Source organism: Drosophila persimilis, unplaced genomic scaffold (assembly GCF_003286085.1).
Source record: "Drosophila persimilis strain 14011-0111.01,24,50 unplaced genomic scaffold, DperRS2 tig00000124-arrow-pilon, whole genome shotgun sequence".
NCBI lineage: Eukaryota > Metazoa > Arthropoda > Insecta > Diptera > Drosophilidae > Drosophila > Drosophila persimilis.
In genome coordinates, this window is record NW_020825294.1 from 6197554 (window position 1) to 6309152 (window position 111599).

Here is a 111599-nt window from a genome sequence, read left to right on the forward strand (position 1 = left end):
GGGGGGAAGGCTGTACAGCCGGCTGTAAGGTTTTTGTAATATGTTTCAAATTAATTTTATACGTACGAGTATGTCCCAGGGCAACGCTTTAACAGAAACGGGAAAGCACTTGGCTCGTAAATTGGTAATGTTCGTAGGCCCGGTTTTATGGGTGGGGGCCCAGTCTGTTTACCATAATTACCTGTTTATAATTAATTAAAATGCAATAAGCGTACGCTTGATAAAAGTGCCACGCACATGCTTACGCTGCAGCCTCCCCCCCGCCACCCACCCACTGGCGAGCGTGTCAGCAGTTTTTTAGCCAGCACTGTGCTCGCTAAATGAAATTAAATTGATAAACTAAATTACAATCGCATAGATAAAGCGTAATAAAGCGCCACCGGAATGAATCCATAAATTATGCAATGGCCCAGAAGCCCTTTTTCCCTGCCGCCAAATTCGAAAACCTGAAAATGCATTGCATTAATGGAATAACAATAGGGACTACCGGGAGCTCTGTTGGTTTTGTACCCTGTATTATATTTTTCGAACCTTGAAACAGGGTGCTACCCTTGGTACATGATTTTTTCGGGGCTGTTTTTAAGAGTGGTTTCAAGATCGGGTAAGGGCGCTACTCCTTATCGTATTTAGGGATCTGGAAGGTCTGCTTTTCAATGCCTGTAGGTCGTAGGAGTATCGTAATACTCCAGATGGTGCCATAAACAGATGATATGTGCCCTCTCTGGCGTTGTTTTTATACCCTTTATTATATTTTCCGATCCCATAAACTTTAAACATAGTCTTTTTTCTTTGGTATACGACTCTTTGGGCGCTACTCCTTATCGTATTTAGGGATCTGGAAGGTCTGCTTTTCAATGCCCGTAGATCGTAGGAATGATATGTGCCCTGTCTATAGTTTTTGTCATTGAAAGGCTTCCAGTAGAACCGCTTCCAACAAAGAAACAAACTTCTACTGACAATCGAAGTTGACTTTCGTGAGCTGTCACTCTCCCCCTTGGAGCCACGCTCATTGACCGTGAATACCTAACGGAAATGCAGTGCTCCCTCCCGCCCTCAATCGATGATTCATTGTCCGTATCTCTCCGTGTCTGTTCGTGTGCGGAAAGTTCCTTCGTGTGGAGTTTAATTGCGGCGACATTTTGATTTATGACGACAAAAGCGAAAGCTGAATGACGCATCCACCGATTGGGGAGGGTACGGGGGGGGGCACAAGGTGTTTGCCTTGGGGCAATACATTTCAGTAATGGATTTCACAAAATTGATTACTAATTGGCATTGGCAATTGAATTTCAATTTATTCCAGCGATGTTTCCGAGGTGTTATGGTGGATGCCACAAGCGAAAGTTGAAGGACGTCTCGAAGGGAAAGTTCTGCTGGTGGCTTTGTTACTGGAGGCGTTCAATCGTGCTTTTGGTAAAGTTGTTATCGCTTCACTTGAACTTGAAAGGAAGCCTGGAAGCCTGTTGTAGAGCTACAGTAAATCTATTCAGAGACAAAACAAAGCGTAGATATTGTGGATTGTAGATTGAATGCTTCAAGAGTTCCCAATTAATGTGAAGGAACGAAGCTGAAAGCTGCCGAATCTTTCTCTCTTTTCATCGAAGAGCAGCAGTCCGAACAGAGGTACAGCGCTGTTAATAGCCCAAGTTAACAGTCTGTTAAAGCTTCCGGCTACCACTCGCCGTTAACAGGCTGTTACCGAACGGTGTAACGGCCCGCTGTTATGACTTTCTGAGAGCGATCGATGCAACGGCCCGCTGTTATGAGTGCTGAGAGCGCTCGGGGCAGCAGTCTCCAGCCTACTCTTGGCACGACTCTTCCCCCGAAATTCCAAGCAATATACCATATAGAATCTATATATAATTAACTGCCAAGGCCTATAAGTAGAACTCTGGTTTGAGAAGTAGATTCAGTAAAAAAGGGTGGAGTTTGAGCTATCAAAACCCGTCCAATACTCCTCTTCACTCAATCGAAACCACCCAGAAGGTCAGCCTCTACCAAACCCCTTCAGTTCAGGGCTTTATTAACTGCCCAGATACTGCCCCAAATCCCTATCTAATCGAAAATCTCGGCGTGGTTTGGGCGGCGCATTAGGATAATGATTATGGCCTTCCGTGCGCTCGGAGGCCGAGCCGCTTGGCGTTGGCTTTCAGTTCGCCAAAATGGTCGATTGGGCCGGTCTCGTCCTGAAATGCTCGTACTACTATGGCCATGTGATAGGCCTGACCAATTTCGAGTTCGACTGGGCAACGGGTCGGGTGTACACCAGCCAAAGGAGCACCGTGTATGCGATGTGCATGGGCGTAATGTATCCAGTGCTACTGGTTTACCGCTGTGTAGGCCGGGCCAAGATTAATTTGATGTTCGAGAAGGCCAACATGTTGCACGAGTACGTGATGGTGCTCGTGAGAGGCCTGAGGATCGTGGCCGGGCTGTCAACGCTGATCGGTCGATGGCAGAAGCGACGTCGCGTGATGGGGCTAACCCGCTCCGTTTTTCGCCTATTCCGGGAACGGCCTGAGGTGCTGCTGATGTGCCGACGCGGAATTCTGGTCAAGGTCTTCATTGGAGTCGTCACCGACAGCCTCCACGTGTTGTTCAGCGTGGACACCATGGGCAGTCACATGGACACCGGCCTGCTGATCGGCCAGTTTCTGATGTACTCCCTGACGAGCATTGTCAACTTGGCCGTGGCCCAGCACAGCCTCACCATGCTCTTCCTGCGGGCCCGCTACCAGCTGCTCAACCGGGAGCTCCGCCAGGTGATCGACGAGTCGTCTGGCCTCAGCCACAGACCGCCGCGCCGGGGGGTCTTCATCTGCCGGTGCTGCTGCCTGGCCGACAGGCTGGACGCCATAGCCAGCCAGCAGGGGAAGCTCCAGGCGATGGTCGTGCAAATCGGCCAGGTATTCGCCATTCAGGGCCTGCTGGTCTACTCGGGCTACTACCTCTCCACGGTGGCCGTGGGCTACCTCACGTACAGCATCTTCAAGAATGGCCCCGAGGCTCTGGGCATTACCCCTATGGGACTTGTTCTGATTGCCGTTTGGTGCTGTTTCTACTACACGGATGCCTTGCTCAATCTTTTCGTGATGCTGAACATCCTGGAGGAGCACAAGGCGACGGCCAGGCTGTTGGAGGAGCGAACGCTGTTCGCCGAGGGTCTGGATGTTCGCCTGGAACAAGCAGTGGGTATCTTTCTATTGATTCCAGTTCCCGTGATTCTATTGTGATTGGCCATTGATTCTCCTCTAGTTCGAGAGCCTGCAGCTGCAGTTGATACGGAACCCCCTGGAGCTGAATATCATGCAGATCTTTCCCGTCACCCGCGGCTCCACGACTGCCATGTTCGGATCCGTGCTGACCCACTGTATATTTCTAATTCAATACGATATGGAGCACTTTTAATGGCCTTGGGTCGTTCAATAAAGTGCTCCCAACAATTACAGACATTAATCCTTCTGCTACCCCCTTCCCAACCCCCAACCCCCAACGCTGGCCAGGCTTCGGTTAGTCCTTCAGAGAATGCCTGGAGAGGGGCACAACTGGCGCACACCGCTCCTCCGATGGACTGTCCTGGGCATCGGCTGGAGTCTGTACCTCTTCTGTCGCGGCTGTGTGATTGGCCAGATGAAGTACGATCCCCGGCAGCGACGGCTGATCATTCGGGCGCGCGGCATCCTGACCAAACGCCTGGCACTGGTCATCAAGCTCTTCGTGCTCCTTTCAGACTACTTTGGCCTCATCTATATATTGCTGGCGGTCTTTCCCCTTCTGGGGGACACCGAGGACAGCCGGCGGAAGGGCAGGCAGATCTTCCAGAGCCTGGTGACGCTGGTGGGCATGGCCCTGGCCTACTGGAACATCGGTCGCCTGCTGTACTGGCTGAGCAGCCTCGGCCACAATCGATCCATTGTCCGGGTGGTCAACGAGGTCATCCGGCTGCACGGCCTCATCGATCGCCGCTTCGGGCCGCTGCTCCTGGCCGACCTGCACATCCTGATCGTGCTCGTGGCGGAGCTCCACATGACCGTGCTGCACCTGTTCAACTGCCTCCGCTTCCAGATGATCCTGTTCCTGTACAACATCGTGCTGCTGGAGGTGTTCTTCGGCGCCTACATGGCCTACCAGCTGCTGCTGCTCTCCTGGCTGTCCAGCTTCAGTCGCTTCCTGCAGGGCTACCATCGCGGCGAGCGCTCGAGGCTGCGGCGCCTGTTCGGCCTCTACGCGCGGGTCAGCAACGGCCACCAGGCGATTATGGAGCTCTGGCTGCCGGTGGCCACTATGCTCTTCTCCAGCATCGTGGTCATGGTCGTCGACTGCGCCAGCATCATCCACTGCATTCTGTTCAAGCACAGCCTGGACATGAGGCAAAAGTGGCACGAGGTCCTCAACCACTTGGGCGGCTGTCTGGCTCCTCTGCTGCGGATGCTCCTCATCGGCCTGTGCAACGATCGTCTCGCGCGGCTGGAGCATCTTCTAAGTCTCCAGCTGCTGGGCATCGATCTGGGCCTAGAAGATCACCAAAAAAACGACCCTGAACAGGAGAGGAGCTCTGCCAGGCAGTGGAGGCATTTGGTAAGGCTAAAGCCTTGAACTTTGACCCACTCTTTGCATCTGTTTTGGTTTTTTCGTTGGCAGCAAATCTGCTTCGAGCTGCAGACACGCGCCCAGCCCATCAGAAACCACATCATGAGCGTGCACCAGACCTGCGGCGGCCCCTTCGTCCTGGAGTTCTTCTTCTGCACTTTGGTCAACTCCTTCAGCTGTGTCCAGTATGTCCTTAGCATGGGCACGCAGTCCGAGAAGTTTCAGGGCTTTTTTTATTCCCGTTAATGATTTTTGAAGATTTTTTTTCCTGCTGGAAGCCCAAGGATTTCGTTTAAACGATGCCAGAGTCCAGTATATCTGCCTGTTAAAAGCTTTAAATTCGTCTTTAGGTATTAAAAAAATATATTCCAAAAATAAAACCCAGTAAAAATCATATAAAAAATAATCAAAATTCAATTGCCAAGTCAATAAATTTTCTAAAATAATTTTTCGTACTGGAAACCAAAGGATTTCGTTCAAAAAATGCTAGAATTACAAAAAAATATATTTAAAAAATAAAACCCAATAAAAATCTAATAAAAACCCACCAAAATTCAATTTCCAAGTCAATACATTTTCTAAAATAATTTTTCTTCCCGGAAATCCAAGGATTTCGTTTAAAAAATGCCAGAATCCAGCGAATCTGCCTGTAAAATACTTAAAATTCGTCTTTAGGGATTTAAAAAAAAAAATATTCTAAAAATAAAACACAATGAAAATCATATAAAAATCCAACAATATTGTATTTCCAAGTCAGTAAATTTTCTAAAATAATTTTTTCTACTGACCACTAAAAAATCTACTGAAAATCTAAAAATTAGTCATAACGGATTTTAAAAAAAATATTCCAAAAATACAACCCCAATAAAAAGCATATAAAAACACACCAAAATTCAATTTCCAAGTCAATAAATTTTCTAAAATTAAAATTGCTAAATTAAAAATCAAAAAATCAAATAAAATTTGTATTGCGCCAAAAATATGTCTTTTTTATGGCCTCAAATTGGTTTTTAATTTAAAATTGATTTATTTTTCGATTGGACGCTGGACAAAACCAAGAAAATGACAGTTGAAATATATTTAATTTTCGGGGAATTATTAAATGCCGGAGAAAGTTTTCCATTTCGCAGGACCCTTTTGTCGAATTTTTGTTTGTTTTTTGGATGCAGGGCACATAAATTTCAATTAACATAAATTTAATGCCGGCCAACAAAAGTTGGCCAACAAAAGTCCAGGACACACACACACACATACACACACACACACACACATACATCTGCAGACTGGCGGATTGGCAGCATTTTCAATTATTGTCTAGTGCAGAAAAGTTTTGCCCTCCTCCCCCCCTCGCCACTCCGAGTGCACTTGACTCCGAAAAGGGGGGGGGGGGGGGGGGGGGGCCTGGACTGGAGACGACTTTAAGCCGCATATAGCAAATCGTCGGAGGCAAAGCAAATTGCTGAAAGGCGCTTATGCAAAGCGATCAAAATGCGGGCCGAAACTGCAAAAAGAACGAATGAAATGGAAGGGGAATGGGGGGAACGGGGGGGCACATTGGATTGGCAGTGAAATCCCAACCCCAAGGCCATAAAACCAATTTGAAATTGTTATTTTAAGCGAAAGTAAATCGCCAAGAAAGGGTTGACTCTGGACATGGCAAGGGGGTGGCAAGGGGGTGGCAAGGGGGGGTGGGAGGGCAAAGGGGTAGGGGGTCGTAAAAAATCAAATATCGGTTGTGCTTGGTATCCACCATTTGTGGCAAGATAAGGTGGAGGGTCGCATTGTTTAGATATATGAAAATTGCCACAACACATTCCACATGCCACATGCCACACTCCCACCCAGCCTTTGCTAGACCATAAAATTTCCAGGTAACAAAATGTATTTTCTGATGAAATCAGCAAAAACCAAAAACCGTTCCCGGTGGGTCGAAAGGGGGGGTAGCCCTAGTCCGAGTTGGAAATCTTTAAGAGCTCATAAAATTGGCCAACATAAGGGGAAAGGGAAGGAGATTTCGTTGGAGGATTTAACCCAAATATAAGTGGGAAAACCTCTGCAAAGGGTGGAGGGATACTGGCCGTAGGAGACTGAAGCAAATGTGGTTTGAGAGCGGCTTGATAGTGCCAGGAAGTCTGTGGGCCTCTCCACCTCATTTCCACTGCAATTTTCGTATAATGAGGGGATGTGTTGACACTGTCACGAAATGTGCTGACATTCCCCCCCCCCCCCCCCCCCCCCCCCCCCTCTCTCTCCACGAAAAAACGCGTAACTGCAATGACATGAAATCATTTCCATTTTCCATTTGGCATTTCCACGCCCAAAATGCCGCCATTTTTTGGGCCCGTAATTCCGAAAATGTTGTCCAGAATCTATATAATTTACGGCTCCGTTCGAATGTGCCAGAAATTGCAGACAGAACCCCAAAAATAAGCCAAAAAGAGAGACTTCTCTGGGTGGCAGCAATTTTTTATTTATTTTTATGAGTAATTCTGTTACTTGCCACGCATTTTTATTGCACTACGAGAATTATGATTGCGGCCATTGGACTTGCTTCTATGTTTATTTATGCCGGGTCCACGGGGTCCACGAGTGTCCTGCCATCTCCAGGGGACTCTGGGAAAGGAACGGGTGGGGACTGCAGGGAAAAGGGGGCCTCGATAAGGGATAAACCCTGAAGGATAAACATCAGAGGAAAGCGGCAAACCCAGAGGTATTTTCCATATGAATTTTCATTGATTTTGGTGTAGATTTTGGGCTCCCTGCCGCCGCCCGATCCGCACCTGGACATGCGTAAAAAAAAAGCCAAAGAGAAGCAACCAAAATAAACAAAAGGCAATGCAATTACGTGACAGTGGCAAGGACAATGGCATCCATGGCCATAGAAGAATAGAAGGAGCGGTGCGGCAGTGGCAGTGGCAGTGTGAGAGCTCCGTCTGTTGAAGTGGCACGTAATCTAGCAATGGGGCGTGGCCAATGGACAGTGGCAGACACTTTTATTGCAAATCATTTCAAATACTGCAAATGATAACAACAAAACAAAACGGCCAAGAGCAAGCAGACATGACATGCCCCATGACCCCGCATGCCCCCCCATACCCATCCTCCATCTCATCGCACTTTCTGTTGTCTGTTGCATGGAAATCGATTCAAGGTGCAATCATGATGTCTATCCGTCTGTCTGTTTGTGATAATTCAAGCGAATCAGGTAATGGATAAACAATGTGGACAGCCAGGGAAGAGATTGGGGCAAAGAATATTCACTTAGGAAGATGGGGCAGGGACACAGCTCAAGGTTGGGGCACTTCGAGTCCATATTTGGGAATGGGGGAGTTCGCTGTGGTTGGAATTTTGGGGATCTTAGGGAAGGTTTTTCGAAGGTCTACCTTTCAAGAGGATTTTGACTAAGAGAAAGGACAGGGCCAGGACATTTCACTCCATAAAAGCACTAGAAGATAGATAGAATATAGCAGAAATTATGGAAATATCTTAAGAACCAATAGAGGCCGCTGCTCCGAACCAATTTGTGACTCATTTGAAGGCACCAAAGGCCTACTTTCCGAGCAGCAGACTCCTTGAGCTCCACGCTGATGAATCTTGAACTCGTGCACTACAATCCATGAATAATTCCATTAATTTAATGCTCAAATAAACCTTCGAAATGTACCCTTTTTGCTGCTCTACAGAACCCCGTCCATAATGGCACACTCATTCCGATTGAACGAGCTCAATTAAACTTTTGGGCATATCGGCATATCACCCCGCCCCGTCTCGCCCCTTCACCACTTGAGCAACTTTCCGCCCCTGGCACGAGGGCTGGGGGCTGGGGGGGGCATCAAAAAGTTTACCTGTGCCGCAAATTGATGCCTTCTTATCTGTGCGAAATCAAACATGAAACTTTTAAGCCTCACACAATTGAGCTTAATATGCTGAAAGTATCTACCAGATACAGATACGAGGCCAGGTGACTGTCAGCACCCATACGCGGGGCTTAAGAGAGATCCCTGTGGCTGGACTCTTGTTTTCATTAGATGACAAATCTGATTTATGTGACATTTGATAGCTGGCCCTCCCCCCGCGCAGGTGGCAGCTCATTTGTGGCAATTTGTTGGCCGGCAAATAAATCTGTGGAGTCATCTCTGGTCATCCCTCGGTGTATCCCTGGCACTTATAATTTGTTTGGCTTTGTCCTCGGTATTTATCAAATGTCCTTATTTCGTTGGCAGCTTATTAGTGGAGTCCAGCAGAGGGTCCTCCTGCCTAGGTGCCTCCTCGTTCCATCCCCTACCTTGGGTGCCGACTTAGGGATAAGTCTGCAGATATTTTGTGTTTATTTTTGCTATTGTTGTTCTTTTTTCTGTGTGTTTTTGGGGATTGCTGTGAGATGTTCGTACTTTGCCAGGGGATAAGAAGGCACGGAATGAAGGGAAATTGCTGGGACTAAGGAGATTCCTTGTGATCCCAAAGATTTCCCTGATTGGGTTCAGGAAATATACACCCAAAGAAAAAGAGGAGCTCCAAGAAGTTATATTTTTAGCAGTATTTTGTAGAGAGTGCTCATCCTATTTATTTAAATATATTTCAAAAATAAGTATAAGGCCAAGCCCCTGGCTCACTCGCCTCAACAAAACTTTTCATTTAATTATTAGAGGTATTTAAATTAAATATTTTTTATATTTAGACGGAAAATATTTTCCGCAAAATTAATATATTAGGTATATTTATTTATTTTTTTTGGGTATTCAGATAAAATCATATCAAATTATTTTGAATTTCACTATTTTTGTATTTAAAAACAGATTATTTAATTTTTTATAAGTGTTTTTCTCTTACTATGTCATTTTTCTCCCAGTGTATGCACTGATATTGGTCTTAATCAACGAAGTTCTTCTCTGAAATGTTCCACTAGTGATTTGAGGAGAAAACCCCTCATTAATGGTTTCCCTAGAAACCTTTTTCTTGGGCTTTTAGAAGGAAGATACGCCCAAAAGAGCCTCGGAGCCACCCTGGCCGTCGGATAGTCTTGGCGCTAGATCGCGCTTTGGGTGGCAGGGGCCCAAGGGAATATTTTCGGAATTTAATTTACTAGAGAACATTGCCGCACACCGCACGACGACTTCGAAGCTACGACAAAACCGCAAACGAAACGCGGGAAAATAAGTTCCAATAAGAGCATACATTTTAGGCATATTAATTTAGGGTGAACCACGGTGAAAAATAAACAAAAGAGAGTCAGATCAGCACTATTGCAAATGCCTCACCCTGCTGTGAACTTCGCTTCGAACGAGAGAACTCTCTCATTTTTGATGCTCTTCTTCACTGCCTCCCGCTACTGTGAGGAATGGGAGTGGGAGAGGGACAAAACTTGACGAATTTGCAAGCACGCACACTCACACACACATTGCTGGAACTTTAGTGGAAAAAAATGGAAAAAAGACAAATTAAATATATATTATATATATATTAAACCTTTTAGGTTTACACACATGAAAAAAAAAAACAAATTATGCAAAAAAAAATATGTTTATCTACATATATATCAAATATATAGAGATATTTCACCATTTGCCGCACTTTTCCTTCGTCGAGCTGCATTTTTGCCGCCATTTTCACAATTTCTGTGCCCCCGCCACATTTTCTTGTATTAAAACAACTTTTTATGCACATTTATGTCTGATCACAGCACCACTACACTGCACACACATGCACCTTATTTTTCCGGTTGGAATTTTCACCATTTTCCGCATTTTCACGGGTAGAAACGCGGAGCTGACTTCCGAACGCGCGCTTTGACCGGTTGAAAAAATGAAAGTGAGAGCGGTGCAAATGCGTTCATTCTATGCTCTCCTTCTCATCTTCCCATTTGCTCTCTCTCCCACGCTACTTTTGCCTATGCCTACCTCAACTTCTTGTATTTGGCCTCTGCTACTGCAAAGAGAGATCAACTAATTTATTTGAATTGAGTAATTTCCCCATGCGCTGCACTGTAACTCACTCACCAGTCTCTCCATCTCACTCTCACTCCCACACTCTTTGCAGTAACAGAGGAAGAAGAGTTCCTATTTTGCTTTCTCGTCAAAAATGGTGCCAAAGCGCTCTCCGTGATGCTGAGACCCGAAAAAGAGTTAGCAGACCACCTAATTTCATCATGGCCGCTCATAAATCCTCTCAGCAAATGTTCGCTCTTAACTTTTCGCCCCCGCTTTAGGTCGTTGCTCTGACAACACGTGAAGCAAGAAGAGAGGATTAAATGGAATAGGAATAATCTTGAACGCTTAAAATATCATGCACGCACTCCCTACCACCCCATACCACCCCCACAGAGCATAGACAATGAAAATTATACGGTAGAGACAACAACAACCACAAACGCACTCACATTGCAAAAGCAAAGACGCTCTTTTCTTTTCTCTCAGCTTCCAGTCATTGCACTGTTCAAAAATGAGAAGAGAGGAAACGCAATGGAAATATTGCCGGCTTGAGATTCTCTCAGCGATATTACAAGGCATTGTTAGTTATTAGCCTGCCCCACACCCGCGCTGCCAGTCTTTAAATTAATTTACCTTTTCAATGCACTGCCCATCTCCCCCCACCACCCGTCTAGAGCATAAGCTAAAGCAACTCCACACGCAAACACACTTTGCAAAAGCAAAAAGAGAGCGCTAATGCTCTCACCTATTACGGTTCGTTCACCTACAAACGACCGAATGCTCTGTCAAATTTGAGTGGGAGAGTGAGCAAATAGGCAGAAGAGCAGCAGATCAAAGAACAAACGCATTTGCACCGCTCTCACTTTCATTTTTTCAACCGGCCCAAGCGCGCGTTCGGAAGTCAGCTCCGCGTTTTTATCCGTGAAAATGCGGAAAATGGTGAAAAGTCTATCTGGAAAATTGTGGTGCATGTGTGTGAAGTGATGTGCAGTGTAGTGGTGCAGTAAAAAATGTGTTTTAGTGCAAGAAAATGCGTGGAATAAAGGCCGGGGCGCAATAAGAGGCAAAATGGCGACAAAAGTGTAGCTTGACAAAGGAAAAGTGCAAAAATTCGTGATATATTGATATATATTTGATATATATGCAGTTAAACATATTTTTTTTTGCATAATTTCTTTTTTTTCATGTGTGAAAACTTAAAAGGTGTTATTTTTCCGTTGTCACCCGTTTCGTTTTCGCAAAAGTAGCTGAAGAGAGAGTGCGTGGGAGAGCAAGTAGGAACAGAAGAAGGAGAGCATAGAATGAACTCATTTGCAACGCTCTCACTTCCATTTTTTCACGGTCAAAGCGCGCGTTCGGAAGTCAGTTCCGCGTTTCTATCCGTGAAAATGCGGAAAATGGTGAAAAATCCATCGGGAAAAATAAGGTGCAGTGTAGTGGTGCAGTGATCAGACATAAATGTGGAAAAGGTGTCTTAATCCAAAAAAAGTGTGGAATAAAGGCCGCGGGCGCAACAAGAGGCAGAATGGCGGCAAAAGTGAAGCTCAACGAATTAAAATTGCGGCAATTTTTTGATACGCGATATATTTGTCGGGAAACAAATTTGCTTAAATTGTTTTTTTTTTCATGTGTAAAAATTAAAAATGTGTTACAGTTCCGTTTTATCCCTGTTTTTTCGTTTCGTTTTTCGTTTTCGCAAAAGTAGCTGAAGAGAGAGTGCGTGGGAGAGCAAATAGGAACAGAAGCAGGAGATCAAAGAATGAACGCATTTGCGGCGCTCTCTCATGCATTTTTTCCGTCGGTCAAAGCGCGCGTTCGGAAGTCAGCTCCGCGTTTCTACCTGTAAAAATGCAGAAAATGGTGAAAAATCCAATGGACAAAATGTGGTGCATGTGTGTGAAGTGAAAAAAGTGTTTAAGTGGAAAAAAAACTGTTTGGTCAAGGGCAGAGGCGCAGAAAGAGGCAATAAGAGGCAAATTGGCGGCATAAATGCAGCTCGAGGAACGAAAAATATCTATTTGATATATGTATATGTAAGTAAACATATTTCTGTTGCATAATTTCTTTTTTCAGGTGTAAACACCTAAAAGGTGTTATACATATTTCATTTGTCTTGCTTTTTGTCATTTGATCACGTGAGTTCCTGCAATGTGTGTGTGTGTGTGTGTACGCTTCAAAATTCGTCAAGTTTTGTCCCTCTCCCACTCCCATTCCTCAGAGTAGCGGCAGGCAGTGAAGAAGAGAATCGAAAAGGAATGAGTGCTCTCGTTCCAAGTGAAGTTTTGAGCTCTCAGCGCAGACGCACTCTCACCAAATGCAGTGGGAAGAGAGGATCAAAGTACGAAATCTTTTCCTATGCCAATGATGTCATCAATGCACTGCCCATCTCCCCCCACCCCTCTCAGAGCATAAGATAAAACTTTTAAAGCACAAGCAAAAGCCTAACAAACAAAACGCAAAAGCACAGGCGCTGTTAAGTTTTTGCCGCCGCTTCAGTTTATTGCAGTGGGAAGAGTGTGGAAGGGGCGGCGGCTCAGGGGAAATTGCATTTAAAAGTGTATCAATATGCAGTCATTCCATCCTTTTCGGACCGCTGCGAGATCAACATTCGTAGGCGGCAGTAATTCCTGCAGATCAGAGCCAATTCGTGGCGCAGAAACATTGATTGCCGATACAGGGCCAGGGCGGGAACTGAATATTATTGTAGCCAGAATGGAGAAATCAATTTGCAGTGGATATGGAACGCCTGCCATCCACAAAATCATTCTCTCTCTCTCCCTCTCTTGTGCAGTGAGCGCCATACCGAGTGAGTTTCGGGTGTAAATGTGGGGTAGCGGCAGTAACTCCCCCCCTCTCTTTTTTTTTTTTTTTTTACTGCTAAACGTTTTGGCCTCGTCGAAGGTTGTTGTCACGTTCGTTGGGAACATTTTCACGTATTTGAAATATTTTCTTAAAATTACCCAATTTTCTTTGTGCTGCATCCAGCCAGAGAATAAAAAAAATAAAATAAACACAGAAATACAGAGAGAATGTATCGGACAGGTTAACTTCCTGGCTTTCTCATATAATTGAAGCTGGTTTAATGCGGGGAGGCAACAGCAATTTCCTACGGTGGAGATTTATGTGGGAGATTTTCGAGACAGCAGCTGAAAATTGCTGGAAAAGACAAGCTTAAAGAAGAGTTTCAAAAATACGACTAAAGAATATAAGGGAATAAACAGGCAGAATAATTTCCAGCTAATATTAATATATATTTTAGAAAATTACCCCTAAATAAAAACACCATTTAATAGTTTGATTTTGAAACAAGTATGTTTTATTAATGAATTTCCACGATTCTCCCTCACAATTCGTTCGTTCTGGGGGCGGGGCGTGGCGGGGCGGGGCTTGGAGGCTTAGAGATATTTACAGAGCTATAGAGACGTCGCGGACGTCCACCGACCACCGACTGATCCACCGACTGATCCACTCGCTGGCAGCTAAATTCAGTTGAAATTACTTTATGGCATTTGATTCGAGTTGAGTTTTTTTTTTGTTTTGTTTTGTTTTTGTAAATAATTCGTATTCGTATCTGTTTTATGCAGCGTGTCCTTAGGTTTTGAATTGTTTACTGATTCACATAGATTTTATCGTATAGATTCGAATGCATTATTTTGGGTTTTCGTTAATTCATTTTCATTATTTTCTTTTCTTTTCGTTTTTTTTTTTTTATACATCTAAAAGTTGTTGTTATTTAAATACACAAATAATTTACACTTACAATTAGCACACATTTATATTTTTGTTTTTCTTCATTTCATTTTAATCTTTATGCCATTTATAGTTTGTTTTAAATGGTATTCTTTTTTTTTGCTGTAGTTTTTAGTAATTTTTTTTATTTGAATTGCAGTTAATGGCTTCGATATTAAATAAGACTTAAAAAACAGTTACAGTTGACAACAATGCAGATTTATATATGTGTATTCGTATGTGTGTGTGTGTGTGTGAGTGTACATATATTTGTAAATCTATGGCTAGGGGGCACTGCAATTGCCATTTAAATCCATATTTAAATTTAATGTGAAATTTATTGTTAATTTCTCGTTTTGTCGTTTATTCTTTTTATTAAAATTGGCTGCCATTGACATCTTAATTCTAATTTAGTTAGCTCATAATCATATTTACACACACAATTGTTGCAAGGGGGGGTAGCAGGGTGGCAGGGGGGAAGGGAAACATTTCTATTTACACACGGAAAATCATTTGATTTGGGTTTTTTGCTTTTCGCTTGATTTGATTTTCGAATCACAATCATTTTGTTGCTATTGTTTCGATTGGTTAGTTTTGCTCTGCTCTTTGACCTGTGACCTCTTGCCTAAAATTTGGCTAACTAAATTGTTTACACTTTCTCTGGTTTGGATGGTATTGGAGCTCGGAATGTTACTAGTTTTATACAGTGGACACACACTCACACACTTAAATACATACGGTAGACACTCACACTCACACACTCACATGGCGTTTATAGGGAGGAGGAAAATGTGGAAGCTTTCCATTCGGTTTAATACCCATTAAGACTTTGGCAATTTATATAAATGTACGATATGTTTTTGTTTAGTTTTAAGACCTTTTTCCAACAGTCACCAAGTTTTAATTTCTAAATTTGATTAGTTTTCTTTCCCTCTCTTTTCTTTTCCTTTAATTAATATTTTTTTAAAATTAAGTGATTTTTTTTGGTTTGATTTTTTCTTACATTAAAAATTTGTTTCTTTTTTTTTATTTAATTACAGGTTTCTGTTATTCCCAACCAAAAGAAGAAATATATATGGGTATGTGTATATATTTCTAGTGGCTGTACAGTGCGTTACAAAACTATAGATCAGCCTATGGTTTTGTTACGCACTGTACACCAAACATTGTTTTCGCTAACATATTCTTACATATATTTTGCTATATATATTTTGTATTAAACTCGTAATTTGCCGTGACCAACTTTGGTTGGAGGATTGGATTCATTTGCTCATTATAATTCTCCTTTTATTTTCCTTTCTATGATATTTGTATATGTATTTGTTGTGGATTTCGTTTATCTACTGTTTCGTTTTTTTTTTCTTTCGGCTTTTCTGTGTGTGAGTGAGCTTAAAAGTTAAATAACATACAATACAGTTACATAAATATACATATATATTTGTATATATATATATATATATATTAAACATTTACTATTTACAATGGGTTTTTTGTTTTTGTTTTTTCGATTTTGGGGTCTTAACAGTTTCCGCCACACGACATACAATTAATTGTTAAGTAATTTTAATTTTAAATTTATGTGCTAGATATTTTCTGTTTCACTTTTTACAAATTAAATTCATGAAAGCTTTTTTTTTTCTTGTTTGTTAACGGCATAAATAAATAAGCTGCTTTTCGGGTTTCTTTGTTTTCTCTGTTTTCTTTTTTTGATTTTTTGTTGTGTTTTGTGTTTTTCTATGCAAAGCGAAGACGGAAAAATCGGTGAAAACGTTGAACGGGGGGGAGGGGGCACCCCTTAATGCAGCTACCGTGCAGTCACCGTTACTCCTCGATGCTGCCGCCGCGTCGCAGAGCTTTGGCACGCGCTCTTCCCCTCGAAATCCGCCAGCAACTCACACGCCAAAAGCTCCGAAAGCTCCACGCCACTCACTCGCTCATTCAAGTTTTTCTCATGCTTTCGCTGTTTCTTTCGCTCTTTCTCATCTTCTTGATGATCTTTATTTATCGACTGAGGGACAGAGATGCCACCGCCAGCCAGGGCTGCCACCGCGGCCAGGGCCACTAGCAGCAGGGCACTGGGCGCACGGGCCAACAGAAGCGAATCCGATTTGCTGGCTGCATTTGTTTGAATGAAAAGCGATAAGATTTTGGTAACAAATAATTCCCGGTATGACATACCTTGGACGGGATCGGCGCGTGAGTTGCTGGCGTAGACGGTCTCGCGCGACTCGAGGACGGGCGCCTTCTGCGGGCGATCGCCCTCGACCGACTCCTCGTTACTCCGCCAATACAAGGTCGACAGCGAGGCCACGCACTGCAAATGGGACTCGGGTTAGACTGGACTCTCTCTCGCTAGAGTGGGGGGCTTCAGGACTCACCTTCAACTTCATGTCGCCGTTGCGGAAATGCTTCTGCTCCACCCGAAACTGGAGGCCCAGCACGGAGGTCTCCAGACCCTCGCGTCCGGACACGATGGAGTCGTATTTGCGCAGCTTCTGCGGCTCGACGGCCTCGCCGTTGACGAACCACGACAGATCCACGGCGGGCTTCGAGCGTCCGGCCGTGCAGTTGATGCGCACCCAGTCGCCAGTCTGGTAGCGGGGCCGGCCACCACTTATCTTCGGTGGTCCCTGGTCCGGCAGAGCTGCAACGGAAACAACAACAACAACATCAGTTTGGTGGGGCAGAGAGGTGGTGGGAGGGGCTGGTAACGAAGTTGAGCGAAAGCTAAATTTCATTTACAGCCGCAGACCTTTGGCAGGGGCGGGGGCGGGGGCGGGGGCGGGGGCCTGGGTTTTAGAATTTCGTAATAAACCTAAGCCGGGTCCGACCACCGCCACGACAGCAGATGAGCACGGAGCAGCGGAGGAACAACAAAGTCAGCGAAGCGCAGCCGGAAATTCAATAAAAGTTCCAGCCGCTGATGCACTGACGGACGTCTGATAAAATTGCCAACAAAAAATAAAGCAAAATACCAGAAAAAAAGAGCGCAGGAAATGTGTCCAGAGGAATTTTCAATACTCTAACTAAAGGGTAGCGAAAAGGGCTGTCAGAGCTCGAAGCTGAGTAAATTTTAAATATTCCGCTCATCCGAAAGTGATGATTTGGGCTAAGGATTGGTTCCAACCTCTTCTAAATGGGTTTTCCCGGCCAGCCTCATCACCCAGTTGGTGTACCCATCAGCAAGGATCTGTTGCGGGTTCCTGCGGGATCCATCCGCGCCAAACTGCACTCTGCCAACGGAAACGGAAATGGTTTTGCTTTGCTGTATTTGTTTTTGTTTGCCAAAGGGCTCCGAAAAGGAGAAAAAAAAAAAACCATCTGGGAGCTGGGCGGCATATGCGTTGGTTTCGTTGTTGAGGCTTTTAAAAACTTTGATTGAAAGCCAAACAGAAGCAGAGGCCGGGACCGGGACCGCAGCACCAACAAAAGGAAGGGAAAACAAAAGCACAGCAAAGGCAAAGACATGGGAAGGGCGAGGGATAACAATAAAGGGAGACAGCCATAGAGACAGAGACAGAGACAGAGGGAGAGACACGCCCACGCAAAAGTTTTATAATTGAACAAACGAAATGTCAACGCCAGTTCAAAGTGCTCCACACTCCACAATCCACACTCCACAATCCACACTCCACAATCCACCATCCACAATCCACGTGTATTAGTAGGCTTGGGGGGGCTGCCAGTGCCACCCTCACACTTTAAAGCTGCTTCCGAGATACTATTTGTTGTTGTTTTGTGGATTGCGCGGCGTCGTCTTTGGCAATATTTTTGGCATTGCCCTGCAGGAGATCTGCTGGAGACAGGGCCATGGCCAGGGACAGGGCTTCCAAAATCGAGTTAAACCGTTAAGCTTTGGCAAGTTTTGCCTTGGGGGTGGCGTCGGGGTCCACTAAGCTCGTTCGGCATTAGAAGCTGGGAATCAAATGAAGCCTGTCAAATGCAGTTCAAATGCTTTTTGACTAAGCAAACACAATTTCGATTGAATAAAGCTGATTGGGTCCAGGTCGGCGAAAGTAAATTAACGCTTGGCCAAGGGTAAACCAAAATGAAGGCAAGAAGGCTTCTAGATTTAGTAGGAATAAACTAGATTTGTCGTGATAGTTTAAGCCGGATCGAAGGCCTAATATAGTGGAAAAATATGGCATAATGTAACTGAAGGATATTAATCCTACGCTTAAAGGAATGAGCCCTGAGAGGCGAATAATGTTTTCAATTGGATTTAAATACTTATGCCATTTTCTGGGCACCGAGAGTGGCAGTGTTTTCAATTAATTTAATTTAATGTTTGAAATTAATTATTTGCATATTTAAAATGAAATATTTTAAAATTGAATTTAAGTATTTTTATATTTAAAACTAAATATTTAAATCCAAATATTTTCATATTTAAAACTAAATATATTTTCATAATTAAAATTAAATTTTTGCATATTCAAAATGAAATATTTTCATGTTTTAAATAAAATATTTCCATATTTCCAAAATTAAATTTTAATATTTGGATATTTGAAATAACATATTTTCATACTCAAATTAAAATATCAAATTTAAATTAAATTTGTTCACCTTTATAATGAAATATTTTGATATATAAAATGAAATATTTTCGTATTAAATTTTAAATATTTTCATATTTAAAATTAAACATTTTCTTATTGCAAATGAAATATTTTCATGTTTAAAGTGAAATATTTGTATATTTAAAATTAAATATTTGAAGAAAAATATTTTCATATTTAAAATTAAATATTCGCATATTTATACTGAAATATTTTCATATTTGAATTAAATATTTATATATTTAAAATGAAATATTTTCATACTCCAAAATAAAATATTTCCATGTTTAAAATGGAAACATTTTCATATTTAAAACAAAATATTGGCATATTTAAATTGAAATATTTTTATGTTTATTTAATTAATTTAATTTAATTGAATGTTAAAATTTATTATTAATTCAATTTTATAAATATTTTGTATTAAATTTGTAGGATATTTGTTTAATTTCAATTTGAAAATATTTAAATTTAGATATTTGCATATTTTTAAATTACATATTTTTATATTTTAAATTAAATATTTGTATATATAAAATGAAATATTTTCATCTTCAAATTAAATAAATCTCCTACAAATTAAGATAATAAATTTATTTTTATGTATTTTTGTTTAGATATTTAACCGGATCTAATTGATGCATTTAAAGGATTTTTTTAATAAATTTATTTTTAAATCAAAGTAAATTCTATTCCTCTCTCTGTGTACATTTATATAAACTCAATTTGCATTCCTGCTGATGAGGAACAGATTATTCCTGCTGCTCAGAGATCTGTCTATATAGCTGTGAAAAATGCTTGGGCATGGCTTATGGCATTCATTGAATACCGTGGTCACAACTAACTCTCAATTAACTCCATCTAGTATTCTTCAGTAGGTATTATATCGAGGCCCCTAAAGACTGGGGGATCCCTCAGGCGAAGACCATATAAATAGTAAGATGAGCATTTCGTTGGTACAGGATTTTCGCAGGAAAACCACGAAAACTTTAACGGAATTGTAGAGAGAAAGTGAGAGAGAGAGGGGGTGGGGGAGAGCGCTGTCCTGTTGTTATCCACTTTTCATGTGGCAACACCTTCCACATCAAAGTCCTCGTCGCCGCGTGGCCTGACATTCAATCAAGAGGAGCTTAAACACTTCATTCCAACCGCTCTCCCGCCCTCTCGCCCACCCTTGGCTCCGTCCTGTGGCTTTAAAGCGGGGCAACACCATTCCGGTGACAAGTTTTAAGAGTAAAAGTCAAAGTCAGACGCAGGGCCCCCCCGCGCCGCCGGGCGGCGGCAGCCAGCAGTCAACGCCAAATGGCCGCAATTTCTAATTAGAGTTATAAGTTTTCGCCTTTCAGCAGGTCCTATATAAAGGGGGGGCTGGGGGGTGGAGGGATATATACTTACACACAACAACCATATCGCCGTGTTCGGTGACCGTTTGGAAGGATGGCGCCTCACCGGAGACCTCGCAACGGAAGCGTCCCGCCGACTGTAGATTGACGTCGCGCAGCGTAACAATCGCGTCGCTCGAGTTGTGCAACTGCAATTAAAAATGGCAGAGAGACAGAGACAAAGAGAGGGAGAGAGAAAGAGAGAGAAGAGAATGAATAAAATTGCTGAATGATGGCGGCGAGCGAGATGGAAGATGGTTAAAATTAATGTTACGAAAAGTTGTTGCAGGGCCCAGCCCCCTCCCCCACCCCCCATTGGTTGTCATTGGCAGTTTCAAGGGGTTGTGGCAGGGGAGGGGCAGGGGAGGGGCGGGGGGCAGGGGGCGACATGCAGCCACTTTGGACGTTAATGTAACGTAATTGCTTTTGAAAACTGCCGCAGTTTCCGCATGTTTTTCCAGCCGTTTCTTTTACTTTGTGGCGCCTTTGCCTCGCCTGGTGGTACCCTGCAACAGGCAGGGGGGAGGGGGGGAGGCCCATTTTTGCCCCGAATAAGATTTACTTTTTATAGAAATTCTTCTACGGGGTATCTTTAAGTCGTTGTTTGGTCCCCCAGCCCAGGTTGGAGCCCTCACCACACCCCCCTCCCCCCCAGAGAGGGTCCGTGTTGAATGTCTGACCAAAAAAGGGTTAGGCAAATATTTCACTTGAACTTTAAGCCATTAAATCCCGGCTCTATGTCGGTGTGGGATCAGTTTCTTGCTCGTCCGTCCCTTTTCCCCCCCGCTACCCTTTCCCTTTGGCCTGCTATCTGGCGGAGCAGAAAACTGCACTTTGTTATCTTTTATTGCGCATTCCTTTGGCCCCCCCGCCCCTGCCGCCGTGCCTTGGTGTTGTTTTAACCTAATTTATAGTTTACCACACGGACAGCAGCGAGCCAGGGCCCAGGTAGACCCCACGTCTAAGCAGCAGCAACAAAGCAAACAGCAACAAACTATTCCCCAACTGCAATAAAACAAAACCGCAGAAGAAGCAGAAGCAGGTCCTCCTCGGCCCCCCTTCTCCGCCTCTGTCTCCGTCCCCCTTCCGAAGTCACTCAAATCGATTATGCTAAAACAATATCCAGTAAAATGGAGCTGCCCCTCCCCCCCTCCCCCCACACACACACGTACATCCGCATCAATTGGTTATCGCCAACTGGCATCTTCTGCGGGGCTCTGCCCCTGCCTCAGCCCCAACATCAAAAAGTTTACCGCTAAGCAGCGAAAAGAACAAAAGAGGGACAGTGGCTTGAAGGCGGGGATTAAGTGGGCAAAATGTGCTCCAAGGGTAACGGGGGGAAGCTGTGGAATATCTTCCGACCTTATGGATAAAAAACTAGAATAGAATCTTAGGGGATGCCGAGTTTTAGTTTGAAATTTTTAGGAATTTGCTTTAAAAAATTATGAAAAATATTTCCAAAATCAAACGAGTGGAAATATCGAGCTCCTAGAGCCTCTTTGGGCCTCCAATAGTCTCTTCTAGCCTCTTCTAGCCTCCAATAGCCTCCAATAGCCTCCTGTACCCTCTTAAGCCCTCTCATAGCCTCCAATAGCCTCTAGAACCCTCTTATACCCTCGTATACCCTTCCATCCCCTTCCATTCCCTGCCTGATCCCAAAGAATCGCTTCAGCTATGATTCTGCGTGCCCCGTTTGCCGCTTTGCCCCACTGTGCCGCTACGGAAATCGTTTTGCGGTAATGCGGTATGGTGTTGCTTTTTGCTATAACGCGCTTTATGGACACACTCGGCCACGCCCACAACCGCCACAGAAACGCAAAAGCGCAACTTGAAATATTTATTGCACTTAAAGGAGGGAGGGAGAACGCTAGAGAGAGAGAGAGAGAGGCACTCACGGACGGATGGACGGACGCATTCATGGGAAAACAGATTTCACTTTTTCGGTAGCCGATTAGTGGGCCAGAGAGAGAGAGAGAGAGAGATAGAGAGTGGCATGGGGAATGGCATGTCGAATGTTGCCCATCAACCAGGGTCCGATTGTCTGCTCACGTGCTTATCTGGCACTGCCCCGCCATCCCCTGCCATTCCGGAATCGGAATGGGAATCGGAGATGGAGGTGGAGGTGGAGGTGGAGGTGGAGCGTCTAGTGCATTGTTACGTGCCAAAGTTTTAGTGGCAAAAATAATGGAGCGACGCCATTCTAAGTGCTCTACAGCCATTCTTTACAGGCACTCCTCTTCGCTTCGCTCCGCTTCGGTTCCGACGGACTATTAAACAGTTCGATCTATGCACACGGCATGCCCATTGGATGTATCTACTTGGAGAACTCTTGAAGAAGCTCCAAGGACAAAGAATATCCCAAGAGCCATAAACTAGGAAACTTTTGCAAGCCAAAAACGGGCTAAAATCTGTAATAATTCCTTAGTTTTCGATTTTAACTTTTAAGGTTTTGAAGTAATTTAAAGGAAAATGTATCTTAAGGAACAACTTCTTTGGAACTTCTGTATTTTCTACGATATATACGAGATATATGCTTCTATTGGTATCAAAACTGATCAAAATCTGTTCAGCGGATCCCTAGATCTGCGTTGGGCAGGCTTTTGGTCTCCACACGACATGTAATTTGTTTGTTTTTTCATTCAAGAGCTTTCTCTCTTTGAAGCACTCGCGTCGAGGCTCAATTTGGTGCATCATGCACACGACATGTATGTTGTTTTAGACAAAATCGAGCTCTTGGCCGCCCGAATGTAATGGGGAAAATTCTATTAAATTATATCCGTTTGTATAGCCCTTTCCAATCATCTTAAGCAGGTCTTGTGGCCAGTCTTTGGCCCCAACTAATTTTTAGAGGGCCACCCGATGGAGTCTAGTTGTTCTTTTGTGCCACCGTCTGGCCTCAAAGGTAGCGCAGTGCATTGTCTGTGCACCCCATTCACAGTAGCGATAAACGCGCACAAAAGGAGAGGAGCACAAAGGAGGAGGACATGCCCCCAGTGCCCCCACTACCCCACCGCAAAAAGTATGCAGCGTTGTTTTGTAATGTTTAGGCAGGGACAGGGACTGTGGACTATGGACTGTGGACTGTACTTACATCGACTTTAACACCTGGCAGGAGGAAGGTCTGTGCCGGCGGCATATCCCTGGGCACATAGCGATAGAACTCGTTGCCGTCCTTATACCATTTCACCGAGTACAGGGCCTCGCCGTCCAGATCGTAGAGGCATTCCAGCTGCGCCGCGGAGCCCTTAATCACGTAATTCGGTATCCGGACCTCGACCAGTCGCAGGCCCGTAATGAAATCTGCAATGCGTAAAGAAATATTTTTTTTTTAACAGATGATTTAAATCATTAATTGGGGGGAAGGGGGGGACGCTCCACCATGATTGATTTATGCGGCTGGAGATTTTAATTAATTACAAAAGTTTTTATTTTTTATTTTTATTTTTACTATGGAGAACCGCCCCCCCTCGCACCGTGTGTCAACCCCTGAGTGATGGGCTTGGGTCAGGCCTTTAATGTATATTTTATATAATTTATAAAAACATCAAACTCGTTTTTTTCCCCTTTTAATTTGCAAAAGTGCTGCACTGCGAGAAGGCTTTAGTTTTCCCCGTTTTTGGGGTAGATTGTGGGGGGAATATTTCGGGCAGTGTATCGGCGATATATATGGCATTTATTTGATATACGATTAATAAGTCATTGAGCGATGACAGCGATGGAGTGCCTGACGGCGAGTCCTCAACTTTTGCCATCTCCCTCTACCTCTATCTCTATCTCCCTCTATCTGTATCTATGTCGTTCTCCCTCTTTGAGGGTGTCCCCTTTTGAAGCCTCGTCTCGACTCTTGTAACATTTTATGGCAAAACTTGTTTATTGTCAATATTGACAATGATACAAGCCCTCAAAGGGAGACAGGGGGGGGGGGGGTGCTCCACCCCCCACCCTTACTCCTTGTGCGTCGTGTCCTACATTATTACAGGGCCTGCGGCTGTCACTCTAGAATGACTGCTCACATGGCCGCCCCCGCCACCGCCCCGCCCCCTAACCAATCGTTGCACATTACAAGTGTAATAAAATGTGAAAGGATATTATTGTACACACACACAGAGAGCAAGGAAGAGCGTATGTGTGTGTGTGTGGGAATATTTCAATCTCTCTAATATCCTGCTCTCCCTCTCTCTCTCTCTCTGCTGCATGACTTGCAATTGTTGAAGCCACTGGAGCCTCTGGAGTGCCATGTCATGTCCGAGGCGTAGACAGGACATTTTTCGGGCTGAAGCGATGATTTAAGGTATTTTTGATGTCTGAAAAGACATTCCGCATGCTGTTCGATTCAATTATGAAATGGCAATCGGCCAGAGATGGAAAATAACCAATGAAGCAGAAGGCAGGAAGAAAACATTCGTTTATGATTCATTTTGGAGTGAATCATGTGCTCTAGCCCCTTCAAGAGGGTCCACAAACACGGCCTGCACTGAGAAAGAGTAAAAGAGTGCTTTAAGAGGGAACTTGCAGCAAGTACCTGGCCACAACTTGCCACAAAGTTGCACCAGGCCACGGACAGAGCGACAGACATTAATGAGACTGCATGGATGAAGTTTTCTTTTCTTTTTTTTGGGGGGAAAAACGGAAAAACTTTCATTTTATTTGGTCTTGAAGTGAATTTAGGTTGCACACTCATTAATTCTGCTCAAGAGTCGAACAATTGCGAGGAGTAACGGCTCAAATGGTGGTGGAGAAGAGCGAAAGAAAGGCCGCTCGAGGAAGGAATGTAACGGCCCAAAAAGTGGTGGAGAAGAGCGAAAGAAGGGCCGATCCAGGGAGGAATGTAACGGCCGAGACAGTGCTGGAAAAGAGCGAAAGGAAGGCCGATCTAGGGAGGAGAGTAACGGCCCAAAAGGTGCGGGAGAAGAGCGAAAGGAAGGCCATACCCTCACCGATCCAGAGAGTAGAGTAACGGCCCAAAATGTGCTGGAGAAGAGCGAAAGAAGGGCCAATCCAGGGAGGGATGTAACGGCCAAAAAGGTGCTGGAGAAGAGCGAAAGTAAGGCCGCTCGAGGGAGGAGAGTAACGGCCAAAAAGGTGCTGGAGAAGAGCGAAAGAAAGGCCGCTCGAGGGAGGCATGTAACGGCCCAAAAAGTAGTGGAGAAGAGCGAAAGAAAGGCCGATCCAGAGAGGAATGTAACGGCCCAAAAGGTGCTGGAGAAGAGCGAAAGAAGGTCTTCGTTTCTATGGATCAACTAATTTCTCCTACCTTAAGATACAACCCATGTCTACAGCATATGTTGGAGGTTGTAGCCCGGTTTACCTTCTTCAAGGGCATGCCAAAGGCAGAAGAGCAAAAAGCAGCGCCAGAGCCAGCGCCAGCATCACCGCCAGGCTCCAGTGCCAGGAGAAACTTTCTCTTTGGGTAATTTAAGTAACTTTGTCATTTGGGGGGTGCCTCGACACACTCGTACAAAGGGGGAGCACAGGGGGGAGCACAGGGGGGGACCCCGTTGCAGGGTGTCAACGGGGCAGACAATGGCCGTGTGGCGGTGTGGAGTTGAAGTTCGTTCGGGTTTGAGTGGAATTAATATGCTCGGGGTGCGACCTCTGCCAAGTGAAAAATCAATTTCCCTTTTTCCACTGCCTTCTGGCTTGAACTTTTTTCCTCAAGGAATGGGGGGAGGGGGGGATGGGGGGAGGGATGGATGGGGGCGCACAAAAGTTTCCTTTCATACTTCATTTGGGGTTAAGTGATTAAATTTGCAAGGGAACTAAAGACCGGAGCCCCGCAGTGGAATCCCAAAAAGAATCAACTTTTTCCCATATGACACGCCCCCTCCCCCCCCCCCCCCACCCACAAGCATAATTGCTGGCAAATGGAAACTTTTTCTTGTGTGGCAAATGATTTGGAGACAGTGCGTGTCATTTGTGTATGATTTTGAGCGAGAGAGGACCCTTTTCAGGGGGGATTATCATCTCTCTAGGATCACAGAGCCATAGAGCCACAGGGAGCCTCCTACAGGGAGGACTATCACCTCTAAGGCATGGACCTACTCTTCGGCGTAAGACAATTTTCAGGGTGTCTTCCAGGCTCTCTTTAGAAAGAGAGCGCCTTGTCTCAGGTCTCCTTTTAAGCAGCGTTTCAGGACTTATTTAAGGAATATAAAACTTTGAAATGGCCTTTGTTTTTCCCCCAAAAACCCGCTGCCAAAACACCTTCCAAAATTCCATTCTTTTCCTTTGATCCTCCGCTTGCTGGCACAATTTCGGTGCCCCCCCCCCCCCCCACCCCTCTCCCTCTCCGCTCTCCCCTCTCCCCTCGGCCTGTCAACAGGCGACAAATCATGTTCGATTCCGTTGGGCCTTTGGGCGTTTTTCGAAAATCCTTGGACCGTCTCATCTGTTGCTGTAGTGGCGCCCCCAGGCGGCGTTTGTTTAAGCTGTCATCGGAATGGGGGGTGGTGTGATATGAGGGGTGGGGAGGGGGCAGGGGGCAGGGGGCAGGGGCTTCACTGTATCGTTCCACTATTGACGGTCCATCTTTAATCTTTGGCAAAAAGTTAGCCTCGTTAGAGAATTTTTTTTCCTTTTCTTCTTCTCCAGGTCCTGCCCCCTCTCTTTCCTCCCCTCTCTCTCTGCATTCCTCTACTATTTCTTCCTGTTTTTTTTTTTTGGTCTTTTCTTTTGGGGTCCTCGGGGCCGGTTCTGGCTTAATATCCGTTGCCAGCGCCATTGTTGTGGAGGTTCTTGGTTTATTAGTAGTTCGTGCCAGGACACAGGGCCAGCCACGAGTCCTGGCAGTCCTGCCAGTCCTGCCATGAATGGACCAACCGGAAGAAGAAGCTGTTTGCCTATGTAAATGTCTGCACATGAGCCAGGACACTCCTCCTCCACGTCCTGCTAGCCAGGACAAACAATGCCTGTGTGGCAGTGCGTGTGTGCCCCCCCCCTCCCTAGGCCCCCTGCTGTGGCCACTGCCCGAGGTAGCAATATTTGCTTTCTTTGCTCTCATCATTTGCATATAATGGCTCTGTAAAAGTTCATAAGGACCAACGCCGAGATGCGATGCCTGCAATTCGATTGTGGAATTTAATAAAACCCACCGCCTCGTTGCATCCAAAGGGCTCCAAGGGGCTTTCGAAGGGGCTCCCAGGGACCCGAAGGGGCAACACATTTTTCCATCCTAATATGGACAAGTATTTATTAGCTGGAGATCAGCCTTTTGGCCAAGGCTATGCAGCGAAGGGATGCCTCTAGATGGAGAGGAGGTTCCAGAGGAGGATCTTCCCCCCCCCCCCCAAAATGCAGGCCTTTCAAACTGGAATCGAAAGCTGGCAAATACTGAAGGGAGGATGCCAGAGAATCTTAGCTGCTCTTTCCCCAGCTCAGAGATACCCTTCCTCTCTCTGCCTTCCTTTCTGCCATCTATCTCTCGCTTGGCCTGGCCTTTAATGTGCCTGGGGGCCAAGGGACGGCCCGACGGCCGCCTGCCGCTGGGCGTGGCAAGCGCAACAATTACTTCAGACCTCCCCGGGGTCGCATCAAAACTGGAAAAAAGCAGCGGAAAATTGTATGGAAAATGAAAAGAAAACAAGGCGAAATGATGATTAGAGGAGGGAGGGGGGGAGGCCTACCCTGGACCGTTGGGCCTCGGTTCAAATGGAGGTTAAACTGGACCCCCCCACCCTCTTCCCTTTTCCGGCATAAATATTAAATTGCTGAGACAATAAGATAAGACCATTGCCGGGCCTTGATTAGGGCCAGGGAAAAAATACAAGAAAAAGGGGCGTGCATATCTATAATTGAGGGGGACGAAGGGCAGCGAGGGGATGATAAATGGGAGCGGGGCGGAGGGAGAGGATTAGCCCCAATTAGATTCTGGTGGGGCTTAGTTTTTGTTTCAAATGGAAGTTGGGGAGTTTTTTGGGGGATTATTTGACCTGTTTTACGGTTTTGAGCTAAAGGATCTGCTTAGGATCGTTGAAATATATTTCCTAAGAGGCTATTGACACCTAGGGATATGTATCCTTCAATGGATGTCCTATTAATCCTTTGGGAGGTTGGCATTGGATATTGGAAGCTCTTCAAAAACCCCCAAGAAGTGTTGTTTTTTATGAAATTCCTTCCATGGGACTTCCCCTTAACACCTTGGTGCCTCTCCATCTTTCAATTATTTGGCATTTTTTTAGAAGCTCTTCAAAAAACCCCAAGAAATGTTTCCTATTTGGTATTCCTTCTTGGGATCTTCCTTTGTCTCTTGTAACCTTTCGAACCTGCGGCCTTTCGCTTCCTCTTTGTATCACTCATTATCCACAAAGTTCTGTAATCCGTATACTCCTTATCGGTCTTATGTCTTATGGCCCCATCCCATAACCGTTTTCTCCCCCCCAACACCTCCTTATCTGCGTGTATGGCCTTTTGGCCATCATCAACGCTGTTCTCCTCCATGAATTTCAATAAACCTTTCCCTATGCCGGCCATCTATCGTGTGTATCTTCGCCTTTGTCCATATTTATTGATAGACCATGATTTACGCTCATTATTTGCTTTACTGCGCACACAGATACACGCAGAAGAGGGAGCTCTTTGGCAATTGTGTTGGTGTTGAGCAATCTTCGCCGCACATCAACAACAACCCGCCAACATCCCAGCAAGAAGCAAAAGGAGGAGCAGCAACAGCCGCTTGGAGGAGGAGGAGGAGGGGCACAAACAAGTACTGCCAGGCCTGTCCAGGGTATGCTGGAGTGCAGGGTAAGGCGAGGGACTCATTGGGATACGGCGATGCCTCGCCTTTTGTGGGACATGCCCTGGGCCTGTCGCCATTTGAGTAACGCCATTATATTCATTAGCATCACACGCTCTCACACACTCCCACTAGCACCCCCCCTCCCCTGCCACCCTGCCACCCCTGCCACCCCCTGCCCCTTGGACAGGCTCTCTTCTAGTATATCTGTCGTCCTTCCACGCAGGCAGGCTCAAGAACAAAATTGTTGCCATTGTTATGCATTGCACATTCTACACGGCATCGCTCTCTCTCCCTCTCTCTCTTTGCATGTGTGTGCGTGTGTGTGTGTGTGTCTGCTTGCCTCTTCCTTGGTCTGTGTTTATTTTGGTGCTCCTTTCTCTCCCAACAGCTCGACGGCTTCTACTTTTCCTTCTTTTGCTAGAGTTTTGTTTGCCCTTTGTATCTGGATACCCTGTACTTGTGATGGGAAAAAGGTGGTTTCTATTTGGGTCTAAATATGTACAGGGTGCTGCGGAGAACAGGCTTTAAAAAGCCTTTAAGAACTGGCTTTAGAGCCATTAAAAAGCCTTTATTTTCATGGTTAAAAGCCTTTAGGTAAACCCCGAAAAACTAGGCTGTGGGAAAATTCTCCTCCTGGGTCCATTTTTCGCTCTTTAATTACCAAAAAAAAATTAATATAAATTATTATTATTATTGTTCTAAATTATTATTATTATTATTATTCTAAATTATTATTATTATTATTCTAAATTATTATTATTATTATTCTAAATTATTATTATTTAAAATTATTGTTATTATAAATTATTATTATTATAAATTATTATTTTTATTATAAATTTTTTTTATTAAAATCAATTATTATTGTTATTATTTTGTTATTTTTTATAAATTATTATTAATCTTATTTTGTTTTTTTTTTTATAAATTAGAATTAATATTATAAATGATTATTATGATTATAAATTAGTATTCTTATTATAAATTATTATTATTTTTTTTTTATAAATTATTATTAATATTATTTTTTTTTTTATAAATTATTATTAATATTATTTTGTTTTTTTTTTATAAATTATTATTATTATTATAAATGATTATTATGATTATAAATTATTATTCTTATTATGAACTATTATTGATTTTATAGATTATTATTATTGCCATAATTGTACCCATTTCGGGGCTAAAATTCCGCAAGTCTCATCGCTTTCAAGGCCTCCCAGTGGCCCCTGGATGCCCCTCATTTTTTACCTATTAAACTCCACTCCTAGAGGGTATCACCCTAGTCGTCTAACAGCACCTTTGGGACTTCGTTCTGGTATTATATGTATTTTATTTTTTTCGCTAGCTCGTGTAGTATTTTCGCTGACTGGCGTCGGTAATTTGCTCCTTATTGAGATGTTTGTTTATTTACCGAGCAATTTGTATTCATTGTGGGGCTCTCCCCCCTCCCCCCCGCACATGTATCCCGTTAAGTTTACGATGTGCTCCCGTCTTTGGGGGGACTGGGAGTAAAGTTATAGTTTCCGCAACTCATTTCGTTGCTGTGGTTTGCTTTCGAATTGATTTTTATGCCGCCATCAGTTGGTCATCTCTTTCGGCTTTCTCTCCCCTCCTCCTCCTCCTCCCTTTAATTGTTTTCTCTGGAGAGCTTGGGGCCTGGGACCCTGGCCATTAGCCGGCTGAGTTAATTTATTTGCAATTAGTAAAATTTTCCTGTGTGCTTAGCGTCAAAGGCTGCTTAGATATGGGATTTTCAGGGCCGAAGATTTGGGGTTTTTCAGCTTGAATTTTTGTATACAGTGTACCCTATCTTTATGTTTATGAAACGCACTGTCTAATTTAAAGTTATTTGCGAATGTGCCCCTGGAGGGGGTGGCGGGGGGAGGCCTTTAGGCGGCCAAAAAGTTTCCGCTTCAAATTGTCGAAAAATTTTGTGACTAGAGCCATGTAATAATCCCAGGCACCTCCCCCCCCCCCCCCCACAAAACTTTTGCTGCACTTGAACTTTAGTCAGAGAGAGAGAGAGGGAGGGGGCGGTGGAGAGAGGGAGAGAGTGTGAGTGCATGCACACGTCGCCTGTGGCATGCACTGGCTCTGGCGCTGTAACATTTTGCTAATGGAGCTTAAAATTTATGTAAGCTATTGTCGAGCTTCCTACACCCCTTCCCCCTTTCCCCCTCTCGCCTGTCATGCATTCATGACTGTTGTGGAAAAAAAAAAAGAAGAAACGTATTGCATATTTTTGTGCATGGAAGCTGAAAATTAAAAGCGCTTACGTTGGCACACCATGAGGAGAGGGGGGGGGGGAGACAGGGAGAGCGAGTGAAGAAAGGAAAAGGCGTAACGACAAACGGTAGTCCCCCCCTCCCCTCCCTCGAAGCAAATGAAGCTGTCGCTCACGTGCCTCCCTCCCTCTCTTTCGCTCTCTTGATCTACTGCTCTCTGGGGCTGCCGTTATAATTTTCGTCAAGTCAAGCAAAAGAGAGCAGTGCAAGCGGTGCAAGCGGTCCAAGCGGGGCAAGCGGTGCAAGCGGTGCAAAGCAGTGCGGGCAGTGCAAGCAGCGGAGAGAAGAGAGCGCCTAGAGCCAGAGGGCATTACGGCGATGATTGGGAAGATGTTTTCTAGATACGAATGGACCTGAGCCAAATCTATACCCAATCTTCGATGGAAAGGGTATCTCTGGGACCCCCCCCCCCCCCCCCCCCCCATATCTCCTTGTTTCCTTGGTTTTCCTGCTGTCTTATGGCTTTTGGCAGCTGTTGACTGCTGTTGAGGCACACGATAATGTCGCTGATTTGCCACATGAATACAAATACAACAAAGGAAAAAAGAGAGAGGGAGGGGGAAGGGGGAGGGGTGGAGGGGATATCCATCCGTAGAGCAGGAATAATTTAGTGCTTTGTAGAATAAATGTTTCAGTTAAATTCGTTCGCAGAGGGAATCAGCAGCCCAGAACCAAGCAAATTGTTGAATTTTTCATTTTCTTTCTCTCTCTACACACACATGGCAACTCTGGTTATCTCTCCATCGCTGGGTCTGGGTCTGCCTTTGGGACTGGGAACAGGGAACTGGCTTCTTGGGTTGTAATTACTCTCCGGATCTCGCTTAAGCCATTTGTTTGACTTGAAATTTATCTGGATATTTGACTCTCTCTTTGTCTCTCTCTTTCTCTTCCTATTTCCTCTCTCTGTGGCCCAAAACTTGTATCTTCTTTCCGTTTGGAATACAATTAAGGGCAAAAAGCAAAAGGCAATTATTAATCAATGGAACGACCTAATCTGGCAGCTGGCAATCGATGGAGCAAAACAAAGAGAAAGTTATTTTGTAGGAAAATAAAAATATATATAAAGGAATGAGGGCGGTAGATTTGGCCACAAAAAAATACACCAAAAGTGAAGGCCAGCGAGTCACTGAATGGCTCTTGAATTAAGACTTTTGTGAGAGTGAAATAAAGTTATTTTTTGGAAGATTTTGTAGACAGGACTTGCCTTGTTTGAGGCGCGCCCTTCAACAGGGATTGAGAGTCGATCTCCATGCGGTTTTCGAGGCCGTAGATTCATGGATAGTTTATGGAAACTAGGATTACTCATAGGGGCTACAATGGGACTGATAAGGGGCTATCCCACCGCACACCTTTAAGAGAGGATATTCCAGGATTAACAGGGAATATTTTAGAAGCCTTTTGAAGTATTTTTTAGGGCAATGCATTCACCCATTCGCGTCATTCTTTCCAGGGAGGGACGTAGATACTTTCCCGAGAAACCTTCCTCACGTGTGGGCCCCTCTCATGATTCCTCTCCCCCCCTCCCTTGGCCTGGCCTGGCATCCCCCCTTTTTGGCTTGAAATCCCCACAATAAATGGCTTAAAAATTCCCCTACGAATGGATAATTCTCTTGTAATTCATTTAAATACTTGTTTGCCTGCTTCTGTTGCCAGTTTTCGGTTTATTTTGATTCGATCGAAATCGAAACAATTGCAAAGCAATCAGAATTGTTGATTCAAGTTGATGCGATTAAGATTCCTGTAATCGGAGAGTGGAGCCGCCTTTTGCGGTGGCTCTCGACGGGCCTTAAAAAGGCCTTGAGATAGTCATCAGTACACACACAGAGAGAGAGGGGGGGAGGAGGAAGTGCGTCTTGTCGCTGGCTGCTTATTGAGGCTTAGATCCGATTTGCCAAAAGACAAGCCGCCCATGAAATTGTTTGTTTATTGAAAAATGATTGTGTGGGGCGAGCGGGAGGGGGAGGGGGGGAGGGGGGGTGACAGCCAACAACAGTAGCGAGAACTCAAGACAAGAGCCGCAGGAAAAACGGGCTCCAGTGGTCGACTTTTTTGATGCCCTTTCAATGGGGGGAAAGATTTGGGAGGCAGCTTTGAGGGGAAATGTGGCAGGATGATGAGCGACTACAGATTGGAATCTTTAGGTCTTTGCGGAAGCTTCGAAAAATTCCCAAAAAATCCTCTTACCCTCTGGAAAGGGTGTGGCCACAGCCTCTACGAAGACGGGTGGCTGGCAAGCGATGCGATTAAGCGATAACCCGAAATGCGAGCCTTAAGCCGCCAAATGGTCTGTGAATGTTGGAAAGCTGCCTCGGCCATGGACGAGGCTCCAGCCATGGGCCCCAGCCCCAGCCCCAGCCCTGGCCCCAGCCCTGGCCCTGGCCCCCCCTCCCTGCCACTGGGATGTCCTCTGTCCTTCTGCCTGCCCCCCTCCATCCTCCTCTCTGCCGTGGCCTGCCGTCCTCCACTCTGTGGGCTTTTGGGGACCCATTATCATTTTTGAAATCAATCTGTTTACAAGAAATAAACGAATATTTGAATGTTTTTTTCCCTTTCCTCTTTTCTCTCTCTCTCTCTTTGCTTTGTGGCTGTTTAAAAAATCGCTTGTTGATTTTTGCATTTCAGCCGCAGCCTCCTCTCCCCCTGCCCCTTCCTTCCCCTTGCCCCTCCCCTTCGTAAAAGCCGCAAAGATAGGGCTTGGAAAACAAATTTTTGAAGAAAAAAAGGCCTCTCTTTCAAGGGTATGCGAGCCACTAGCTTGTTCTACTTCAAAGATAAATAGATACAGTATCTGAAGCTTAAAGATATAGTATTTATCGTGGAATACGCCAGGGTAGCAGCTTTTTGCGTGTATCCCTTGCTTCCCTACTCCCCTACTCCCCCCTTTTGTTTGGGGCGTGGCAGGCGGGCAGGGAGGACAGAGGACTCGGGACTCTGTTGCCGCCTGTTTGTGTGCATTGATTGAGTGCATTGAGTTGTTGAAGTTTGTTGCCAACAACAGTGCCTCCCCCCAGCCCCCCCACTACCCTTACCCCCTTCCCAATAGCCGCCAACATAAACAACAGTTGGCCACAAAAAAGTTTTCTGCCTTTTTGCGGTTTTGTGATATGGCCAAAAAAAGCAAAGGGAATCGAGGGGGGGGGGGGACAACAGATGGCAGGGGGGGCCCTTGATGTTTAATATGTGATGCGGTGGGGGCAATAGATAGAGGGGGTGGGGAGGGGGGGAAAGAGAGTGCCTGTTGAGCAGCTGTGGAAACTGCATTTAAGGGTTGTTTGAGGAGTTTTCCTATAGGGAAAGAAAAAGGGCCTTGGACCTCGAATATTCTGGAAGAAGGGTCTGTCCCTTGAAGGCTCCTTTTCCTTGCCTTAAAGGCTCCTTCTTCTACTCCTTGAAGGCTCCTCCTCCTTCCCTTAAAGACTCCTCCTCCTTCCCCTTCTTCCTTCTATTTTTTGCCTCTACAAATGTTCAATCCACCCTCGCTTTCGTTGGAAAATGTTGCCTCCTGTGAAAGTGTTCAATTTTGTAATTTTTTTTCAAGTTAATTGAAGTTTTTTCGGCCACCAACCGCTGGCCCTGGCCAACACACACGAATCGTAAAGCACAAAGGTCACGCCCAACCTCCCTGGGGGAGGCCCCTCCCCTCAACACCCCACCCCCCCTCAAAATCGACCACAATTTGCATCAAAAGTTGAAAGTTGACGCACCTCTTGATGACCCACAAAGGGGGGCGGGGTGGGTGGCCTGACATTAGGGGAAGTGCCTCTCCAGGAGTCTACGATTACCGCAACCCCCGCCCCTTGCCCCTGGCCCCCTTGAACACCTTTTGACTAATTGTATTAGATAAATTGTGAAGCCCTAATCGTGTGGCCCTCCGTCCTCCGTCCTGTCAACGGGAAAGTGCAGAGGCATTGAGGGGGGAAGGGGAAAGGGGGGGCGGGATGACATTGCTCCCTTGAGGTGTGTTTTCGTCGTGTGCATTCGGGCTTTTCGAGGGTATTGCGGGGTAGATTGGGCCTCCCCCCCGCCTTTGGGGATCCCCCATTTTCTTGGTTTCGTCTTGGGTTTTGTGTTGCCTTTGTCTTTGGTCCCACCGACCCGCCCGCCCCACCCACCGCTGCGGGCTTTATTCAATTTCAAGTTTCATTTTACTGCCGTCTCTTTTCCGCCTCTCCTTTCTCTCTCTCTCTCTTTGCTTCCGTTCTGGGTTTGTCTTTTTCCTGTTTTATATTTAACTTCTCGGTTTACCTTTTTGTTTTTTTTCTTTCTTATTTAATTAATTTTACTTTCTGTCTTTTGGTCTCTCTGTCTGTGTGTGAGGGGGGGGGGGGGGGGGGGAGGGAAATATGGCAGTGGGCGTAGGCCTGGCTGGTCTGGACTTGGCCTGAAATCCCCTTTGGCCTATGTCAGGGAATTGTCCGCTGCGGGTCACAAAAAAAAAACAGAAAAAAAATACAGAAAAATATATAAATTTAAGACCTGGCTTCCTCGCTCTTATTTTCCCTCTCTACCACCTTTTTCCCTACTCTACCTCCCCTATCTCCCTCTTCTCTTCTCCCACCTATTTTGCTTCTGTTTCTCTTCATCTTTCTCTCTCTTTTTCCCACCTGTTTTAGTTCTCTTTCTCCTCCATCTTCCTCTCTTTTCTCCCACCTGTTTTGATACTGTTTCTCCCCTCTCTCCCTCTTTTTTTTCCCTGCTCTTTCTCCCCCCTCTCAGCCTCCTTCTTTCCCACCTTTTTCGCTTTTGTTTCTATGGAATTTCCTGTACATTTATTTGCCATAGTTCACATTTATAATTTCTCTCAGTATTTGCACCCCCCGCACACACCCCGCACCCCCCACACACCCCCCGCACACCCACACGAGACACAATTTTAATTATGAAATAATATTGTCATAAAATTTGCATGCCATTTATGTTTTTTTTTGTTCGTTGTTGTTTTTTCCTCCTCCCCCACCTCCTCCTCCGCCCGCACTTTTTTCCCGTTATCATTTATCATTAATTGACAGTAGTTCGCAGGGCTTTGTGGGGGGCGTGGGGGGTCTTAATTTCATCTAATATTTTATATAACTGAGCAAAAATCTCATAAATTATGCAAATTTTTAATGAGGAGCCCCGTTGCTCTTCTGCCGGGGGCGGGGGGCCGGGACGAACCTTTTCTCTGCCAATTAGAGAGTGTCTCAAGGCTTCCTTCCGACTGTCGCAGATGTGGGCGGGTGGGGCTGCCATTTGGGCCACAATTAAAACATAAAAGTCACTCATACGTCATGTAAGCCGGATCTCTCCCCCCCTCTCTCCCCCTCTCCGTGGGTGTGCGTGTGTTGATTGTATGCCTGCTTCCTATGGGTGTGTGTTTTGTGAGCATTTATGGCATTTGTGCACAGCGTGAACGATGTTGATATGCCGCCGCCGTCGCACGCAGCCCTTTGCCCCCCTCCCCCTTTTCTTTCCGATGCGGTCACACGCAGAACAGAAATTGTTGCCTACTTTTGCGGGCGCCACAAGTCACCGTGGAAAGAGGTGCAGGGAATACCTCGGAGACGGTGAAGAAGGGAGAAGAACGAAGCATGGATTGCCGTTCATGGAAAACAATTATTGGGAAAGGCAGATCGCAATAAAAAGAGGAGGCAGAAAAGGGAGCAAATAAAAGGAGGAAATAAATGAGAGTGTTAAAATATACACAAATTAATTTATGATAATAAAAATAAATACTATATAAAAAATATAATATAAATATTATATTATATTATATATATATATTATTATATATATATATTATTATATATATATATTATTATATATATATATTATTATATATATATTAATATATATAAATACAATATAAAAATTATAGAATTTTGTCGTTTTGTTTCTTTCAAAATCTCTTAAAATTCAACACAGAAATTTTAAAGCACAAAAAAAAGAGATTTCTGAAATTTAATAGAGAAATCTATTCTATTTATTACAAAATTACTGCCAAAAAAACAAATATTTACCGGGCTATGAATAATTAAAAATAATATGTAAATATTTATATGTATATTAAATATTATCTGATTATTCTCTATTTATTAAAAAATTACTGCCAGTAATCTCTTTTTTTTTGTGTAATTAATAAATATATTTCTCTATTAAATCTATTATATTTATTACAAAATTACAGTAATCGTTTATTAATTCGTTTATATATATTTATGAGATTTATAAGAGTAAATTTGTAATAAATATATTAAAATTTTTAATTGAGAGACTAATTCATTTATATATATTTTTATATACATCTGAGATTTCTGGGAATAAATTTGTAATAAATAGAACAGATTTAATAGACATATTAATTTCCTTTATATATATTTATATATATTTCTGATATTTTTGGGAGTATATTTCTAAGAAATATAATAAATTTAATAGAGAGCTTAATTATTTTTATATATATTTCTCAAATTTCTGGAAGTAAATTTGAAATAAATATATTAAAAATTTAATTGACAGAATAATTCATTTATATATATTTATATATATATATATATTATATATAATTCTGGTAATACCTTTTTAATAAATATAATACATTTACTGGAGAGATTAATCCATTTAAGTGTATATATTTACACATTATATTTGTATCATTTAATAGCCCGGCAAATATTTGTTAAAAAACCTATCTATTTGTTTCATTCTTGGCCGTTCATATTTTAATAATAATAATTGCCAATGATTTTTGTAAAAATTAAATAAGCCCCCCCCCCCCCCCCCCCCTTAATTATTCGCCTCATTATTAATTCTTATCGGCTAAAAATATAAATATTCCCTTGGGCTAAATATTGTGTATATTTTTAGAAAATTAAATTGCGTCTGTTTTGGCAAATTAATGCGAATTAATTTAAATAATGTGTGTATGCATACCCTTCCCTTGCCGCCCACCCGCCCTTCCCCGTCCGAAATTCAAGCAATTTCAATTATCCATTCGCGTTTCGCTGTGTATTTTTAATGCATAATTTACACTCCACTCCCACGGTGCCTGTCCAACATTACGATATTTTATTTATACGCTTCGTTTCTTTCTTTCTCTTTTTTTTTGTGTGTGTGTGTTTTGTGCTCTTGTTTTTTTGTTTGTTTGTTTATTTGTTTGTAATAGCAGCACACGCATGGCCCAGTCCTAGGCCCCACTCTAACGCTCGCTGGATACCCTTTGAAGGGGGGCTTTACGTTCCACAAAATAATGAAATAAATTTGAAAAAACGTTCGGCTTTCCAGGGTATCTAGTGCTTCGTTCTTTTGGGGGTTTTTCTTGGCCTGTTTTGTTTCCCAGGGCTGTGTTATTCGGGTAGCAACATTTTCTTTCACTTCCGCTATGCGACGACACTTTTGCCACTTGCCTCCGCCCCCTCCTCTACCTTGGGGCTCCCCTGCGTCTCTGTGTGTGTGTTTTACTATGTAAATGTGTGAAATTGCTACGCGCCGTATGAAAATTCCCACATGAGGCGCCACACGAGACCTGACTCTGGCTCTGGCTCCAGCTCTGGCCCGGGCGGGGGCTTGACTCGACTCTTTGTTTGCTTTTTGTTATTATTATTTCTTTTCTTTCTCTTTTCTTTCTCTTTTCTTTCTCTTTTTGTGCCTTCAACTTTTACCCTCAACGGCTGCCTGCAACGTTAAGTACTTTTTTTTAAAGGAGCTGGAATTTTTCATACTCCCACGATCCGTGCTATATTTATCATTGAAGATTTATCAGCCAAAGACGTATCTGAGTGAATGCCAAAATTATACCGACTGTAAAGGGATTTTCGATGGCTTCGCCCCAGCTTCTCAGAGGAGAGCCGCGTCCCCGCCCTCCCTTTGTTCTCCTTCTCTCCTTCTCCCCTTCTTTTCTTTATGATTATTATTGTTTGCCCTGTCTTGGGGGCTAAATATGCTGCAACTATAAAAATGGTTGCCAGTGTGTGTGAATTATGGCCAAAGCAAACTTTTAGCAGTCAGTGTAGTGCTGCCGCTGCTGCATCGAAATGCGTTTAAGTCGACTGCGCTTTGGCCCGGGGCTTCGTTTTAGCTCTCTGCCTCGTTGCCCCCGCCCCGCCCCTCCTGATCCTGTTTTGCTTCTGCAAAGTCTAAGCGGTTTAGGTTGCAACTGCCACTGGAAGGAATTTAAATGAAAGCCGAGGAGGACTCCTCGCCACGAGTCAAAGTTCAACAGTCGTCGTCGTCTGTCTGTGGGGGTGGGGGGGTGAGTGGGTGCTGGGTTACGGCAAACCAGAGACCAAAAGAGACACTGCCACAATGGCAGTCCCTCAAGGAAGTCCTCCGGCACAAAGGGGCTCCCACATGCCACGCCCACATGCTCTCTATACACCAAACAGAGGGCGACAGTGTCTCAAATACTTTTATAACAATTCTCTGCCCCAAAAGAGGGGTGCAGGGGCGGTGCAGGGGGGGCGTGGGGAGCACCTCATCAAGTGTCTAAAAAGAGAAGCAAAACTGTGGAGCAAAACGCTGCGGGGCGGCATGGAAATGTTCAAGTGTGTAAAATGTTGAAATTGCATAATATTTTTCCACAAAACACACGCACACACACACACACATACACACACGCACACAGACACACGCATAGAAACGGAAGGATAGACAAGGATCTTGCCTTATTGTCGCCCAATGCTTATCGGGTTAAAGCCAAGCCAGAGCCGCCTGCCGAAGCCGACTAATTGATACCCTGGGAATCGGGAAATTTTCAAAAGAAATTTAAATATTTTTTCTACCTTTGAAATGAGTAAAAAATTAATAACATAATATTAAAGGCTAAAATTTAAATGCACCAAAATTAGAAATATTATTGCGGAAGCTGCCTACTTGATACCCAGGGAAATGGGAAATTTTGCAAGAGATATTGAATTATTTTTCAATAATTATAAATTATATTAAACGATTCTTTTATATACGTAAAAAATTAGGAATATTATGGCCAAAGCTCCGTAATTGATACCCTGGGAAATGGGATATTTTTGTAAGAGATATTGCATTATTTTTTAATAATTAATGAATATTTTATTCTAGCTTCAAAATGAGTACAACAAAAATGTATATAATTATATTAAACAATTAATTTATATAAACAAAAAATACGAATTTTAGTGCCGAATCCTGGGATATAGGAAATTTTTAAACAAATAAAATTATTTTTGAGTTTTAATTTCTTTTTTAATTATTAAATAGTATTTTTAAGCTTCAACGATGAATTTATAATTAATGAAAATTTATAACAATTTATTAAACATCAGATTTAAGTGGAATTAAAATTTTTGTTTAATATAAATTATTTTTAAAATTTTGAAATATTTTTTCTAGTTTCAAAATGAGAACAGCAAAAATTTAAATCTTAATTTTTAAAATTTTAAACGGTAAATTTATATACACAAAAAATAGGAATATTATTGCCAAACCCTGGGATATGGGAAAGTTTTTAAGAGTAATTGAATTTTTTTAAATTTTTTTTAAGCTTGACTTTCTTTAATTAATTTTTTTTTATAATATTTTAAAAGTTGGAATATATTTTTTCTGAAAATCTCTATTTTATTTCCTAAGATTGCTAGGCCTTCCCTTTGAACAGTCTGTCGCATTTTCTTGCAACCCATATACCCCTCTTCTGACCATCTCAAAAGCAATGGGTAGTTCCAAGAAGGAAGCCAAAACAAGTTCCCAGCTTCAAGTACCGCTGCGAGCTGTGCGACATAATCAGACGACACCGAAACCGTCAAAAGAGGAGGCTGGCGAGTGCCGAGTGCAGAGTGCAGGGCGTGGTGCGGGGGGGAATGGCATGAAGGCACAATGATGGTTGCGGGTGGGTGGCAGGGGCAGGGGCTGGGGCTGGGGCATCTGCTGAGTCTGAAGAGCGAAATTGCAGTAAAAAAGGCAACTCAAGTGCGCCAGCCCTTAAATGAGGAAAGTTTAATGCTTTCATAAGCACAACAAATCCTAAAACAAACCTCTCCCCTGGACCGCCCGGACCCCCGTCCACCCCCAGGCACTCGTCGCGGGCTCTGGCTCCTTCCAGGCTCCCCCGAACGCTGTGTGGCGCCTTTTCCTAGACCCGGGCCTTGGCATATCTTAGCGTTTTATGAGCGTGCTCTCTATCCCTTCCACCACTCTCTCCACCTCTCTCTCCACCCCACTCTTCCTCCTTTTCTCTTTCTCTATGGTTTTTTTCTGCTCTGTTCTGCTGCGGCTGCTGCAGGTAGCATAAAAATCAAGAGTTTGTTGTCTTTGGCTGCGGGGCAATAATTTTTCCTCCATTTTTGCATTTCTTGCCTCCCGTTCATCCTTTTTGCAATGAAAGTGCACAAGTTTTTCGCTTAATGGGTCATTTGTCTTTTTTTATAGGGTTTACGGATGGCCCGGGGGGGCCTGCAGGGGGGCTGGCTGTGGGCCATTTGTGGTGGGAGGGGAGGTCTGCATATGGGGGGGTCTATTGTGCGTTATGGAATTGTTTCATATTCATATTCGTATCTTTTTGTAGCCTACTTTTCGGCCCAATAGGAAATTCCCAGAAAATATATTTTTGGGCCATAAGTTTTTTGTATCTTCAGATATTTCGAGGTGAATTAAAAGGAATTTTGAGGGTCATATAATGTGTGAAAGATAAACCAAGAAGGAGTAAACTTTATTGGAGTAGAACTTTGGAGCAGAGTCGTGTAAATACAGTCAAATTTCTCTATTATGTGCGGAAGTTCAACGAAGTTTTCAATTTCTGGATCTTTTTATAAAGAATTTCCTTATAGCGAATATTTCTTTACCACGATTTTGTTTCGCGTTCGATGTCCCATCTCCCTATAACAAAAAAAAATAAATAAAACAAATATATTTTCTGCCCTCAATGTCCTTGAAGTTTTTTGAGAACGAAAACTGGTAAAAAATTATTTTAAGCAAAACAAAATTAGAAACAATTTTTTTGTTTTTTAATTTTTAGTTTTTTTTTATTCATTTATTTTATTTTTTGATTTATATTTTAAACTTATTATTTTATGTTTTTTTTATTTATTTGCGTTTTTATTTATTTACGTTTCTTATTTATTTATTTACGTTTTTTATTTATTTATTTACTTTTTTTTATTTAAATTTGTACTTATTTTTATTTATTTATTTACGTTTTTTATTTATTTATATACTTTTTTTATTTATTTACTTTTTTTTTTATTAATTTTTTTACTTTTTTTTATTAAATTATTTTTTTTTGTTTATTTTTTTGTATTTATTTATTTAATTTAATTTTCAACACTAATTTTCCGTACAACGAATTATTCTTGGGGTCCCTTGAGATTTTCTAAATAGAAGTTCCACTGTATATTTCCTTTTAAGTTGGGCCAAAAATCCACTTAAAAATAGAAGAAAATTGTGGCTCATAGGCCCCGCCTTCTATGGCCGAAAATACTACTTTTTATGTTAAAATGATTTTAATCTAATTATTTATTTTCCATATAATATTTGCCTAATCCTTTTCCACTTAAAGCCTTTTTCTGTATAAATTTATAAATCACTTTTATTTGGCAGCCACGATAAATCCTTTGCGGTCCCAAAAAATGTATCCCCAAGCGCTTTTTAAACCAAATCAATTAGATGCCCCTCCCCCCCGCCACCCACCACGAACACCGCGCCCGCTGGCCGCAAACAATTCGGCCACGCTTAATGGCCAAAACAGCAAGGCTTGGGGAGGGGGGAGGGGGGGCAAGCCACAATTAAATGCACGCAAATTGTGTGTACACATAAAAAAAAAAGAAAAGTGCTGCGCTTTGCAGCATGCCACGAGATGGATTCATGGATGGTCTGGATCTCAAGCAAAAATTAAAGCCAGCTTAACGAGCTTTGCTCCACCTTTTTTTCGTTTCCTTGGGGCAGAATTGATGCAGCTGACAGGAAAAGCAGAAGAGCAGAAGACGAATGAAGAGAGAGCCATTAAAATGCAGCAGAAAAAAAAGGAAGAGCAGACAGAAGTGGAAATAATCATAATTTCTGCTAATAAATTTTATATATTACCAAAAAAAAAAAAAGGAACCACACGGACAACATCCCTACAAATACAGATACAGATCCATTCAGAAGCTGCCGAATGCCATCGCTTATGTGGCCGTAAAACTTGAAGAGTTTTCCTCGTATGAGAAAAGTCCCCCAGCCACCGAGCCCCCGTGGCCGCCTGTGGGTCAGAGTAAAGGAAAACTTAAACATTTTTCCTTTGGTCTGTGGCACAAAATTAACTTCCATCGGGACCCAAAACGAGAAACGCAGGAAAAACCCATTAAGGAACAAATAAAGTAGAAAATAAGGAAAAATGCGGGCATAAGCACAAAATGATGGCAGGGTTTATGCGTGGTGGGAAATTCGGTAGAAGATTGCGGAGGAAATGTTTTCGACCTTGGGGAATTATTTTAAAATAAGGAAAAATATTTGCAAGGAAGGGAAGTATGGGAAGTAGTCTATTATTGGGGAATGTTTAAGGCCGAAGGGGGACCCGACCGAGGTGCGCTGCTGCATGACGCGCTGGACCTAAAGTCGCTTCAATTTCCTTCTATTTAATTCATTTTTCCTCTCCAAAATCCTCGTAAATATGGTCCAGCCACGCATAAACATCCCCTAGTTGTTGATGTATTGGTATCTGTGCTTCACAGTGTCTGTGTGTGTGTGTGTGTGTGTGTGTGTGCGTGTACTTTGGTGCACGCCAAAATGCAAAATGTTACGTTTCATAAATTCCGTTGCTTTAATTAGAAAAATTTTCGACTTTGGCTGCTGCTGTTGCACAGAGATCTCCCCCCCACCACCCCCCAGACTGACTGACTTCCCTCGGGGCATGCCACAGTAATGGCGGGTGGGGAGCTGCCTCCTTCGGCACTTGGCTGGGCATTCACTCTAACGGCGTGTAATTAGTGTGGCTCTATTAAAAGGCACCGCCTGTGCAGCAGCAGGAGGCAACGCCAGGGGAACAGGGAACAGGGAGGGGGCTGGGGCGTGGGGTGTGGGTGCCACGTTTTTGCTACTTTCATGGAAATTAGTATTTTAATGTATGCTAAATGCGCCCATTATCCTGTCGTGTCCTGTGCCTGGCTCTCGACTTGACTCCACAATTGCCCAGACATTAAATCGGAACAGAAACCAAGCAGAGTCCGATAGAGTGGAGTAAATCCTTTATCCCCAATCCCCAATCCCTCTGCTCACTCTTTATAAATAATTTTCAATTAGCAGCCACTACTGTCCAGCCCCCTCCGCATCTCAATGGATTGTCTGTGGCTCCTTGGAGCAAAGGCCACCACAAATGTCAATGGTGTGGGCGTGGCCGGGGCACTAATCGACCAGGCCATTGTTTTAAGGGCAATTGTCGATTGATTAGGCCGCAATATGTCAAGAGAGCGACCGTGCGGCTGCTGCTGCCGCTCGGGGCAGCCCACCAAATGCAAATGGTGCATGTGGCATACGGCATGCGGCACGTGGACTGCGGATTGGCGGATTATCCATTCAGCCAAAACCCGAAACCGAGTTACCCCCCGCCGCAGGACCCCCGCCCTCCTGCAAATTTATCGGAATAATCATGAATATGTAGGGGTCGTACGAAAACCCCAAATCCGCAAACATTTCGGGCACTCCAGCCAGAAGCAATTCATCAAAAACTTTTGAGAGAGCGCCAAAAATATTTCTATGAGAAAATCTGCCCGGCAGCGCGAAAACGATTACAAATTCAAAACTGATTGGAATTGGAATCGGAATGGGGATTTCTTGGAATCGGAATTGGAAATCTGTATATCAGGAATTTATTCTTTATCGGTTAAACCATTTTTTTAGGTATTAAAACCTTTGGGAATACAATTTTAGATAAATACAAATATTCCTTCTTCGGTCTGCGTATTTCGGGGATTTTTTTTTAATTCAAAAATGTTTATCTTCTAAATTAATTTATTTATTTTCCAACTATTAAAAGGATTTTATTTTTAAATTTAAAAATTGGCATATATTTGAAATTTGTGTATTTATTTTTTGGTGTTTATTAGATTTTTTTTTAATTTAAAACTATTTTTGTTTTTAAATTCTTTTACTTATTTTCTGGCTGTTCAATCGGTTTTTTTTTTTAAATCTATATATATTTATATTTTCAATCCTTTTCTTTTTTTCTGGATATTTAATAGATTTTTGTTGTTTATTTAAAAACATATATATTTTCAATTTCTAAATTTGTTTCTAGCTATTCAAAGGACTTTTTTTAAAATTTAAACAAATATTTATATTTTAAATTCTTTTATTTAACTCCTCCTAAAACTCCTTTAAAAGTTTCTTTTTAGATTTAAAAAATGTTTATATATATATTTTTTTTAATATACTATTCTATAGTTTTTTTTATTAATTTAAAAATATTTATATTTTAAATTCCTAAATTTATTTTCTGTAAATAGATTTTTTGTATATATTTATAAATATTCATACCTAAAATCCTTTTTTTCTGGCTACTCAGAAGATTTTTGTTTTTAAATTTACAAATGTTGAGATTGTTAATTCTTGTATTTATTTTCTTCAGATTTTTTTTTTATATTTTAAATTCTTCCATTTATTTTCTGGCTATTCAATCGATTTTTTTATATACATTTTCAAAAATATTTACACCTTAAATTCTTTTATTTATTTTCTGGAAATACAAATATTTCACATTTTAAATTCCTGCAGCTGCAACTGTTTGCTGCATGCCACTATTTTTATTTATTTTTATTTTTTTGCCCAGCAATTCAGCAAAATCCTTAGAAAAAAAAGAATAAAATAATGAACAAAGAAAAACATTTTGCGAATCTCTGGCAATTCTCAATTGAATGTCATTCCGAATAGCTCTGCCCTTCGTACGCATTCCATGCCCCCCCTGGCCCCCTGCCACCCCCCCTGGCGTTTTCCCAGGGAAAATGTCACAAAAGGAATTTCCATGGAGCATTTTTCTCCCTCTTGCCAATTTATGACAAGTTGCAACCAACAAGGTGGAGGGGCAGGGGCAGGGGCAGGGAGGGAGTGAGTCTGAATGGGAATTGAAGTGGGAATCGCCGTCTCCCAGATGCTCAAAGATGCCCAGCCAGCGATAAGCCCAAGAGCGGGCGAGAGAGAGAGAGAGAGGGGAAGCATAGAGGGAAAGCATAGAGGAAAAGCATAGAGGAAAAGCGTAGAGGTTACGCTAAATGAAATATTTATGGAAATTGCCAAAGGAGCAGAAACAGAAACTGGAACAGAAGGAGCCACATCGAGATATCCATCCAGTGGCATGTGCAACTCTATTTATGTGCATGCCACACAGATGCTGCAGATGCCACACAAAAAACAATTTTATTTACGAGCCAAAAAGTGCCAAACAAAATTATGGACACTTGGCAGCGAGGACTGCACTGCCCCAACGAGGCAATTGGCCAATAGCTGTCAATATTTAAATGGCAAAAAGAGGGCGGAGAGGGGGAGGGGGGGGAGGTCCCTGCAAGCCTGATTTGGAGGCTGCCTCTGTCGCTGTCGCTACCTCTGTCGCTGTCGCTGCCCCTGCCTCTGTCGCTACCTCTAGCTCTGCCTCTGGCCCTGCCTCTGGCTCTGCCCCTGCCTCTGTCGCTGCCCCTGCCTCTGGCTCTGCCTCTGTCGCTGCCCTGCCCCTGCCTCTGCCCCTGCCCCTCCTTCATGCTTCGTTTCACTGCCTCGCTGTCTGCTGCAGATAAGACGGCGAGCAGGCGAGCAGGCGAGCAGGCGCTGCAGTCTGTCGTTCTTTAAGTGGCAAAAAACTCTCTTCACTCGGATCATTTCCAGCTACTTCATTCATTAGGGAAGCCCACCAGTTTGGGGGTCTTTTGGGGGGCCAACTTTGTCTGCATTTCTTGAAGGAAATCAATTTTAATTGATTTATGGCTTAAAGTGTTTTTCTTTTCGGCTTCAAGAGTCAAGTGCTAACCCGGAACCGGGACTGTGGCCGCGGCCGCCGTCTGTGGTGCCCCTTGATTGACAGGCGTCTTCTGAGGGGGGGTGGGGAAGGGGGCCGGGCCGCGGTCACTTGCCCCTCGTGACAGCTGGCCTTCTACCGTGGATTAGTGACGCATTAAGTTGCAGCTTAATTGCACTTGAGTATGGCGGGTGGCAGAGGGGAAGAGAAGAGGGAGAAGAGGGGTCAAAGGTCTACAAAGCAGGGAGGGAGAGAGTGGGAGAGAGTGGAGAGGGGTTTAAGGGGTGCATTGTAGATCATTTTGGAGTTCTGTTTTGGATTCTGGGGATATTTCCCTTGGCAAAAAGGAAGGAAAACCCTTTTACTCCCTGCCCAGAGAGAGAGAGAGAGAGAGAGAGAGAGGGTGTGGGAGGGGGAGAGGGGGAGAGGGGGGGAGAGTCGCATGTTAACTTTGTTGACAACCCAAATTAACACTCATAAAAGTTGGGTCTGGCAAGGCCTGCGGGCCACCAAAGCTCCCAAAGAACAACAAGAAATTCTCTGAATTTATTTGTCTTTTTTTTTTTTTGTTTTTTCTTCTGGGGGCAACGAAGGAGACTCTGTGGGGCTCTGCGTGCAGTTTTTGCTTTTTCCATCCGACATTCCATCCAGCATTGCAATTTCGTCTAATTGACGCATTTCGTGGCCTGACAAGCAGTGTGTGCCACATGAGGCAACTTGATTTGGCAAAAAGCTGTTGGGTGGCGGGGGGTTAGCGGGTCTCGGCTGGTTAGCGGTCATGCTGGCAGCTGTAATTGAAAATGTCTTACGCTTGTCGAACCACAAGACACACAGAGACACACACAGAGACACACACACACACACACACACACACACATGCGGCAAAAGATACACAGATACTCGTCCTTCGCTCATCCTTTTTTGGGGTACTTTTCGGGCAAATCGGTGTAAGAAAGAAGGGGTATCTTTGGGGCCACGACTATGCGTATACCCTGGGTGTTGGGAGGTCTTGAAGGCGGGGCCATAGGTCGAAAAGGTCTCCACCTGAAGGGGAGATGCTTCTGTTTCCACTCTCTGGGGTGAGATTCTGCTTTCTAGGGAGAGTTTCCTCCTCAAAGAAGTGGCTTCTAGGCAAGAGACCGGCCTAAAGGTCTCAAAGTCTTAAAATTGAAAGTGCTTCGAGGACTCCATAGGGCCCTTAGGTCTTCCAGAAGGTCTTTCCAAGCCATAAACTGTTTTCGGACATCAAATGTTCTTTGAATCGTTAATAAACAACGATTCTGGGCCAAGTGTCTCTGAGATATATACAAAAATGAGCAAATAATCGAGCCAGAAGCAATCATTAAGAGTCAAACCTCTCAGGGAAGCAGCCACTACTCTCATCAAGGGTATCCAAAGACCCAAAAGATGAACCGAGGAGAAGAAAAATCGCTGGCAAAAGCGAAAATGAGCGTAAAGCTTTGAAATGACAGGCCAGAGACAGCGACAGACAGCAGAACGAGAACGAGAACGAGAATGAGAACCGGGAACCGGGCAACCAAAGCCGTAGCCGGAGCCGGAGCCGGAGTCGAAGCCGTAGCTAGAACCGTAGCCGCACACGCCAGTCGCAGGGCTGCCAACTTGTTTATCTGGTGACTGCACACCAGTACCCCCCTCCCCCTCCCCCCCCGCCCGAAAACGGACCCCGTCCGTCGCATTGTAATTGCCCCACAGAAAGAAACAATCTCACCCAGGTCAGAGCCGCCCAGTGGCACAGCAGATCCCCCAAAGGAGGAGCTTTGGCAACTTCATTTGCACTGCCACACTCTGCCCCCCTCTCCCCCCTCTACCCCTGCCCCCACCCTCGGTCACGTCATTTTGATGTCTGCAACAGTTTCTTTCGTTTCTTTTCTGTGCCTCCCGTTTGGGTTGCATCCATCTGCCAGTTATACGAGGAGTAGATGAGGTCAACTAGTTGACACTTTTTGCGCTCCGCCTGCCTGGTGGCATGTTTTGTGGCAATTTCCTGAATTAGTCCGCCTGGAGGCAGCCGCCTGACAGACACCAAACTACGGACCACGGACTCCAGACTCCGTGCAAATATGCGGAAGAACCAAATTGATTTCTATCTTAATAAAGCCGCAAAACGGCGACGAAGAGGGAGAGGGGGGAAGGGGGGGGGGGGGGGGCGCTAGAACTATACATTTTGTGGTGGAATTTCTGTGCGAAATTAGTTTGATGACCTCTCCATTGATCAGGCTTGAATTCCCTGGAAAAAGAATCTCTTGACGAATCAGCGAGCAAGTTTTCTTCGAGTATTTGTGGTGCCCTGTATTACAAGAGGGTTGTATGGGGCCTTTAGCAGGGCCTAGAGGGTGGAGGAGGCACTAGAAAGGGGTTCTATGGAGGTTGCTTCGTAGAAAGAGGGCGCAAGAGGGTTTCCCCTCTAAAACTAGGCTTCTACTCTGCTCCATAATGCTGCTAAGTCGGTCCCCGGAAGCCAGCAACCCTTTTTTTGGGTGAGGCGATCCTTTTCGGTCCCCAAAATCCACCCATAATATGTCCAGTGTTTGGTGAGGCGCTCAAAAGGTTTACCTTTCGGTCCCCAGAGTCCAAAAACAATAGATACAAAAAGTGTTTGGTGAAGAGCCCTGAAGGCTTGCTGTTCGGTCCCCAAAATTTAATAACAGGCGCTCAAAGGGCCTACTTTTTGGTCCCCAGAATCCAGCAACAATAGAGTCACAAAGTCCTTGAGGGTTTCCTTGGTAAAAGGCAGGAGGCAGAGCTCTGGCATCCACATATCCCTTCAGATCTTTACCTTTAGAATGAGTATAGACTTCCTAGAATATTCCCAAGAGTTTTGGTAGGCCCTCGCCTGGCAGATACACCCATGCTTTCGCTGTACCACAATGCTTAGTCGGTCCCCAGAAACCAGAAATCTTTGGTGAGGCGCTCAAAAGACTTACTTTTCGGTCCCCCGAAGCCAGCAATGAAATAGACAGTCGTTTGGTGAGTTCTTTGGTAGAAGGCAAGAGGAATAGTTCTGGTTTCTCATATATCTAGGAGTTTTGGTGGCAATGCAACCATGGATCAACCCTTTGCTGCTTCGAAAGCGTCTCCCTTGCTCTTAAGACTCTTTCCTCCCAGGTCGTGGTGGACTCTTACGAGTGGCTCTAGCGTTTGTTTCCATTGAATTTCATAATTTATTATTAATTGGCTTTGGGGCTGTGGCTATTCATTGGGGAATTACATGACGGATAGAAACGAAAGCCAATTCGATGAACATTTCAATTATCAGGGAACACGAAACAAGGAACACGAAACAAGGCGAAAACCAGGCGAAACAAGGACAAAAACATATTGAACAAATCACAAAAACAAAAGCAAATAAAAATCGAAAATTGCACATAAAATGCGATGCAATTTAATGATGGCCCAATATGAAACGCCCCCCGGGAATGGATAGAAAAATGGCCATAGAAAGAACAGAAGGGGTGGAAGGGTGGGTGGAAGGGTGGGGAAGGGGTGGGGGTGTGGGAGAGGGTTTTAGATTGGAATTATTGTTGCGTGTGAAAATGAAACAATGAAATGACCACAAAACATGTTTCGGGATGGAATAGAGAGAATGAAAGGGGAACGAAGTGGAATGGGAACTGGAAATAGAATTGACATTTACGCTAAATTCGAACTGTGGCCACCGCAGGCGGACAGACAGGCGGCGGGGGTTGGCAGGGGGTTGGCAGGGGGTGGCAGGGGGTGGCAGGGGATCAAAATGCATTGGTCGATGGGTGGGTGGGGGTTCGGTCGAGGGACAGACTCGATTGAGGCCAAAACAAACACTGCATTATAGTGTGTAATCGTTTTTCGATTTAATGGCCACAGGAAAGGGAATGGAATGGCTGGGGAATTGACAGGAGACAAACGGAGGGTGGAGAGAGACGGGGGCAGGGGTAGGAAAAGGAAAAGGAACAGGGGAAGGAGCAGGCGCTGAGGCAGAGCCAGGAGCAGGGGCTGGAGCTGAGGCAGGGCCAGGAGGAGGTGCAGGAGAAGGGCCAGAGGCAGGAGCAGAGCCAGGAGCAGGGTCAGGGGCAGGAGCAGGGCCAGGAGCAGGGCCAGGAGCAGGGCCAGGGCAGGAGGAGGAGATTGAGCTGGAGGAGGAGCAGGGGTAGGGCTGAAGCAGTGCCAGCTGCTGCCTCCATCCATCGCCAAGGCGGGAAGGCCGCTTGGTAGAAATTTCTGTAGCAAAAACAACCGAAAACTGAAGGAAATACCCTACAAAAGAAGAATCCAGGTGCTATTCCAGGGGAAGACTCCGACTATCTACTCTGAAATATACCCCGAATATTCCCTGATCCACACGAATGTATCTCAATATCTTTTAGGCCAAAAAAACATTGAAAAAGATGCTGAAAATTCCCTGTAGCTTGGGCCAGGCCTCCTCCATTGCTGAGACTCCCTTCGGATAACCTTTTTCAGGGGCAGCGTGAGCCACGTGCCACCTCAGTGGACAGCCGGCAGCGCGCAAACGGTCTTCGGGGGATTCCCAATTCGTGCGTGTCTGTTGCGGGGTTAGGGGGTCAGGGGGGGTGGGCCAGAGGTAAGCCAAATAAAAAGTGCAATTAAAGCGTATTGACCATGAGGAATTTATAATTGAAATGGGAGAGGGGAGATGCCGAAGGGAGAGCGCCCACAAATCCGGGCGGAAGGTCGGCAATTAAGGAGCGACCTCGACGGAGGATGTGGGTGCACCGCTTGTGTCATCTTTATCGAGGGGTCACTGAAGTTCAAAAACCTACCCTTCCCCCCGCGTCCACCCCTGACTTGTGAGCCTTGACCCCGGCAGCCGCTTGACCCCGACTGAGCCTTTAATGCGCTTGGAACAGATGTTTTATATTCGATTTCTATTCCTCTTTGGTCAAGGGTGAAAATTGAGAGCAAGACTGACATTTTTGGGCCCAAATGGAGGGAGGGCTGGGATGGATGGCAGGGCGATGTTTAGATAGATCTAATGGAGTCCTTAAAACCAGGAATAACTCCCGGCATATCAGGGAGCATCGGATCAGAGTATAACAAAGGTTTCAGGAATCATTTGTGAATAATTTGGAATTTTTTGAACCTTTTCAGGAAACTTTTTGAGAGTCTCTCCAGCAAGTCTTTGAATAGCCTTTAGGAATGGTTTTTTCTGCCAAACTTAAGCGAAATTAAGCGATACTTAACGTATCTACTGCCGAAAATAAACCCTTAAGAACACTTAAATACAGCCACTAAAATCCCTAAGATATCCCTAAACATAATTGCTCAATCCAGAGAGCAGGCAGACAGCATTTTCCAGCTGGGCAGCAGACACCTGGAGGAAGTGCCCAGGACACAGGTAGAGAAGGGCAATCGAATATCAATAGTCGGTTGTCCGTCGGTCCTCACAGCAGGCGGGGCACCGACAGGCAGGCAGACAGACAGACACACGGCTGCCCCCGAGGACTCGTGCTGATTAATTCATTTAAGCCTTAATGAGGCAGACAGCTCCTGGACAGGTTCATGGCCAGGACAGGACAGGACAGGACAGGACAGGACAAGTGCCAGCTGACTTTATCCGACGACATATGCTACGAATGGCCACCGAATTTTGTAATGCTCGACTAAATTGTTATTTTATGTGGCATCATCATAATAAGCGCATTAACCAAAGAGAGAGAGGGAGAGGGGGAGAGGGGGAGAGGAGATCTATTCCCCGAGCAGTCATATGGAAAACTACGCACGTCTCTAGGCCAGGGCTAAAACGAAAGGAAGGGATGGGGGTTGGAGGGGGGGAAGTGGAGCCAAGTTTCGGTTTCGGGCTGTCATTGAGACGATGCCTCTGGGATATTGAACCTTTCTCATTCACAAAAAGGGGGTTGGGGGCGGGCCGGGGGGCGGCGGGACTTCATGGGGAAGCGTGCCGAGACTTTTCAGGCTCAAAGGTGCAGACGTGGGCCCCACAGATACAGGGCATCAAAAATTATAAACATTTTCAGAGAAAGAGAGAGGGAGAGAGAGCGAGAGAGAGAGAGGGGGGATTTATAGCCCCTGCCAGAGGGGGAGATACGTGCTGCGGTCACGCATCAAGGACTCCAGGACTTCCGAACTCGAGGACAGTTTACATTTAATAAACTCTCTTTGGGGGGCGACTCGAGGGGGGTTGAAACCCCCCTTAACCCCTCTGCCACTCATCAGCAGCGGAGCCACTCAGGGACACCTCGCTGTAGGGACAGCTGTCATTATCGAATAGCCGCGTAGGATATCAAATAGCAAGGCACAGGGGCAAGGGGCAGGGGCGGGGGCAGGGGCAGGGGCATGCCCAGCTTAACCCTTAGACAGTGCCTCGTGCCGCCTGCGACTACGACTGTCATCGGGGGATGGAGTGGAGGGTGGAGGATGGAGGATGGAGTGGAGTGGAGGGTGGAGTGGAGTGGACGATGGAGTGGAGGGTGGAGTGTTTGCACATTTGTCGGTATTTGCCAGATATTTGTGTATCTCCCCCCTCCCTCTCGCCCCTCCCCGTACCAGAGAAAAGTGCAATTTGATATTATTTGGCAAACCATTTCAGACGAGAGAGCATTGCATTTGTATCTGTGTATCTGTGCATCTGTATCTGTGCATCTGTATCTTCTGGTTGACATCTGGTGCCTGGGCTGTGGCTTTGTCACTGTTTGCATTGTTCTCTGCTTCCCAAAATATGATTAAATATTTCGTAATGAGACTCCGGAATAACCCACAGCATTAGACAAAGAGAGAGAGAGATAGAGAGAGAGAGAGAGCAGAGCAGAGCTAATTGAAACTGTCAAGTTTTGGTCCGGAATGGCTGTGCCTCAAGTCAGTTTCAGGTGCCTCAAAACTTATCCAAAAATGTCAAGTCATACGATTACGAGTATGTGGCCTGTCTGTCTGTGTGCGTATCTGGTAGATAAATATTTCCTGGAAAAAGTCAGCTCTGAGGTGGGTTCATTAGAGAGACGTGTGGCTGAAGCTGAAGCATTTTTGAGGTCGGCTTCCAGCCAAAAGTTACCAAAATACAAGTTTTCCCCCGAAACGATTTTGCACTTTTGGTTTTGCGGAGAAGTTTGACACTTTACCAGTGCCGACCCCCGACCCCCGAGCCCCCGACCCCCGAGCCCCCGACCCCCCGGATTTGCAACCATAATCGTTGGGAAAGTTACTTCAACTGAAGGTAAATAAAAATAGAAGTGTATCTGTGGTCGTTGAGCAGAAATTGTAGTGGAGGGACGGAGGCAAAGAAGGGAAAGAACATCGCCGAAGGGCAGGCCGTTACTCTTTCGATGAGCAGGGCCCGAGAGCGTGGCCCGAGAGCTAAAGAGAGTCTTCGGGTCAGCCGAGAGCCGTGGTGTCTGAGAGAGAGTAAGGGAAGGAAGATCAAGCGGGAATTGTTGAGAGTGAGAGAGCGAAAGGGAGCTACAAGAAGCTCCGGTACAGAAGGAAAGAGACGGCGACGATTCCAGTGCTGTGGTGGAGGAACCAGACGACCTCCTTGAGTCCAGGAGCAAAAGGAATGCAGGCGATGGGAGAGACCTACCTTTATGGAGGCCGATTATAAGGCCAAGAAAGACGGCTATGCCTCGGAGGATGAATACAAGATGAGGAGAAGAAACCCCTGAAGGAGGAGATGTCGAGCTAGAAGAAGCTCGGCGACGACTGATGCCAAGAAGGAAGGAATTCCAAGGAATCCGAGCACAATAGCCCAACGATCGGCCCACAAAATGTGCGTATAACCCAAAACAGAACCACAGCTCAATCGAATCTAGCCCCAAACGCCACCTTCGACCCTCAAGGAACCCAACACAAAGCCTGAGACTGACTGAGAAATTTTTGGTATTAAAATTTGTGCTAAATAAAAACCTGGGGCAAATCACCTGAAATGTCATCTGGCGGGGGCCGGGGACACCCAAAGGACCTCCAGAGCACAGTTCAATTTCGAAAGGGACCAGACCTAACCCAAGCCTTCAGAGCCGCCCCCACACACGTGGAGCTGGGTCTAGGGCTGGGGCTGGGTCTGTGGCTCATCTCCAATTTCGGGGGGGGCCAAAAGATTTTTGGTTGAAATGCTTAAATTGTTTTTCGTATAAATTTCAAATTAACAAGCCCTCGTCGACTCGGGAAGTTAACTGATTTATTTCGGATTTGTGACGGCAACAAGGAGGCGGCGGCGGCTGTCGGGACATATGAAACCCTTTTTCAGCCAGGATTCGGTCGGTTTTGATTTTATTTTGCGACCCTTTTTTTTTTTTTTTTTTTAGGAGGTCCTTTGCCCCATAGGATCAAAGGATTACGCAAAGTTTGGTGATGCGGAAAATGAGTTTGATGTTGATATAAACATGTTGATGATGTTTTAATGTAAATAAACCTGATGCAGGATGTAGATCCAGGACCTCAACGCACCCCCCCATTGATGGCCCCATCGTGTAATGATGTGTAATCTGTGGTTCAGAAATAAATAGGGACTGAACTGGACAGGACTGAAATCTGCACAGCAAAGCCCAAAAAACATTTGTTTGAATAATTTAGAAATTTATTTCTAGTTCTGGTCTGAGGAGAGGCTTCAATTTTTAATTCCAGGTCTTGGGCGGTTTGTCAATTAAGTTCAATTGAAATTAATTTCATTACGGGCAGAATAGAGAGCCACTTGGGCCGCCAGTTGGGGCAGAGAGGAGACACAAGGCGGGTCAGAGAGGAGACCCAAAGCAGGGCAGAGAGGAGACCCAAGTCGGGCCAGAGAGGAGACCCAATGGGGGCCAGAGGGGAGACCCAAAGCGGGCCAGAGACGGGCCCCAAATCGGAACAAAACTAAAGGCAATCGTCAGAGCAAATCAATAGGTCTTTGTCTGGGTAGGGGGGAGGGGGAGGGGGACAGGGGAGTGGGGCAAGTACTGACCAAAAGCCAAATCTCATTTGCACTTTCTGTTTCATTTGAAATGCATTTGGGTGGGGCGGGGGGCGGCGGGGTATGTAAATAATTCATGGCTACCGGCCGCCATAGGCCTGGGCCGCCACATACATAAGCATATGTCTTGGTACAGTGAAGACTCTGCCTGGCTGCCACCCTGTCAACCATCGATTACAACGGGGCCTCCACTGTAGCCGGTTTATGTTTTGCCCGGTTTGCCCGGGGTTTTCTTCACTCAATGCTCGCTGTATTCTCTGCGGCATCGATTGACATAGTTCCACTTCTAATGGATTTTTTCACGCCACCGTCAGCGACAGTACAGTGGGGCGCAGGGGGCACAGGGGGCACAGGGGGCGCAGGGCACAGGGCACATTGTACAAAGAAGTTGAGTGTTTTCCTTGTTTACCTTATTCCGGTGGGGGGTGGAAAAGTTATGCAGCGACTTACCTGAAAAGACAAAGAAAATGAAGGAGAACAAAAAAATGTTGATTAAAGTTACAGTTCAGAAATTACATTCAAACTTTAAGCTAAAGTAGGGGTATTTTTTTTCTATATACAGATATTTTAGATATGGCAAGAATATTTCTAGAGAATTCTGCAGGGTTTCTGTGAGCAAAGGAAGGGTCTTATGGACACCTGGAATCATAGGTATTAAATTGGGAAATAGCCTTGAGGCTTGCTTCAATAATTTTTTTGAGGCTTAGTTTTAGATTTTTATATTTCCAAGAAATTGAAAGATTACGTATTTATTTTAGATAAATAATTTATATATTTATATTTTATTTTATATATAAATTTTTTTTTTTAAATATAAATAAATAATACAACAAATTTGAATTTTATGTATGTATTATATTTTATATTTAAATTTTATTTTATTTTAAATTATTTTTAAAATTTATATTATATTTGTATTCAATTTTATATTTATATTATATTTTATATTTATATTATATTTTAAATTTATATAAATTTAAATTATAATGATATTATATTTAATATTTGTTATTTTTTTTTTATTTATATTATATTAAATATTTATACTTTATGTTATATTTCAGATTCTATTTTATTTTATATTTGTATTAATTTCTATGTATATTATAATTTACAATGATATTATATTTAATATTTGTATTATATTTTTTAAAATTATATTATTATACTGCATATTTTTTTGTTATATATTTTTTATTTTATATTGATATTATATTTTATATTTATATTATTTTTTATATTTATATTATTTTGTATATTTAAATTATATTATATAATTATTTTTATATTATATTTTAAAATTTTAGAATTTCATTTATTTTTTTTATTTTTATAATTTTTTTTGTCTTTTTTTGTCGTCATTGAAGCGCTTAAGCATTTCCTGCAATGAACATAAATTTTCCTCCAAAACCAAAATTGACGGAGATTATCAGAAGAGCAAGACCTACCTCCTCCCCTCACTCCAAGCAACCCTTCTCTCCCCCTCCCCCCTCCCCATCCCCGTCTCCCTCTCACTATTTGCGTCTTTAAATGATGTATGAAAATGAACACAAAACATTGATATATTTACGAGCTGCTTGAAAAACGAACAACACACACAAGAAACTGATTTGAATTGGGAAAACTTTTATCAGCAACGATTTTCCTTGGTATTTGAATAATAATTTCCAATTAAAAACGAAACAGAACTTTCCGTATGACGAGAGCATTCGAAGAGCATTCTGTACCTAGGAATATACGAAGTGGTATAGTAGTATTGGAATTATGTGCTTTATGGCGTATGGAAATCTTTATCGCGGCTGTAATCTGTCTGGGGGCGGACGGGGTCGCTGCCGCCGCGACTTGAGTTCTGTTCTCCGTGAAGTGCAGCCAAGTGGAGTGCACTCTCCGGCTCTATCTATCCGTCTATGTATGTGTGGCTTCCCCTAGTTCTTGCTGTTTTTGTTATTAAAACTGACAGTTTTATTTGTCAGCAGCACGCCCGCCCCGAGTCTGAAGAGCTGCGAGTGCGCTCTCCTTGGCCCCTCCTTATGGCACTTTTTTGTATATTTTATTCCGTACATCCCATCGTGCTCTTTCGACTTCGTTTTCTTTCTGCTTTTGACACATGTCATCTGTTTGCTTCGCCCCTGAAGGGGCAGGGGGTGTGTGTGTATTTAAGACAATTGATTTTTTGTTGTCTCCACTCCACTCCACACAAATCTATAAAAATAAACTCCGTTTTTGTCTGTCCGGGGAAAAGGGGAAAAATGCAGTGCGGGCCAGAACTGGTGGTTGTTGGTGGAGGGGGAGGGGGCCGGGAAAAGTGTTGAAAATTGAATGAAAGTGTCTTTCGGGTCTCGATTTTGACATTGGCATTCGCTCCGGGCGATCAATCTTTGAGCAAGAATATTTCTGGCTAAAAATTACTCTTTAAGGAAAGTTATGATCTATTTATATATATATATTTTATTATATTTAGGAGTCCAAAAACTAGCCTCCCTGTCGTGAACCCTAAGAAAAATCCCATCCAATCCAGCCCCAAAAATCACCCAAAAATAACAAATTAAAATTAGTTTCACCCACCGAAAAAAAAGAACAACAAACAGGATCATTAGATATGCCTTTTTACTGCCCCCAAATTCCATTATTAATTAATTAATTAATTCATGAAAACACCAACGAATTAATTAAGAATCAAGCGAGCAGAAAATCGGGGTGCCAAAGGGAGCCCAATAGAGAGAGAGAGAGGGGGAGAAAGAGACGGGCGAAAGAATATCGTATTTTCATAAATTTGATTGCCGCGCCACCGAATTAGTGTCAAACCTATTCCAACAAATGAGCAGCCACATTTAAGGTACATATAGAATACAGGAAGGAGTGCACTCGACTAGATGATACCCAAGAATTGGATGGATATATATTTGGGAGAGGACCAAATGGAAAACTAATGAAATTTCAATAGAACGTTAGGAAAGAAATTCGAAAAAAATAAATATAAAATATAACAAAATATAAATTTAAAAAAATAAAAATATATAAATATAAAAAAATATATATATAATAAAATATAAATATAAAAAAAATATAATGAAATATTTAATAAAATATAAAAATAAATTATAAAAAAAATACAAAAAAATAGGAATAAAAAAATTAAACTGAAAAAAAAACAAATTTAAATATACAAAATAAATATATTAAAATAAAAATACAAAAAATATAATTATAAACACAAATATAAAATATAAACATAATAAAATATAAATACAAAAAATATAAAATATATCAAAATATAAATACAAAAAAATATAAACTTAAGTAATATGAATATAAAAATATATATGTACATATAAAAAATAAATATAATAATTTATAAAATTTAAAAATAAATTCAAATATGAATGTAAACATAAACAAAAAAAGGAAAAAAAATGTAAATATTCAAAATAAATATATTCAAATATAAACATAATAATATATTAATAAAAAAAATATAAATACAAAAAATATAAATACAAAAAAATATCAAAATAAAATTAAATAATATAGAAATATAATACAAATAATCCTGATACAGTTTTTGAGAATGTTCAAAGAAAAAGTTAAATTTAAAATTAAGATTTACAAGAAATAAGATCGAAAATCATAGCTAAACCTGCACTACCGTGGGAACCATATTGCCTGGCCTCTAAGCCCCTAAGCACAGGGTATGGTGGCACGATTATATCTGGCTGCTGGTCGGCGTCTTGTTTTTCGCACTTTTCCAAAAAGGAGAACGAATGGGCGCTCTAATATTTGTTGTCATTTGTCTATTTATGATAATTAAGGCTTGACATTTTTATGTTATTAATTCGTTTGACACAAAAGTCAAAGATTCCCCTCCACACCTCCCCCCTTGAGCCACACCGCCCACGCGCTTCTAATTTTGTCAACGTTCAACGGATGTCGTCGACCACAAAAAGTTAATAGGCCCAAGGCATGACCCCAAAAAAAAGAAAAGAAAAAGAACAAAAATCGATATGAGAACAAAAGAACAACAAATAAAATCAAATGAAACGAAACGAAACGGTAAGGTGAGAAAAGTGCCGTTCTAGGAGGGTCCCCGCGGCCCCCTCCCTCCTAATAGTTTTGGCCCTGGCCCCCGCCAGGCATTAACCGTTGATCGGTGGCGAGAGAGAGAGAGAGAGCATAGCAGAGCATTTAAAAAAAGTGCAGCAACCAGCCCCGAGGGCGTCTGAGTTTTCTCATAAAAGCTGATAGTAAAACTGACACTGGAGGGGGGACTGGCGGAGGGTCGAGTGGTGTGTGTGGAGTGGTGGAGGGGGGGAGAGCCGCTCTGATTCATGCACTTGGAGCGGGCATATATTCTCTCGGAGTGAGAGCAAATCCCTTCCCGACAGCTTGGACTTTAATTAAGAGAATGGAAGAGGGAGCCGATCCCCAAATAAAAGCAGGGATTCCAAGTGCTTTTTGCTTGAGTGAAAGTGTGAAAGTAGGAGGATTTTTAGCAGTACTTATGCGGGCCAGAAGGAGTTGCTCTTTAATTAGAGGAGCTCTGGAGTTCAAAAGAATGTAAAGGATGGGAAATTAAAGGTGACTGAAGCCAGGACTTTGATTGATGATCCCTGGCGACAAATTAGGATTATTATCCCCAATTGCTGGATAATCAATTAGCAAGAAAAGAGAGCAGAGATTGATGCCCTTCTTTGAGAGAACAGATTTTTCTCTTATTTTTTTGGTATTTTGTTTAAATTAGGCATAAAAGTGGAGTGGAGTGCAGCATTTTTTCTTTCCTTTGGTTCGGAGTGGACTTAATCATTAAAATTCACTTTGCGCCTGCTTTAAAATCAGAGATTTTTCGGGTGCCATGAGGGGGGAGGAAGTAGTGCTGTTGAGCATATGCTTGCCGCTCTTGAAGAATTATGTGGCGCAAAACTAACGCAAGGAAATTTATGCGTTGTGAAAAGTTTTCTTTTTTTTTGTCGGCACGGCGCGGCACCCACTGGCCATCCACTCAATGGAGTTGGGCCGCTGCCCAGAAAGGAAGGAAGGAAGGAGGTTTTGCAGAGCTGTGGTTGGCGGGGAGGGGGCGGCGGACAAAGAGGCCTCACTCTCTCTCTCTCTCTCGTTCTGGCAAAATGAGGCGCAACGAAGCGTATGACAAACAGATTTTTCTCAAACACAAATCTGTTCGCTGAAAAGAAAAGAAAAGGCAAAGGCAAGCCAAGAAAAAGTGTAGGAATTTCCATAAAATTAGAATAACAGCAGGCGGGGGCGGGGGCAGGTGCAGGGGCGGAGGCAGAGAACAGTAGCTAGCGACAGAGCGGGGGCAGAGCAGCGGCAGAGCAGCGGCAGAGCAGCGGCAGAGCAGCGGCAGAGCGGCAGCAGCAGTGATTCTTTACGGCGGACGGACAGGCGGCAGGCAGGCCCGAAATTTATGAGCAGCACCCGAAAAGAAAATATGCAAAGGAGAGAAAACAAGCGTGCCAGAGAGGGAGAGGGAGAGAGGGAGGGAGAGAGAGATGCTGGGAGTAGAAGATTTTGATACCCTGGAAGATCTGTTTCTAGATGGAAATCTATCCGAGGTGGCAAAGCCGCTCTGTGAAGAGGATCTAACAGGCTGCCAGCGCTTGTCAACATGAAGCTAAGCAAATTGCTTGGCAGCATGTTGCTAGAAGCCACATGTGCCTGGGAGACCTTTCAGAGCTCATGAAAAACTTTAATAAAATCGCATAAAAGCGGGACTAAGCAAAAATCGAATATTAAATTGTAATATATATTGTTATATATTTTTTAAATTTTAATTTCTTTGAATGATGGCAAAAATGACCGAAAAACCATTAAACCCTCTACCAAAAGGGTATCAGCAAGTGCAGAGGCTAAACCAGTGACAGGGCCAGCAATGGCGAAAGAAGTCGACAGCACACACACACACACACACACAGAGAGAGACAGACTCGCGTACAGTCACAAATAAAAGAATGAGCACAGCGCCAAAAAGAGACAAGAAAATTGTGTAAAAAAATAATTGAAGCTGAAGCAGCGACAGATTTTTACACACGCACGTGGGCTAAGGGTACAGGGGCGGTGGGGGGCTAGAGAGGGGGAAAATAAAATATTAGGGCAAAAGGCAAAACCCTTTTTTGTCAATCCCCCCGCCACGCCGCAGTAGTTTGGCCCCTGCTGGAATTTCCTCTTTTTTTCAATTTGTTCGCCAAGGCAGAACTTTTTTCGACGGAAGGAAGGAAGGAACTTACGGTAAGTAATTTATCTTGACTCACTGTCTGTGTGTGTGTGTGCGTGTGTGAGAGGAGCAGAATTTAATTTTATTTTAATTCATTTGATTTTTTGCATCTTTCTCTTTTTTCGATGGCGATTTCCAGGACAGATTCAGACTCCAGTTTATGGGGTTTTTTTTTTCACAACGATGGGTATTGGGATACACTAACTTTTGGACTATGGGCAACTTTTCCACAATTATCACAAAAGAGACACAAACCCGTATTATATTTAGACGGAATCATTTGATGCCCCAATTAGCGCACAAATCAATGAAATTCGAACAGGGAAACAGTCCGGGAATCCGTTGCCTAGGGATGCGTTCGCCAGCAACGCAAAAAATATCCACAGAAGGGCATTCAGGCTTTTGCTACGCTCTGGACAGTTTTCTCCCCCCCCCAAAACTGCAATCCCTTTTGGTGCATTGGTAATTTGTGAGGTGCCAGGGGTATACCCTTTTGTTTGGGCTTTGGTAACAGATTCATGATTTCTATTAAAGGGCTTTCCCAGAGCTCGCTATGCCTTTGGCGTTGTCTTTGGCTTTTCGCAGGGTATTCCTGGTGTGGTATCCCTCCACTCCACTCTCTCCACCTTTTTCATTCATTGGTTTTTGCGGTGTGTGGTGTTGTTGCCTTTTCAACTTTTCAGTGATTTCTATTTGTTTTCCCCATTTTGTGTGTATATTTTTATTTATTTTTTGGCTTTTGTTTTATTTTTTTTAGAATTTTATGTGGTTTATTTTTTAGCTATAGTTTTTTGTTTTGTTTTTAGAATTTTAGGTGTTTTATTTTTTAGCTATTGGTTTTTTTTTTGTTTTTAGAATTTTGTGGGGTTTATTTTTTAGCTATTGTTTTTTTTTTATATAATTTTATGTGGTTTATTTTTTAGGTTTTTTTTTTGTTTTTAGAGTTTTGTGTGGTTTATTTTTTAGCTTTATTTTTTGTGGTTAATTTTTTAGTTTTCTTTTTTTGTTTTATTTTTAGCTTTTGTTTTTTTTCGTAGAATTTGTTGGGGTTTTATATTTTAGTTTTTGTTTTATTTTTATTTTTTGGGTTTTATTTTTAAGCTTTTATTTTTTTTTCAAGAATATTTTCGGGCTTTTTGTTTTTTTCTAGATTTTATTGGTTTTTTAAGTTTTTTTTATACTATTTTGGGTTTTTTTTAGATGTTTGTTTTCTAGATTTTTTTGATTGGGTTTTTCTTGAATCTTTTATTTTTTTTTTAGAATTTGTTGGGGTTTATTTTGGCCTAAATATTTTTTCCTTTTTCTAGATTTTATTGGGGTTTTATTTTTTAGTTGTCTTTTTTTCAAGATTTTTGTGAGCATTTTTTTTCTTCTTTTTTTTAGAATTTTTCCAGCTTTGTTTTCCTCTATTTTTTAATATTTTATTTTTTGTTTTGTTTTATTGCTACGTTGTTTGTGGTATTTTCTTTTTTCGCCTGATATTTGCTGTGGTGCAACTATTTTCCCTCTCTGGGTTTTCACTCTCCGACTTTTTTGTACGGAATTGGAATTACAAATTTTTTTTATTACTTTGCGGGTTATACTTTTTTTTCCCAGACCGCTCTACGTTCTGCCACGACATGTGTGTGTGTGTGTGTGTGTGTGAGTGAGTGTTTTTTTCATAAATCTCCAAATTGAGATTTATGTTAGTTTTGCATATTTTAGCCCCATGTCCAAAAGCGGTTAGCCCCGGCCACAAAGGGAAGGACATTCCGCACTCTCGTACTGGTGGGGCTTTAAAAGTTTTCCCCACCCCAGAGGCAGAACGAGAGCCCAGTGCAAAGTGAAGTGGAATGGGATTAATAAATTAGTTTGCGGTCGAATTGTCGCTTTGGCTCTTAACTTTTTGATTGCTGTTGGCGGTTGGCCTGACAGATGGCCAGCAATTAGCCGCTAAAGATTGAAAAGTTTGCGCCACCCCCGCCCCCGGAAAGGTATCGGCCAGGGCATAAACCAATCTGTTAATTAGCAGCTCTACTGCCAGGCGGAGAGCCTCCTATCTGTGGCCAGAACAATAAGCCAATAAGCAATACTCCACAGTCTCCCGCAGTCATCATCCCCTGAGCAATTCGCATTGCATTGCAGGACCCCCCCAACAACCACAGAGTCAGGGCCCTCTCCGAACCGCAATAACCAAATAGCCCTGGCCGGGGCTATCTAAGCCAGCCAGCAAGGGGTCTCCTAGGGTCCTGATCCTTCGCCTTCGTCGGTCGTCGGTCGTCGCTCGTTGAGTTTGCAAATTTTAATCCCAGAGTAAAGCTTAAACAAATTTTGTGCTCTCCCAGCCGACATATGGGCATAATTGAAGCTGAAATGGGTTGCAGGGGGGGGAATGGGGGCTTCTATTGTATTTGCATTAGTGTAAATGCAAAGTGTTGTAAGCCCCCCCTGCCCCCCGCCCCTCGCCCCCCAATGGTTGAAGATGAAGGTCGCTGGTCCCAGGCACGAGCCCAGGCTTACTTCTGGGAGTTTTATGTAATGATGTGCCCAAATCCCACAGCACGCAGAGGCAAGCTATAGTCCTGGCAGGACGAAGAGGAGCCACCAAAAGGGGATTGACAGGCATCGAATGGGGGAATACTCTGACCCCCTAAAATAAAGCTTTCCCTTAGACGTAGATGGATTTCCCAACAGAGTGGCTTAGACCTTCTGCGAGTAGAGAAAACGTTTAGGTAAAACCCAAAAATGGATTGATAATATCCCACAAATGATTAACTTGTCGGAAGGTTTTTTGTCCAGCAACCCCTGAGGGGGGGCGGAGGGCACACACACGAGGACGAGTACGAGTATGCTAATAGTTTTTCGAGCTTCCAACAGATTTGTCAATGCCTGTCGGTCCCCCCCTGAGGGGCTTGGGGGGGGATTTCTCATCAAATTAGATGCAAATGGCATCGTTGATTGGTGGCCAGGACTGACAGGCCCCGACAATCCATAATGAGATTGCATTTTTCTCTCAAAAAGGGTTCTCTCTACGAGTCCACCCTGATTTATGGAACTGTGTCAATGTCAAGTGGCAGTGGCAGCCCTCGCAGGCCCATAAATATTGTATCACATGGCGTCATAAAGAAATAATGATAAATAACCAAATCAGTAGCACCCGAAAGAGCACTCGAGTGCCCCTCGAATGACTTCATTTCATTGCAGTGCAGTGCGTCACAAGATATTCATAAACAAGGAGACAAGTCTCCGAGTCGGATATATATCTTCCACAGCCGCCCCTCCCCCCTTCCCGACGCCCCTCGTCGTCGCATCTTTTATCCGCAACGAGACGATGATAATAAATCTTTTGGCAAAAGGCGAAAAGGCAAATCGTACAGATTATTAGGCTTCTGCTTTGCGACAAAACATCTGGCATTATTTGGAGGATTTTATGGGCTTTACGGGGGGTTGGAGTGGGCGGATTGGTGGGGGGGAGGGGTGGGGAAATATGTTTATGCGATGAACCAAGTTGAGCTGAGGGGCTCGCTCAGTGGGTTAAACATTTGCATAAATATTGAAGACATTTGGAATTCGTAAGTCATCAATTGGTTGGCCAAAATATTGAGGGGAAAAGGAGACTGGGGAGGGATACAGAGCGGGGGGATAGGGTAGACCCCACAGGAGATGTGTCCCAGAAATAGAGCCTTTACTTCTGATGAATATTTCCTCCTTCTCTCCCCCTCTCCCTCCTTTGTTAGCCACTCTGTTGTCCCGTCTCTCCCTTCAACAGCCTCCATTCTGTGGCACTTGGTAAAATGATTTATCGCAAGCTGGCAAAGAGGGCTACTCGAAAAAGTATGCAACATACGGAATACGAAATAACCGGCAAACAAATGTACAAGTGGGTGAGAAGGCAAGGCCGTGGCGGGGGGTGGAGGGTTAGGGCAAAAACTCTCGACGGCAAGTCACTTAAAAATGCCTGAGAAAAAGGTGTAATACAGTAGACACAAGGACGGTGGGGGGGGGGGGGGGGGGGGGGGGGGATACGGGCAGGACATGCCCGAAATGTAGTTTTAAGTGCAACGAAAAGAGTAGAGGCACTGCAGCAGCAACAACTGCATTAGAGGGGGAGGGAGAGAGGGAGAGACAGGGAGAGAGTGAGCAGGAGAAACAATACAGTTTCGGTCTGGATATAGGGATAGAAAGGGAATATGTGAAGCAGCAGGAGGAGCAGGAACAGTGGGGAGCAAAAGGAACAGTAGGAGGAGGAACAGCAGGAACAGCAACAGCAGGAACAGCGGGAACAGTAGGAACAGTAGGAACAGCAACAGCAGGAACAGTAGGAGCAGTAGGAACAGCCGCTTCAAGAACAAGAGCAGCGGGAACAGTAGGAACAGTAGAATCGGCAGCAACAGGAACAGCATCAGAAGGAACAGCAGGAACAGGAACAGTAGGAGTGGGAACAGCGACAGCAGGAGCAGTGGGAGCACTAGGAGCGCTTGTAAGAGGAACAGCCACTGCAGGAACAGTCACAGAAGGAGGATCAGCAGCAGTAGGAACAGTAAGAGCAGGAACAGCGGGAACAGTAGGACCATCAAGGAATCTTAAACAGAAAATGCGCCTCTAAGGCCAAGGTGTGATGCCAGAACCCACTTTTGCTGCAAAACTATGGCCTATGGATAAAAGGGAGGAATGCTATCTATAAAGCGGAAGCAGGAGTCTTAGCCACAGCAGCAGCGTTTCTTCAGGAATGCCCGGCCAGTGCCCTATACGACAGTGGCCCACAGAAAAGGAGTTGCCCGCAGATTGGGCATGCCAGAACCTCTATAAATACACCCCGAGTAGGGTCCTTGTTCGGAAATCGCCAGCAACAACTGAAGTTTGCCCCCAAATGAGTAAAAGTGCAACCAAAAAGGAAAACGAAAAGAGCAACACCGCAAACAGAAAGAGCAAAAGGGAGGAGAGAGAGAGGGAGAAAGGGCCAAAGGGAGGAGAGAGAGGGAGACAGGGCCAAAGGGAGGGAGGGAGAGAGAGGGAAAGAGCAACAGCAAGTGGCAGCTGCCACAGCAACCAAAAATAAAATAAAGTAAAAGAAAACGTAAAAAAAGGGAAGAAAATGATGTACAAAATTGCAGGCGCTCGAAGGCGGCCCAAAACTAAAAGGCTCCAACCCATGTGTGTGTGTGTGTGTGTGTGTGAGAGAGGAAGAAAGCAGGTGTGTGTGTGTGTGTGTGGGAGGAGCAGAATGGGAGCATCTGTGTGTGTGTGGAGTGCCATAAGCAAACACTTTGAAGTGCATTTAAAGTGCGGCAGCAACAGCAGCAGCACCTACTTCAGCAGCCCCTCAGGTCCCGCCTCCAGTACCCCTCCAGTCCACCTCCAGTCCCCCTCCAGTACCCCTCCAGTACCCCTCCAGTACCCCTTTTCAATATTTCCCCCCGCGAGCTGTTAAGCTCAGACACCCACTTGAGGCAGCAGCAACACCCGCCCCTCCCCCCACCCCTCCATCCGGCAACCCCTTGAGCTGCCATTGTCAGCCTCCTGCTGCTGATGTTGCCCCCCCCCCCTCTCACCCACCACACGGCGGTTGTTGCCAATAATATTTACACTAAAAAATGTGCAACGCCACGCCACCCAAAAAGTGCAACAGTTTGCTGCTCTTGACAGAGCACCGCCAAAGGAGGGGGGGAGGAGTGGGTGGGGTATGAAGCCCGGACCGGAACCGGATCCAAGGCTGCCAAGTTTTTTTTTTTTGTGCCACCCAGCCCCAGCAACAGTTTGCAACAATTTTTGCCTAAATATTTTCAGCTAAAAGATTTCCGGTAAAAGCTGTTCCCAGCTATCTCCGTCTCTTTCCCCCCCGCCCTATGGCCATCTCTTTCCATGGAGGAGGCTCTTTCCTGCCGCTGTTGGAGCACTGGAGCCTAGCACATTCGTATAGTTGGCTAATTTTGAGGCCCTAATTTGTGTCATCCTGTTTGGAAAAGTTCTACTATTATCCTGCTTCCTCCCCCTCTCTCCCCTTTGGGATTGTGGCAAGTTGAGTGGATTTCTGGCTAAGCTCGGGGTTTGTCTCATGTGGTGGCCTGGTCATTGGATCATTTTGTATCGTGTGTGTGAGGGTCTGTGGCAGGGGCAGCGGCAGCCCGTTAAGGAACACAGTAATTATCCAGCCTAATGAGAAACTTTGGCCACAATGCCAACTCTTGAGCAGGCAAATTAAGTAACCGGATAGGGTTTTATTAGGTGAAGACTTTCCCAGCCAACACACACACATTTTCTTGTGGATTATATAGATCCCAAGGAGAGGAATCACAGGAGGAGAAGGAGGAGGCCTCCTAGGATGGAAATCATCAGTAGACAATTTAATAAGCGACTTGAAGGCATTTAAGGTTTACAAGGTTTTAATATTTAAAGTCGTTTTTATTTAATTATATTTTTACATATATTTTATTTATTTATTTGATTTGATTTTTCTTTATTTTTAAAATATGTTTTATAGCATGTTATATTTTTAAAATTTTAAGAAAAAACATTTTACAGTATATTTTTTAATTTGTTTTTAAATATATGTATTTATATATATTTTTAATATTTGTATTTCTATTTTTTTTTTAATTTTTTTTAAATTTATATATTTTCAAATATTTGTAGTTATATGTTTTTATATATTTTTTTTTTTTTTAATATGTTATTTTATAAAATATATTTTCTGTAATCTGTTTTTAAATATATTTTGATTTTGTTTTTAATATATTTTGTTTTATTTATTTTTAGTTTAAATTTATTTTTTTTTTTAAGATATTTATATTATATATATATATTTTTAAAATATATTTATATATATTTTTTTTCAATTATTTTTTTTTTTATCTTTTTAAATAATTTTTTTTTTGTAATAAATTAATTTTTATTTTTTATTTACATTTTTTTTTGTGAAAAGTATTTTTATTTTTTTAAATATATGTTTTATTTCATTTATTTTTCTCAATATTTTTAGTTTATATTAAAAAAAAAAAATTTCTCATATATTCAAAAATATTTTACTCAGAAGAAATATATTTTTTCTACAAATTAAATATTTTATATTTATTATTAACTGTTTTATTATTAAATTAGATTGATTTATGTTTTAATCAAAGTAATTTCTATTTAATTTCCCAATTTTTTTATATAAAATCCAAATTTGTAGTTTAAATATGGTATTTCTCCGAGTGTACAAATTCCCTCGAAAGCAACTACTTTTTCCGCTCTGTTCCCCGCAAGAACTTCAACTCCATCGATCTCTTGGCCATCAATGTTATCAAAAATATGACTTTCTCCGAACGAGGCACAAAAATGCCAGTTCACTTGCCCTTGCCCCCCCCCACAATGTCATGTCATATGTCACCCACCTATGGCCTGGAAGTATATCCACCATTTATTTTGATAGATGTCTCAGATATGACACGCTTCGATTTGGAGAAAGAATGCAGCATAATTTCCCTCCCCTCCCCGTCCCGTAAAAGATTTCTTCACACGCCATTCGTTTTCAATAAGAAGCCGCTTGGAAATTAGCCGAAAAAAAACAGTTACTACCAATCGTACAGGCACACTCGTGTGCACACATGTGCAGATATCTCGAGGGAGGCGAAAGAGTCATGCTGACTCTCCAGAATCCATAGAGAAGCAGGTCCCAAGTCCTGGGACCAACAAAAAGTTTGTGTAATGCGAGGCGTAAATTGTTCGCAGTCAGCTATGAATACCTCCCCACCACCCCCGAAGCCCCCTCCGCTAACGAATTGAACTACCAGACAACTCCACCTTTTTCGCGTTCGGATTTCAGGGCAGCAGCCTCAACAGATTGCGGCAACTTTGTGACGTTGCGGAAAGGCAACAGAAAAATAAAAAAAATAAAAATCAGAGGCAAAAATGCCCCTAGAATAAGGGAAAAGGGAAAGAAAAACGGGGGGTATTTTCCCATATACATTTACTCGCATGTAATATCCTTTTTCCAGGTGTCTGTGTGTGTCTGTGTGTGTGTCTGTGTGCGCTATAAAAATGACTTTGTTTGCCCGTCTCCTTCGTGGCTCAATTTTATTGAGCCCGTAACAGTGGCTGGCAAAAGTTTGCCGCCCAAGAATCTCAGTTTCTCGCTGACTCCAAGTGGAAATAAAAGATTTCTCTCTTGATTTGTATTGAGCTAGTTTTCACCAAACAACTTTTAGCTCTTCCATATTATATATTTTCCCCTCTTTATTACACACACACACACACGTAGGGGGGTGTATAGGTGTGTGCGTGTGTAAAGCAAAATCGTAAAAAGTGATTTTGTGACGATTCAGCGAATTTTTCGTGGCACTAACAAAAGTACAGTCGCACATTTGTTTTCCTGTTTCCCGCTGTGGTGGGGGAAGGGGGGAGGGGGGTGATTGAAGGGAAATAGTAGTGCCATTGCGGAAAGAGTTGGCCATTTCTCAGGTCTGTGGGGGGATACCCAAAGGGGGATATCAATGCGGAAAATGCATAAAATACAAGCAATTTGTGCAGCTTTTAAACCTGCACTTTATCAGGGAAGATGCACCTGTTTAAGGCAGTAATAGATCCACCAATCTACCAAAGGCGAAAAGGGTGGAAAATATATTCAAAGAGAGAGTAAGAGGCCCTGCCAGAAGCCCATGCATTGTGGGGATCCCACAAGTCGGTGCCAAGAAGGCAAAAACAATCGGGGAACCCAGAAATGAAGTTCTCCTGGGGAAAAGGAAGCCTTGCCTGAAAGATAGAGATTAGAAGCGCTTTATAGAACTCCTATAGATGATTGCCGAATCAAAAGTGAAGCCTCTATCCTCAAAGACCTAACCTTTACGCCAAAACCAAACAGATTAACCCTTAACTAAACTCTAATTAAGTGTGTGTTTATCTGCCAGGCAGACCTTTCAACTAATTTCATTAAATATTCAGTTTGAAAACGGCTTGAGCGTATTCCCCATACAACATCAACTATTTCTGGCTGTCTCCCTGTCTCCCCCTGACCTTGTCCTCCACCCCCGTCTGTGGGCAGCCGCCACAGGAGGCTAATTAGCCGCCATGCGGGGGTTAAGTAAACCCCCGACTGATGCCATTCCACCCACAGCCGACTCGATTGCCTTTGTTTGCCCTCTCCCCCCCCGTCGTTTTTTGCCTTGGCCAACGGCACATATGTTTTTAATTATTACTTGGGTATGGCCTGCCCCTCCCCCCCGATCGACGCTCTCCAGACGGCAGAACTCTCCCTGTTTATGCCCGAGGCTTTGTTCCACATTTCTCTCTTTCGCTCCTTTTTTTTTGCCATAATTTGGCTTGCAAATTTATGATGCGTTACATTTACAGCAAACGAGACATTTTATAGCAGATCATCAATCAATTTGTCAGCTTTTCTGGGAAAGTCTTTCCCTTCCTCCGAGGGGCGGGGCCACGCCCTTCATAATTAAACATTTGGCACGTTGCAGCTACGCCATAAACTTATTTATAGCAGCGCCCGAATGCGCTATAAAATATCATTTTATGGCAGCGCAAACCGCAGAATGCAACGAGGCAGAGGATGGTGAGCTCTGAGGCGCCTCCGTCAGCAGAAAAAACGAAAATGTCAAAAGCAGCAGCTGATGAGGGTTGCCCCCATCCCCCCTGCTGATTGGGGGGGTGTCGGGGGGGTGTGTGTTGCAGTTGCCATGCGTTGGCAAACTTTTGCCACATTAATTTCCGCCACGACAAAAAAATCCACTCTTCGAAGGTCTTGGAGGACGATGCGTTTTTTAGGGACACTTTTTGGGGGACAAATTCGTAGATTTCGTGGGTTTGGGGGTAAAAAATTAGTGCTTTAATGCTGAGGGGGCCCGTAGGAGACCAAGAACTTACTTAGTTTTCAGTCCCAAGAATCCAGCAACAAAATACAGAGCAAAAAACACGCACTAGTCGGTCCCAAGATGCTTCGAGGGACCCGTAAGAGACCAAAAACAAAGTACACGGTCTTTGGTCTTAATTTGTTTTCGATCCAAAAAATCCAGCAACAAAATACAGAGCAAAAAGACGCATAAGTCGGTCCCAAGATGCTTCGATGCTTCCAGGGCCCCGCCAGAGTCAAAAAATGTACTTAACTTTCGGTCCCAAGACTCCAGCAACAAAATACACTAGTCGACGCCCACTAGTCGGTCCCAAGATGCTTCGGGGGACCCGTAAGAGGCCCGTAAGAGACCAAAAACAAAGTACACGGTCTTGGGTCTTACTCATTTTTCAGTCCCAAGAATCCAGGAGCAAAATACGCCCACTAGTCGGTCCCAAGAAACCAAAAATATTGGCTATTTGTGCGTGGATTGGGCATAACCCTGTTTTCCCCTTTTCCTCTCAAATTGAATAGAATTTTTGCCCCGAAGCTCTTGAAAAATAGCTCAACCTCTGGCCGAAAAACCGTCGGTGGAACAGGCAACGTGGCCACATGGGTCTCTCGCAGAGTTGCCTTTTTTCGCAACGTCTATCTTCATTTCTGCTTGTGTTTCCACTGTTGACTGAGTCTGTCAATGCTGCTGTTCTTGCCCCATATTGCTGCATGTTGCCACCGCTGCTGCTGCTGCCGTTCCTTTTGCATGCTGCCACTGTGACAAAAGGCAAATAAACCGAATGGCTTCTGCTGCTGCTTGTGGCTGGTTCTTGCCGCAAAATTAAGACAAATGGCCGCACGCTGAAAGCTGTGTGTACCGACTGTAATTAGACAAACATTTGCCCATGCCCCCCACCCCCCACTGCCCCCCCACCGCCCCGTCTGAGGTCGTGGCGGAGACGGAGGCCAATTGCTAATTGCTTCAATCAACAAAAGTTTTAAAATTTGCTGTGACTTCCCGTCTGCCACCTACTCTACCCTACCCCCCGCCCCCCACCCCAAGGCGACACATTTGAAACTTTCGAACATGCCACGCCCCCCGTACCACGCATGCTTGTAGGGGCAGAGCCGGGAGTGTGGAGGGTAGACAGGGCTGGCTTGGGGTCTGGAAAGGCCTTAAGGATATAGGCTATGATCCTGGGGAAGGTGGGAATGGGGGCTAGCTATTGTTTTAGGGACTGTTGGACAGTGGAACCCGTTTGTTCCAAGGAAAACCTTCGACCACCCGAAATATAGGAATTTCCTACTACAAACCTTCGACTTCCATCTTGGAGTAATCCTAGGACTATACCCCATATTCTTGTACATAAGAATCTCTAAGTACAGTCCCAGAAACATATATTCTCCCTGTATTTCATGGAATGCCATCCCTGCCCCTTGCTGCATCGATTCCCAGGGTATCTCTGGAGCTCTACAGCTCTGCCCCCTTGGCTGCTTGTTCTCCACTGATCATTTTTGTCGCATTCCGCGTTAATGACATCGGGTCTCCATCCCCCCAACCCCACACACACGACAGGCGACGAGGCGCGGCTGTTTCTAATTGTTTTAGCACTCTCTCTCTCTCTCTCTCTCTCCACAGGCTGGAGTGGGGGGCAGCGGGGGCAGCTATTGTTAATGGATATTTTTCCGCGTCTGCGGCTTACACTGTCTGGCAAGTTCAATTTTTCGGTAAAGTGTTAATTACAGGCGACAAATTTTGAAAGATTCCTTCAGTTGACAAATCGCTTGTAGGGGTTTTTGGGTGGAGGAGACTGCGGTCTGGCCACAGGAACCCCAGTAACGGCTGCCACTTGACAAATGTGGGGCAGGAGAGGCAGGAGGGGCAGGACGCAGTAGCCGAGCCAGCAATGAAAACGTTCTGTCTGCTCCTTGGGGCTGGACATTTAAATTGTTGCAAGTGCCACACAGGCACAATGTCTGCGGTGTCGATTGTTAATGCCACTCGGTTTTTGGGAGCATAAATCTCGAGCTTCTCGGACACGTGGCAGGCTGCTCGGGCTGCTGTTGTGGCCATTGATGGAAAGGCAGTACCAAAATCCATCACAGAATCCAGCATTGGTCGCTCTTTCGATGTGGGATCAAAATTCCAGCTAAATTGCTGCCTTTCTTGGCTCCTTTGACTAGTTTCTGCTGTCGATGACTGTACTTCTTGTGTCTCCTTGCCCTGGCAGGTGTTGCAGCTGGCCTTTCCTACGGGCACTCGCATATTTTGCTGCATTTTTTGACTCTATCCGCAGTGGCAATTCCCTGAAGCCATCTCTAGTCCTGTAGTTCATCGGCGAATGCCTGATTATTCACTCCACTCCACTCTCCACCCTCCACCACTCTTGGCAAATCGTCGTCACGTTGCCGGCACTGCGATAATTGCGTCTAATAACTTTTGATGGCTGTAATTAATCCCCAGAAGAGGGCTCCATCGTGGGTGCCACTGAATTATCGTCAACGGATGTCGGCCACGATGGCGAATGGCCATCATCTCGGGCGGCTTCTGTCAGCCATGAAATTGCCACGTCTTTGGCATTAAGTGGCACATTGAATAGTCCAAATTAATACTCATGGCTCGATGGCTGTTATCCGCTCTGACGTTTTGCCCTGTAGTTTCGGCTCCTCTTTGTCTGTCTTTAGTGTTGGTTAACAACACTGCGTTGTGGGGATTAAGGCCAGGCCATAATTGGGAGGGGGGGAGGGGCAATTTATGGGCGGGTGCGATGATATTTCGGAGGCATATCTCATAAATCTAAGATTTACAAATATCTAAAAAATATACTTATTTATTTTTATTTATTTATTATTATTATTTTTTTTTTTTATTATATTTATTTTTATTTATTTTAATAAAAGTAACTTTTCTTTAAACAAATTAATTAATTACCCTATTTAACACAGCTTTAAGAAACATAATTTTGCTAAATTTCTCTACTTTTTCGAATCATTAAATAACCAATGTTTTTGCATATTAATTTTTTTTTAAATTCTTTAAAAATGAAAAATTATAATTAAAATGTTAATGCCAGAATGGGGTGCATTTAACCTATTGACGAGGAGTGTATAAAACTTAAATACAAAGAAATATTATAAATATTGTTATCGAACATCGATAGGTATCGATATATTGAGTTTCTATCAGGAACTTCTTTATTTCCTTCGCCCCAAGGCGCTCTCCGCCTACCAATGCTAGGGCGTGACCCCAAAACAAAAAGGAGTGATGGCGGTGGGGGGGCGGTGGTAACATAAAGCCTGCCAACTGTGCCATAAATTAAAACTAAATGCCATCCGCTGCTGCTGTCAGTGGCAGAAGCTGGAGACGACTGCAGTCGCGCTCTTAAGATTAACACACGCATCCACCACGCCCACAGCGAGGCAGGTTAACGCCCACCTACACGCACACACATAGAGAGAGATGTCAGGCATTGGCCGGAATGATTTACGGCCTCGAAAAGGGGGCAAAAATTGCGCATACGCCGCCTGGCCCGGCCGAAGGTATTTGTTTGGGCCGTTTTTTTTTTGTTTTTCGTGTGTTGTGGCTCATAAATTGTACGCAGGAAAAGTATTTCAAATATAAGCAAGGAAAAAGCAACAAAAAAAGAGGGAAGGGGGGGGGGAGAAGAACATTGTTGTTGAAGGAAAACTTTCGAGAGTGAAAGACAGATCCTAGAGCCCACCCCACACACCCCACTGTTCGCTTTGGGTGGTCGTCCACCCCCCCTCAGCTCACCCCTCTCTCCCGCTTTCCTTTGGTGGCGACACTTGCCAGACATTTGGTCATTTGTTGGCACAGCTTGTTGCACGCGGCAGCAAATTGTGAAAAACTCGCGGACACACAGAGCGAGAGAGAGAGAGAGAGAGAGAGAGAGAGAAAAAAAGTTGTGCGCCACATCATCTTGTTAGCATTTTGTCAGCCAAGTTGTCACATTCGCTGCAGAGCGAAAGAGAGAGAGGGAGAGAGGGAGAGAGGGAGAGCGAGCGATCTGACAGGCCTCGTCTGGTTGTGGCCCTGCAACAAGTTGACACCAACCAAAGGGGGGGGTGATAGGGTGCGAGGGGGGGTCTTTCCTTTATACACTTTCACCCCTATCCCGCATGCACTTTACGCCTCACTTGACTTACATTCGGGGCAACGACAGAGACGACGACGACGCCTCCGCTTTGGTCGTCTCTTAGGCTCACCCCCCCCACCCCTCCTCTCGTCCCCTATCTGCAGCTACTCCTCCAGCTGGTGGCGCGCAAAATCTTTAATTGTCGCGCAATTTTCCAGTTACTGCATTTGCCGCCTCGGCCCTCAGGTCCCTCTCCCTTGCACACCCCCCTTCAGCCGCGCTGCTACAAAATTGCCAAGAAATTCATGCATTCATTCATTTGTGGGGCACAGTGGGGCAAGATTCAGGGAAATGTGGAAGGAAATTGGCATATAATCCCCCAAGAAATAAATTAAAAAATATTAATTATTTACAACAAATTTTGTGGTTAATTAAGGGGCACTATAAAATTATTAACCCTTTTTTATGGTTCAGAAATTGATTTATTTTTTATTATTATTATTCATTTATTAATAATATATAATATAATAATATAAAATAATTCCTTATTTTTATGGTTCAGAAATTAATTTATTAATTATTATTATTATGATTTTTTTTCAATAATAATTAATATTAATATATACTAAAACAATAATATTTATAATAATATTAATATAATTATAATTAATATTATTAATAAATAATATAAAATAAATATATTAATAATACTAATAATTAATTATAATTAATTCTGATCAAAAAAATAGAAGGAAATTATTTTTTATTTCCCCGGAATTAATAATAATAATAATTAATAAATTAATTTCTGATCAAAAAAAAAAAAGGAAATTATTTTTTATTTCCCCGGAATTAACCAAAACTTTGTTGTAAATAATTCTTGGGCCTGAAGTTTATTTTTTAATGGCCCCTGAGGAAAACATTTGATGGGTTCTTCTTCTTTGGAATATTTAATCACTGTTGCCCCATTTTATGTGCTGCCTGTGGCACGTGGAATGTGGCCAACATATTTTCGAATTAAAATCTTTTGCGGCAGAGACTTAAAATTAATTGGAATTCAAATTCTTGGGTTAAAATACGAGTGGGTTGGTCGGAAAAAACGAAGATATATTTTTTTTAATTGTGTGCTTGGCATAAATTCTGCAGCCACTGTGCAATGGCATGACCACTCATTCATTCATTCATGCATTCTCATTCTCGATTCCCATCTCTCGATTCCCAGTGGCACTCCAGCTCCAGCTCCAGCTGCAGCTCCATCCTCCTGCTTCCTCCATTCCATCTCTTGATTCCCATTCTTCTTGTGCCGCTTTTGTGGATGCCAGCAGCTTCTGCTCGTTGCATTCATTTGGGGCGCCACTTTCGCATGCAAGTGATATGCCCTGACCTCTCTCCCTGTCTCCCAGCCACACCCACAGCGCCTTAACGGTGGCAGAGTAACTACCAATTAGGTGGGACCTCTACCCCACTCCCCCACTGTCTCTCTCCCTCTCTTTTGGTCTCTCTTGCAGGCGGGGGAGCAATTTCAATTAAGAGAATTAATTGCGTGTGCGGCAGTCAGTTTGAAGTGTCTCCATGAGCAGGAGAAAGAGTGAGGGAGAGGTAGAGACCCGGAGAGAGAGAGAACTGGTGAAAGAATGGGAATTTTTCGTTAGAAGATAAGTGACACTTATCTAAATACATATTTACCTGAAGGGCATCAAAGGAGGGCTGCAGAGAGGGGAGGGGTGTCAAGGAAGGGTTAGAGGGTGAAGAGGGGTAGCCAAGGAGGGTTAGAGGGAGAAGAGGGGTAGCCAAGGAGGGGTGAAGAGAGAGGAGGGGTAGCCAAAGGAGCGATAGAGAGAGAGGAAGGGTCTTCCAAAGAGCAATGGAGTGAGAAAAGGTATCAAAAGAGCGACAGAGACGGGGCGGGGTATCAAAGGAGAAAGCAGCGAAAGAGTGAAAGGAGAGTGTGGGGGGGGGGGGGGGGGGTGTGCCTGCAACTTTGTATGCCACCCGTATATTGTCAATGACGGAAATTGCAGGAAGCTTCCGATTTATATCGTTTCTGCTTGACAGGCGCCAGCAGCAGAAAAGAACTTTATCCGCCCAACCCCCCAACCCCAGGCACCACCCACAATGACCACCCACCCCTCCCTCCTCCCTCCCGTAGAACTGCAGTTGCCACACCGCTTCCGTGGCTTTCAACGCCATGACGAAACCGGAACCAATGCCACGGGAATTCCAATTAGGAAAATGCATGGGTGGAAAAGATCAAACGATCCTCAGGGAGGAAAAACTATAACATAAACATTAGCAAATACCCAGACACAAAAGAAAACCAGCCAAGGGGTCGATGGGGGGGTGGGGCGGGGGAAAGCTATAAAATTTAGTCAATCGATAAACGGAGTCACAAGTTTTTCATCATCTAAACCGAAAGGCAAGAAAAAAACCAATTCCTAAAAAGCCTTCAACCATAAAAAATACATTTTACGATCCTCAAGAAAACTGCACTTGAAAAGAGGGGGAGGGAGGGGGAGGGGAAAGAGAGGGAGAGGGAGATGGAGAGCAGAGCGTGTGTCAGGGCTGATGGAAAGTGTCACTTAAAAGCCGCTCAATATTTGATAGCCGTAAGACTGAATGGAGATTAAGCCACCTCCGCACAGTACAGCAAAAGCCATGACTGTAAGTCGCTACATGCGAAGAGCTTCTATAAAGCCGAAACGCACTGTCCCTGCACTGCTTATTCCAAACGATCTTCTGGCTACAACGTGAACGCATTATAAAAATGTTTTACGATTCTCTGGAACCCCCGAAACGAGAGGAGAAAATATAATTCAAGACGAAGGCAGAGCGAAGGCAGAGCCCAGGCAGAGCGAAGGCAAAGCGAAGGCAGAGCGAAGGCAAAGCGAAGGCAGAGCGAAGGCAGAGCGAAGGCAGAGCGAAGGCAGAGCCAAGGCAGAGCGGAGGCAGAGCGAAGGCAGAGCCAAGGCAGAGCGGAGGCAGAGCGAAGATAGAGCGAAGGCAAAGCGAAGGCAGAGCCAAGGCAGAGCGAAGGCAGAGCGAAGGCAGAGCGAAGGCAGAGCGAAGGCAGAGCGAAGGCAGAGCGAAGGCAGAGCCCAGGCAGAGCGAAGGCAGAGCCAAGGCAGAGCCAAGGCAGAGCGAAGGCAGAGCGAAGGCAGAGCGAAGGCAAAGCGAAGGCAAAGCGAAGATAGAGCGAAGGCAAAGCGAAGGTGGGGTGAAGGCAGAGCGAAGGCAAAGCGAAGGTAGAGTGAAGGCAGAGCGAAGGCAGAGCCGAAGCAGAGCGAAGGCAGAGCGAAGGCAGAGCGAAGGCAGAGCGAAGGCAGAGCGAAGGCAGAGCCGAGGCAGAGCGAAGGCAGAGCCAAGGCAGAGCCGAGGCAGAGCGAAGGCAGAGCCAAGGCAGAGCGAAGGCAAAGCGAAGGCAAAGCGAAGGCAGAGCCGAGGCAAAGCGAAGGCAAAGCGAAGGCAGAGCGAAGGCAGAGCCAAGGCAGAGCGAAGGCAGAGCCAAGGCAGAGCCCAGGCAGAGCCGAGCCGAGCGAGTTTTATTATGTCGTGGAGCGTACGTAAGATAAGGTCAGAACGCGATGTGGAGCACAGCACCCGCACGATGGGTGGGGGAGGGGGGGACCAGTGGATTGACCGCTTTGCATGTCGCGCGCTGCATTAAACGAAACGAAACAAAAGCCGATGACAGAAGAAAAATACAAGAGAACGAAGTGCTGGAGGAGTGCAGGGAGGGGGGGGGGGGCTGTACAGGGAGGCGACGTCTGGACATGAGCGCGAACACGAATAGCTGACGGCGGCAGCTTAATGGATATGGATATGGATATGGCTATGGCTATGTGTTGTATACGCGCGCATGTGCTATATGGATCGGATATTCTGTTGCCTTGCTTCTGAGCCCGCAAATAAGGAGAGGGGAGCAACAGTCCAAATAGAGTCTGGGCTCTGGGGCTGCCACAACCAAGGCATGGAAGATGCTGAGGGGTTCCCATAACTAAGTCATAAAAGATGGTGTGGAGGATGGCATTTCTTAAAGATGGTAGCGGAATCACTAAAGGAATTCGATGTATCCATTAAAATACATGAAAATCCAGTGTTGGAAGCGAATCTTTAGCTAAATTTTCCCTATAAAATCGGTAAAAATCTATTAATGAAATATCTGCCTTAAGGGCAGTTTTGGGTAGGGATTATGGGACTCTTTTCAATCTATAGACCATTCTTTAAACAATTTTCTGAGCGATTTCTCCGCTCTAAAGGTCTCTTCTACCTCCCTGTTCCGAATCCGAACACTCCTTCTCTTAGAAGAGTATCTCTTAAGCTGCCATCCCCCTCAATCCATCTTTTCGCTCACGCTTTCTGTTATATATTTTCCAATTTCATTATCAAGTTTAATGCCTGGAACATTGGTTTACTTAGCCCATGGCCAGACGAAAATAAAAACACACATTGGAAAAGGGTCTGGCGGTGACCTTTGAGTAGATACTGCACTCCACCCCTCCCCCTCCTCCACCCCGGCGCTGGACTCATCCTTAACCCGCATGGTGTCGTTAGGGTGATTCAATTGAATGTTTTTTTTGCGGCTGGACAACTGGCGCGTCGCCTCTCATCAGCGGCCACGTCATCGTCCTGCCCCCGAGGAGGGGTGCAGAGCGACGGCCTGCCACATGCAACGGCAACAACAGAAGCCAACAGAAGTACAACAGTAATTTCCACAGTAGCAAAATTGAGCTGTTTGTTTGTTGTTTTTGTCGTTTTAAGAACGAACCGCAGCTGGCGCCCAAGAAGGAGGCGCAGGAGGCGGGGGCGGGGGCGGGGAGGTCGTTGTCGTTGTCGTTGTCATCGATATTGGTTATGATATTTTTAAATGGAAACACGAAAGATGAAACGTGGCAAAGTTGAAAGAAATTCCACGAAAAAATGAGGGGAAAAAAAGCCTCGAATAAAAAAAAATGTGTGAATATTTAATTGATGGAATAATGGAACAGCAATTATTTACGAATCAAGAAGACCATCTTCCCTTGCTTGAAACAAAAGAAGAAAGCGGAAATTTCTGCCCGAACTCACAAGCAGAAACGAGTGCACTCATGAATGCACTCGGGATTATAACACAATGAATGGGCAGCAGACGTTTCCTCTACTCCTAAATGCAAACACTCATGAGTGCATTCACACACGAGATATTGAATGAATGAAACAAATCCAAAGCCGAAATGAGCCTTGAAATATATTCCATATATTCCCATAAATCCATCTATCGCTTACGAATCTCAGAAATTTGTTTAATTAGTTTTCATGAATGCAAATTATTTTTGAAAAAATACAAAATACAGAAAATTATGATAAATTTTCCTATTTTTCTGTTATTTTGTGAGTACTTTTTGTGGTCGTAAAAACAGCTTTACAAGCACTCGAAATGTCGAAAAACCTCTGTCTGCTCTGGTACTAAACCCATACCTTCCTGTATGCCCTACACCCCCCCTCCACCAGCCCCCCTCTTCTACCGCCAGTCCACTCCATTGATGCTAACCGAAAGTGCCCCAACAATTCGTTGGCCAACAACTTTTAACAACAGCAGCAGCCAAAGGCAGCCACCAAAAGGGAGCACAAAAGCGAAAGGTCGAAGCGGGGGATACCCTGGAAGAGCAACCAGGTTTTAGGGCAGAAAGCTGAAGTGTTATATAATTTATAAGGAATATATTTTACTACAGGATATGCGGTTTTAAGATGTATCGTAAGTCAAGAAGAATTTCCATGACTTAATTCTAATTTTTTTATAGATCCGTTCCCTGCCATCTTTATGGCTTTATAGATTTAATAGATTATATTAATTATTTTATTTTTAAGATTATATATTTTATAGATTTTTTACTATTTAGTTTTTGTTTTTTTTAGATTTATGCTGTTTTAAGGGCTTTTCCATCGCGATTTTCAAAAGGAAAATAGTTTTTTCCCATAAATTTATACATTTTCTATAAGATTGGTTAATTTTTATAGACGCGTCTGTAAGGCATGATTGTATAGCATTTTTTTTTTTTTTAACGAAGAATTGTCAAAACAATTTAGTTTTTTATTTTACTACTGTTTTAAAAGCTTTTCCACTGCGATTTTCACAAAGAAAATAATTTTAATCGATAAATTATACAATTTTCTTTGAGATTGGCTAATTTTTTAAGCCTGACTTTTATATATTTTTTACCGTTGTTACCGCGATTTTCTAAAGAATCAATATTTTAACCGCTAAATTAATAAATTTTTCTCCAGGACGGGCTAATTTTTAAAGGCATGGGATAATGACTTTATTGCAATTTTTTTGTAACATTTTGTAAACGAAAAATTGACTTAAATTGTTTGTTTTTTAGTTTAGTGCTGTTTTAAGAGCTTTTCTATTTCGATTATCTAAAAGAGAATAATTTTAACCAATAAATTAATACATTTTCGATAAGATTGGCTAGTTTTTATAAACGTGACTTTATTGAATTATTTTTTTTTTAATTTAAGCGAAAGTAATTTTTTATTTTTTTATTTTAGTGTTGATTTAAGAGCTTTTTAACGATGAATTCAAAAAAAAAAAATGTTAGTCCATAAATTAATAAATTTTCTATAAGATAGACTAATTTTTATGAGCATGATTTTATTGAATTATTTTTTAACAATTTTAAAGGAAAACAAAACTAATTTGAACGAAACAATTTTTGTTCTTTGCTTTTTCATTAAGATTTTCAACAAAACAAAAAATGTTAGCCCATAAATTAAACAATTTTCTATAAGATAGACTCATTTTTATAAGCATGACCTTATGGCATTATTTTTTTTAAATTTTTTTAAACGAAAAATGGATTAAAATTTGTCGTACAAAAAGTGCACTGAAATATCTGCATACCTTCTTCAAAGGGTATATAACAATTACAACAGGAATAGCAACAACAAAGCCTTCACACACACCAACACACATGCACCTCTCACACACACACACACCAACACACCAACACACCAACACAAAAGGAGCGATAACAACGATAACATTTTAGCACATAAATTACAAATTCATGAAAAATTTTATGCTCGTGTTGTGCACTCTTTCGTCGTTTTTCTTTTTTGCCCCCCTTTTTGGTGGGTTCCTTTTGGACCCATTGTTGGTGTTGTTGCAGCATTTTGTTGTAGGTTTTTTTTTTGTTTTTTTTTTTTGGGTTGTAGAAGTTTTCTGTTTTTGGCGGTAAACGCATTGCATGTGGCCGTCGCTGTTGCCGCTGTTGCTGCCATTTACGTTGCTGTTGTGCGATGGCAGCAGCAACATGCGGCACAAACAGAGTGGGGTGGGGGAGGGAGAGACAGATATCGCACACACACCTGGAATATGGGATTGAGGTTCACCCCGAGTTGTCCGCAAAAGGTGGCGGCAAAGGTGCAGTGCGGTCAATGCGTTATTTGCAATTCATTGCAGCAATGGGAATCCAAATGGGGGCATTCAGGAGTAGGAGGTGGGAGGCCCCAAACCATATGGCGCGAGGGGGTGGGAGAGGGGCTGGGGGAGGGCACGGTGCTGGTTCCTGGTCTGCATTCAGCTTTATGGCTTAATTTTTGCGTTGCTGCCGCTCTGTGTTTCTGTTTCTGTTGCCACACATTTTGCAAGCAATTTAAATGCTAATCAATTTGCCACACGTTCCATGGAGCGTGAAACGTGGAACTGTGCCCCACATGGGGGCCCCAACCGCCCCCCAACCGCCCCACCATCACACACAATTAAAACAAACAAAGTCGCCAAAGATTATGGAACAAAAAAGGGATTTTCGACGGCCGCCAAGCAGAAGCCAAATGAAATAATAATCACAGAGAAGGCAAATAAATAGACACTAACGGGGGGGATAGACCCAGAAGATACTTTGGAATAAAAGAAGATCAGAAAGTAGCATTCCATTGAGGACTTCCATTTCCTGGATTTTGCCCCTTACCGTGGCTCCATCGTTGGCTTGGATCTAAAAAGTACCCTTTTCACTCTTCTTTATTTTTATCAAAGTTTAGGATACATTTCCTGCCCCTTAAACATCACACCGCGGTCCAGCTCCTGCGCTAAAATGGAATTTATATATACAAAAAAAAAAAAAATGGAAAGAAAATTCCGTGCATAGAAGATTTGGTTTTGTTTTGATTATTCGTTGGCATAGCTCGTCGACTGGTGTTTGCTTGTTCTGGGCCAGGCCAGAAAAGGCGGAGAGGGGGCCCAGACCAGACCAGAACCAGACCCGGACCCGGACCCGGAGGATGCGCCAAATGGAAAGAGGAATAGTTATGAACGATGTGATGTGCAGGTTGCATAAAGCAACACGTTGAATTTGAATAAAATGTGAGGCAAGTGAGTGAAATATTTACAGAGGGGAGCCACAGAGAGTGGCAGATGAATAGGAGAGCCTGATAGCGGGCTTCAGGGGGGGAGAGGGGGGAAAATATGTGGCACAAAGTTTGATTTATGAGTTCGATTTGTAGATATTCCGATGTAAACAGAAACCAAAGCTGAATTTTTCACAGAAAAATGTGGCAGGAGTAAAAAGATGCAAATTTGGTGTAAAAGTTTTTTGCTTTAAATTTTATTAAATTTACAGACTGATTCGGACTTGATTTAGAGCTAAAAATTGATTTTATTGGTTACCCAAAATTCAATGAAAATTTTGAAAAAACCACAAAAACTTGTAGAAGAATTCTGCTGGTATTTTTCTTGAAGATCTTGCCTAAAAAAAGAGTTCCATCGGCAAAAAAAAAAACTTGAAATTTCTTTAGAGAAAAATTTGAGCAGAAAAAAATGCCACTGAAAACCGAAGACTTCAAGTGAAAAATTGAGCCAACTTGGAAAACTTTTCCACTGATTGTTAAAAACATTGTCCGTCTCCGGAAGCAAGTTTTCCGTGCAACGCCCAAAAAAAACCCCCACTTTAATAAAGATAATAAAAAAAAGAAAATGAAGAAAAGGAAGAAAAGACCAGAAGCAGCAGATGGTAAAGAACAGAGGGGGGAAAAAAAACCGAGCCAAGATGAAATTGCATTATGTCGATTTTGTGGATTTTCCTATGCAAAGAGAAAAATGTAGGAAAAGCCGGGAGGGAAAAAAATCCGTTGGTTGAGACCCGGCTGCAAGTGGCTTAAAAAAGAGTGCCTCAAGATGTGGCAACATTGGTTTCGGACAGAAGTTACTTTGCATCTTTTAAGGGACGGGCCGGACAAAAAAAAAAAAACAAGGAAAAATGCAGAATAAAAGGATAAAGATAAAGATTTTCATTGGTTTCGGCTGCAGGCAGGTACTAGGATATTTCTTAGCCATTTCTCATAAAAATCATTCATTCATTTGCGAGAAGCTAAAGTGTGCTCAGGGTAGGAGGGGGGGGCGGAGGGGGAAAGAAAGCCACGAAACGAACTTCGATTGGGGCCTAAGGGAAACAGTGTTGCATAGAGTGGAAAGAGTGTTGGCAAAGGCTTCAAAAGTGTGCCAAGAATCCACTTCTATCTGGGTTTTAATAAAAACACAGACCACTGATTAGATTGATGTTAAACAAAGGCCTTAAAAGTTTCTTCTCGAAATTAAATTTTTCAATTTTTAATTAAGCTTTTTTTTTTAACATTTATTTCCTGTATTTTTTTAATGGTTTTATTGAAATATTGAGCTTTAAAAGAGCGCTATTAAAATGTCAAATAATTCTTTTTGATGTTGATGAATTGTGTGGAAAGATTAGAGGGTTTTATTAGAACAAAATGTGGAATACAATCAGAGGAAATGCCTAGAGACAAGGGGGATTGGGAGCACAGTATTCAGGCTGCATAGGAATAGGGCCATTGAAGCTCCTAATCTCTGCCCAAACAATTGGGGAATCGTGGGGGGCACCCTTTCCTCGTTTTATGTGGCATCTTCCAGTTTATCCCCCTGGATTCAGTAATTTCTGATGTGCGGCCTCACATTATCTGCCGTCTGCTGGGACAATTAAAAACAATTTTGCAGGCACAAAAGAGTTGGCAATAAATTTAATTGGGCGTCACCAGAAACGCCCATTGACTGGGGCGGAGAGAGAGGGAGAGGGAGAGGGTGAGTATTTTCGCACCTAGTGACAAGGTGTCTAGGGGTGGCCATTGTGGCTGTGCGACGAGGGGTGCCAGCAATTTATGCGGCTGTCAGTTGCAGGGGCAACTTGGATTTTTATTGGCACCCGGCACGCAGCCAGCCCCAAACGCTTAGCTGCCTCTCAAGTAATTGCATCGAGCACATAAATCAATTGAATTGCATTTTCATGCGACAAGTTTGGCCAACCCTCGAAGCTCGCTGCCGCTGCCGCTGCCCTTGTCTGCAATTGAAGTGAAAGCCAAAAGTAGTTTTTTTTTTTTTCCCCCTCCCTTCCAGCTGTCTCTCATCTTTTAAGCCCCCCAGTTGCCAGCCAAAAACCCCTTCAAGCAATTGAAATTGCATGCAATGCGTCACTGGCACGGCCCAGGACGGCCCCAACCCCCACTCACAGGGTGCCCCAGCACGTAAAAAGATTATCGGAAACTTCGTTTATGGCTTATCAAATTACATAAATGATTAATGTTTCTCTATGTTTGTGGCCTTCATTCTTGCCATCTTCCATCTTCCATCTCGTCTTCTTTGTCCTCTACGACTGCTCGGAAAATGTCAGCAACAGTTTTCATTTCCGTTTTTCCACACTCTTCAAATGGTTTCTGTGCTGCGGTTGTTGGGGTGTGGCTTGAGTTGTTGTTCAGCATTTTATTGGAAAAGTTTTCTGATCGCAAACACTTAGCTGATTTGTGGTTTTTGTTTTTTTTGGAAATCTAACAGATTCCACAAGTAGATGATATGTGGCTAGCCAGAAAATTGGTCTTCCATTTAAGTTTGTTACAATCTTTTTTTTTTGGTTTTTTGGATACGTTCCACATGGAGTCCACATATGTTCCACACATAAATTATGGGTTTTGTTTTTAAATTAGCAAGATTATTTAGTTTGGGTGTAAATTGGACAATGAAAATGGGTTCCACTTGGGTTCCACACTCCAAAAGCATATTACATACCCAGAAAATTGGTTAGTAATTTAAGTTTGATGCAAATTTTGATGTTTCAGACGTTTCAAATAGAGTCCACATATGTTCCACACATGATTCTTGGGTTTAATTTTAAATTTAAGAAAATTAGTTCGTTTTTGTTGAATATGGTCTGCACTTGGGATCCACTTGGGTTCCACATAGAAAAATATCCATATAATGTTTGAAATTGGCTTTTTCGCAGGCAAACTAGTGTTTATAGCTTTGATCCCCTTGGAGTCCACACAGATTCCACACTGGATAATCGCCAAAAACATAATTCACCCCCAAAATCGCAGTCAATAAGCTCCCACCGTTTCCCACATTTATCGTCCTACACCCCGGCAGTAAATTAGTGTTTTATTTGTCTTTTCTCATAAACAAAAGTTCACAGTTCCATCAGCAAATGTTTTCATCTTGCACACACACATCACTACGCGTCGTCCGCGCACGCACTCGGAGAGTATAACTCATCAGGGCACAAATTACAAAGACAAACGATGAGTGACAACCGCAAGGCTTTTTTGGAAGCGAAACGGAACGAAACGGTGGGAGGCAGGGAGGCCGGGAGGCTACAGCCTGGCCACCACTTAGCACCCACAATCCACAGCACCCCACGGGTGGGGTGGGGGAGGGTGGGGAGGTACAGGGCGGTGTTTTTGTTAATTAAACAAATGCCGCAGTGACATGTGCACATCACGAGATGTGATGACTTTGCCGGGGCTTGGGTTCGGGTCGGGTTTGGGTTTGGGGGGGCTCTGATGGGTTTGGGCCTGTGGTTTAGTGCATCTGCATTCGGTAGGGATGCGACACACACACAGAGACAGAGGCAGAGACAGAGAGAGACAGAGAATTCCGCTTGACAATAGCGCACACAAATAACGGGGGAAACGACGACAGCTCCAGCGACGACGACGACGACGACGACGATGGCTCCGCATGCAATTTAATTTATTTCAATTGCAACAGAATTATTACGACAGACGACAAAGTGCCGTCGCAGAGCAATTTGCCCAGCTTCCCTGACTATCCTCAATAAATTTTCCCTACCCCCTACCCCCTTTCTCTTTTTTTTTTTTTTTTTTAGGGAATTGTTAATAAACAAATTCAGGCGCGAAAGAAAGTAAAAGCAGTAAGCGTCAGTTTCAATTAAACAGACGCGTGGCATCCCGCGTGGCACATTCCAGGGTGGATAATGACCGCAGAGGGGCGGGAGAGGGGCAGGAGAGGGGCGGGAGAGGGGCAGGAGAGGGGCAGAAGAGGGGCGGCAGCACTCTTAGAGGGTGGTCCGAAACGAAGGCAGAGGAGACTGGGGGTTAGGGCCCCCAAAACTATGAGGCACAGGGGGCAAAAACCAAAGATATTTCCTGTGAAAACTAAGGAATGGATCCCCCCCCCCCCCAAACCAAGTTCCCAGGTCGCATTGGACTATTGTGCATCCCAAAAGAAGCACTGTACCCCTTTTGCACTGTATTTCCCCCCCCCCTTGCGCCATGCTCTCCTCTGCCCCTGCACCATGGGTGGCATAAAAGCATTCAATTTCGCTTGCTGTTTGTGGCTTGGCCAGTTTCAAGTGTAAATTAATTTATGAGGCACGCCATGAGCCCGGCGCCTGGCTGCGGTCAGTGTTGCCTCCCCCCCGCCTCCCCGCCTCCCCGCCTGGCAAATGTCAGGCAGAGTGTGAAATTTCATATTTGAATATTCGCCAAAAACGTTGACAAATGAAGTCTGCATAATTGGTTAGCATTTGGTTAGATAGAGAGAGACACACAAATAAACTGCGACTGGCACTCACCTATCAATGAGCCGATGATGAACAGAGCGGCCAGCAAATTGTGTTGGCCGAACATTTTGATTGCCGCCGGTGGCCTCCTTCTCCAATGGTTATCTGGAAAGGAAGAAGGAAAAAACAACAATTGGTAAATGAAACGTTGGTAGAATGGGGATGGCACGCCTCTGAGTCAGAAGTAATTTGTTTGCTTGTTTGGTTGAGCATAACAGAGACATTTCCAGGGTGTGCTTTGGGGTCTGCTTTTTGGGGGGGTGCGGCCGAAGCACAACAAGTGTGGGGGCGGGGGGAGAGCCACCTGTGATCTGTTACCTGTTACCCATCACCAATTCGTTGTCATCATTCAAATGTCATTTTGTGGGTGCGGGGAAGCCCCCGGCTTGGGTTCCACAAACTGCTGTTTGACATGGCACCTGACGCTAATCAAAACTACACATGAGCATGCATTTTGGTCCCCTCCCCCCCTTTACTACCCCCCTCCCCCCCTGTAATCGTTCCCTCCCCCTGGGCCGCAATTAAGCTCGAATTGAAAGTTTTGTTTTTGTGTCTGTGCCAACGAAAATGTTCATTAGTCCCCCCCAGCCGCACCACCCCACTCCCCCAAGGCTCGATTGGACCCCTCAACCAATCGTTCAATGATTGTCATCGTAGGTGTGACTAATTGTTGGTCATTTATCTTCTTTGCTTTCTGTTTTTTTTTCCGTTCTGCTCTTTGGGCGGTGGCGGAGGTTTCCATGGAAATCATGAATAATTTACGTTCTAAATGGCAGGACTGGGGATAGGCCTTATGTGTCTCTAATTGATGGATAATTGAAGGTCTGGGCACAGAGTTGATCAATTGACTGAAGATGAGCAGCAGATGATGAATGGAAACAGGGATTGGGGGAGGGAAGAGCGAATAGGGTCGAAGGAGGAGAATGAGGAAACTTTATAGCAATTTTCGGGACGGCGACCAGCATGCAGCTGATATCCGATTACCATTTGGAGCGAACCCCCTCCCCCCCTTGAAACTTTCATTCTAGCCATATTTCCACATCACATGTGAATGTGGGCCAATGGAATGCTTTGATTGACAAAAGAAAAGACACAGAGCCATGCGCCTCCACCTCCTACGCCTCCTCCTCCTCCTCCTGGTGGAAGAAGCGCCTCCCCCCAGGAATGATTGTCAAAAAGTGTTTGCATGCTATCTGCCGATCTGACAGATGTAAAACTTCAACTCCCACACTATGCACCCCCCTCCCCCCTCCCCCCCTAATGTGACTGGATATGTATCCGTAATTTCCGTCCGTGTGTTTTTGTCTTTGTATCAACAAGGACTCACTGCCATAGGCAACAGCCATTGCCTGCTCTCCTGCCGCCTATCCGGCTGTACGCCTGCCCCCCCGCCCACATTGTTGTTGTCCTGCTTTCCCCCCTCGACAGGTGCACGGAGTCCTCACATCGTCACACACGTCTCATTTTCCTGTATTTTCGTTTCGTTGCCTCGTTTTCTCGTTTTCTCTTCTTTTTTTTTTTCGTTGGCAGCAAACTAATTTCAAAGCAAATGCGATACAGTCACAAGTGACTGAGACGACGACGACGACTCCCCAGCCTGTTGTTGGGTTTCCTTTTGGGGCGGGGAGGGGAGGAGGGGATTGGTCTCGTGTGTCAGCCTGTCAGCGATACCCTCTCACTGAGGGCGAGAGTCCTAAATAACTTGAGCCAGGTGAGAAAAATACTCGTATATGTGGGGGGGGGGGGGGGGGGGGGATTGAGGTCAGAGGGAGACTTTAATCAAACCAATTAGAGGGGGGACTTAAAGGGTATTCGAACCACAGGATCTCCCTTTGAAGGGCACTCCCCAATTCGTTGTATCCTCGGAGCCACGATCCTTGGCCTGGCTCGCATGTTTTGGCAGCTTCATTTGCATAATTCCATCGTTAAGTGGCGGAAAAGTGTAATCGAATGAATGACTCACACCATCTCTGGGGAATGCCCCGCCCCCCACCCTGGACTCCAATTAAAAGTAAAATTTATTGAAAAATGAATTGAAAGTTTTAGCACAATGAGAAAATCATATGACACTCGTGCTGTCCTTCAGTTTTGGGGTCTCTTTTTTTTTTTTGACAAATGGACAAAAGACAAAAGGGCAGCCCCACAAGTGCCATTGGGGGCGGACAGGACAGGCTTTCAAATAATGGAAATTCAAAGAACTTGTACTTTTTTGGTCATGTGGTCGCTCTCTCTCTCCCTGTCTCTCTCTTTGGAAATGTGTGAAAATCCTGGGGAAAATGAAATGTTGCCAAGGACAAAAGCATATCCTCCTGCCCCTCCACAGCCCCTGACCAACGTATGGCTATGGAAAATTGAAAAGTTATCAATTACAGCTCCCTTTTGAGTGATTGACTTTCCCCCCCCCACCCAGCTCTCTTCTGAATGATGAACGTCTAGCATATGCCAAAAAAAAAGAAAAAGAAAAAGAAAGAAATGTTTTGTTCTTTGTGGCTCGACCCCTCCTCCTCCTCCCCCCAGCATTTTCCGTGCTTCTTCCCAGCTCAGGTTACAATTTCATGGCCCGCAGCGTATTGAGGTAATTGAATTTTGGTTTTTGGCCAGGCAGCTGCCCGATGGGGGCACGTGGGGGGGGCAGCATAAAAATGTTCAAATTACAAGTGCGAAAATTCGCAAAATTATTCAGCAGGTAACATAAATCACCCGAAAGTCTCCAGTTGTGGAGGGAGAGAGAGAGAGAGAGAAAGAGAGAGAGAGAAAGTGATGGGTGATGGTGCCAGGGATATCAGGATCAGGGTCGTAGTTCGATGGATAGCAAGTTTGCTTTAAAATAGTTGAAGGAACGAATGAACGATAAAAACTCCTGATTTTATTCAGAAATTACATTCTTTGGCCGCCAGAAATCTACATTTGTGCAGGGGAACTTTTATCTTTTAAGAAAAAAGTAAAAGTCTAATGAGAGGCACATGGAAGGCTTTTTTCTGCATTCAGATATTTAATAAAATATTTTTAATTATTATGCATACATATTTATTAATATTTTTAAAATATATTCAGAGCAGGAAATTTTTATTTATCTAACTTTATTTATTTAATAGTTTTTATTCTCCACAAATATACGAAATTATACAAAGTTTTAATGACTTATAAATTATAAATGAATTTTAAAAAATATTTAAATAAAATAATAATAATATACATAAATTTTAAATAATTTTAAAATATATTCAGAAGATATTTTTCCACAGCAGGAGAATTATATTATCACTTAATTTAATTTATTTCATACTTTTTGTCCTCTACGATTTTCCAAATTTACAATTTAACATAATTAATTTAATTTAAAAAAAATCCAAAATCAGGAAAAGTATATTTTTATTTAATATAATTTATTTCATGCTTTTTATCCTCTAAAAATCTACGAAATTTTTTTAAAGTTTAAATAAATAAAATGAAAATAAATTTTAAAAAGAACATAAAATCAGGAATATTATATTCTTATGTAACTTAAATGTTTTTAACGTTAACAAACCTACAAAATATTAAAAGTTAAAAAATTTAATTAAAATCCATTTAAAAACCAATTCGAAAGCACGACAATTATATTATTATTAACTTTAATTTATTTCATGCTTTTTATCCTTCACGAATCTAGGAAATTTAAAAGTTAAATAATTTAACTAAAATTAAATTTAAAAAAATTGAAAAGCAGGAAAATGATATTATTATTCAGTTTAATTTCATTTGATGCTTTTTATGACTTACAAATCTACGAAATTTCAAAAGTTCAAATAATTAAATTAAACAAAAATTCAAGTAAATTCAAAATACATTGAATATCCGCTCAGACCATCTCGTAATGCAATTGCCTTGCTGAATCATAGAATATGTAGATTTTTTCTTAAAATTTTCCACCCATAAATATGTTTTTAGTGTCAATTGTAATTCAATAGCCTTAAATCTGTTTCTATTGCCCACTAAATCAAACTAAAACAATCAAAAATAATGCACTCCCCCTCGCATGAAAAGCCCCTGCCCCTGCCCCTGCCCCTGTCCAAATGATGATGATGATGGCCAACGAATATTCATGAATATTAACCCAATGGCCGCACTAATTCGATTCGAGCACACAGAAGCACTTGACTTGATTGAAGGCAGATCAAGTTGCCGCAAATAAAAATGTTGAAAAATAACCAAAACTAAAATGATGATGATGGGAATTAATTAATAACTCGAATTGAATAAATAACACACAAAAAAAAAATAGATGTATAGCCGAGCACTGCCTGGAAATTCCATTGCAATGAGAAATTCTTTTTTTATAGAATTTATTGGTGGATGTGGGAGGGGGGGGATCTGGGGACAGCGGATCTCGCCCACTTGTGGCGTTGCCAAATCGATTTCAAAACTCCATAAACAAAACGGAGGCGGGCCTCTATACACCATTTGAGAAATCTCAAGCCATCCAATAAACCGAAAACAAGAACAAGAACGAGGAAAATTTATAAACAACAAAAACGAAGCATTTTGTTGGCTTTAATTTGTTTATTTTGTGCTAAAGAGCAACACGCATCGAGTGCCATAAAAAATCAACAGGCAGCAGGCAGCAGGCAGCAGGCCCCCGAAAAAACAATGGGGAGATGGGGTTGGGGGGGTCAGGGGGGGGGGGGGGGTCCGAGGGAAACTTACAAAATTTATAAACTGTGCAAACTCTGGCCGAGGGCAGCAATACGAGTGCGATTAAGAGTGAAAGCAGCACCCAGCAAAGAACGCCATAAAAAAAGGCAAAGAGATGGCAGAGAGAGGGCAGGGAGAGGGCAGGGAGAGGGGGAATACAATATTTATGCAAACGTCAATTGGCCTGCAATTGAATTGAGCCATGAGGCATGGGGCATGAGGCACGTACTTCTGTTTGTGCACCCTACAGATGGGGGGTACGTTGGCTGCGCTGCTGGGCAGGGGACTTGTCTCTAGGCGAGATATATCTTTGGGTAAAGCCTATGAAAGGCCTCCTATGAAAAGCCATAAAATGCTTCTTTTAAACCAGCAATTTTTAAGGATATCGCCGCAGCAAATACCGGAAGAAAATTAGGAAAGTCTGAGGGTTTTAATAGGCAAAAATTTCACAGATTTTGGGGGTATTTTTCGAACTCGAAGTATGGGGATGTGATCTAGTTATCCCACAGCCTACAATGTACAGAATCTCTGTTGAACAGTGTAATATTTCGGTAAAAATCTCAGAAAAAATCTGGGATTCAGCAGCTCCAGTTTTCCGAGTGATTTGGCCACAAGTTGCCCAAATTTCGTTTAGTTTCGAAGCAATCCTAGGGAAAACCTCAACCAATTCCAATCGCTGCTCAGCGTAGAGCAGCCCAGGGATATATTGAAGGTATACCAGGCTGCCTGTCCACCATTCTTTGATCAGAACTCATCAAGGGCAGTATCTGAAGGACCTTTCATTTAACTAATTTCATATTCCTACTCATTCAATTATTCAAAGCTGTGGCATGGAGAGCATTTGTCATTCGTTCGTATCCATCATCTGTGAATTTTCATTTGTATTTTTTATTAGGAACCCATACACTTTTCCCCCCCCTTACCGTCGCTTGTTTCACGTTCTATCCCACCCAAATTGATATACAAGTCAGACGACGTGACGTATGAGTGATGATGCGTGTGCCCCATCTCTGCCTCGTCCTCGTCCCCGTCCCCATCCCCGGCCAGGGCCCTGTGTAAACATTCGATTCCGATGGTGGCCCGGCAGCATATGATTGCCATATTCGATATAGCGCCAGTAGCTCTATAAGGCCAAAAAGAGTTTGATGGAAAATTAGGTTGCAGCGACGCCGGCGCCAATTCCGTTTGAGAGAGAGCTGCTCGGGCTTGTTTATGCCACTTGAGGATGTTTGAGGCACCGCCACCGGCCACCCCGTTCCCCCTGAAACCCTCGTAATGTGCAACATTTGATTGACTGATTGACTGAGTGACTGAGCTGAGCGAACGAGTGAATGATGATTGTCTGCTGCACATGTGCCCATGCCCCTGCCCCTGCCCAGGCCTCTGTATCTCTATTGATTTGCATCTATTGGATTGCCCATTTCCATAATTTATTTGATTGATATGCCATATACCCCGCCATCGATATATATATTTATGTTTATCCACTCGTGTGTATTGCGCATTTTTATAAATTATTTGCCATGGCTTCTCGGCATTTATTTGCCGCTAATTTGACTGTCAATCAATCGTTAGCTGCCCCAGAAAAGTACATGCCCACAGTACATACAATCAGTATATATCCACCCTCCATTTGTGTTTTTTTTTTCGCCCTGATTTTTGGCTATAAATTCCTATATTTGCACTTGTATCACTTTGTTCAAAAAAAATACCATCAATATTCACGTTTTTTGTGCATACAAAATGTATTTTAAATTTCAAGTTCCGTTGGATAAATATTATTGTTGTGCATTTGAAATGTTTCAATGGCAGCAAAAGTGTGAACAATTGTGCCCCAGAGTGGTTTTCAATTACTTATTTAGGATGGCGCCTTTTTTTTTCATCGGCACAGATCTATAGGCTTTCGATTACATATTGAAGATGTTAATTTTTTTCAGGGATTTTTTTTTTTTGTATACAAAGGTAATGTTTATTTTAGGAATTCTTTTCGATATTTGAAACTTTTCTGCTGTTGGCAAAAATTAGCCAGCCATTGAATATTTAACATTTTGCTGGTCATTGGCGTTGGGAAAATATTTAAATTAAACTCTTAACATCTATCAAAATCAATAAGATCAAAAAATCAAAAAATCAAAAATCACAAATATATTTTATAAATTTATCAAATTTCCGTAGTGCTAAAATATTCTTTTGATTTTCCTTAAAACACAAATAACTGCCAGCCATGCAATATATATATATAAATATGCCATTTAAATATATTTTCATTAAGTCAATTTCAATCAAACTTTGTCCATGAATTTTTCATAGAAATTTTTGAATTTTTCAACAACAAAAAGCTGCACAAAATCTCCTTGGAGAGCAGAGAGGCTCAAATTAATTGCCACAGAGAGCCGGGAGCAGGCAGGTTGCTTGAGAGGCGACAAAGGTTTTATTTAACTTGGCCCAAACCAAAGCCAATTGGGAATTTCCAAAAACACACACAAAAAAAAGGAGACAAGAACAAAGGGATACCCAGTACTCAGTGGCGGGGCTTCAGGGGATATATGGATATGAGAAATTGTCTTCAAAAATGCACCTCATTATCGATGGAAATATTATTGAATATCTAATAATTTTAACCACTTTTGCTGCCAAAATATATTCAATGGAATGAAAGCGGTATAGAAATGAAATATTACCGTGTAAAATATTTGTATCCATCCTCAGCGTCATCATCATTTATTCATGACAATTTTTGCTTCTTGCAGATGCAGCATCGGAAATGAAATCGAGTCCCAACTACGACGAAAGCTCTCAGGTTAAGTTTTCAAACAAATGAAAAACCTCCTCTCATCGATAATGCACACAAAAAATGGGCCAGAACCAGGGCCAGAACCAGGGCCAGAAGCAGGGCCAAAACCAGAACCAGTTACCAGGAAATATGAAACAATTTCCAAACCGTAAGTGAATGAGGAATTTATATTTTTTGGCAAAGAATAGCCATGAAATAATGGCTGGGGTGAATAATGAAAATATTCTACAACTTTGCATAGAGAAAGGGGTGGGTGCCGGGAAACAGGTCAAAGGTTGAGGCTGGAGCTGTGTCAATGAGTAAACCACAAAATGTCAGTGACAGATACCTCTGGGCGATTCCTTTTCTTTTTTTTTGTGGGGGGGAAAGACTCGTTTTTCCCATTTCGGACAAATAAAATCAATCAATTTTTGGTCTGGCAAGTGGCAGGCAGCAGTCTAAGTGCTGGGGCGACACAGAAATCTATTTGCTAAGGTGTTGACTCAAAAAAAGGAAGTGTTTTTCGGGGCAGAAGGGAGAAGGAATGTGAATGGAATGTAGACTTTAACGATACCCTTTAGGGGGCGGTTCGAAACTAGAAACTGAAGAAGGAATTGCCTTCCCCCGAGGAGGATCTCTCGGAATAAGCAGAGCATGAAAAACTCCCTCTCCCCAGACCCAGACGAGACTCCTTAATAAGTCATCGACAGAGCAGAGACCCACTTTCCAGCTCGATTCTGTAATTAATAGAATCAACTGGAGATGAGAAACCCTCGGCAATGCTCAAGTGCTGAATGATTTAGCAGCAACTCTGCCCACCCCCCGCCCTCCCCCCGAGTTGAGTTTTCATTAACCAAAAAAAAAGGAGAAGAAGAAGGAAAACCGCAATGGGAAAACAGACAATTTCCAGCGGTTGGGGGTGGGGGGGGGGGGGGGGGACATGTAATGCCATGAAAATAAAAATCAATCAACACGTTCGCTTAATAGACCCAAGCAGCCCTCCCCTCCCCTTCCCACTCATCAGATGTAAATGTGTATCTGCAAGATACATCTTCGAGTGGCTCCAAGTATACATTTGTATCTGAGTATCGACTCAAGTATTGCACAAAGACAAATTGCTTTTGTCTCTAATTTTAACACGACTTGACGCGGTCTTCTTCTCATTTCGGTTTCATTTTCATTTTCATTTTGGTTATTGTTGCTTTTGTTGCCTTTAATTTGTTTTTGTTTTTTTTTTTTGCCGTGGGAGTGAAAAAATATTCACACGGTTAAGGGTTTTTTTTTTGTCTTTTCTTTTGTTGTTTCTTTTGGAATTGATTGGCGCACGTTTTGCGCGTGGCTAAGCAAAAAAATAAAAAAAAACAAAGACCTAACAGAATAAAGAAAAAGTTAACTAAAGTTTGCCCAAGAAAAAGTACAAAAAAGTACCAAAATTTTATGACCCGTCTGTCGAAAGGGCCACAAAGAAATGCATTCCCAAATTTTCACATTTACATTTTTTGTGTTTGTTTTTCACTGACTCTGAAAGAGTCTGGTCTGGTCTGGTTTATCCTTCTTTAAATGGATACTCTTTAAGGGAGGGTACTAGGACTTTTGGCAGAGGTTTTTTTTTTGTGAAGAGGAGGAACTTTCCACGGGACAAAAATTAGGTTGTAGGGCCTGTAAGAGTAGATCACTTCCTCATAGATAGATTTTTTAAAATACGCCCAAAATGTTTTATAAAAATTCAAAAACTGCCATTTGGCGACTCTCCGCACTTTCATATTTTTTACTCGGCTTAGGCGTCGCCTATAACCAAAACAATTAATGGATTAAAATGAGAATTAGACCACCTTTAACACAGTTTTTTGTTCATGTCGATAGAGTGGATATATCTGAAGATATGGCCACCCAAAGTTGAATTTTCTTTACCTTTGGCATATTTTTAAAATATTTTTTGCCATGGTATGATTATATTTTTAAAAGTTAAATTGTTATTGGCATTAATTTGGAATAAAATAAGTACAAAATGACAGCCGCTCTGCTTTCACAAGACATTTCTGTCAGCTCCTAAAGATACTTGTTTCTCTGAACTCAAAACCGTACAAATATTTGACTACTAAACACATTACACCCTTCAAAACCGTATGATTATTGCATATTCCTCCCTTAAATATTTTTATATATATTAAAAACTCGACCCGCTAGAGTATCACCATCTTCGACTGTATCTTATCTTTCGGTTTTGCTGGTTCACTTTGGTTCAATCTTTATTGAATGACTGTGTGCGGCGTCTCCGAATGGCTGTTGCTTGTTCCTGTTGTTGTTTCTGTTGGGTCTGCCTGGAACAGCACTTTGTGGGTGCTTAAAACAGCTGACAGGCCCCACTGACAGATTGATGAATGTTGATGCTCCCCTGCCCCCCATCTCAACGCAGCCTCTCTCTCCCTTTCTCTGACTGCTGACTGCCAGCTGCCTGTTGTTTTTTTTTTGTTTTTTTCTCACATATTGTGAATCTTTTCCACACTTTTAATGAAAATATTTTTTCGGGAGTGAAAACGTGCTATTTTCATTTGACTTTGCGGCCTGTCTGTAGATTTATGGCTGTCTTGGCTGTCTGGCAAGGGCTGGGGGTTGGGGGCTAGCCAGGTTAATTTTTATTGGAGGCTAATAGGGCACACGGCTCTCAGGCCCACTCGCGGAGTGCCGTGCCTCATTGGGATCAATTTGGTTTTTGTTTTTCTTTTTCCTTTGGTTTGGTTCCATTTCCATTTGCAGCAGACAAGTCAAGGGCTTTTCATTTTACAAATTTGGATTTGTTTCTTGGGCAAAAAGGTCAAGCTGTCTTAGGAGAGCTTTCCTGTACAGCTGTAAGTACAGCAGAAGAACCGACAGTTATCAACAGAGTACTACACACGTAAGGGGATTAAGAATGGCTTTTCAGGTGTGAATGGAGTGGGATTAGATGGCAACTATTGAGGGGAAGCTGCCATGAAGATGAGGAGAAGTTGCCCTGCAGATGAGGGGAAACTCACCTAAAGACGAGGTGTAAGGAGAGCGGGGACTTCTTTTCTTTTATTTATTTAGCAAGCGAATATTTCTGTGAGATTTTTTAGTAACATTTTTCATAATTATTTTATTTATTTATTTTTAAGCGCTGAATAGAGCATGCAAAAAAATAAATATAAATAAATAAAAATAAATAAATTAATAAATAAACGTTAAAAATATTACTACGAAATTTCACAGAAATATTATATTATATGTAATATAAAATATAAAATTATTATATATTATTATTATAAAATATTATAAAAATAAATATAATATTTCGAACATTTCCAATCAAATATTTGTGGTCAAAAATCAAAAACAAAATTTCCTTGTGGGGCAAAAACTAAGCCAAATAGTCAATCATTCTTTATTTTTTCCCACCAAAATCCCTTCTTAATCCATAATTAATCTATAGAAAAAAAAAACAAAAATCTACTATGAAAACTGATTAACAAAGCTTTGCATTTGGATGGAAAATCTTGATCTAGGTTCCACCGCAAAATCAATGGAGCATTTTCAAATAATGCCCAGCTTCTCAAACACTCACATATTTCCCTATGATCAATATAAAGACTTTTCACAGTATATTCACCCCTTAAACCACACAGAAAATAACTCATTTGAGTCTCAAATATTTAAACACATTTCCCATGGAAATATCAAACAAAAATCTAATCTATACCCAGATATAGTAGAGCACCCTTTAAATCTGTTCCGTTCTCTTGGAGCTTAAACCATTTTGACAGTTTGTCAGTGTATGCAAATCCTTGGGCATCCCCGATTCTCCAGCCAAGGATTCGACAAATTGGAGACCCGCAAATAACAAACAAAATTCTGGGAAAAATCTCGCGAAAAAAGGGGAAAACAAAACGCATTTTCTGACCCAAAAAAAAAAGGGACATACCTCCCCCGGAGAGCCGGACCCGGCAGCACTTATTGCGGGTGTTTTTCGTGTTTATTTGAATGCAAATGTTAGTTATTTTTTCAGGACGGCCGGTCGGGTTTTTCACGCACCTTTTTCGCCCCAACCCACCAGCATTTCGGCCTTAAAGGTCCAGCAATGTTGCGTATTATTTTATAATTTAATTTGGCTTGATTTCGGTGTTTGTTTTATGGTAATTAACAGGTTGACACACTTACTTACAGAATGTTTGTTCGCTTCCCTCTCTGCTTTTGCCCTTTTCTCCACGGGCTTTACGTTTTTCACGTTTTTTTTTCTTTCTTTCTAGTTGTTTGATTAGGGGGCCGCCTTTCGGATGGCTGGATGGTCTAACGTTAGATAAATGAGCGATTTAAATGCTAATTAATTGTTAGACAACACACTGGCACACGCACACACACACACGCGGGCGGGAGGACACGCACACAGATAGAGAGAGCGGACACAGGGGCACACTGGCAGAGGCAGGGGCACAGAGATGTATCTCGTTTCTTTCTTTGTTTTAATCTCCGCTTTTTGTTCCGTTATCGTCACCGATCTGTGGCAGCGATTGAGGCATTTTTTGTATTTTGAAAATTTTTCGAAAAACCGTCAAGCGGTCACACTAGCACGCACACGCACACACACACACTTTTGCACACTTTGGCATCACTCACGCGAGCTGGCGATGGCGCTGTTCACGCACGAACTGTAAATCTCAGAAGAGAGCCTTTTCTCGGGGGGGGTGGGGGGTTGGTTGTATGCCACACAACACGAACTGACGAAGAAGTACCGTTATGCCAAGCGTCCGTGCCTGTCGAACCGCGCGCGTCAATGACTGAATTCGGTGTGGCAGCAGGCGGGTTGAACGTCGGCGAACATCGGCGGCAAGGCCGTTTCGCCCCTCCCCCACCCCTATCGCGTCACACCGAATGTTGCATGCAACATGCTGCAGCATAAATAAACCGAAGCCCACACGAAGCCCCGAACCGAAGGCGATTTACAAAAACAACAAAAGGCCGACGGCAAACGAAGCAAGCATCGCCCCAGACGAAGGCCAACAGCAGCATTAACAGCGGCCGCACGAAATGTGCGTGACTGTTAACAGTGGCGCCAGCTAGCGGTTAGCCGCTGGAACCTGCATCTTATACGCTGTTAATGGAGTTCCAACAGCCGCTGTCCGACGCTGCCGGTTCGAAGAGGGGCAATGTTCGATGGTCGATGCTCGAAGCAGACCAAGTTCGATGCAACTTCCCCTGGAAAACGACGAAGAAATGCTTGATGTGGGATGTCGGCTGTGGGCTGTGGGTGTGTGTTTCGGTGATATGTGGGTGTAGGTCAGGGTGATTCGGCAGCTAAGTGGACATGATTGATCTTGCTCGGGCAGTATCTCTATGGGAGTACGAAGGACAGAACAATTTGTTGGAAGTTCTATCTAAGAAGTGGGAATGTTTTTTGGGAGAGAGGGAAGGTTGAATGCGAAGGTCTGTCTTCCTTTTTTGGGACCACTAATTTAGGGCTTAAAAAAAATAGTACCAACTTTAACCTATTCTTAGTTGATTCTATACCAAAAGAATTTATGGACTTCTGGGTGAGGAATGAGCTCAGTCAGTAGTATATTTTACAGGATTACACAGATCAACACTTAATATTAGTAAATATTATCTGCTTTAAAGGAAAATACATTTTACCGCAATAAGATGGAGACATTCGGAGTCAAGGAAGGCCTTTATTTTCTAAACAGCGAACTATTTGTCTCTAGAGGTTTTTCTTTAAGGTAAATTCGAACCCGAAAGACCATAAATGTTTTATAATTATATGAAATATGTCTCTTAAGTGATAAAAAATATATATTTTACTTGTGCAGTGTCTCAATAATATCGTAAATAATATCTCCCTTAGGGGAACATTAATTTTTCCGCAATAATATATGTATACATATTTGGAGTCAAGGACTATAATACTACTACATTTAATACTGGCCTATTTTCTAAACAGCGAAGTATTCGCCTCTAAAGATGTCCCTTAAAGTAAAGTCGAGCCTGAAAGACAATTATAAGAAAAATGTATCCTAAGAGTTAAAAAATATATATTACTGGTATAATGCTCCAATATTATCGTAAATAATATCTCCTTTGAAGGGAGATTCATTTTTCATCAATAATAGATGATTGGAGATCGAAGTCCAACCTGAAAGACCATTAATGTTCCTTAATTAGAAGAAATATGTATCTAAAGATATGAAAAAGATATAATACTTTTATAATGCCTTAATAATATCGTAAATAATATCTCCTTTAGGGGGAAATTAAATTTTCCGCCATAATATATATTTGAAGTTCGAAGTGTTCGTCTATAGAGGTTTTTCTCAAAGTAAAGTCCAACCTGAAAGACCCTTAATGTTCTAAAATTACAAGAAATATGTCTCTAAAGACATAAAAAATATATATTACTGATATAATGGCTAAAACTTTCTGAAGAGCCTTCCGCACGATTGAGATGAGATGACAGCAATTCCGAAGTGAGAAACACACACCTAATAAAGATTATGTACGTAACCCTCAGCCCCTCCCTCCCTGCCCCCCTTTCAGCCAATTGTGAATATAGTTCCATAGTTTATGATGCCATTCAAGGCCTCCCTTTCCACACAAGCTAATGTCATTTCCATCTTGCAGCCGAGAAAATCCCGAAGGAAAATCTACTCAAACCACAAGAACAGGGCCCACATCCCGTATCTACTTATAATGTAAATAGCGGCACGCCCATAAAACAATTTGCCCGACTTACGAATAACCCAACATTGTCCGTCCGAGCCCGAAAAGAAGCGGCAGCAACAAATTTAACACTTAATTGTATTAACAGGCCCAGGGTCCAGTGACACCAGAGAGGGCTGGAGGGCTGGGAGGGCTGGAGGGGGTGAGGGGTACGTGCGGGGTAGGTAGAGGCAAGCCAAAAACCAAATCCGGACGCGTGTCCAGTCCTGTGTTGTTTGCTTAAACAGTTTAGGGCCCGAGACAGAGGCACAAACAGAAAACACAAAGGGCCAGAAAACCAGAAAGGAGCCAGGTCTAAGGCGGAGGCCAAGACAGAGATTGGAAAGGTTCCGGGGTAGTGGCGGCGGCGGGGGGGGTCAAGGCTTTGATTGATGATTTTATGACATTGTTTACTCGAGTGATGATGAGACGAGGAGTCAGTCGGAGGTCCGCCGATAACCGGCGACTGGCCGGCCATCCTTTGTGTCCTTTTCTGTTGGACTGGTGTCGACTGAGAGGCTGAGAGGCTCTTCTAATAATTTTTATGGCCGGGCCATGGCTTTCCCCAGAATGCTATCAATCTTTTGCTTATTAGGGATAATATTACAATTACTTGTAAGTGAGATAAGCCCCAGGCGGAGGGATCTTGGATGGTATAGGGCTAGGGATAGGGATAGGGATAGGGACTGGCATTGTGTTTGTGTTGGGATAAGTGTTCAAGTGGCTGTCCGCCTCTCGCTTTGATCTCCGAGCTGTGTGTAAACAGATATCGGTTCAAGTGAAAAGTCAAATGATTGACAAGCAAGGGCCTGGCATCCCCCTTAAGAACTCTCCCAAAAGAGTCCTTCTGCCTTCTACCTAGGCGATTCCTGTTCAACCTGTTTCAATTTAGTCATAAACCTGCAGGCCCGCAGTTTCGGCTTCAGTTTCGGTTTCGGGTTAGTCAGGAAGCCAGCTGGTTCCATGGTCACCACACCGCATGTCCTTTGTCCTGCCTGCTGCCGGTTTGATGATAAATTAGACAAAGGCACAAGAAAGGGAGCGATTGGAGGGCAGGCCAGGCACTGGGCCAGCATTTGCGGCTCTTTAGTTGCCCTCACCGGCATTTACCTTTCCTTCGTCCTCTTTTCGTGTTGCCTTTCTTTCTGAGCTCCTTCTTTTTTTTTTATTGCTTTATTATGTTCTTGCCGTCGAGCAGGTCCTGCTCGTGCGAGTCTGCCTGAAGGCAACGGACTCGATGAGTGGTTACATCACCAGTTAATGGCTCGGTAATTGCTTGGGGAATTTGTCAGTAGTTTTCTTTGGATCTCTGGATGCAGTATTTGATGTCACAGATGTGATGTGTTCAAGGATTGCACTCAATAGGGTTGGGGATTAAACAGGGACTAAGAAAGGAATCAATATGGTATGGGTACTAGCATTTCCCTTGAAAGAAAGCCCCCGAAAACTAGCGGCATATGTCCTAGATCGAATGTTCTAATAATACTACTAAAATCTAATACTAAAATCTACTACTAAAATCTAATCCTAAAAATTTCCTGCCATGAACTTTTTATAAAACTTTTTTTTTTGCATTTTATAATTTCCAAATATCCTTAAAAACACTAAATCAAATGCCATATGCTACGGCAGATGGCCATAAAAAACGTTAATGATATAAATAAACTAAAAATAAAATATTCGATTAGAGATACAGGAAACTATTCCATTCAGAGAGGAATGAAGCTGTCGATGGACTAGAAATGAGCCATAAATTTCACCAGAGATGACTATAAATTCGATATAGAATTATAATATATTTCCTCAAACAAAAAAGACAGAAAAAAGCGTAGAAACTAGAACCAAAATAGTTACAAGAAGGAAATTAAACAGATGTCCACAGATACATTTCGATGAGAGTCCAAAGAAGTAACCCGAAACCCCGACTTTCCACCTACAGGTGCAAGGATGGAGAATGAAACAAAAGGACATTTGAGGCCGCAGCTGGAGGCCAAAAACTGATCGCGTTTGACACGTGGCAGGACACCCCCATTGGCTTCCCATTTCTCATCATATGTTTCAATAAAATTAAAACACGTCTCTCTTTGAGGCAGGAGTCCTTTCGGTTCTTTCAGTCCTTTCGGTCCTTTGCTATTTGTACACATGTCAGGCTGTCAATTTTTATCTATTTCTGCTGGAAGGTGCCTATCGCCTCATATGCACCCTTTCTACCTGACACACCGCCCCTCCCCCCCACGGAATGGAGGATTATCGGAGGGCGTCTTGTTGATTTATGGCCAGGATACGAAACGGTACCGAAATGCGAGTGAAAATGTGATTGAAAACTGATAAGCAACGGAACGTAGGATTTGCTCTTTGGGGGGGTGTGGGGGAGGATAGTCCAAGGGGAGGAGGGTCACTGGGCGGAAGGAAGGAGGGATTACTGTCAGCTGGTGAAAGTGTTGAGTGCACGTCCATCAAAATGGGGGTCTGCGACTGACGTGTTTTGCCGTGAGTGTACCCCGAACTAAGGGACCCCAGAAGCAGCTGCAGTAACAGTTGCAACGGCAACAGCAACAGCAATTGAGCTGCTGTCTCCCGTCCCCTGCTGATGCCTTAATTTACCACTAATTTGTGCTTATCTTACCCTCGCCCCTCACAAGTTTGTGCCACATGCCACGCCTGAATGGGGGGAGGAGGAGGAGACGGTGGAGGAGGCTACTGCGTCGCTGTTGCGGAAGCCTGGGAAATCCCTCAAAGCATGCAAATCGCTTTAGCAACGCCTGTTTATGGGAAATTGTTGCTCGAGTAAGCAATCTGGGATCTTGGAAGCAGACCAAAAGCCGGCCAGACCCGAGACCCAAGACCCGAGACCGGAGACCGGAGACCTGACCGTCACTCAAGCATTTATCAAGCATTAAACTGCTGTGTGCTGCGGAGGCTTTTGTGTTCCAGGAACTAAACGATTTTATGGCTTACTTTGTGGCACCTTTTGTGGGCAAAGATCTAAATCGAAATGCTATATCTTATGACTGTCATGGATATAATTTATTAAAGCAAAGCAATGCTGAACTGGGGAACGTACCAGGCTTTAAAGAACTACCTACCTTTTTGGTTGGGAAAATCAGAAAGGAATGCAATAGCCAATAAAATGTGGCAAATTCTTTTCTTTTCAATTAAAATGTGAGATATTATTCGAAACCAGAACTGAATTTGTGGATATTTACAAAGAAATTAAAGTTTTCCTTTTATGCCGATTTTTTCTCATTAAATAAATAATAATACATAAAGTAGATAAATTATAATAAATAAAGTAAATAAATAATAATAAATAAAATAAATAAATGATAAAAATAAAATAAATACAACAAATAAAAAAATAATATTAAATATAGTAAATAAATATTTTTGAATATTAAAAAATATTGTATTAATTATTATTAAGGATTCGGTTTTTTCTCACATTAAGACATAATTATGAAAATATTTCATTTAAAAATTTTTTAAATAAATATATATTTCAATAAAATAATTAAAAATACAAATAAAATAAATAAATAAATTTTAAAATATATATTCGATTTAAATATATTTCCTAATTAAAATAAATATGTTTCATATTTAAAAAAAAAAATACTTCCCATCAATTTAATATATTATTTTCATTATAAAGTATAATATGGAATATACATACATATATGGACCGCATTAAAATGACTTTTTACCAGGGACAGTAACTGTTATAAAATATAAAAAAAATTGCACTCTAAAAATAAAATATTTATTGAGAAAAAATATATTTGTAACTTTTTTTTTGTATAAATAAACTCAAAATAATAATTAAATATAATAAACAATATATGTATGTATATGTATATATTTCATTTGTATTAAAAAATGATAAAAATTAAAATTATAAATAATAATAATAATGATAAATAAAAAATTATCTTTTTTAATATAAATTAATAATAGAATTATATATTTTTTATTTGTATTAAAAAATGATAATAATTAAAATTATAAATAATAATAATAATGATAAAAAAAAATAATCCTTTTTTTACTAAGTAATAAATTACTGTATAGTTAATTTCAGTACGTTTGTATTTGTGTAATTTAAATATGAGTATTTTTTTCTCTCCGTGAAAAAAATACAATTTTCCAAGCCATAAAATAGACTAAAAATTGATGAATTAATTCAAGCAAGACTCCCACTAGAATATCTCTCTCTCTTGCTTCAAATAGTTTCATATTTCGTATTTGTTTGCTTAACAATTTAAAGTGTTGCTGTTTTGTTTGCTCTTAAATGCCGTTTCCATTATCAACGAATGCCCAAAATACGATTTAAGCCAAATCAAAGAAATCAAAATGAGTTCCACTCGAAGCAAAAGGCAAACACTCGACCGAATGTCACTGTTCTCGTACGTGTACGAGTGTATGTGTGTGAATGCTTGAGTGTATTTGTTTAGTTTTATGTGTAAGCCTTTTAATCAACTTTATTAATATTAATAGGCAGTATGAAGAGGCGGCCGCAGGGGCCACAATGCCAAAACATTCGTCAACAATTATACAATTCCACTCGAGGCGGAAAAGTGGAGATCCGGAGGCAGAGCAACGGAGAACTCTTAATGGTAATTCAGAAATAATCATTAGTCAAACAATTTCATGGGCCAAAAACACAAAACCCTTTCCCATCGAGTCCTTCAGGTGGGGCCCCCGACCGCAAAAAGTAAAAATAATGTATTCTGGTTCTTATTTATAGCTCGATCCTGGGCCTGAGCCTGAGGTTTTCTTGCGCAGGGATTGCGATGGCTCTCAGGGGTTGATGTGTTGAAGGGGCATCTCCAATTGAAATTCAAGTGCTCACTTCATTTCCACTTAATTTCTGACGCTGCGACGCGTTGACTCAATAAAAATAACAACAACAGACCCCGTCGGAGTGCTGGTAACCCGGAATCCTTTTCCTCCCTCTGCCTTTCGTTGTGATTGGATTTATTTGAGACCAAATTAAGGTTCTTGGAAGTCCAGAAGGGGAACCATGTTCAGTAAAAATAAAAAAAAGAAGAGACCTATAGATGGACATACCAGATTAAAGGAGACCAGATCATTATATTAGCCGAAAATACTTTGGGATAAGGGATTGCCATTAAGGAATTGAAGATAGGCGGTGGATAGATCCACAGAAAGACTTTTTCCTCCTGTAGAAAGCTATATTCCAGATGGATATGTCCCCAAACTGATGCCTATGGCTCTTAACCAATGAGCCTTGGTGGAAAACTCCTTTCCAGATGCCCAAGAGATGCCCTTCTGGTACACAGATAAAGATTACAATGGACATCCGGTCTAGAAACCTTTCCATCGCTAGATTTTCAATGACATTATCCCCTTTTAAGTACGCTTATGCTTGCCTTGGGTCTTGTATGGTCTCTTTATAAGGTGCAGCCCGAACACCAGACACCAGCAATCATTCACAGACACCCCACCGCAATTATTCAATTATTTTGAAAAGTCATAACATAACGAAACCCATAACGAACCGAAACGAGCCTGACAAAAGCTCTTTTGTCATCATTATCCTTAACTATCGGTTCGGACAGGACAGGACTGGACAGGACTGGACAGGACTGGAGACCCCCACACAATCCTGTCAGACGGATGGCAAAAAACACTTTTCCTTTCCCTTTGCGTGTGTGTGTGTGCTGCTCAAGGACACACACACATGGTCCTCTGACTAACCACAGAGACACGCCCACAGCTGCCCTCGAACCCTGGCTCACGTGTGCCCCTCTTTGTGGCAGGCGGCAGGCGGCACGCGACAGACCAAATGACTCAGCAATTGAAAAGTTCAACAAACCTTGGAAATGACCATAAACTATATCGAAAAATTAGAAAAAGAGAACGAGTACGAATGAATAGAGGAAGGAGAGGAATCGAAACAGCAGTGGGAAACATGCATTGGGAATTGACATTTATGACCCGGCATAAAAACCATATTTGTGCAGAGCCAGAACCTGGCCATGTGTGGGCCCAAGTTGGCCTGGACTGGCCGGCCAGGCCGACTGGCTTGATTCCCGGTCACGCGTCCCGTCTGTCGGCTCTGTCGGCAGAGGGCGATTGCTCCCCGAAAGCAGCAGGGCCTGCCTTCGATGAAAGTGAAAAATATGCCCATGTTGCATGTGAGAAGGCCATGCGGTGTGGCGTACAGACTGATTGATACCCCAGCATTTGGAAGGGCTTGCATTTTTGGGCAGAAAAGAGTTCAAAGTACCTATAAGATAGTGTTCGATAGTAGGTTTCTGAATTCTTGTAATATATAAATGGAATGTAGAAGGATAAGTAATACGATAAGGGATCCCCATAATGATTCAGATCCATAGCTGGCAATGTTGGAAGAGAATTTTATGGCTAGTTTAAAGCGTTTCTTATGGGGTTTCCATTTAGCGCCAAAACATTTTTAAGGCCACAAATCTATCAGCAATAATAATAAATAATAAATAAATAAATAAATAATAATAAAAGTGCCATTTTGTTGCCTAGTGTAACTAATAATCTTTAAAATTCCTTAAATAATTCCTTAAAAAATATAGTTTTAATTTATCAAGGCTATATCTTGCAAATTGTAGATGAAAAATGATATTAAAAAAGCCATAAACTGCCCTGGAAATAATGTTAAATATTATATTTTTTTAGGAGAGGAATAGATATGAATGGATATTGTATATAATATTATTTATTATTATTATTCATAATTATTATTTAGTATTATTTATCATTATTTTATATTATTATTTGTTATTGTTGTTTTTAGTGATTATTATTACTTAATCATTTTATTTTTGTTATTTGTTATTATTATTAATTATTATTATTATTTTATTTTGATTTATTATTATTATTTAATACTAATATTTTTATTATTTGTTTATTAATTATTACTATTATTAGTTAATCATTTTATTTTGATTATTTATTATTATTATTATTTATTATTATTATTTAATCTTGTTATTTTTATTATTTGTTGTTATTATTATTTATTTTTATCATTATTTATTAATTTTGATTTATTATTATTATTTAATACTATAATTTGTATTATTTGTTTATTAAATTTTACTATTAATATTTAATTATTTTATTTTTATTATTTCTTATTATTATTTAATCTTGTTATTTTTATTATTTATTATTATCATTATTTTTTATTTCGATTTATTATTATTATTTAATATTATTATTTATATTAAACATTTGAGCTTAAAAGGTCCAGTAATATTCCCTCCCTCCATCTATTACATACACCCCACCCCATAGTTCAGCATAGCCAACAGCTTTGGACTTCTAGGGAATCACAAAAATGCAACACAATTCATATTTAAGCAGGCGCATAAAAAGGAAAAGGAAAAGGGAAAAAGAGAACGAAAAAAACCAACTGCGAATTGTTTGTGTGGGTGTGAGTGTGGGTGTGGGTGTGGGTGTGTATACGGCGTAGACAGGGTGTGTTCCGTCCCCTATTCGCCGCCTCTTGTTCAGTCGCTCTCCCCTCTCGCTGCCCCCCCACCCCCGTTGCCATGGCATTGCAGACTTAATTAATTTCAGCACGCAAAAAGTTGCAACTGCCAGTCAAAAGTTATTCATAATAATCCAAATGATTCATCACAATAAAATGCACAAATTGAACCGTAATCTTTTTTGTTTTTTGTCTGAGGTTAAGTGCAGGGAAACAAAGTCGAGAGAATTTCGCTTGGAATGCGGGAAAACCGAAACCAATGAAAATGGGGAAATAAAACATAATTATGGAAAGTCTTGCATTAGTTGGGGCGGCAAATTAATGATAATTACAATTAATTATTGTATGAAAATATAAAGTCATTCCCCAGGCATATCCAGTAATCTTTATAATTGAGATATTTGATCAAGAGGGAGATCTATGAGGCTCAGAGAGCTCTGTAATTGGTGTAACTCATGGCATGGGTTCTTTTCGTACAGCTTAAACTAGATATTTCTCTGTACTCAGGGCTGTGTGTCCACTCAAGATGGACTTTCAACCATCTGCAATGTTCAACGAGCAGTTCTCTCCGCTTTTCAACTACTTTTCCTAATCTCTAGCTCTCTTTCTCTCTCTCTGTGGCTCTCTGGCTCTGCCATTAGAAGACACATGCTTACAGTGCCCGACAATTGTCATTGAACATCATCTTAAAACTGGAAACTATCTGGCAAGTGCATTCAAATCTCTGGCACACCATCAGCTGCAATCGAATTGATGCCACAACCCATAAACGACAGCCAAAAGTGTGGTTGAGTGTGGTTGAGTTCCCTTTGTGGAAGGAGAGGACTTTCGATTTCAGCCAGACAGCTGTCTTGGTGTCTGGTGCGGAACCCTTTCCCCCACCCTTTCCCCTACCCTTTCCCCCAGCCATGTGTGTATCGCTGCCCCCTTTTCGAGACCATTCAAATCCTTTGTTGTC

At 42.7% G+C, this 111599-nt stretch overlaps 3 protein-coding genes across 5 annotated transcripts; 2 read left to right on the forward strand and 1 right to left on the reverse strand.

The window, feature by feature from the left end:
* The first annotated feature begins 2162 nt into the window (after positions 1-2162).
* Positions 2163-3408, forward strand: LOC6603539 (putative gustatory receptor 36a). Its single transcript, XM_002028474.1, has 2 exons — positions 2163-3188; positions 3256-3408. Exons 1-2 carry the CDS (start codon positions 2163-2165, stop codon positions 3406-3408), a joined length of 1179 nt encoding a protein of 392 aa, XP_002028510.1.
* Positions 3409-3525: 117 nt separating this feature from the next.
* On the forward strand, positions 3526-4836 carry LOC6603538 (uncharacterized protein CG31750). The gene is made up of 2 exons (XM_002028473.1): positions 3526-4578; positions 4642-4836. Exons 1-2 carry the CDS (start codon positions 3526-3528, stop codon positions 4834-4836), a joined length of 1248 nt encoding a protein of 415 aa, XP_002028509.1.
* An 11091-nt stretch (positions 4837-15927) lies between these two features.
* Positions 15928-101222, reverse strand: LOC6603537. Of its 3 annotated transcripts, none has more exons than XM_026987637.1 (7): positions 101074-101222; positions 100618-100746; positions 89010-89102; positions 23282-23490; positions 20204-20339; positions 16625-16890; positions 15928-16560 (listed from the first exon to the last, which is right to left on the reverse strand). In XM_026987637.1, exons 3-7 carry the CDS (start codon positions 89062-89064, stop codon positions 16051-16053), a joined length of 1176 nt encoding a protein of 391 aa, XP_026843438.1. In that variant the 5' UTR covers positions 89065-89102; positions 100618-100746; positions 101074-101222; the 3' UTR covers positions 15928-16050. The 3 variants fall into 3 exon arrangements, with proteins under 3 accessions (XP_026843438.1, XP_026843439.1, XP_026843437.1); XM_026987638.1 differs by lacking the exon at positions 101074-101222 and having other exon boundaries at positions 15928-16361; positions 16425-16560; positions 100618-100809; XM_026987636.1 differs by lacking the exon at positions 101074-101222 and having other exon boundaries at positions 100622-100809.
* Between the last annotated feature and the right edge of the window lie 10377 nt (positions 101223-111599).

Bases quoted from the DNA above. Each gene is read 5' to 3' on its own strand.
- LOC6603539 (XM_002028474.1), top strand. From the start codon at position 2,163: ATGGTCGATTGGGCCGGTCTCGTCCTGAAATGCTCGTACTACTATGGC. The intron at 3,189-3,255 runs GTGGGTATCTTT...ATTCTCCTCTAG, and splicing joins ATGTTCGCCTGGAACAAGCA to TTCGAGAGCCTGCAGCTGCA.
- LOC6603538 (XM_002028473.1), top strand. From the start codon at position 3,526: ATGCCTGGAGAGGGGCACAACTGGCGCACACCGCTCCTCCGATGGACT. The intron at 4,579-4,641 runs GTAAGGCTAAAG...TTTCGTTGGCAG, and splicing joins CCAGGCAGTGGAGGCATTTG to CAAATCTGCTTCGAGCTGCA.
- LOC6603537 (XM_026987637.1), bottom strand. From the start codon at position 89,064: ATGTTCGGCCAACACAATTTGCTGGCCGCTCTGTTCATCATCGGCTCA. The intron at 23,491-89,009 runs GTGAGTGCCAGT...TACGCATTGCAG, and splicing joins CATCATCGGCTCATTGATAG to ATTTCATTACGGGCCTGCGA. The intron at 20,340-23,281 runs GTAAGTACAGTC...TTTTAATTGCAG, and splicing joins TGCCAGGTGTTAAAGTCGAT to TTGCACAACTCGAGCGACGC.